This window comes from Heteronotia binoei, chromosome 8 (assembly GCF_032191835.1).
Source record: "Heteronotia binoei isolate CCM8104 ecotype False Entrance Well chromosome 8, APGP_CSIRO_Hbin_v1, whole genome shotgun sequence".
Lineage (NCBI taxonomy): Eukaryota > Metazoa > Chordata > Lepidosauria > Squamata > Gekkonidae > Heteronotia > Heteronotia binoei.
In genome coordinates, this window is record NC_083230.1 from 98618764 (window position 1) to 98762942 (window position 144179).

Here is a 144179-nt window from a genome sequence, read left to right on the forward strand (position 1 = left end):
TGGAAATAGCTTCATTGGTCTAGAAACTGCACTGGTGCAATATGAAGGAAACGTGGAAGAAACATAGGGCAGGCCCTAGCCAGTCAACTTCACCAGGTGGGGCCGCAACTTTTCAAGATGTGGCCAGAAACTCCCAACCTACATTGCAAATGGGAGTCAGCAGCTATACCATGGCTGGGGAGAGTGCCGCTCCACAGCAGCTGGGCTAAGAAGGATGCAACCCCCTAGGCTGAAGAAGTTGGCCATCCCTGCCCCCTTACTTCTTTAATTACCCTCCCATGTTCACAGCTCTAGTAGCTTCAAGAGGACTTTTAAAATCATAAATGTACCTGGAAATAATCTGAAGACTCATCACAAAGTAAAATTCTTTTTTTCCTCTTCAAAATCAGTACTTCAAGAAATTAACAACGCACCCTCCAGTGTCACTATCACTGTCAATACAGGCAAAGGACCAAATGTGGTAAGAAAGGTACAACAAATATAAAGAAACCACCACATACTCAGAAAACAAATCTGATCCACAATAGCAATTATATAATAACATCAATGTATTTGAAATATATATGTGTAAGTGTGCTTAATGTTCCAAGAAATATGCAATATGAATATCAACAGTAATGAACAGCCTAAAAGGTTCAAAACAACAAAGACATACACTTGTAGCTACACAATGTACAAAGTCCAATAACATTAACTTGATTGTTTGAAAACAGGTGCCTGGTGTCCTCCCTGTTTCAATGATAATCTTCTTCAGATCTCATAGCAAATTGGTATATTGTCTATAATGCATATATAACATACTGCATAATGCACAAATGTACAATACTACAATGCTACTTATTGCTCTATTGAGTATGAAATTGTACTCTGCTCTAAAGTTGTGCCAAAGGACGTTGCAGAAATAATTTCTGTTCATACAAGTGTACATGAAAGTTGTGTTTTTATCCTGTTTTACACTATATTAATTTTGTACTGTTATTTTTATGCCAATAAAGGCTGTCCTCACTCTTGACTCTTGAGTATGAAATTACAAAAATGAGGACAGATTCAAGGACTGATTCAAACGACAAGGTGCATATGTTCTTAGTTTAGAAATAAATTGTACTTCCTGGCATAATAAAATCTTCTATGCATTCACATAGTTATATGGATGTGATTTAAATTTGTACAGTACTACAGATTTTAAGTCCTCTGGATGGTGCCCAGCTTGTACAAAGTGATTCACCATTGGAGCATCAGTAATTTGGTGGCATATATGAGACATATACTCTATGATATGGACCATCATCTCCAGTCTACTGTTTAGTTCAATGTACAACAACTTACAGACACATTGGACACAACAGACCACATTCTTTCATTGACAGTTTGAGAACTGAGATAAGTTGATAATCACATTGTTTCTTCATTGTTTAATTCCCTCAATTCTAAAGATAAGTCACAAAATAAACAGTTGGAACTCTTCAAGTGTCTGATAGTAGGACACTTATGGGACCTTGAATGGTGAAACTTATATTGAATCTAATTAATCTGTCACTTAGATTCATTGTTTTACAAAAGCCCACCACAGGACATTCAGCACATCCAGGGATCTCTGAAATTAGATGCCAGTGTTTGGATATAATGTGTTTCAATGAGAAAGCCAGTAGAGTGTACATAGAGGCACAATGAATCTGAGACCTAACTTTGGGGACACGGTCCTCTAAAAGTCTAGAACAATCTATAAAGCTAGCTCTAGATCTAACCACAGAAACAATTGCTTGTGGGTAACCCCTGTCAAGAAATTGCTTATATATGGCTGCCATTAACATAGTCCTGAAGACTGCTCAAATTCATCTTAATCTGAAGGACCTGGCCAAATGGAGTGTTGTTGCAGAGGCATGGAAGGGTGAAAAGAGCTAAAATGTAAATATGAGTTTTTATCTGTACTTTTTGTAAAAGTTGTTATAACTAAAAACTAGAGTATCCAGAAAATTAATAGAAAATGAATTGTATTGGTACAAAAACTTAATAATGGGGTATAATGAATTAATCCATAAAGTAAACTGCTGCACTAGTGATACATCTGAAAAAAACAGTAATAGATCATCTATGAAGCATCTGTAAATAAGAATGTTACCTTAAAAAAGGACTTGAAGAAGGATCAAAAATAAATGTATCTTCCCAAGCTGCCATAAACAAAAGCAACACTCGGGGCTACAGGACTACCCATAGCCACTTGGTAATAAAACTGATCACCAAATCTGAAATAGTTCTTGATCAAATCAGTCAGTTCAATAACAACATATGCTGGAGGATCTTCAGTGGTTCTGCAATCTAAAATATCTTTGGTGGCAGTCCTGCCTTCATTTAAAGTTATGTTGCTATAGAGAGCATTCATATTAAGCAAGCACTGAATAAGCACTGAATGCATTGCAAAAGCAAAGTGACCTTTACATGTTCCACTTTTCTGATAAAATCCTTGGTGTCTTTAATAAATGACCTGGACTGGGGAACAAAGAGTTGTAAAAAGTAGTCTACTTATTTTGCAAGCAGTTCCAATGCGGAGCTGGAGCCTGATACTATAATCTTCAAAATAATAATCTTCAAATTTCAATAGTACTACTGCTCCTCCCTTGTCAGATGGCTTAATGACCAGGGATTTATTTCATATGAGATCATTTTAAGATGTATTCTTCTCTCTAGTAAGATTATATTGGTGGTGCTGAGAATTATACTCAAGTTTGTCTAAATCCTTTGAACAAGCCTTTCAAAAAATTGTATTGGGGAATCAGTTATGTTTGGGGTTAAAATGAGTATCAATAGTGAAAGATTCTCCAAAAAAAGCTCTTAGTTTCAATTGTTGGATCAGCATAAAAAGGTCTACTTGGATTTGAAATGAATCATATTTTGGAATAGGGAAAAATCCTAGCTGTAAAATCAAAATTTTAAGTTCAGTGGAAGATAACTTATGAGTGGACAGTTTGACCGCTATGTTTTCTTTCAATTCCTGCATGGAAAATATTCTGACCTCATATCCCTGGGTCCCCTTAGGTTGAAATTGTGTGTTTAAAAAGAGCTGGGTTCAGATTTATCTCCAAAGGTACTTGTAAGAGATTACAAAGTATACAAAACAATTCAATCAGATGGCATGAGATATCTAACAGCGTGCACTAAGACTACAGAACTGGAAAGTGATTCATATAAAACCTGAGGCATGACAGTGCCATGATGCAGAAGGTTGTTTACAAAGGCAGAAGACAACATTGTAAAAGCAAAGTGACAAATACAATAAATATTACAATTGACTACAAAACTAATGTCCTGCACGCAAGTGGGTTTAGGAAATTTGTGAAGATTTTGGAGTGTTTGGTGAAGGTGTGGTTTGAGGAGGGAAGAGAAGAGAAGGGACCTCAATGGAATATATTACCAAAATGCAATTATCTCAAGGGAAACTGATTTCTGTTTTCAGAAGATCAGTTGTAATTCTAGAAGATCTCCAGGTCCTACCTGGAGGTTGGTAACCCTAAAATGTCCCAGGTTGCAAGAAAAATCTAAAATGAAAACTACATTAAGTCAAAACTATTCAAAGTAATAGTAGCAGCACCTGTACCGTTAAGAAACTAATGTTCTCTCAGTGGCCATTGTGGGAGGCTTGAAAGCTAACTACAACAGTATAATCAGCCTTCAAGCCTTGATTTCTCTCAGTAAAATTCTTGGGTGGTTCAGGGCTGTTTTGGCCTTTGAGGGAAAACTCATCAAGAACAGGGTTTGTAAGAACCACTAGGTAACTTGATACCTGGATTTTCTTTGTAGAAGGAGCCCAGCAGGAACTCATTTGTGTCAGCTCTGGGATTGTCCTCAAATAAAGACTTCCAGTGTATTCAGAAAGCTGGCTTTATTGATAGATAAGATGCTTCACCCAAAAGTGTCAGAACTGGAGTACCTGGGAGCTGTCCAGGATTATATACCTTATCTTAGGCCATTACATTGTCCACACAAAATTGAAACGAAAAACCCACCAAAGCACCTACAAATTGTTTCTCACACTACTCTTTCAGTTACAGATAGTGAGCAGCGAAGCTGTCTCCAGGAATAGATAAAGATGACCTTGAATGCCAGGCTTGCTACTTTACAACAACTAAACCAAAGACATGAACTGTGCTAAGAAATCATTCATGTACAGTTTAAGAATCATGTTACATCTGTGAATTGGTTCCAACTTTCAAAAAGCCAATTTTGAAATGGGCCAATCAGCAGGCCACTCATCACCTGGAGCTTTGATTTTCTTAAATCAGAACTTTGTATAACTTTTTGAAGAAGGATATTCCAAGCCAGATCTTGGATTACCTCTATTCAGAATTTTGCATATCTTTCTGAGGAAGAACAATTCAGTGTAAACGATTCAAACTCTTGGTGGGCGTGATCTTTGATTTGGACTGCTTGAACAAACATCCCTTTCAGGAAATGAGGCTAGTGTGTCTTTTGGTTATAAAGACAATATTTGTCCTTCTTTGAATAGATTCTATATCTTTCTCTTGGAGAGTGTGACTGCTTTTTGTTTAATGTGTTTTGTTGTTCAGTCGCACAGTCAAGTCCGACTCTTTGCGACCCCATAGACAGTCACCCCAGGCCCTCCTGTCTTCCACCAGCCTCCAAAGTCCACTCAAATTCATGTTAGTTACATCAGTTATACTGTCCAGCCATCTCATCTTTTGCCATCCCCTTCTTCTTTTGCCTTCTTTCCTAGCATCAGGGTCTTCTTTAGTGAGTGCTCCTTTCTCATTTGAGGGCAAAAGTATTTGAGCTTCAGCTTGAGCATCTGACCTTCCAAGGAACATTCAGGGTTGATTTCCCATAGGACTGACTGATTTGATCTTCTTGCAGTCCAAGGGACTCTCAAGATTCTTCTCCAGCACCACAGCTCAAAAGCATGTGTATCTAATTGTAATTGTAATAAATGGTTCTACTGCTTAATAGTAGTATGGTTGTCACCTTTTCGACTTCAATATAAAAATACCATTGCATTTTAAAGTCTTTAGAAATTGTTGTTTATTGATTATATGCACATGAATAGTTTCTTAGCACAGTTAATTTCTTTAGTAATTGTCCTAGCCTTGTTCTCTCTTCCTCGTTCTACTTTATAATAGTAGTCATCCCCCACCCCCCTCCCCCCCAAAAAAGAACAGTATGATGTACTCGTTAGAGTTTCAGATTACATTCTGGGATACCAGTGTTCAAATCACCACTCTGCCATGAAAACTCACTGGATAACCTTGGCCAGTTACATGTTCTCAGCCTAACCTACTGCACAGAGTTGTAAGGATAAAATGGAGGAGAAGAGGATGGTATAAGCTTCTTTGGGTCCCATGTTGAAGAAAGACAAGGTATAAATGAAATAACTAAATAAATAATATATACAACTGAATATGTGTTAAAGGTGGTTCCTCTAAATGGAGATAGGCAATTTGGGTAACAACATCAGATTAAAAAAATACATTTTTAAAGGAGAATGGCTGCAGTCTGACGAGCAGTTTGATTCGGTGCTCTTGCTGTTCCCTTCTGGATTTAAAATGAACAGATTGCAACAACTGTCTGTCATGCCCAGTCATCTGCATCCTGTCCCCTCCTTTACGATATGCTGATTTGATACCTGTAAAAGTCCAATCCTTTTGGGCCAAGCTGGTTTCACACTGGATTTCTTGATCCCTTTGCTGAGAACCCAAGCCCTAAGGCAGGTCTGACCAGTCTCTTTTGTTTTCCTGACTGCCATTTTTAAAAACTAGTTAGCGATGTGCACATAACCACACTTCCATGAAACTCAGGGGAGGAACAGGCTGTCACTGTGTTTTCAGCTGAGCCCCACTTTAAACAAGCTTTTCTTGACATAAGGTAATGCTTAGTAATCACAGTTGTGTACTGAAGACTAACATCTATTTTACCAAGGAATGCTCAGATACCACACCTTTAAATAACAATTTTTATAATTGAGCTGCAATTCCCAAAAGAAAAAAAAACCGGATGAAAGAGGAGAGGTCCTACAAATGAGACAAACAGCCTGCCCACTCCATGGTTGCAGTCTGATCAATCAACCATGGTCTTGCAACTCTCCATGACAAAATTCATTCAGACATGTGGCAAAGTTGTGCTATGCTTGCCGTCTGACCACAACCAATATGTACTTGCTAGTACACCATTTGATGCCAACACACCACAACATACAAACAAATTCCTGAAAAGTAATTATAAAAGATAGGTTCCAGATACAGACACTGATTATAGGATGTATAATCAGGGCTTTTTTTGTAGCAGGAACTCCTTTGCATATTTGGTCACACACTCCTGATATAGCCAATCCTCCAAGAGCTTACAGGGTTTTTTGTAAGCTCTTGGAGGACTGGCTACATCAGGGTGTGTAGCCTAATATGCAAAGGAGTTCCTGCTACAAAAAAGTCCTGTGTATAATACATTTACAGTAAAAGCACACAATTATAAAGATCCAATTCAATTGTTAATTACAGTTTCTGAACTAGAAGTAAAAAACCGTTTCCAAGAAGTAGAAATTAAAGTGAAATCGATGTATAAATTGATGATGCGACTTCATTTGAAGTACTATGTACAATTCTGGTCACCACACCTCAAAAAAGATATTGTAGTATTGGAAAAAGTCCAGAAAAGGGCACCTAGAATGATTAAAGGGTTGGAACCCTTTCCCTATGAAGAAAGGCTGGAGCACTTGGGGCTCTTTAGCTTGGAGAAACATTGACTGAGGGGTGACATGATACAGGTTTACAAGTTAATGCATGGGATAGAGAAGGTAGAGAAAGAAGTATTTTTCTCCCTTTCTCACAATACAAGAACTCCTGGACATGCAATGAAATTGCTGAGCAGTTGGGTTAGAACAGATAAAAAGAAGTATTTCTTCACCCAAAGGGTGATTAACACATGGAATTCACTGCCACAGGAGGTGGCGGCAGCTGCAAGCATAGACAGCTTCAAGAGGGAATTGGATAAACATATGGAGCAGAGGTTCATCAGTGGCTATTAGCCACAGGGTATTTATGGAACTCTCTGTCTGGGGCAGTGATGCTTTGTATTCTTGGTGCTTGGGAGGGGATTGTGGGTTGGCTTCTGGTGTCCTGCCCCACTGATGGACATCCTGATGGTACCTTTTCTTTGGGGGGCAGCACTGTGTGACACAGAGTGTTGAACTGGATGGGCCATTGACCTGATCCAACATTCTAAATCTACTGGTTTCAGTAGATTTAGAAGAATGTAATCCTCCTTTATCACCACCCTTTGTCCTTGACTTTGGAGGAAAGAGGCCAGCCATTGCAGGGCAGACCCCCGAATCCCCACGTCAGCAAGGTGGCTAGTCAGTAACTGATGGTCAACCATATCAAATGCGGCTGACAGAACTAATAACAGCAGCACCGCTGAGCTGCCTCGATCCAGATGCTGCAGGAGGTCATCTATGAGGGCAACCAGAACTGTCTCTGTCCCGTGACCCGGACGGAAGCCGGACTGAAACGCATCCAGCGCTGAAGTGTCATCCAGGAATCCCTGTAACTGAGCCACTACAGCCCACTGTATGACCTTACCCAAAAAGGGAAGGTTTGACACCGGCCAATAGTTTGCCAATTTGGGCAGGTTGACAGATGGCTTTTTAAGAGGGGGTGAACCACAGCCTCTTTAAGTGGCATGGGAAAGATCCCTTCACAGAAGGATCTGTTGATAATCAACTGTAATGGTTCACGTAGCGTCACCTGGCTGACTTTCACCAGCCAAGACGGGCATGGATCCAGCCCACAGGTGGTAAAGCGCACAGTAACAAGAGTCCTGTCAACTTCCTCCAGGCTGAGTGGAGTGAAGACCCCCTGGAGAAAATGGCTGCTTTTTGGGGTGGACTCTGTGGTATTACGTCCCCCTCTTCCCAAGCTCCACCCTCAGCCCTCCCCAGACTCCACCCCCAAATCTCCAGGTATTTCCAAACCCAGAGCTGGCAACCCTAGGTCTACACAGAGCCTTGTCGTTTACAATCTGTGCAGGTCTGTGCTAGTGGTTTCAACTGAACGCAAAATGAAAGAAACATGCTTTCTTGAAGCAACTGAGAAGAATGTAAAAACTTAAGCATTTTCTATCACTGATTAAGATTCATGTCACCGGAACTATTTGGCCTCGAAACAATCATAGCAACCAGGAGTGGGGGAGAAAGAATAGCGCTTCTGGTAGATTAACGTTGGTTTTGTTGACTTTAGGAGACTGGGTGGAGCCACCTTCCCTCCTTCTCATTGGTGAGCTGTAGTAGGCCGAGACTTGGTCAGAAGTTTTTATTTTGAGTGCAAGGTAATCTTTGCAAGAATTGCTGCTCTGTGGATTTCCCAGCAGAGAAGGGAGAAAAAATAAGTAGGGGAGAGATAATCTCTAAGCAGTTAAAGGGGAGGAAATTCAGCCAGGAATGAAAGAAAGCATCAAAGAGAGGAAAATAAAACTTTGTAAAAGCTAAGAATTTTCTCCAGGGGTTTAGTTCGTGTTCATTTGGAATGAACTGGCCCATACCTGAAAGTGAGAAAGGGCAGGAAGATAGGTGAGGTCGTGGGACAGACCTAAAACGAATGTTACACTGGGGGTTCTGCATGTGTGACTTGAATCATAAAAAGGAAACAAAAATGTTGGAAGAAAAACCAGCGCTGAGGGAGCAGCCTAGTGATTTTTCTGGTGACAGCTCATGAAAATAGCATTATGCTCCTCAGGTGCTCATGGTGGGACGGTCAAGAGGATACACTAGGCAGCCCCACATAAAGGCACAGGCACTTGGAAATCCTCAACAGTGTTTTCTTAAAAGAAGAACAAACAAGAGCAATCAAGAATCCAGGAGGTGGCAGGAAGGAACAGCTGCCCAAGGGCTGAAGGATCTCAACAGAGGAGACCAGCTGCAGGAACTAGAAGGAAAAAAGCTGCAAGTGCAACAAGATGACATTGGTCAGGGAGCTCCTCCGAGCCAGAAACCTGCTGCTGGTGATCCTGATCCCACTCCTGCTACTTCCCTTGCCGCTCTTATACCCCAGTAGTGTGAGTACTTTGCGTTTTCTTCATTATAACTGTAATAGTGGATTGGGTCAGCAAAGAAGGAACTGGCTGGCCAGTTGAAGAGGTGAGCAAGAACAGAGAAGCTGTTAGCAGGGGGATGCTGCCACCTTTTAAACGGGTCCTGTGCCTCTCTGCATGCCTTTGCTTTTGGCACCCCTGAATGGATGATACTGAGAGGTGCCTGTTGGCTAGAAAGGCAGGAGGATCGAATAAATAAATATCAGTTTAAGGGCTTTTCACATGCAGACATTGAGCTGGGGAAGTGTGTTCTACTCAGTCTTTCTTTCAACTCAGTCTTTTTATTTATACTGGACCTTTCTACTCAGTGGGGACCCAAAGTGGCTTATCATTTCCTCTTTTCCTTTTATCCTCACATCAACCCTGTGAGGTAGGTTAAGATGAGAGTGTGTGATGGGCCTCAGATCAGCCAGCAGTAGGGTTGCCAAATCCAATTTAAGAAATATCTGGGGACTTTGGGGGTGGAGCCAAGAGACTTTGGGGTGGAGCCAGGAGACATTGGGGGTGGAACCAGAAGCAAGGTTGTGACAAGCACAATTTAACTCCAAAGGGAGTTCTGACCATCACATTTAAAGAGACTGCACACCTTTTAAATGCCTTCCCTCCATTGGAAATAATGAAGGATAGGGGCACCTTCTTTGGGGGCTCATAGAATTGGGCCCCCTGGTCCAATCTTTTTTGAAACTTGGAGGGTATTTTGGGGAGAGGCACTGAATGCTATGCTGAAGGTTTGGTGCCTCTGTCTCAAAAAACAGCCCACCCAGAGCCTCAGATACCCTTGGAACAATTCTTCATTATACCCTATGGGAATCGGTCTCCATAGGAAATAATGGAGTACCCAGCAAACATTTCCCTCCCCCCTCCTCGCTTTCTGATGATCCTGAAGCAGGGGGAGGGCCTCTAAACTGGGGGATCCCTGCCCCCACCTGGGGATTAGCAACTCTAGTTACTTGTCACATGAGAACAAACAATGGATGTAACTCCTGTGGGATAACAAAATACCTTGAACCAGCTACATGGTGCCAGTCATATCCTTTATTAGCAAAACAGTTTCTAAATTAAGGTCCCGGAGAACTCTGAGCCAGGAAGCACCTCTTGAGCTGGCCCATCCACTGTCCTCCTGTGCTATATGCAGATGGACAAGAGAGGAATGCCTAGGGTTGCCAACCTCGATGCGGGGCCTGGAGATCTCCCAGAATGACAACTAGGATTGCTAGCCTCCAGGTGGGGCCTGGAGATCTCCTGCTTTTACAACTGATCTCCAGCTGACAGAGATTGGCTCCCCTAGAGAAAATGGCTGCTTTGAAGGGTGGACTCTATGGCGTTGCATCATGCTGAGGCCCCTCTCCTGGATCCACCCCCAAAAATCTCCAGATGTTTTCCAACACAGACCTGGCAACCCTAACGACAACTGATCTTTAGGCTACAGAGACCAGTTCCCCTGGGGGAAGTGACAGTTTCGGAGGGCAGACTTTATGGCAAAATCCCTCCCCATATTCTCCCCTCCACAGGCACCTCTCCCAAACCTTCAGGAATTTCCCAGGCCAGAGTTGGCAACCCTATAAATCCTCAATGCATTTTGCAAGCTCTTTAGGGAAACCCACTTAGCAATTAAGCAGGCATACACTGCTGCAACAAAGTACTGTACTAACGCATGTGAATCTGTGTTCCTCATTTATGGACTCTGATTCCCTATGACCAAGAAAATATCTGCTTCAGTCCCCTCACCCCCTCCCCCCCCCAAAAAAAGGATGTTGCCCTTGGTTCCTGTGGTCAAAGGCAATGACAAGCAAAAATTCTAAGGTTCGTCTATTAGTGCATTTGTAGACTGGGGATGGGGGGGCGGGATAGTTTCCAGGTCTTTTTTTAAAAAGGTTCCAATTAGCAAATCTCATTGCAAGCCAAATTTTAAGGCCAGCCATTGAGTGTCAGATGTTTATTGCCTGGATCAAAATACTCAGCCATTCACTCTGTCCATGTCCAGGAACACACTATGATTGCTTCTAAGGCTGAGCTGAACTCAGATTACATCCCACTTTTGTTGTAGTTTTAAGTCTGCATCTGTAAGTACACCCTTTTTTTCTGTATGGGGAGAAAATAGGCGTTCTCTCTGGCCTTCTCCTGCTGTGAATTGCTTTCATCAAGGAACAGGGTTGAATTACATTAGTGGCTTGAGTTACGTTTATGTCTTGAATTGGAGGAGAGGAACAAAATTTGCAAATCGCTTTTGCAGATTAATTTCCTTCCCAGTTTACGTTTCTACTATTACAAATATTCTCCTGCAATCTGGCTTTGTTTACTCCATGTCGTTCGGTTTTAATGAAGTTGAGATTCATCTTGTGATTAATTTGTTTGGAACTTATTTAATGAATGGCATTCATTTGCTTATCAGTGTTAGAGAGAACAAATGAGCAAATCGGGGCAAATTAGACAACGTAGAAGTCAGCTAAAACTAATTTCAAGCTCATTAAACAAGTAAACTGAGAGTGAAGGAAAGGAAGAGGGATGAGATTCCTTCTCTTGAGGTGACAAGAGTTATCCAATTACAAGTTACAAACCTAGTGGAATAATGAAGATGGAATTAAGGGAGTCTGAAGACAAAAATATCAAACAGCTAGTATACAGCCAATTAACATACCATGAGATTATAAATATTTACTATTCAATTATGATAATAAAGCATGAGAAGAGCAATGTGTTCCTTTTACAATTTGGAGTACCCAGGAAAAACAGTTGTAAAACAAAGGATTGTAGCAGGATGGAGTACTGGCTGGGACTATTTATTGTTGGCCCCAGAGCCAGAACCTTTGAATCTGCGAGCTGAGAAACCTTTGCAAAGTTCTTTTCCAGCATAATCTCTCAAATACATTCTGATTAGGATGCTGGTTGCAAAACAGTAGCAACACTGGGGGTGGAGGTGGGAATCACTCAATACATCATATGGACCAGGGGTCATTTAGTAGAAAAATAGGTGGTGGAGCATCTGTTGTCTGCTGGATCCATGCCCTTCATTTGTGAAAGGATGTAAGGACCATATCAATGAAGCTGAGAAATACATAATCAATCAGAGATCATTTCCCAGGTCATTAAAACAGGTGATCATTTATTACCTGAAAAAAATCACTAGAGATAAATTATTTGGCCAATAATCAGCTATTCTCCAACATACCCTTCTTGAGCAATGTGATTTAGAGAGCAATGACAGAGCATCTCCAGGCCTTCCTAGATAATTCACCTGCTCCAGATCCCTTTGAGTCTGGCTTCAGACCAAGCTATGGCATGGAGACATCATTGGTGGCTTGAGTTGATGATCTCCGTTTGAGTGCAGTCGAAGGCTGTGCCTCTGTATTGTTCTTACTGGATTTATTAACAGCCTTTAATTTAGTGGATAATGACATTTTATTGAGGTGCTGGAAGAAGCTGGGATTAAGGACTGCACCTTGGACTGGTTTAAATCATTCCTTATAGGTTGAACTCAGAGGGTGGCTACCGAGTACCAACTATCAACAGCATAGGACTTGCTATGTGGGCTTCCACAAGGCTTAGGCTTATCCTCCATGTTATCAATCACTATACAGGGGGAATCATTTACAGTTTGGGAGTAGGCTGTCATCAATATACTGATAACGCCCAGCTCTATAATTCACTATCCAAATCACCTGATGATTCTATGGAGATGTTGAGACAGTGCCTTGCTGCAATAGTTAAGGCTGAACAAATTAAAACTGAATCCTGATAAGACAGAGGCAATGCTGGAAGGCTGAGATCTTGAAGGGCACTGTGCTTCCCATTTTCCATTGGGTCCAGCTGATACTCTCTGATTCAGTTAAGAGCCCATGGGATTATACTGGACCTGTCAGAACTGGGACGAACTTCAGACAATTCCAAGACTTGTTACAAAGTTAGGATCTTTATCGAAGAACTACAGTACTAGAGCAACGAAATAACAGTAATGCCAATTCTTGGCAGTTGGTTACATTTTATGCCATCAGTAAAGTACAATAAAGCTATCATTCACACGGTCACAGACAAGTGTCTCTTTTCCCAGCCTTCGTTATCAGAAGGGAGGACGCTCCCCTGTTGTGAAGGCCAAATGGCCTGTCTTCAAAGGGCACCTGTGGATGTTAAGCAGAGACTATCTGCCGCCTGCCCTGCTGCCCTAAATATTTGGCATAGCAAAGGGGCCAGGGTTAATTGCTGTGGCCAGGCACTCTATGTTATTACTAAGTTACAGCATGGAGTCAGTTTGGTCAAGGCAAATAGAGCAAAAGTTACAAGTTCTGACAGGACCCATTGTTGAATATATGAAGCTGCCTTATACTGAATCAGACCCTCGGTCCATCAAAGTCAGTATTGTCTACTCAGACTGGCAGTGGCTCTCCAGGGTCTCAAGCTGAGGTTTTTCAAACCTATTTGCCTGTACTTTTTTTTTTTTTAGTTGGAGATGCCGGGGATTGAACCTGGGACCTTCTGCTTCCCAAGCAGATGCTCAACCACTGAGCCACCGTCCCTCCCCCTGTTACTACTGGAGATGCAAGCAACCCCCCCCCCCCATTCTATTAGGTTCAACAAACCTGGCAGTTATCCTTCCCTGCCACGACTTGATCTGGCCATTTGGATCCATGCTATGGTTACCTTAAGGCAAGACTACTAGAGTACATTTTACATGGGTCTTAAGAACATAAGAGAAGCCATGTTGGATCAGACCAATGACCCATCCAGTCCAACACTCTGTGTCACACAGTAGCCTATATATATATATATATATACACACACACACACACACACACACTGTGGCTAATAGCCACTAATGGACCTCTGCTCCATATTTTTATCCAATCCTCTCTTGAAGCTGGCTATGCTTGTAGCCGCCGCCACCTCCTGTGGCAGTGAATTCCACATGTTAATCATCCTTTGGGTGAAGAAGTACTTCCTTTTATCCATTTTAACCTGACTGCTCAGCAATTTCATTGAATGCCCACGAGTTCTTGTATTGTGAGAAAGGGAGAAAAGTACATCTCTCTCTACCCTCTCCATCCCATGCATAATCTTGTAAACCTCTATCATGTCACCCCGCAGTCAACGTTTCTCCAAGCTAAAGAGCCCCAAGCATTTTAACCTTTCTTTATAGGGAAAGTGTTTCAAACCTTTAATCATTCTAGTTGCCCTTTTCTGGACTTTTTCCAATGCTATAATATCCTTTTTGAGGTGCAGTGACCAGAATTGTACACAGTATTCCAAATGAGACCGCACCATCGATTTATACGGGGGCATTATGATACTGGCTGATTTGTTTTCAATTCCCTTCCTAGTAATTCCCAGGATGGCATTGGCCTTTTTTATTGCAAACAAACTTTGTTTGTGACAAACTTTTATTTTATTGTAACTTGTTTTTATTGTGACAAACTTTAGTTCATCATGCAGTTCATGCCCATCTCTATTGTTTATCTCTTGCCTTGAAAATCCTACAGTTACCAAAAGACAATTGCAACTTGATTGCACTTTCCACCACCAATCTTATTGCACTATGCAGTTGTACTGTTTATTACAGGGTTGCTAACTCTGGCTTGGGAAATTCCTGGAAATATGGAGACTGTCTGGGGAGTGAGGGGTTTGATGATGGAAGAGGATTCAGCTGGGATATGATGTCATAGAGTCCCCCCCCCCCCGCCACAAGCCACTACATCTTCTAGGAGAACTGCTCTGTGTCACTTAGAGATTGGTTGTAATACCTGGAGAATTATATGTCGTACTGTATAGTCACACTGTTGCTTTGTTTCATGCTGCACTCCGACTGTGTTATGTGGTACCCTGTACTTTATAATCAGAGCTTTCTAACCCTGTACTTTGTAATCTGCCTTGAGTCTCAGTGAGATAGGTGGGCTATAAATAAGTGTAATAAATAAATTTATATTCTGCTTCTGCTATTAAATAAATAGAGCATATAGTAATGGGTCTACAGCTCAGTTTGGTGGCCCTGGACCTCAAAGTCTCAACCCTACAGCATGTTTAGGTCCTGGACTTTGCACCAGCAATTATATGTTTATTAATTGCAATTCAACTTTTAAAAATTCTCAGAGCAACTTATAGAGTGGAAAAATGTATAATTAATATTCACAAGCTGGGTGCCTATGATAAATAGTAAGGGGAAATTTCCCTCCTTCACTTGAATCTCTTCTGCCAGGATTTTATAAACTCTTGAAGGCTTGAGTAAAGTAGTCTAGTTTCTTTAGCTTCCTGTATTGTTCATTGAACTGGTTTTTAACTGATCAAAAGTTACATGCTTCTGAGAGAATACTGTCCTAATCAAGCTGCTTTGTTTCCTTTTGACTGATTTACAAAATAACCTTTTTCTATATGTCTAGGAAGTTTCCAAAGTATGTTAAAAGAACAGTGGTCTGGTTTTAATGTTTGGCAAATAGCAATTATTACAATAGATGGTTGTGGGAATGGAGTAGTTAGATCCTGCCTTTCTGGTATGCTCAGTAAATTATTGAATTCAGTTTTGGGAATATAGTGCCTGTTCCCTGGAGATGCATCTGTGTCTGTACTGTGTGTTCTTTGGAGATGTGTCTATGTCTATATGTACTATGAGACAATTAGTCACCAATATCCTCCATTCTGTGTAATGTACCATAATGTTGTCTCATGATGAGATTACAGATCTATGAGAACGAGGGCTTTTTTTGAGCAGGAACACAGTTCTGGCTGGCTTGGCATCAGGCGTTTGGCCTAATATGGAAATGAGTTCCTGCTGGGCATTTTCTACAAAAAAAAAAAGCCCTGATGGATCAGAGGAAAGGAAAGGTCCCCTGTGCAAGCACCAGTCATTTCCAACTCTGGGGTGACGTTGCTTTCACATTTTCACGGCAGACTTTTTTACAGGGTGGTTTGCCATTGCATTCCCCAGTCATCTGCACTTTCCCCCAGCAATCTGGGTACTCATTTAACCAACCTCGGAAGGATGGAAGGCTGAATCAACCTCAAGCCAGCTACCTGAAAACCCAGCTTCCACCAGGGATCGAACTCAAGTTGTGAGCAGAGCTTAAGACTGCATCTTTAACACTCTGCGCCACGGGGCTCATCGATGGGTCAGAATAGAGACCCAATAGAGCATTTTGTTTCCATCCATGGTCAGCCAGATGTCTCTGGAAGCCACCAAGCAAATCAGGAGGGTGATGTTCTTAGCACTTGCATCAGTGGTTCATTCTTGTGGGTCTTTCTTACCCAGTGTTTATCACTCAGGGGTCAGGGAGCAATTTTTCTCCAGGACAATTTTGCAAGGGATCCTTCAGGGTTTGGGGGTTTTTTGTTTTGTTTTGGGGTGGGGGGGGGTTGCCATCTTCTGGGCTTGGAGCAGGGGTCGCTGGCTGTGGGGGGAGCTACTTGTGAATTTCCTGCACGTGCAGGGGGTTAGAGTAGATGACCCTGGAGATCTCTTCCAACTCTATGGCTGTGATAACACAGACTAAACAATGCACTTTCAATCTGTTTTTAGTGCACTTTCCAACCAGATTTTACTGTGTGGACTGGCAAAATCCTTGGAAAGTGCATTAAAAGTGGATTATTTAGTCTGTGTGATTGCAGCCCATGATTCTTCCCCTCCTTTTTAAACTATCATCTAGCATACTGCTACTGGATATAGAGGTTCCATTTGGTTATCATAGCTTACAGACAAGTGATAAACTTGTTGTCCATGAATATATGGATTCCTGGAATGGCTGATTTTTGCTGAAGCAAAGCTAGGGTGAACCTGTTCATTGCTCAAATAGCAAGCAACTAGTGGAAGCTTCATGTATGCCACTGTGAAATTTCTAAAGAAAATATGATAGCAATTAATACAGAATTTTCTTAGTTTTGTTTAAAGTCACCTGCGCTAATGTTGCTGCTTGATACATTTACTGTGCTCTCATTATTTTAAAGTCTGCACAGCATTTGAAGTGGTGAGTCATCATGTACAACAGTGTTACTGTTTTTTTATGTACTGTGGTATCTTTTCCAATTTCAGCTTTTTCACACAGAAGCAAACTCTGAGAATACAGCCTTGTGCAACTGCTAACATTTTCCTGTAGCATCCCTTTTCCCAAGGGGGGGACTGCCTCACCACCCACACCCAATCTCTTACACACATACCATGTATTCTATGCTAAATTCTCTTCTCTGCCTGATGAATGCTAGATTCATTTTGCATTCTGCAGTAGTTGCACTGCTTTAAAAGTTGATAAACAAACAGTGGGCATTCAAAAAAAATTGTAATAATTTCTGATCCAGAGTTCAGGTAGGGTATTGCTTTTATTAGCCTAATTATGCAGAAGTGTTGTTAGTTGTGGTCAGGGATTTTTTCCCAGGTATTTACTTCAAGATCCCAAAACTTGACACCCTTATTCTTGTCACCCCCCTTTTTCCCAGGCAGCAGGAGTGGGGAAGGATGAAAAGAGAGGAAGCTAGACCTGGGTTTACCGTGCTGGAAGTACAGTAATGACTAATAGCTATTTCTCAGTCCAGCTTCCTTTCTCCCCCTCTCCACTCCTGTGCCTCCTGGAAACACTCCCAAAATTCCAGGAAACAAATTTACTGTCACAATTTTGGGAGTGCTTTGTGTAATTTCAGGTGTCCCCAATCCATAATATAATTTTGACTTGGGTATATCTAACTGCACACCCCTACAATAAGCTTACCATTCTTTAGATTAAAGAAAAAAATGTTCTACATCACCAACAGTACAAAATAAACTTCTGATGTGGCAATGGGAGCAGCTGTAGGTTATGCAACTCTAGTGTTCATACGCACTGATTGACATGCATTCATGCTGGAGACAAGGTGCATTCACTCCACATTCTATTTCATGTCTAGAGACTTCAGGAAGGGAGGTACAAGTCTAGCACTCTCACATGCACAACTCTGACATTCCCAACAGGCAAAACTAGGAATCAGGATTTTCCAGGGACAGGGAACAGAAAATAGGGATATATAGCCTGGAGTGAACATAAGCCAGAAATAGCAGCCTATTTCTTGACGACATGTGATTCAATCAATTTTTACATATTCTTTCCGCTCACTGATTGCTCTAATTCCTTTGTAAAAGCTTTAAAAAAAATAAAAATTAATCCCTTTCTGGTTTTTCCTGTTTCATTTGGCAAAGAGTCTCTCTTGCAGAGCACAAACTAGAAGAAAGATGTGTTCATCCTTCTTTGATCAGGCTCCCAAATCCGGCTCCTGTCCAACAGCTGAAGTCAGAACTGACCCGAGAGCAGGTCTCTGACGTTTGTAAAGGAATAGTGCAAAAATGACAAATGTTTGCATTACATAACAATATAAAGCTTCTCATAGTCTTCTCTTTCTTGCATTCAGTAGGAGCAACTGGGATAAAGGAGGGACTTGGTGCCAAATTGGTTATCAGCTGTAAAGTAGCTGGGGCCCCCATCACCTTAAGATGATCACTATCTGCCTCCTCCTTGAGCCTTAGGCAGCATGAGGGATCAGCAGCTGGGGGGGGGCGCAGCTTAATGCAGGGAGGTGGGGAGTTTCCAGGACTAGAGTACTTGCCTCAGGTCCAAGACTGTCCTTGACAGGCTTCAGGTAGATACTTCTGTTGGACCCTAGATGCTATCATGACACCATCAATAGGGCATTATTTAAGGTGGGTCTGAACTATAAATGAACCATTTTGTGCCCAATACCAACTGGGAACAAAATAATTTGTTTGAAGTGGGGCCATTCCAATCAAGCCAGGAATCAGTCTGGTCGATCACTTAAATAGAGACTGTTAATTTGAAGCCAAACCTACTACTGCTTCTCTGTTAGGGTTGCCAATTCCCAGATGGGGGAATGGGATCCCCCAGTTTGGAGGCCCTCCTCCCACTTCAGGGTCACCAGAAAGCAGGGGGGGGGAATGCCTGCAGGGCACTCCATTATTCCCTATGGAGACTGATTCCCACAGGGTATAATGGAGAATGGATCCACAGATAACTGGGGCTCTGGTGGGGGGGCTGTATTCTGAGATAGAAGCACCAAAGTTTCAGCATAGTATCCAGTGCCTCTCCTCAAAACACCCTCCAAGTTTCAAGAGGATTGGACCAGGAAATCTAATTCTATGAGCCCCAAAAGAAGGTGCCCATATCCTTCATTATTTCCAATGGAGGGAAGGCATTTAAAAGTTGTGCAGTCCTTTTAAATGTGATTGCCAAAACTTTCTTTGGAGTTCAATTATGCTTGTCACAACCTTGCTCCTCACTCCACCCCCCCCCCATGTCTCCTGGCTCCACCCCCAAAGTCCCCAGATATTTCTTGAACTGTACCTGGTAACCCTTCTCTCTGTTAAACATGTATGAATTCATTTCATTTGTAAGCCCACCCTTTCTCCAAGATGGGTAGCATAGATGGCTGAGAAAGAATGACTGGCCCAAGGTCAGCCAGTGAATCTCATATGAACTTCAGCCTCCTCAGTCTTAGTACAGCACTAACTGCTACAGCAGCACCCTGGTGGTTCTCTACTAGTGGTTCTCTATAGCCTGCCACTAGTTCAAACTACAGGCCTAGAAATCAAATGTCCTAATGCAGCAGCTCATCCCCCCTTCTCATATCATTTAGGTCACTAAAGTCACAAGGGTAAATTATATAGATCATAGCTAGGGTAGCCAGCCTCCAGGTAAGGATCTGGAGATCTTCCACTTTTACAACTGATCTCCAGCTGGCAGAGATCAGACCCTCTGGAAATAATGGCAGCTTCGAAGAGTGGACTCTAGGGCACTGTACCATGCTGAAGCCCCTCCCTTCCCCAAAGCCCACCCTCCCCTGGATCTACCCCCAAAGTGTCCAGGTATTTTCCAACATAAACCTGGCAACCTGAAATGTTGCACAAAATGCTTCACAACATAGTGTTGGTTGTCACTACCTTCCCAACTCAAATACTAGAACTCAGGGCACAGAATGTAGTTGATAGGCAATAAGTTTGGAATGGATAGGGTTGCCAGCTCCAGGTTGGGAAATACCTGGAAATTTTTTTTGGGGGGGGGTGGGTGGAGCTTGAGGAGGGTGGGGAGGGATTTCAGTGTGATATAATGCCACAGAGTCCACCTTCAGAAGTGTTCGTTTTCTCCAGGTGAATTAATGTTTGTTTCTTGGAGATCAGTTTTAATCCCAAAAGATCTCCAGCCACAACCTGGAGGCTGGCAACCCTAAGCGGACAAAAGAAAGTCATGGTCTGCTCAACAAGTAATTCATTTGTCAAATTCAATGCCAGAAGGTGCAATGATGGTTGCTAACACAGAGGACTTTAAAAGGAGATTAGACAGATTCATAAGAACATAAGAGAAGCCATGTTAGATCAGGCCAATGGCCCATCCAGTCCAACATTCTGTGTCACACAGCGGCCAAATATATATATATATATATATATATATATATATATATATATATATATATATATATATATATATATATATATATATATATATATATATATATATACACACACACACACAGACACATACACACTGTGGCTAATAGCCACTGATGGACCTCTGCTCCATATTTTTATCTAACCCCCTCTTGAAGGTGGCCATGCTTGTGGCCGCCACCACCTCCTGTGGCAGTGAATTCCACATGTTAATCACCCTTTGGGTGAAGAAGTACTTCCTTTTATCAGTTTTAACCTGTCTGCTCAGCAATTTCATCGAATGCCCACGAGTTCTCGTATTGTGAGAAAGGGAGAAAAGTACTTCTTTCTCTACTTTCTCCATCCCATGCATTATCTTGTAAACCTCTATCATGTCACCCCTCAGTCGACGTTTCTCCAAGCTAAAGAGCCCTAAGCGTTTCAACCTTTCTTCATAAGGAAGGTGTTCCAGCCCTTTAATCATTCTAGTTGCCCTTTTCTGAACTTTCTCCAATGCTATAATATCCTTTTTGAGGTGCGGCGACCAGAACTGCACACAGTACTCCAAATGAGACCGCACCATCGATTTATACAGGGGCATTATGATACTGGCTGATTTGTTTTCAATTCCCTTCCTAATAATTCCCAGCATGGCGTTGGCCTTTTTTATTGCAAACGCACACTGCCTTGACATTTTCAGTGAATTATCTACCACGACCCCAAGATCTCTCTCTTGGTCAGTCTCATGGGGAACGAGTCCATTAATAGCTACTAACTGTGGGGACTAAAGGGAACTTCCACATTCAGAGGCAGACAGCCTCCAACTTCAGTGGACTTAGAAGAGTGGAACTGCTTAGCATTGCATGAAATATCCTGGAAAGGCCTTTGCCCTCAAGTTGTTTAGCCCTCCAAGGCCACGGAGTAGAGTTGCCAGATCTGACTCAAGAAATACCTGGGGACTTTGGGAGTTCAGCCAGGAGAAATTGGGGGTGGAGCCAGGAGCAAGGGTGTGACAAGCATAATTGAACTCCAAAGGAAGTTCTGGACATCACATTTAAAGGGACAGCACACCTTTTAAATGCCTTTCCTCCATTTGGAAATAATGAAGAATAGGGGCACCTTCTTTGGGGGTTCATAGAATTGGACCCCCTGGTTCAATCTTTTTTAAACATGGAGGATGTATTGAGGAGAAGCACCAGGTGCTATGCTGAAACTTTGGTGCCTCTACCTCAAAGAACAGCCTTCCAGAGTCCCCGAAACCCACAGATCAATTTTCCATTACACCCTATGAGAATTGGTCTCCATAGGGTATAATGGAGTGCCCAGCAGACCTTTCCTGCCCCACCCCCTGATAACCCTGAGTCAGGGGGGAGGGCCTCCAAATCAGGGGATCCTCTGCCCCCAACTGGGGATTGGCAACCCTACCACTTTGTAAAACAAGACGTTGACCTAGATGGAATATGTATCTGATCCTGCAGGGCTCGACTTTTGTATGCTCACTTGGGGAGGAAGTCCCATGTTACTCAGTGGGGCTTACTTCTAGAAAAGTGTTCTTAGGTCTCTAACTTGGAGCTTCTTCAAGGAAGGGCAAAATAAAAATGCGATAGAAGCTTTATAGGTATTTTCATTCAGACAGATGAGTTTGGTCTTCAGGGTCTCAGTCTCTGAAGAAAATTATTTTGAATTTTGACAGTAGAACAATCAATAGAACTAAGGCATAGATAAGTATTAAACACTGTATCTACTCCCGCTCTGGTTCAGCACAGTCAAATGTCTGAAATTGCCTCAGAAAGGGCTATTCTTGACAAAAAGAACATAGCGTTCAGGACGTATAAACTACACAGAGAACCTTTTTCTCCTCAGAGATACTGTTTCCTAGCAATGCCAAAGCACTAAACTAACAATAGAAGCCCTATCTGTCTGTATGGGCACTAACACACTGGTCTCATTGGGTTGCCTACAAACCTGCAGAAAAGATATTCTGTCCCTTAAACAGAAGCTTGATGCATGGAAATGGGCAGCTGAAGTTTTTCACAGCAGGGAGGTCAAATAACATCACCTGAAAAATAACATCCTATTAAGCTTCTGTTAAAGGGACAGGACATTTTTTTTTTCTCCAGGCCAGGCAGCAACACTAACTGCCCCTCAGATTTTGAGGGGACCCAATGGGCAGTGTGATTAGTGTACCAAGCTAGGACCAGGCAGTCCTGTGCTCAAACGTCTGTCTATCTGTGATGGTCACCGTGCAACTTGGGCTAATCACCATCCTTTATCTCAGTCTACCACTTAAGGACTCTGTGAGAATAAAATGGCAGACAGCATGTATGCTACTAGGGTCCTTCTAACTGTCCTGTAATATCAGTTCATTGTAGTTCATTGTTGCCAGGTCCAGGTTGGGAAATGCCTGGAGATTTTTTGGGGGAGTGGACCTTGAGAAGGGTGGGGTTTGGGGAAGAGAAGGGAGGGACTTAAGTGGTATATAATGACATAGAATTCACCTTCCAAAGAGGCCATTTTCTCCAGGTGAACTGATCTCCCTCACCTGGAGATCAATTGTAATAGTTGGAGATCTCCAGCCACCACCTGTAGGTTGGCAACCCTAGTTCATCAAACCTAGTTCATAAACAGCACTTTTCAGGTGATGTTACTTAGCTCCATGTTATGAAAAGTTTTATCACCTGCAGATTTCTTCATCTTAAACATCTATTAGAGGGAGAAAGCATTTCTCTCCCGCCCAGTTGGCAACTTTGTATACAACGCTCAGTTCCTTAGAGGAGTCCCTCAGCCTAACCTCTCTCACAGGCTAGCTGTGAGTATAAAATGGAGAACAGGAGACCCATTCATGCTGCTCTGAACTTTTTCTTAGTATCACTTGACCCTGGAACTAAAGCTCTATTGTGTTTATATATTTGAAGTATATTTCCATTCTAACTTTGTGTCGGTCAGCGGGCCTTGAAAGCAGATGATGGCAACTGAGATAGAATAAATTAGTTTTTATAAAAACAAAGCACTGACAAAAGCTGAAGGCTCCTGAGGAACATCTTCTCCTCAGTCCTCTGGCTTCATCTTATGCCCTTCAGCAGCGGTCCTGTGATGATTCCCCACTCCTTAGGGTTGCCAATCCCCAGGTGGGGTCAGGGGATCAACTGGTTTGGAGACCCTCCCCCCGTTTCAGGGTCGTCAGAAAGCAGGGGGAGGGGAGGAAAATGTCTGCTGGGAACTCTATTATTCCCTATGGAGATTTATTCCCATAGAAAATCATGGAGAATTGATCTGCAGGTATCTGGGGCTCTGGAGGGGCTGTTTTTTGGGGTAGAGGCACCAAATTCTCAGTATAGCATCTAGTGCCTCTCCTCAAAATACCCCTCAAGTTTCAAAAAGATTGGACCAGAGGGTCCAATTCTATGAGCCCCAAAAGAAGGTGCCCCTATCCATTATTTCCTACGGAAGGAAGGAATCGAAAAGGTGTGCCGTCCCTTTAAATGTGATGGCCAGAACTCCCTTTGGAGTTCAATTATGCTTGTCACAGCCTTGATCTTGGCTCCACCCCTAATGTCTCCTGGCTCCACCCCCAAAGTCTCTTGGCTCCACCCCCAAAGTCCCCAGATATTTCTTGAATTGGACTTGGCAACCCTACCACTCCTCCACATTAAGCCTGCTGGGTGTTGACTTTGGGCCAGTCTCTGTTCTCTCAGGATTTTCTCAGCTCCACCTACCTCACAAGGTACCTGTTGTGGGGAGAGGAAAGGAAGGAGATTGCAAGCTGCTTTGAGACTCCTTAAGGCGGAGAAAAGCCGGATATAAAAGCCTTCTCTTTTTCTCTTTCTTCTCCAAAATAGCAACTGAACTGCCAGGCTCCCATTTCCACCCCCTGGAGAAACTCAAGTCACCAATTAAGAATCGCTAATCTAGATGACCTGGATAGCTCAAGCAGGCCTGCTCTTGTCAGATCTGAGCTGCTAAGCAGGATTGACCTTGGCTAGTATTCAGATGGGAGACCTGTGCCAAGGAATACCAGGGGCATGATGAGGAGGCAGGCAATCGCAAATAGGGTTGCCAAGTCCAATTTAAGAAATATCTGGGGACTTTGGGGGTGGAGCCAGGAGTCTTTGGGGGTGGAACCAGGAGACATTGGGGGCAGAGCCGAGAGCAAGGGTGTGACAAGCATAATTGAACTTCAAGGGAGTTCTGGCCATCACATTTAAAGGGACTGCACAAATTTTTAAATGCCTTCCTTCCATAGGAAATAATGAAGGATAGGGGCACCTTCTTTTGGGGCTCATAGAATTGGACCCCCTGGTCCAATCTTTTTGAAGCTTTAGAGGTATTTTGGGGAGAGGCACTAGATGCTATACTGAAAATTTGGTGCCTCTATCTCAAAAAACAGCCCCCCCAGAGCTCCCGATACCCGCAGATCAATTCCCCATCATTCCCTATGGGAATCATTCATGTAGGTGCATGATGGCTCTGGGGGTGGGGCTTCCCCCGCCAGCCAGCTGGCTGGGGGAGGGGGGAAGCCTGTAAAACCGGGGGATCCCCCTCTGGGACCTGGGGATTGGGAAGCCTAATCGCAAACCACCTCTGAATGTCTCTTGCCTTGAAAATTCTATGGGGTCACCATAAGTCAACTGTGATTTGGCAGCTAAAAATATATATATATATAGCTAATCCTTTTGGGTTCTGTGGAGGAATGGGAAGGCCTGCAGTCACTGAGCTACTGCATCACTATATAAAAAGCCCTCTGCTCTTTCCCAGCCTTAGCTCCCATAACAACAAATTAAATAGCATCAACATAAATTAGCACTGCCAACAAGCTGGTTTTTAAAGCAGTCGGCTATTATGTAGCCTAGTTATCCAATAGCCTATTTTTTTGCTCCTTAAATAGCCTCATAGATAGCAGCTGTTTTACTTGATATTAATACAGCAAAATAGTGAATTATTTTTTGCCAGGCAGTTGTCTGCTACAACTTTCAGCCTGACTTATTCTTCTCTATGAATGAAAGATCTATATATTATATCTTCCCTAAACCTCACAAACTCCACATCCACAAAGTGTTTTTTGTTCTTGTGTTGTTTGAACTTCTTTTTCATTACTGGCTGACAGTTAATGTATTACCCTGACCCATCTCCATTAGTTCTTTATGTCGAGCTTTATTCTGATGCTTCTTTGGACTTTTATTAGCACCTCTTGTTGGGCCACTCCATCCTGGCAGGGGAAAGCAATCCCTTAAAACAGGAACGATGAGTGTATGCTCTGAAGCAGCCATTTTCTCCAGTGAGCTGTTTCTCTGTATTGTGGAGATCAGTTGTAATTCCAGAAGAACTCCAGGCCTCATTTGGAGGCTGACAACCCTAGTTATGAGTGATTTCTGAAGATGCAGAAGAAAATTTCAGAAAGCGGCCATCAGTCTGTTTCATAGTTTTCCATCCTCTAAAAGTCAGTCTTTCTTTAATAGAAAGGGCATTAGGTTTTTACTCTGAATTGTCCCCCATCCGTACCTATTGTCATCACACATCGCCAACTGCTTTAGAGACTCATCCAGCTTTCAAGAATTTGCTTGTGATTCAGAACAGCAGAGTGCCTGCTGTTTGGTAAACAAGCACTAGAGGCTATGGCATGCACCCCGGCCTGGCCACACGCTTGGCTGACTCCTGTCCAATATAAATATCCAGTCACAGTATCCAGATCATGCACTCTAATATGGATTCCAAGAGCTCCAAAGTAATACAAGTCAGCAAATAGGATATTTCTCACACTTTGTTTTGGGGAACTAAAACATAGAATAATTATTACGGTTATTAGCAGGGGAGAGGGAGAGACTTTCTGGGAGTTTGAGGGAAAGCACCTAATGTAATGACATCACACAAAAGTGATGTCATCATGTCAGCAATGTCATGTGCCAATGCTCTTGTATTCGGGGCAAAACTATATGATTACAATAGAGTTTTAACTAGTTTCCCGAGTCCGGTACAAGGTGCTGGTTATTACCTTTAAAGCCCTATATGGCCTGGGACCTGCCTACCTGAAGGACCGTCTTTCCCCACATGTTCCCCAGAGAGCACTGAGGTCAGGAACACAAAATCTCCTCACTATCCCCGGGCCAAAAGAAGCCTGTCTGAAAGCCACCAGGAAAAGGGCTTTCTCCGTTATGGCCCCCGTATGGTGGAATCAGCTGCCGGAAGAGGTGAGGGCCCTGCGGGACTTGGCGCAGTTCCGCAGGGCCTGTAAGACGACCCTCTTCTGGCTAGCCTACACCTAGCTATGATGACAACTGATGTAACTGGCCAGCCATCTGTTTACAGGAAATTGAAATATTCTGTTTTAAAGTTTTAACTGTTTAAATATTTAATTGTTTTATACTTAATATTGTTTAAATTTTATGTTTGATTAAATTGTTGGAAGCCGCCCTGAGCCATTCGTGGGAAGGGCGGGATATAAATCTCAAATAAATAAATAACTAAATAAATCATGAGAACAGATTGATTTGGGACCACTTCAAAATGCGGGGGCAAATAAGGTGGCTCTCAGTCCTTGTTACCCTTATACCTGCCTCCTAGGACTGAGAAATTCCTGGATACTTGGGGATGGAGCCTGATTGGCTGGGCTCTGTGGGGGATCCTAGCAGGTTATAATGTAGTAGACTCCACCCTCCAAAGAAGCCATTTTCTCCTGGAGAACTAATTTATGTCTTTTGGGGATTTGCTCTAATTCCTGAAGACCTCCAGGCCCCACCTAGAGGATAGCAACCATATCCCTCATCTTGTTTATATTTAGTCAAACTCTTTAGGAGCCAGTTTGGTGTAGTGGTTAAGTGTGAGGACTCTTATCTGGGAGAACCGGGTTTGAGTCCCCATTCCTTCACATGAATCTGCTGATGTGACCTTGAGGCAGTCACAAGTTCTCACAGAGCTGTTCCTCTCAAGAGCAGTTTCTGTCAGAGCTCTCTCAGCCCCACCTACCTCACAGGGCGTCTGCTGTGGGGAGGGGAAGGGAAAGAAGATTGTAAGCCACTCTGAGAATCCTTCAGGTAGTGAAGGGCAGGGTATAAATCTTTAAAGCTGCAGCCCTAAGAACACTTTCCTGAAAGTAAGACCCAGTGGGTATGAGACTTACTTCTGAATAAAGGTAAAGGTAGTCCCCTGTGCAAGGACCAGTCATTTCTGACTCTGAGGTGACATTGCATCACAACATTTTCATTGCAGACTTTTTACGGGGTGGTTTGCCATTGCCTTCTCCAGTCATCTACACTTTACCTCCAGCAAGCTGGGTGTTTATTTTACTGACCTCAGAAGGATGGAAGGCTGAGCCAACCTTGAGCCAGCTACCTGAACCCAGCTTCTGCCAGGATTGAACTCAGGTCGTGAGGAAAGCCTGGACTGCAATAACTGCAGCTTTACCACTCTATGCCACAGGGCTCCTGTGAAATTGCTTCCTAAGGCACAGGTCTGTCTTTTGCTTACTGTGGGTGGTAGCCTGTCTTTGAATGGAGGTTCATCCAGCCTAAAGACCCTTATTCCAACAACAAAGGAAAAGCCAAAAGTTGAGGGAAGGATTCTTAGCTTGGAGGAGGTTTCAAACTTTGCTGAGTAGAGTGGCTCTTCTCTTTATAAATACTAACAGAGATGTAGTTGTGTCCTTATGTTGCACCACAAATATATAGGAATCTGGTAGTAGCAGTTTTGCTGGACTGGAGCCCAATTCATTAGATGCACGTAACCAAGCAGGTCCTATTTTCCAAAAGTTAGAATAAAAACTTGTTAGAATTTAAGATGCTTCAGGACTCTTGTTTACATACGTCTGCAAAAATCTGTGTGTGCCTGGAATTTTGCAAGGTTGCTGGTTCAGTTCCAATACACGCATTCTGATTTCGCTTCTCCCTTGCGAGAAAGAAATCTATGAATTTTAATTTTTGCACCGTTCGAGGGGTTTTCTCATGCCAAGTTTTTCTTGTAAAAAAATATACATTTGCAATGCTTGGGATTTAAAGGGCATATAGACAGCTGCCCATAAAAGTGGCATAAAAGAAACAAACAGAAGAACCAGCTCTGATAGCAACAAACATGAGGCAAACTGAAACTGATGAGTGACAGTGACAAACCTATGACATTTAAATATGACCATATCAGCTGATCATTAGTGCCCTGCAACTGATGGGGGCATAAGAATGAATGAAAATGTGATCGCCCTGATTCCATGACTCTGATGTTCTTGTGAAGTAGAGTTGCCACAGAATTTTATCCAAAGGTTTCTGCTCATGGAAAAACCCAGTTCTGAGCAAAAGAGGTCTGACAAAGTTTGTCAAATTCCTTGAGTGCAGAGGGGGGAAATCCTATACCTTCCAAAGCTCTCATTCTTAAAATTTCTTCAAATGTTAAATTTCAAGCAAATGGGGAGGCTCTTAGTCAAGAGCAACACTCAAGCTGTTTTGAAAGCAAAAAATTGCAGTTGATTAGTGGCATTTCTTTGGGTGTCTGTATTGTGGAGTGAAGCCTCCTCTACACCTGCAGTGGAGTGAGGTGTCACAATGGACTGCACCATCTCTCACTCCAGGCAAGGGTCTCCTTTTCCAGAAGTGATGCCATCATATAGGTGACGTCGGGGGTGTTTTTGGGCAAAACTCTACAGTTTGTAGTCATTTTTAATATTGAATTTTGCCCAAAAAGTAGAGCATTGCCCTGGCATCAGTGACACAATGACATCACTTCAGGATGTTTCTGATGTCCCCGCCCATCGCTGGAATGTGCCCAACCCCCAAATTCTCCCTGTAGCAGGAAGAAGGCACTTACGAACCCTATTAATCTCAGAAGTCCTTCAAAAAGGGGCCAGGGATGCACACTGGTTTCAGACAGTAGCCATGTTGGTCTGTGGTAGATCAGTTAGATTTGAGTTGGAAGGGTACTTGAGAAGTCATTGCACTTTTTACATTACTAGCATGCTGTGTGTTTTTTTAACCACATCATCTTCATATGATGAATATTTCTGTTCAATTTGTTTTTTATATAATGAAATCTGATTTATACCTTGTGACAACTGTAATTTTCCAGTGTGGTAAATACAAAATCTTTTCACACTGATTTCTAGAAATTTTTAACCATGAAACATAGATAAAATGATGCTTTCTCCACATAAACGAGAATTGTGTCAAAATGCATTGTCTTCACTTGGATGTGTAAAGTGTTTTTTAAAAAATCAAAAGGATACCTGCCAGCAGGCTAAAACTAGTGAATACTGATGTGATTTTAAGCCTTGTCGAAGTAACTGATAAGAAGCAGTTGGGTATTGTTGAATTCCACATGCGTGTTATGAAAACCATGTATTTATTTTAAATCATAATTTGAAATCCTGTTCATTTGAAATATTAATTTGATTAGACATTATCTACAGTGTCCACCTTCGAATCACCTTTCAATACAGTTATTAACAGAGTGATGCCCTTCTGTGCCCAATTAACTTTTTTAACTACAAGGTTTTTATTGCTGAAAGGCAAAATGATACAGATTACAGATACAGCAGCTGGTGCAGAACGCGGCGGCTAGGCTGCTACTGGGGCTCCCGAAGTGGGAGCACATACAGCCAGGGCTGCGCGGACTGCACTGGTTGCCAGTTACATACCGGATTCGTTACAAGGTGCTGGTTATTACCTTTAAAGCCCTATATGGCCGAGGACCTGCCTACCTGAGGGACCGTCTTTCCCCATATGAACCCCAGAGAGCACTGAGGTCAGAAGGGAAGAACCAACTGACCATCCCCGGGCCGAAGGAGGCAAAACTGCAGAGTACTCATATGCGGGCCTTCTCTTTCATAGCTCCACACCTATGGAACCAGCTCCCAGAAGAAGTGCGGGCCCTGCGGAACCTTGAACAGTTCCGCAGGACCTGCAAGACCATCCTTTTTGGGATGGCCTTTGCCGATTAAATGACAGAGGGACTCGCCTAAATGAATTTTGCCATCATGCTTATTGGAATGTTAATTTTAAATTTTAAATTAGACTGTTTTAAAGCTAAATACTGATTTTAAATACTTATTGTATAACCTATTGTATTGATGTTGTTAGCCGCCCTGAGCCTGCCTCGGCGGGGAGGGCGGGATATAAATAAAATGTTGATTGATTTATTGATTATTTGTTTCACATTAGAAAAACACAAAACATATATATCACTAATGTGAACACACCAAACAGTTCAGACATTGCTACAATTCAAATTCCTGCTACAAAGTAGGCTTGCCAATCCCCAGGTCTCAGCCGGGGATCCCCCAGTTTTGCAGGCTCCTTCCCGCCCCCAGTCAGCTGGCCAGCGGGGGGAAGCTCCACCCACACAGCCCCCACCTGTCTTTCCACTTTAGAACCAGAGGAACCTTGGAAAGGCTTGCTTTCTGGATAGTGTGTCTGTGCCTTTCAATCTAGGACCCAGCCAGGCTGAATTGGAGTGGGGTGAGCTGGCAGAACAAGATGGCTGCTCTCAGTTAGTTGTGAAGTTGTAGCAGTCCAGACCCTCTGTTGTTTTCACAATCCTTTTAGAAGTCGTTTGCATAGTAAAGGAGGACTAGAACCTTTGCTTTCCCTGTGTTAGTCTGATAGAACTTCAAACTTCAGCAACTCATGAGTCAATTGCCCCAGTGGGACCACATAATTGTGGAATTGCAGACTGTTTATTTTGGCTGCCCTCGCTTTCTGTGTGTGTGTGTGTGTGTGTGTGTGTGTGTGTGTGTGTGAGAGAGAGAGAGAGAGAGAGAGAATGAGAGTGTTAGGGTTGCCAATCTCCAAGTGGGGGCAGGGGATCCCCTGGTTTGGGGGCCCTTCCCCACTTCAGGGTCAACAGAAAGCAGGGGGGGGAGGGAAATATTTGTTGGGCACTCCATTATTCTTTATGGAGATCAGTTCCCATAGGGAATAATGAAGAATTGATCTGCGGTTATCTGGGGCTCTGGGAGGGCTGTTTTTTGAGACAGAGGCACCAAATTTTCAGCATAGCATCCAGTACCTCGCCTCAAAACACCCTCCAAGTTCCAAAAGGATTGGACCAGGGGGTCCAATTTTATGAGCCTCAAAAGAAGGTGCCCCTAACATTCATTATTTCCAATGGAGGCAAGGCATTAAAAAGGTGTGAAGTCCCTTTAAATGTGATGTCCAGAACTCCCTTTGGAGTTCAATTATGCTTGTCCCAACCTTGCACCTGGCTCCATCTCCAAATCCTCAGATATTTTTTTAATTGAACTTAGCAACCCTACTACAAAGCTATAGTATGGGTTCTTAATATAATCCAATAATTGCCATATAATCATCAAATGCCATTGAGTGAAGTTGTCCACCAGAACTTAATGAATTTAGGACTATATAACTTTATCTAAGATTCAAAACGACAGGATATTACCCTGGCAACAAAGGAGATTAATTAAAGAATCTGAAGAACAGATTCCCCCCCCCCCCCTTCTTCTTACCCTGTTATCATTGGTAACCTCTCCCTAAAAAACATTAGAAACCTATTGCAGAACTCTTTTAATACCAAGGAAAGAACTAGCAGAACTGAGAAATGATAAAAGAATTTAAGGAATTCCTCAGTAATGCCTCTAATGCCGGAAAATATATATTTCATTAATTTTTGTTTTAAAGATGTCTCATGCCAGTTATGACTTTTGAAGAGGCTTTAATAACTACAATAATATTTTGAATGAAGACGGTAAAAAGTATATACGAGTGAGTAGTACCAGTCATTTTAAAACACATTAGTGGTCCAACAATTAATTTACCTTAGCTTTGATAACAGGATGTGAGTTAGAACAGGTCTGTGAATATTGCTGCATCCCAAACGCTTGGGTGACATTTAACCCCTTTCTTCCTTTCTTCAGGAAGCCTCATGTGCCTATGTGCTGATAGTGACGGCAGTGTACTGGGTTTCTGAAGCGGTGCCACTTGGAGCGGCAGCCCTTGTTCCTGCTTTCCTCTACCCACTCTTTGGAGTCATGAAGTCCAGTGAGGTCAGATTTGTGTCCTTTTATAATCGGTCATATTGATTCACACCATGCATACACATCATGCAATACTGTTATCACTTGCTGGTTTATTTCACATGAATGAACATGGGAACTGACTCCATGGAAATGTATTGCATGATCAACTGCAGTATGAGATTAATGTGGAAGTCTCATCTGCAGTGGCTGATTCACGCATTCAAGCCATTATTTGCTTTCATTGTCATAAAATCTTCACAACAAACCAGTGAGGTCAGTTAGCCTGACAGCCTAAATACATGTTATATTTTTCCCATATCCATCCCCAGGTTGGGTGGACAAATGCAGCCTGGGAGTTCTGTGGCACATGCTGGTCAAATTTAAATCAATATGATGGTGTATGAGGTCAAACAGTCTAAGCTTCCCCCACACCCCATCCCATTTTCCTAACCTGAAACAGTCCCAGGGAGCCACTGGGGATTACCTCCTAATCCATTTTGGTATCTGATGGAGAGCATTTTCACATTATCCATCGTCTGGATGCTGCAACAGCTCCCATGCATTTGCTGGTAACAAAGGAATTGGCCCTACCTTTTAAGTAAGCATGCTGAGAATGGGGCTGTAAATCTGCTCATCAAATGGAGTAGCATCAGCACGTGAAGTTTTAGATCAGGTACATTTAAGTACTTTATGAAGGTTCTCTCCCCAAGCTATCTAGAGCCTGTGACTAAGAACCTTGTGCTTATAAGAACATTAGACTTTGTGTCTAGACCCCCCAAAAGTGTGAAAGGGATAAAGGGAAACAATAAAGGCTTTTGTGCTGCTAGTTCTTTGCTTTTTCACTCAAGAACATGTTTCATTAAAAATTGTTGCACAGGATAACCTGGAAGGGGGCGGGGGGTTGTTTGAAAAAAGTTAATGAGACAAGAATTAGTGGAAGCAAGCCAGGAAACAAAGATTTGAGAGTCCTGGACCAACATTATGATTGTGACAATCACACATACTTTTTAAAATTTCCCCCTGGGGACCCATTTGGTAAATATGAACAAACGCAGATTGTTTGTTTATTTTAGGATTTTGTTCCCCTACCTTTTTTAATACTTTGAAGTAGACCTTGAGACAACTTACAACATAATGGAAACCACAGTGGGTCACATGCATAACCTAAAATGCATAATCTAAAAACAAAAAGCAATCTTAAAATAGCATGAACTGATTCAGCAGAAAACCACAGAGCAGCATTCTTTCAAACTGGCTTAAAACTTTTTCACCAGACCCACCCTGAGAATTAAAAAAAAAATTATATCATTTTTTTCCCCTTTAAAAACTGCAATAGACTTGGCTCTGCAAACATCACTGAGGCTCAGTAACAGTCACAGGCACTCCCACCAATCAAAATTCAACCAAATATGAGATTTGGAGAAAAACCTCCTCCAAGTCTCCAGGCAGACAGGAAGTGCCTTCTGAAAGTAACTTTGTTCAGTTTAGGACTTCCAGGGTCAACACCAGCATTCTGCACTGTGCCCGTAAACAGTGGGAGCCTCTGAACTGTATATTTTTTATACTCCTGTTGGCTCATTTGTTCTGCAAAATAACTTGTTGCACCGGTTTCAAGCCTGAATCAAATACACAGGAATGTATTACTGTACTTGAGCTTGGAGGCTACCATAGAATAGAATCATAGAATCATAGAGTTGGAAGGGACCTCCAGGGTCATCTAGTCCAACCACCTGCGCAATGCAGGAAACTCACAAATGCCTCCCCCTAAATTCACAGGATCTTCAAGTGTGTATCATGGTGCAAAACTCACAGGATCTTCTATTTATTTATTTATTTATTTATTTATTTATTACATTTGATTTATATCCCGCCCTCTCCGCAAGCGGACTCGGGGCAGCTCACAGTATCTACACAATTAAACAAATAAAATATATAAAACCATAATTTACATTTTCAGTTTAAAAACGTATTACAATTCGAGATTATTATCTTCAAGTGTGTATCATGGTGGCTGGATCATCATCTTACAGGAATGGCTGCAGGTGGTGCTAATAAATGTTTTCCGGGCCTTTTTCATACAACGGCTACTTCAGTGTTCATATGAATGTCCTGGATAGTGAGTTTCTAGAAAGCCTGTGTAACAGCCAAGTTGGGTAACATAGCTGTCAGTTTGCTCTCTGATTGCTCTGAATGGGTTTATCATTTTGGTCTGGAGTGTTGCACCTGCCAAAGCACGTAACAAAATTATGTTCACGTTCCTTATTGATGGTAGATGTTTTCATCAATGACAGCTCAGTGTTAGCTGATGGTCTCCTGACTGCTCTGTTAAAGGACCTATTAGAGATTGGGAATGGTGATACTTTACTTTTCACTGAAAGGTGGAGAGCGGTTGTGAGTTTTAAAGTTGGAACAGAGAGAGAGAGATGTGCATTGTCTAAAAGATGAAGCACATTGAGCTGCAGTTTCTTTCTTTCTGGGGATTTGTTGTAAGGCAGGTGACCTGCCTTCCTGTAGAGTTCCTCTTTGTCTCCATGTTCTCTGATTATACAAATGTAAAATACAATGTAAATTAAACCAATATTACACAGACATCATCAGTTTCTACTGCTCTCTCTTCCAAAAGAAACAAAGCCTGTGAAACTTCTTATTGCTTAGAAAGTGGAGGAACTCATAAAAATGTGCATTACATGGAATCACAAATTAACACATCCAAAGTTTGCAAACAGATTAGGCAAGTGTGAGTGGCAGGAAAAACTTAACAGGAAAGTAGTACATGAGTTATGCAAGGACACTGTGTTAATTTCTTTCACTGGACATGGGAAGTTCTCCAATATTAAATAAAATACTGAACACAGAAAAAAGAGAGGTAAAAATGAAAAGAGGAAAAATGATGGATCAGTTTTCCTTCTGATAGATCCTACCACTTCCAAAGATGCTCTCTGTTGGCAATAATTTTGTCTCTTCCTTCCCCATCTCTCCCTGGTGTTTGATCTTTTCCCACTTGGCTTCCCTGCAGGTGGCTGCAGAATATGTCAAGAACACCACTTTGCTTCTCATGGGGGTCATTTGTGTGGCAGCCTCTGTCGAGAAGTGGAACCTACACAAACGGATCGCCTTGCGCATGGTCATGTTGGCTGGAGCAAAGCCGGGCATGTGAGTAAATCTGCTCTTCCACAGCATGCAGCAAGGACAGAATTATTAAAAATAAAGGCCCAAACTGTTGATAAAATTAGCATGTGGTGCTTATTTACAGCAGCACTTTTTAAAAACTGCTTTGAAAGCACAGGATTTGTTGTTGTTCACTCGCACAGTCGAGTCCGACTCTTTGCAATCCCATGGACAAAGTCACGCCAGGCCCTCCTGTCTTCCACCATCCTCCGAAGCCTGCTCAAATTCGTGTTTGTTACATCAGTAACACTGTCCAGCCATCTCATCTTTTGCCATCCCCTTCTTCTTTTGCCTTCTGTCTTTCCCAGCATCAGGATCTTCTCCAGTGAGTGCTCCCTTCTCATTTGGTGGCCAAAGTATTTGAGCTTCAGCTTCATCATCTGACCTTCCAGGGAACAGTATGGGTTGATTTCCCTTAGGACTGACTGATTTGATCTTCTTGCAGTCCAAGGGACTCTCAAGATTCTTCTCCAGCACCACAGCTCAGTCTGTCACTACTTCCATGTCTTCCCCTTCTATTTGCCAAGGTGTGATGGGGCCGGATACCATGATCTTAGGTTTTTTGATGTTAAGTTTCAAGCCTACTTTTGTGCTCTTCTCTTTCACCCTCAACAAGAGATTCTTTAGGTCCTCCTCACTTTCTGCCATTAGAGTGGTATCATCTGCATATCTGAGGTTGTTGATGTTTTTCCCGGCAATCTTCATTCTGGCTTCTGCTTCATCCAGGCCAGCATTCCGCATGATATATTCTGCATATAAATTAAATAAGCAGGATGACAGTATACATCCTTGTTGAACTCCTTTTCCTATTCTAAACCAATCAGTTGTTCCATATCCCATTCTGACTGTTGCTTCTTGACCCTTATACAGGTTTCTCAGGAGACATGTGAGGTGGTCGGGTACTCCCATCTCTTTAAGGACGTACCACAGTTTGTTGTGATCCACACAATCAAAGGCTTTAGTGCAGTCAATGAAACAGAAATAGACATTTTTCTGATACTCCTGTGCTTTCTCCATAATCCATCGAATGTTGGCAATTTGATCTCTAGTTCCTCTACCTCTCCGAAACCCAGCTTGAACTTCTGGTAGTTCCCAATCAACATACTGCTGAAGCCTAGTTTGTAGGATCTTTAACATGAGCTTGCTGGCATGTGAAATGAGTGCAATGGTGCAAAAGTCTGAACATTCTTTGGCATTACCCTTCTTTGGGATTGGAATATAAACTGACCTTTTCCAATCCTGTGGCCACTGTTGCGTTTTCCAAATTTGTTGTCCTAGTGTGTGCATCACTTTAACAGCATCATATTTTAGGACTTTGAATAGCTCGACTGGGATACCGTCATCTCCACTCGCTTTGTTGTTAGTAATGCTTTCTAAGGCCCATTTGACTTCACACTCCAGGATGTCTGGCTCAAGGTCAGCGATTTCGCTGTCATGGTTGTCAAGGACACTGATATCCTTCTTGTATAATTCTTCTGCGTATTCTTGCCACCTCTTCCTGATCTCTTCTGCTTCTGTTAGGTCCCTACTGTTGTTGTTGTTTTTTATCATGGCCATCTTTGCACGAAATGTACGCTTGATTTCTCCGATTTTCTTGAAGAGATATCTTCTCCTTCCCATTTTATTATTTTTTCTCTATTGCTTTGCATTGTTCCTTCAGGAAGGCTTCCTTATCTCTCCTTGCTGTTCTCTGAAAACCTGCATTCAGTTGGGTGATTTTTTTCCTGTTCACCTTTGCCTTTCGCTTTCCTTCTTTCCTCAGCTATTTGTAAAGCCTCATCAGACAGCCACTTTGCTTTCTTACATTTCTTTTTCTTTGGGATGGTGCTGATTGCTGCCTTCTGTACAATGTCATGAACCTCCGTCCATAGTTCTTCAGGCACTCTGTCTCTCAACTCTAGTTCTTTAAACCTATTCTTCACTTCCACTGTATATTCATAAGGGATGTGATCAAGGTCAAACCTGAATGGCCTAATGGCTTCCCCAGTTTTCTTCAGTTTAAGCCTGAATTTTGCAATGATTAGCTTATGATCTGAACCGCAGTCAGCTCCAGGTCTTGTTTTTGCTGACTGTAAGGAGCTTCTCTATCTTTGACTGCAGAGCATATAATCAATCTGTGTTGCCCATCAGGTGATGTCCATGTGTACAGTCACCTTTTAGGTTGTTGGAAGAGGGTGTTTGCTATGACCAATTTGTTCTCTTGACAAAACTCTATTAGCCTTTGCCCGGCTTCATTTTGTTCTCCAAGGACAAACTTGTCAGTTGTTGCAGTTACCTTATGACTTCCTACTTTGGCATTCCAGTCCCCTATGATGAGGAAGACATCTTTTTTTGGTGTTAATTCTAGAAGGTGTTGTAGATCTTCATAGAACTGGTTCACTTCAGCCTCTTCAGCATCAGTGGTTGGGGCATGGACTTGGATTACTGTGATATTGAATGGTTTGTCTTGGATACGGACCGAGATCATTCTGTCATTTTTGAGATTGTATCCCATTACTGCCTTCCTCACTCTCTTGTTAACTATAAAGGCCACACCATATCTTCTATGGGTCTCTTGCCTGCAATAATAGATGTAGTGATCCTCTGGGTTAAATTCACCCATTCCCATCCATTTTAGTTCACTGATCCCCAAGATTTCAATGTTCAGTCTTGCCATCTCATGTTTGACTACATCCAGTTTACCTGGACACAGGGTAGACATTTATAAATAAATGATAAAGCAAGTTTCCAGATGCATCCCAGCCCTTTTCAGGTGCTAAAGGACCTTTCCACACTAGACCTTTAATCCTGAGTCAACCCTGTCCCCGAACTGACATTCTACACTGCACTTGAGTTTATCCGTTTCTATCTCCGCTTTTGTTTGTTTGTTTGCTTCCACATTTAACTGAGGTCACTCCAGTTTCACCTCAGAGTTGTCCCAGGGTATATGGATTATAATAACCAGAGATAAATGCAAAGTAAATGTCCATGAATTGAACTCAGAGGAAACTTGGGTTGAGGTCCTAATGTGGAAAGGGCTGCAGTCTTGCATTCTAGGAGTCTGCTAACTGCATGAATTGGGACTACAGACTACCCACCATCTTCCTGATTGTCATGTAATCTGAAAGGAGTAATGAATGGGTACATACTACTCAAAACACTGAGTTTTCAGCTTTTTGGTTCACATGTTCAAAAGTCACACATTGCCCTTTTCAGACAACACTGGAACTATGTGTATCTGGAGATTCTGTATGTAGCTGACATACTCCCAGTGTGTGTGAATTGTAAAATCTAAAAAGACTCCCCAAAGATAAGTATGTAGTATAAATCAAGATACCTGACCTGGATGGCCCAGACTAGCTTGGTCTTTTCAGATCTCAGAAGCTATGAGGGGTCAACCCTGGTTAGTACTTGGATGGGAGACCACCAAGAAATTCCATGGTTGCTATGTAGAGACTGGCAATACCAAACTATCTCTGAATGTCTCTTTCTTGAAAATCATGTGGGTTACCATGACTTGGTTGATGGTCACAACCTTGAAAACCATGTATGTTGGCCATGATTTGACAGTACCATCACAATAATTCAAGTATGAAGAATTTACCTCCTCTTCCCTTACTGCTGCTTCTCTTGTTGATATTTATTTCTTTTATCCTGTTATCTTTGTTTTTACTTCTGTTCTCAATAAACTTTGATTCTTGCCTCTTCTGCACTTCTGATTTTGTACAATATTTGTACAATATTTCAAAGCTCATGATGGAAACCAGAGTGTTCTGAAAGTGCTTAGCTTGGTGTAGTGGTTAAGTGCACGGACTCTTATCTGGGAAAACTGGGAGCTTCCAGTTTTCCAGCTACTTGCAGCTTCTGGAATATCCTTAAGTCAACCATACTCTCACAGAAGTTGTCCTTGAAAGGGCAGCTGCTGTAAGAGCTCTCTCAGCCCCACCTACCTCATAGGGTGTCTGTTGTGGGGGGGAGGTAAAGGAGATTGTGACTGCTCTGAGATTCAGAGTATAGGGCAGGATATAAATCCAACATCATCATCATTATCTTCTTCTTCTATTAGAAGTAGGGCATTTGAGCAATGCTTTCATATTTAACAGGTTGTTTAGAGGACACAGATTGAATTCTGTATTGTGGTATTTTCGTAACAACAGGGGAAAATCTACAATCTGTCAAGATGTTGGAAAGAGGAGGAGGAAATGGTGAGAGTGTGCTCAAAAATAACTTCTCTTTGCTGTACTTCAGGCTTCTCCTTTGCTTTATGTGCTGTACGACCATCTTGTCTATGTGGCTTTCCAACACATCCACCACAGCCATGGTAATGCCAATTGTAGAAGCAGTACTACAGGAGCTAGTAAATGTTGAGGAGGACCGTGAGATGAATGGCACTGTGAGCACTGCTGTCCAAGAAGACCGAGAAAACATAGGTACATGATGAACACCACTTTTAAAGATGCTTATGATCACCAATTTAGTCACTGCATAAAATATGAAGGGTTTTTTTTTTGTCAGCTCAGTCTTTCAGTCCATCTAGTTTAGATATTTAATGTGGGCATGGCTAGACATACGAATGCTTTGTCATGAGCAAAGGAATAAATTATAAAGGTCTTGGCCCTTTGCTTTTAACTCTAATATTATTATAGCCTGTGGCCTTGCATGAACCAGCCCAGTGTATCCAGTGGTTTAGCATATGAGGGGTTTTTTATTTATACGGCATTTTGTTTGTCTGAATTATTTCCTTTTTAAAGTTGTATTTTGGTGTTCTTGTAAACCTCTTTTGACTCCCCTTTTAGGAGAAAAGTGGGATAAAATGCTTAAATAAATTAAATAAAGTGCTGTCCATTCTGACTGACAGTGGCTCTCTAGGGTCTAGGGTAGAGAAAGGTTTTCTCCAAAATCTTCTACCTGGGATCCTTTAACAGGAATCACTGGGGATTGAACCTGGGACTTCCTTCATGTAGAAAAGATGCTTACCGCTGAGCCATGTTCACTTTCCCACTTTCACATTCTGTGGTTTCTGGCTGTGCTCTGTTAGAGAAAGCTAAATGGGCCTTGAATCATAGAGTTGGAAGGGACCTCCAGGGACTTCTAGTCCAACATCCTGCACAATGCAGAAACTTCACAAATACCTCCCTCACACACATACATCCCCAGTGATCCCTGCTCCATGCCCAAAAGATGGCAAAAACCTCCAGGATCCCTTGCTAAACTGGCCTGGAGAAAAATTTCTGCCTGACCCCAAAGTGGTGATCAGCAATTCCCTGGGCATGTAAGAAAGGACCATGAGAACTAAGCACTGATGCAGCACTTCCTGCCCTCTCCCTTATGATCTGCTTAAGTTCACACTTCCTGCCCTCTCTCTTATGATCTGCCTAAGTTCACAGATGGTCAGATGGCCATCTAGCTTCTGTTTAAAAACCTCCAAAGAAGGAGAACCCACCAGCTCCCGAGGAAGACTGTTCCACTGAGGAACTGCTCTGTCAGGAAGTTCTTCCTAATATTTAGCCAGAAACGCTTTTGATTTAATTTTATTTATGTATTTATTTATTTATTTATTACTTCCCATTTATATCCCGCCCTCTCTGCAAGCGGACTCAGGGTGGCTTACAACATTATAAAAACAATCAGTCCAATAAAACATATAAAACCATAATTTACATATATTAACTTTAAAACCATTTTATAGCGCTATTTCAGTCCAGTATAGGCGGTATTGACTTCTCGACCAAGATCGCCAGCATTCTGTAGGATGTCCGGTGGCAGCCTTTTTTCGATCAAACCACAAAAGCCTGTTTGAACAATTCGGTCTTACAGGCCCTGCGGAACGCAGACAAATCCCGCAGGGCCCTTATAGCTTCTGGGAGGGTGTTCCAAAGTTCTGGTGCTGCCACCGAAAAAGCCCTGGATCTCGTTATACATAGCCTGGCTTCTTTTGGGCCAGGGGCAGACAACAGATTTTTTGTCCCTGATCGCAGTGCTCTCTGGGGGATATATGGGGAAAGGCGGTCCCGTAGATAGGCAGGTCCCTGACCATAGATTTTAACTGGTTGGTTCTGTTCCAACCTTCTGGGGTCACAGAAAACAACTCCACACCATCCTCTATATGACAGTCCTTCAAGTGCTTGAAGATGATGATCATATCATCTCTCAGCCCTTTTCTCTCCAGGCTAAACATATCCAACTCCTTCAGCCTTTCCTCATAGGACTTGGTCTCCAGACCCCTCGCCATCATCATTGCCCTCCTTTGGGCACGTTCCAGCTTGTCTATATTCTTCTTAAACTCTGGTGCCCAAAGCTGAACACAATATTCTAGGTGAAGTCTAACCAGAGCAGAGTAAAGCAATACCAATCATTTCACATGATCTGGACTATACTTCTGTTGATACAGCCCAGAATTGAATTTGCCTTTTTATCTACTGCCTCACACTGCTGACTCATGTTCAGTGTATGGTCCACTAAGACCTTGGTAATTTACTTATTTGAATTACTGAGAAGTTATATATTGAAAAAAGGGAAACCATTTCTCTTCAAAATTTGATTTATACAATGGACTTTCAGTTTTAAGAATTTGTGACGCCAATTTATCTGAAACAAGGATATCCCAGACTTTTATAAACCATTTTCAAACAGTAGGAGCAAACTTTTTCTTCCAGTATTGAGCTGCTTCAATTTTTGCTGCAAGTAGTAAAGAAGCCGCTAAATGTTGCCCAAATTTAGTAATGTTTGTATTTCCCCAAAAGTTTAGCAGTATAGACTCCAGAGAATTAGGAATAGTAGCTCCTGTTATACTATTAATAATTGGCAAAACCTTGTTCCAGAAGCACTTACGGTAATAGTTGGGCAGTCCCACCAGCAGTGTAGAAATGAACCTGGTGCCCCACATTGCTTCCAACAATTTGGTGATTTTACCGACCTAGAATGATAGAGTTTTGGGGGAGTCATGTACCATCTTGAATAAACTTTTTAATTTTGTAATCTAATGTTATTCGACTTAGATTTAAACAAACAGACCATATAAATTTCCATTGTGACTTATTCAGGACTAAATTACAGTTTCCGTGTCATGAGAGGATAACAATGACCATTTATTTCTGTTTAAGAGTTCATAAATAGATTTCAAAGCCCCCTTCAAACTAGGAAAGCCATCAATTACTTTTTCAAAAGATGTAAGATCTCTTTGCAAAGCATTTTTCAAATCATTCACCATAGTCATAGAAAATGTTTGCTGGTATTTAAATCAAGGTACATGGAAATACATGGAACTGGGATAACTACCTTATTCATACTGAGATGTTCACCTGTGGAGTAAGTGGTGATAAATATTCTTGAGATACAACATGGACAACTCATCAAGATGTAAAATATTTCATTTGCCCATGGATCTAAAATACACATAATGCATATGACTAAACAACTGCAAATTAAAAAGTCTGCTAAATTTTAGAAAAAAGGTATGTAGCTAACTTGGGGGAGACCCTAAATGGTGCCATATTTACCTACTTAGGCCCAATCTGTAGTGCTCAAAGCTCCATGGAGGGCTCAGTACAAATAGAAAAGAAGCAGCACTATTATAGTCCACTCCTCAATCCAAAAGCAAGCCAGTCCATCAGACACCCAGCCAATCAATGTCTTCATTCAAACCTCCTGGCACCAGAATATCCAACAAGAAGATTCGGAAGGACTCCCTTTTCTTCAGAAGTCAAATTTGTTGTGAATAGTGCACTTGCAGCTTTTCTATTAATCATAATTTAAAGACATCTGTCTGTCCCAAGGATATGAAGTTATGTGGGGCAGAAATGATTATATTGCAGAGGCATTCAGACAGCTGAATACCACCAAAAGGATCATAGAGAACGCTTCCTCTGTAATCATGAAAAACATTTTGTTAGTATTTTGGAAGAAGCTCTATTGGAGGGCTGTGGTATTTGCCTGTGACTATGCACTCTGACTATAGACAATAATTCAAGGTGAAATGAATTTTATGTTAAAATTATATTTAAACTCTCAGAACTGAAGAACCTATCTGCAAACGTACCTACGAAATTTACTACCTTCGCATTTTGCCATGGAAGGTAGATTTCTGTCCATGCTATGTTTGTGTGTGAGAATCTAGATTTCATGCTCTAAATCTGAGTTTTAGGAAATCTCCAGTGATTCAACATGAGTTTCAACACTTTGCAGTGCTGCCATTTCTCCAAACTTAAAACCCCCATGAGAATTTTTTTTCTGGCACCTTGTGCTATATCACATCACTGGGGTTGACTGAGATACGTGAGTTATTCTTTTTTAAAAATTTATCTTTCCTGCCCTTGATCTATTGTGTGCAAAATTCTGAAATGATGACATGCAAAACATCTCTTCCCCCCACCTTTTCTTCTCCTGCAGGTATTGAGGGAAAAAACGGGCAACCGTCCTTGGAGCTTATTTTCATCAACGAGGAGTAAGAACGAAGCCTGTCCAGCTCTAATGGACATTTGAACCCTTACAGGTCACAATGAGATAAAATGTAACCTCAGGAGAAGCAAATATCAGATTGCAAAGACCAGGGGAGATCAGTTTATGGGGAGGATAATGAGATGTGTGAAGTGAAGCAGGGGTGACTGGGGTTTCATTATAATTATGTTCATTGGTGTCAAAATGCAAAAGGTGACTTCTTTCCTGCCGTTGACAATGGGAGCAGCGGGGGATGGTTTCTCTTCTTCTGCCTAATTACCATTGTAGTGGAAGGAATGCATCTTTCCAAATGTAGAAAGAAAATCGGTGGTTTCTCAAGTCCTTTTCAATGGTCATGTTTTTGGTGTCTCTAGCTTGCTTAATAGGGCAGTTAACTGGAGCAGTTAACAAGACCTATGATCATCCCAATATGTGCGGTTGCAATTTTGTGTGAAAAGGGCAATGCATATATTTTTTTCAAGCTTCAGCATGTACCTGCAACAAAGCTGGGAAATTATATGCGTTACCCTATTCATTAAAAAAAAATTGTGCTTGTGTGTGTTGAAGGGATGGCTCGTGATGTGTCTGCCTAGTATGTGAGGAAGGAGTGCCAAAATCATAACTGAAAGGGCTTTAGTAAGAAGGAACTCTTACATTTGGTGATGCATGAACTTTCATTTTCTTTCTTTTTTTACATAGAGGCTAACTATTCAGGATGCTCTCAAACAGGGGTGGAATTCTAGCAGGAGCTCATTTGCATATTAGGCCACACACTCCTGATGTAGCCAATCCTTCAAGAGCTTACAAAAAAAAGAGCCTTGTAAGCTCTTGGAGAATTGGCTGCATCAGGGGTATGTGGCCTAATATGCAAATGAGCTCCTGCTAGAATTCCATCCCTGCTCCCAAATTTTGGGGTGCTCCCAAACTTCATTGCCCTGCTGATATCATTCCTGTTTAATTTTTTTAATTTCTCCTTGTGTCAATTGAACCCATGATACTTTATTTTTATGCTATTTTCTGTTTCCTTCTGTTGGTTTCCTCCCTGTAAAATTTAGTCTATTGTCATTATTATTGCTGTTGTTATTTAAAAACAAGGGAGTTTGCAGTGATCACACATACACATGCACAAACATACACTCATATGGCTTTTTTTGCAGAAAAAAGCCCAGCAGGAACTCACTTGCATATTAGGCCACACCTCCTGACAAGTTAGCTGGAACTGTGTTCCTGCTCAAAAAAGCCCTGTATATGTGTGTGTGTGTGTACACACATACATACACACCTGTGTTTGTGCATGTGTGTGTGTAAATAATAAATGTTCATGGGTACACATAAAAGAGCCCCAGAATGTGGGAACCTCCATGTTCAGAGGCAGTCAGCCGGTGAAAACCAGTGCCACGAGGCAACATCCTAGGAAGACCTCAGCCTCTTTGCCCTGTTGTTGTGACTCCAAAGGAATTGGTTGGCCATTGCATGAGACAGGATGCTGGACTAGATGGGACACTGGTCTGCTCCAGCAAAGTTCTTCTTATGTTCTTACCATTTTAAAAAAAAAGTTAAAATCAGACATGGGAGGAGGGGATTTAGAGAAGTGACAAAGTGTGCTTATTTAATGAGTATTTGTTTCATATTTCTTAAAATATATCTAGCTGGGTTAAATAAAAAACTCCTGATGTGGCTTCATCCTTTCCTTGCCCACAATTCCTCTGCTTTGGAGTCTTCCTCTTATCCTCTGCCTGCCATTTGCCCCTCCCACAAAGTTCCAGCACATGCTTGATCTCATAAATGAACCCTGTTGGGAGGAAATCACCTTAAAATCACAAATGAAGTAGAGCAGGAAAGGATGAAGCCCTCCTTCCCTCCTGCCATTTTCCCCCTCTACTCTCAGTTTCCATCTCCCAAACCTGTGTTCCAGTGAGAGGGCTGTGATTCAACATCTGCTTTATTTTTATTTTATTTTTAGTGCCACAGCTGCCAACCTCAGCTCCTTGATTCATTCCAAGGTAGTGTGAGAAGCCGTGTGAGTCCTTTGTAAACTGGCACTCAGATCTGTGACAGAAAACAGCTTTAAAGCACTCCAATAATCATTGTGCTGTTTTCTCCCTCTTTTTATCCTGGTTGTAGGAATGCTATGCTCTGTGTTTAAAGGAACTTCATGCTTTACAAGGGTGTTTGATGTGGCTTTAATGCTTCTCAAGGGCTGTTGTTGTAAGCTTGGCTTTAATAGCATCAAAGGACTGAAGGGATATCGGTCCTATTTTGGGGCTTGGGAGACAGGATAGCTGATTTATAAACTCTTCTTTCCTAACGTGGTCGTTCTGTGCTCGCTGACTCACAGCTCACTGTGCCGACTGTCCTGATTGACAAGCGTCATGTTTGAGAAGGTGTAAAAATTCATTTTTACAAGGCTCAGAAGGAAAGCAAGCCAGACAGTCACTTTTATTGGGAAAGCTGGAGCTGCTGTCACTTCAGAGTGATGCCTTTTATTGACTCTTGTTCTTTCATCGCAACAAACTTTGGATTCAGCGATGTTAGTGTTGCCAATCCCCAGTTGGGGGCAGGGGATCCCCTGGTTTGGAAGCCCCCCCCCCACTTCAAGGTTATCAGAAAGTGGGGACAGGGAGGGAAATGTCTTTTGGGCACTCCATTATACTCTATGGAGACCGATTCCTATAGGGTATAATGGATAATCGATCCATGGGTATCTGGGACTCTGGGAGGCTATTTTTTGAGGTGGAGGCACCAAATTTTCAGCATAGCATCCAGTGCCTCTCATCAAAACACCCTCCAAGTTTCAAAAAGATTGGACTGGTGGTCCAATCCTATGCGCCCCAAAAGAAGATGCATTATTTCCAAATAGAGGGAAGGCATTCCAAAGGTATGCTGTCCCTTTAAATGTGATTGCCAGAACTCCCTTTGGAGTTCATTCCTGTTTGTCACACTCTTACTCTTGGCTCTACCTCCAAAGTCTCCTGACTCCATCTCCAAAGTCCCCAGATATTTCCTCAGTCAGGCCTGGCAACTCTAAGTGATGTGCATTAATGTGTGGCTTGCTTTACCTGAGCTGCCTAACCTGATTCCTTCTTGCTATGTCTCCACTTGCTATGATTCCCCACTCCTCCACTTGCACCTGCTGGAATGGCCTTGGGTCAGCCATAGCTCGCGTAGGAGTTGTCCTTGAAAGGGCAGCTGCTGTAAGAGCTCTCTCAGCCCCACCTACCTCACAGGGTGTCTGTTGTGGGGGGGGGGGGGAGGTAAAGGAGATTGTGATCACTCTCAGACTTTGAGATTCAGAGTATAGGGTGGGATATAAATTCAATATCTAATCCAAAGTCCACTGCAGTCAAAGGATCTGGTCTCAGCTCTGAAAGGGAATCAGTGCAATACAGATGCTTCATTGTTCTCTTTTCTGTATTTATTTTGATACCTTTGTACACTTTTCTCCCCAATGGAGAACCAAAGTGACCTTTGAGAATTGAAATAAGCCATGGGGGGTGGGGAGGGAGAGATCCAAGCTAACTATACAGTACATCAAGTTATGGGTCAGTCCTAGATCCACTGCTCTCTCTCAGTTAGGGCCAAACTACACAAGGTTTTTGCCAAGCTGGGTCTGACCCAGCTGCATAGCAGTTGCAGCAAATATCAATTTGAAAAATCACTGAGAGGCCAACGCAGCTCAGAACTGTGGTATGGGGAGAGGAGGGCAATGCCCTTGTGAGCCATAGTGGCCCAGGGGAAAAGCAGATGCCTTTCCTACATTCACCCCACTAAAGTTCTAGCCATATCTGGCTCCCACTGATTTTCAAAATGGTATTTCTACAGCTACTATACAGCTGCAGGGAAAGTAAGTGGGACATGGACCCAGTTCACCAAAAATATCTGTTGTGTAGTTTGGCCCTTAGGGGCTCAGGCAACAAGCCATGGGACTCTTTTGCTCTTGCCCTTTGACTAACACTAGAAATGCATGCATCTGGCAACACCCAAGCTCAATGTGCACCAGTAGTGGAGGAAAGACATTCCATCCAGCTCTCATCCAGTGACCAGAAAGATGTCCCTCACCTTCCTCCTCTTCAAACTCTGTACAGGAAGCATGCACAGTTTGCCAAAAATTTTGGTTCCCGCTGTTCATGTGTGTCTCCCCTTGTCAGGTGTTCACTGACAAAACACAGCCAAAATAAAATCTTTATATGATTACATATATGGTTGTATCCAGATTCTTTTGTGTGTGGTGTATTAGCAAGTGAACCTCTAATGAAGGGCCATTTGCCTTCCCTTAGAATATGAATGGCGTACACATGATAGCCAACACAATTGGAACTGTGAGCTCCAAAACCAATGGGCAGCATCTACCTCAGGTAAGAACAGGACACCCCTGTGCAGAGACAGAAATTAGCACAAGGTAGCCCACATCTAGAGGCAACCGTATGGGGAGGCTTCTGTACTCTGTTCGTGGATTTTTATTTTTATTTATTTATTTATTTATTTAAGATTTATATCCCGCCCTCTCCACGAGTGGCTCAGGGCGGCTTCCAACAATTATTCAAACATAGGATTAGACAATATTTAAATATATAAACAGTTAAACATTTAAAACAGTTAAAACCTTAAAAACCAGTAAACATTCCAAAAATATATATATAAAACAGGAGTCTGGCAAGCTACATTGAGTTTCTCATCTTAGCTAGGTGTAAGCTAGCCGGAAGAGGGTCGTCTTACAGGCCCTGCGGAACTGAACAAGGTCCCACAGGGCCCTCACCTCCTCCGGCAGCTGATTCCACCATGTAGGAGCCATAACAGAGAAAGCCCTATCTCTGGTGGATTTTAAGCGGGCTTCTTTTGGCCCAGGGATAGTGAGAAGATTTTGAGTTCCCGACCTCAGTACTCTCTGGGGAACATGTGGGGAGAGACGGTCCTTCAGGTAGGCAGGTCCCAGGCCATATAGGGCTTTAAAGGTAATAACCAGCACCTTGTACCAAACTCGGTATATCACTGGAAGCCAGTGCAGGGTCCGAAGACCCGGCCGAATGTGTCCCCATTTTGCATTCTGCACCAGCTGCAATTTCCGAGTTCGGGACAAGGGCAGCCCCATGTAGAGGGCATTGCAGTAGTCTAACCTCGAGGTGACCGTAGCATGGATCACTGTTGCTAGGTCGTCGTGCTCCAGGAAGGGGGCCAACTGCCTTGCCCGCCTAAGGTGAAAGAACGTGGACTTGGCAGCGGCTGCTATCTGAGCCTCCATCTTTAGAGAAGGCTCCAATAGTACCCCCAAGCTCTTGACCCTGTCCGCCACCGTCAGCGACGCACCGTCAAAAACTGGTAGGGGGATTCCCCCTCCCGGCCCCCGGCGACCCAAGCAAAGGACCTCTGTCTTCGCAGGATTTAGTCTCAGTCCACTCAGTCTGAGCCACTCAGCCACTCAGCCTCAGGATCGTCCCTGGACATGTGGTTTGCCACTGTGGGAAACAAAAGGGCTGGAACACTTGAGCATTGATCTGATCTAGCGGTGCCCTTCTGATGTTTTTATGCTAGGGCTGCCAACTTCCAGGTGGCATCAGGAGACTTCCTGAGTCCTGTTATCATAATTGATATCCAGACAACCGATATCAGTTTCCCTGAAGAAAATGGCTGCTTTGGAGGATGATCTTCTGGTATTACACCCTGCTGTGTTCCCTCCCATCCCCAAGCCCTGCCCTCCCCAGGCTCCACCTCCAAAATCTTCCAGGTATTTCTCAACCCAGAGCTGGCAACCCTATCTCAGTGCCGGATTAAACCCTGTGGAGGCCCCTAGGAAGTCAAAATCTCAGGGGGCTCCTTGCAAACTATCTCAGAGTCAGGCACCTATTTGCAGGCACCTTCTCAACAAAGCTGTGGGGGAGAGGCAGAGAGAGGCAAACTTGGCAACAACGCCAGCAGCAGCCACACCAGGCAAGTCAGGCAGAGAGCAGCTCAGTTGCTGGCTGCATGTGCAGTCTGGGAGGGTTGCAAACAGAAGGAAAACTGTGGGGGTGGGGAGTTGGCCTAGGGCCCCTAAAGGTGTGAGGGCCCATAGGCCAGTTCCTAGTTGACCTAATTGTTAGTCTGGCCCAGCTTGTACATACACTTCTGTTTCTGCCTTGGATACTCAATTATAGTCACCGCTGGTGTTTCTACTCTGGTGCATGGACATTGCCACTGTAGGAAACAGGAGGGCTGTTCATAAGCTTCCCAACATTTTCTGATACAGAAGATCTGTAAAAAAAAAAAATCAAACTTCTACCAATGTGGTTTGATATAACTGTAGCTAAATTGCCTTGTCACCTAACTGTTGGTGGCCTCCTTGAATTTAGTGTTGAAGCTAGGTGGGTCGAAGTCCTGACTGAGACTTTCCATTTCCACAGAAAAGAAACTTCCTCTTCTTAACTTTGTAATCTGCAGACATTCAGAAGCTTCAACAAGGCCCAGGAATGATTCTCTGAGTCATGAAAGAAAGATTTCTATTTTATTTCAGAAAGGACAGAAATAGACCATATAATGGTGATTGGCTTGTAGGCTGAGAATGGTTCTGGTCAAGTCCTAAGCATATCACCCAATCCCCTCCTACATCCAGAGTGTCTTTCATCCTAGACAGGCTTAACTTATGTAATACCTTATAAGCTTTCTGACATGGCCTTCCTAAGGACAGCAGCGCATTAATGACCTTGTTTTAAAGAAACAGCTTTGGGCAGCCATCCCTTATTTGTTTTTCCTCAGTGACTAACAGTCCTCAGTTTCAGGATGTTCTGAGTCATCCAGAAATATTTGCAGGATTCTGTAGTTGTGGTATATCATGGCCTATACAGATTATATATATCTGACATATGAAAGATTTTGTCTCACACTGGAGTGGAGTCAAATTGAATTTGACAGCATTTCCTCCATCCCAAGTTGATATAATTTCCAATATACTTGCCGTGGTCTGCAGCTTGTCTATGAATACCCCATAGACTCTGGCTGATCTGCCATGATGTTGTGAACTGTTTACAGATATCTGGTTACTGAGGGGCAGAAGGTGCCTCAAGTCACAGCTGACATATCACAACTGCCTCAATGTCACAACCCTGGTATTCCTTGGAGATCTCCCATCCAAATACTGACCAAGGCTGACCTTGCTTAGCTTCCATAATCTGATGAGATCGGTCTAGCCTGGGCCATCCAGGTCAGGGACTACTGAGGGAGAAGAGCCAATTATGTAAAAATCTGGTAGAAAGTTAAAAGCTCACATAAGCCTGAGGATAGGAGAGCCCATGTTCTGTCGGAACTGGGAAGGCTGAGAGATCTTGAGGGAAATTGGTCCCATCAAAAAGATCTGCATGCAGAAGGGAGGGCATAGTTCTCCTCTCCTGTAGTAGCCCTCCAACTAGAGTTGCCAGCTCTGCATTCAGAAATACCTGGAGATGCTGGGGATGGAGACCGGGGAGAGTAAGGTTTAGGGAGAGACTTCAATGGGGTATAATGCCATAGAGTCCATCTTCCAAAGCAGCCATTTTCTCCAGGGGAAGTGATCTCTGTTGGCTGGAGATCAGTTGTAATCCTGGAAGTTGGAAACCCTACCTCATCCTTTCCCTTTATGTTGCTCTCAGTGGTCCCCCATCTCCCAGAAGCAGCATTTCAGGGGGCACTTGAAACTGCTTTGGAAGGGGTGGGGAGTTAGATAAATTGTGCTTCCCAGCACAGAGTCATTAGCCATTATGCTGATGGTTGCTGATCTGTGGAACAAGGGCCAAGGAGATTGGAGTGGGGTGGGGACTCACACAGTGTCTAGAGGTGAAATTCAAAACATTTTTGTTAAAAAGGGATGTGGAGAGGATAGATGGCTTGAAAATATTGATTCAAATTGCTGTCTAAATCTGGGGTAGCTGGTCTTTAATGATGCTATAACCCTGGGCAATTGTAAAGTCAAGAGCTATTTTTAAATATGTATTAACATGGGCCAATTAGCAATGGACAGCTGATTTCTTTTGGGAGAGACGTACTCACAGAGTTGAGATTATTTGACCTTACAGTATGGGGTTTTTTTTACAGGCTCAGATCCTCGTTCTCCCACCCAAACCTCAAAATCTGGACCTCAACAGTGAACACCGCTATCAGTCCAAACATGATCACATGGTCTGCAAATGCCTCTCCCTGAGCATTTCCTATGCAGCAACCATCGGGGGACTCACTACCATCATTGGCACCTCCACTAACCTCATCTTCCTAGAGTATTTTAACAAGTAAGTAATTCACAGCATATGCTCATTTCCAGGGGTCGTTTTGTAGAAAAATAGGTGGTGGAGTGTCGCTTATATTTGCCAGAAGTGACAGTTTGTAACACATGCTGTGAAAGTGAATCTGATGCTAGAAGCTAGATCATCTAAATGACAGTAGGTGGCTGGGTGCCAGAGGTTGCATCAGCCAGAAGCACAGTCAGCATGACACAGCAAGATGCTGATTGGTTAATGTATAAACGTACAAAGACACTTGGCTATGTGTGGGTTAAGGAAGTTGGAGAGCAGCGGAGCATATTGTCGGAGTGGAGAGCGAATGGTGTGTAAATAAACTGTATATAGTGGTTTTACAACTACTGTGTGCAACCTTCATTCTTGCGTCACTAAAGATCACCCTCTTGAGCTCTAAGCGCATCGACATGGAGCTCATCCAGGGATTGTTATGCAGCTGCACCTACTATTCAATGGACAAGGAGGTGGAACTCTCAGAAGGAGGAGATGGAACTCTCAGAAAGATTCAGGAGCTGCACTCCTGTGAGCTCCCTCTGAATCCAAGGCCTGTGTCATTTCTCAAAAGTTATGTGTGGAGCTGTGATCAAGAGGTCTTGTTGTGACTTCTGAGAGACAAGTTGTTCCTCCTTCAGCAGACCTCATGCATGGTAACTGTGGCCTAAAGGGGATAGCAAAGAGTTAATCAGACTGGGAATAAGAAGAGGAGTGACATTTTAAGACTGAAAGACAACCTGGACATAGGATTGCCAGCTCCAGGTTGAAAAATATGAGATTTGAGGGGATGGAGCCTGAGGAAGGTGGGGTTTGGAGAGGAGAGGGACTTCAATAGGGTATAATGCCATAGAGACTACCTAACGTGGCCATTTTCTCCAGGTGAACTGATCTTTCTTACCTGGAGCTCAGTTGTAATCCCAGGAGATTTCCAGCCACCACCTGGAGACTACCAAATAAATAAGCAATACAACCATGAAAATTTACTAAATACCTTTACTACTGACATTAAATCATATATGAAGTCTGTCTAAATAAATTGCATATATTACAAAAACTCAACAGAAATCATATTCAGTCTCACTGATTACCATCATACCTAAGGAAAAGTCCACACAATAGAATGGTAAAGTCCATGTAATCAATAGAATTTTACCATTCCACCAAAGGAAAAGTTTGTGTTGTGTATTGAAATTTATTTCAATGTTTCAGAGATGTATGAATGTTGTTCCAGACTATATGCACGAAGCGCTAAAATCATATTCCTTATATTCATGTAATCAAACAACTGGTATAATCCCAATCTTCATAGTTATATTGATTGATCACCAGATGCCAAAGATATCTAGAAATAGTTGAGTAGTCACAATCCACCAGAACCAGCTAACAGGCAAGCTACCGTGAAAGCCACGCCAAGTCCTCTGGAGGCTGGCAACCCTAGCGGCAATCCTAAAAACACTTTCCTGGGAATAATCTCCATTGAATAATATGATATTTGTTTCTGAGTAGACCTGTTTAGGATTGCTTCCATAATGGCTTTGCCAGTGGGTTCATGGCTAAATGGAAACTTGAATAGGTTGACGTCCTGTCCTAGTTCACTGTTTTAGACTTATCAGAGACTTTTAGATCTAGAATACCACAAATTTTGCCCTGTCCAACCTTGTACATGTTCTCCTGCTTCATTAGGTCTTGACATTCAGTCTGGAAAGATGTCCCATTATTTATATTTGAGAGCCAGATGTCCCATTATTTATATTTGAGAGCCAGTTTGGTGCAGTGGTTAAGTGTGTGGACTCCTATCTGGGAGAACCGGGTTTGATTCCCCACTCCTCCACTTGCACTTGCTGGAATGGCCTTGGGTCAGCCATAGCTATCGCAGGAGCTGTCCTTGAAAGGGCAGCTGCTGTGAGAGCCCTCTCAGCCCCACCCACCTCATAGGGTGTCTGTTGTGGGGGGAGAAGATATAGGAGATTGTAAGCCGCTCCGAGTCTCTGATTCAGAGAGAAGGGCGGGGTATAAATCTGCAGTCTTCTTCTTCTTCTTCTATATGACCCTGAGATCACTTCTCAATGTAGGGCTTTTATGTTGGCTAGAATGAATGCATTTCCTCCTAATGTTCTCCATGGGAGATGCTAACACACTCCTTTTCATGAGAGACTTTGTCCCTGTGCAGTGAACCTTCCTGAATCAATCCAACATATAATTTTTGATTGTCAGTTATTTGAAAGCCTATGTAGGATTTTGTGTAAGAATTTATCCCATGTAATTCATCTAAGAAACAAGGTAATCATCGGTTCCTATTGAATTATTAGATAGTTGAAATCACTAGAGAAGCTGCAAATTTCTAGAGGATATTCTGAAAATTAAATCCAATCATGTTCTGTTATAAAACTGATGATCTTATTCTAAGTATATGTATTTAACCTTTTTATATTATTTTAATCTTATATATCAATCACAAATGTTATTCTAAGGGTTTTTTTATTATGCCAATAAAGGTACTGTCTGTCTGTATGTCTGTCTTAACTATCTGCTGTTTTATCTTTCTGGGGGAAAATTTATTTACACTTTTCTCCAGTTCTTTATCTCTACAGACTCTGGAATGAAAGAGGGGGAGCTCCTTTTGTTTCTTAGATAGCTCCATCTGTTCAAGTAATTTGTTCCCCTGCAAAGTAATAATCTTCAAAGTGCAACATCGTTATGTTTTTTAATGTCACAAACAATACAAAGAAAATTAAATGGAAATTAATGAAGCCAAAGGCATGTCTAAATGACTTCACAAGAAAAACGATAAGATTTTATGAACGTTTTTGTGCAAATTTATTTTTAAGGACTTTTTTTTTAAAGAGCTTTAAAAGGGCAATAGAATTTCAGTAAGATGCTTTGAAAAATATTACCAAGAGCTCCACAAAATAGAATCCAGGCTATATTTTTAGTGAATTTTTATACTGCCATAATGAACATTGTCTCTGGGGCTGTCCTGAAGACCAATTCACAGGGAGCTATGTTTAAGATTTCTTTTTAATTTACACATAAAATGTAAAGTATATGTATGGCATGCAGGAGTTTTAAATCACACGTTCCATATAGATAATTTGACCTTCTTATTGCTATTACAAGTGAGGGGAAACTCAAGAAGATTCGTGTGCAATGGAAAATACAGTTCATCCCCCTATCTTCTCTACCATTACTGGTTGGCATTGCCTCTGCCTGATCCAACTTTTGATATTTCATCCAACCTGGGTAGGGTTGCCAGGATGCCAAAGTCTAGGTGGTGGCTGCAGATCTCCTGCTACTACAGCAGATCTCCAGGAGACAGAGAATAGTTCAGTCAGAGAAAAATGTACCCTTTGGAAGGTGAACTCTAGGACATTCTACCCCACTGAAGTCCCTCCCCTCTCCCCAAACTCTACTATCAAAATTTCCAGTAATTTTTCAACCCAGAGCTGGCAACCCTAAAACTGGGTGTATCCCCAAGTTTCTAGAGCCATATTTTTTTTATAAATACAAAAACCACAATCACAATAAGAAATAGATTATTATTCACTGTGAACACTATTAAGACAATCAGAACAAGTGATGAACCACTGGACTGCTATCAGCAAGAGCGGAACAAAGCAGTTAAAGAAGAATTAGCACAAAAAAATTAAAAGGTCTTTCCCTGGAGCTGAAGTCCCAGTAACAAAGGCACCAGAAGTAACAAAGGCACCAAGAGGATGCTCCGAAGACCCTTGCATCATGACAAGAAGAAACCTTCTTTCTGATCATTGCCTTCTTCATCTCCAAAGGTAGAGACAAGGGTCTGTGTAATAAGAGGAGGGGCTGGCACTCAGTGAAAGAGGCTCCGCTTTAGGTGCAGAAGGTCACAGCTTCAATCCCCAATATCTCCAGTTAAAAAGAACTAGGGAGTAGGTGATACAGAAAACCTCTACCTGCAGCCCAGGAGAGCTGCTGCCAGTAGAATTGGAGAAAATAATGACCTTGATGGACATATTTAGTATATAAGGTAGTTTCATGTGTGACCTTGTGAATGGGCAGCAAGACTAGGATTGGTGGCAGCTTCCTGTTTAATTGTTACTTGGTGAAAAATCCAATTTTGTCGCTGTACAATGAATGAAATAGTTGTAAGGTTAGTCTTACCCGAACAGACAAGGAATTCCTGGGTATTCAGCCGCATCCTCTTGCTAATCCTTGCCATTTACCTATGACTCTTGGAAAAGTACAGGCAGTATAGGATCCACAAGCCATATATCAATCCACCATATTCCTCCCTCTCCCCCAAGTCTATGCTTAACATTTTGCTTATTTTGTTTGGAAGAGGAAGAGGAAAAATGTTGGAACACATTGATTAGCTACAGCCCATGAGCCATCCTTATATTTCTTACTGGCCATTTCCCCATTCAAAATTACACTCCCAGAGTTTCCATAGCACTGAAGGTACCTGTTTGCAAAAAAAATAAAAATAAAAAATACATTTATATCTGCAATTCCTGGGCTGGGGGGAAGCAGCTTGATGGACCCAAGAACTATTTGAGTAGAAAAACAAACTAGGAGGAAAGGGTTTCAACTTCTGCTCTCCTTGTCACCCACTTCTTCCCAGGGCTACTTTTCATTATTTGTCTTAATTGTGGGGAATTTTGTTACACTCATTTGTGTGCAATGAGCAGTTTGCCTCTGAGTGCTGTCTCTCCCATCTTCTTCTACATCTCTCTCTCTCGCTCTCGGCTTGGCTTCGCGAACGAAGATTTAAGAAGGGTGCAATAGTCCACGTTTGCTGCAGGCTCGCTGGTGGCTGACAAGACCAATGTGGGACAGGCAGGTCCGGCCACAGCGGCTGCAGGGAAAAGTCTGATTTAGGGTTGGTCCTGTAGCATCTTCTACATCACTGCATTTATTTTTCCAGGCCTCACTAGTATCACTGTTAGCTTCTGAGGTTTGTTAAAGCTGATAGCTAGTAACTTTAGGAGACTTGCTTTAGACTATTAAGACTGTAGCCAGCTGATGGCTGAGTTTGGAGCTGCTGAGCACTTTTTTCTTTATGAGCAGCTGTTGTGCCCGGTTCAGTTTGGGATTATAGAGAGGGTTGCCATCTCCAGGTTATAAAATTCCTGGAGGTCAGGGTTTGGGGAAGGGATGGAGCCCAGCAGGGTCTAATGTCCGCCTTCCAAAGCAGCCATTTCCTCCAGGGGAAAAGGTAAAAAGACTCTACCCATGCTGTGGTCCTGATCAAAATCAGAGCCCTCTGTGTCTGCTGTGAAGGGAAAATGCTTGGAAGTTCAAAACATGACAGCCTCAACATGTGGCCTCATTTGGCTTTTTTTTTTTTTTGGCTTGTTTGTTTCATTCCTCCCCCAGTGCCCCATCTCTATGGACTTGTTGAAATGTTGTGTGTGGATCTGATGGCTGCTTTGTACATGGCTTTTCCTTTTTCTGCTCTAAGAGGTGATTCACACAAATAAATTATGACTCTGTCACCAATTAAGGCATGCATGTGTGAAAGGTAATCTCAAGTGGGTGTATGGGTGTGGGTATGTGTATACACACACACACACACACATACAAAACCCACACATTTATATCTTTGATATTGCCTGATATGGTACATTTTAGGGGAATCTATTTGCAGATTCGGCTGCCAGTCACTCATGTATCCACCATGTGTGAACCATTCCTGGACAATTAATGTCTAAGGATGTTCTCTAAGGATCTTTAAGGATGTTCATTTTACTCTGAGTGCATTTTGCAGGAAAATAAAACACAAAATTAAGAAGTTATTAGGCAGGAGTGAAAAACATTTGTGAGATGTGGGCATAAAATGCATTCCCTTGATCACTTATGAGGTCTTTTGCTTTACAGCCATTATCCCAATGCTGATGTGGTGAATTTTGGAACCTGGTTCTTATTCAGCTTCCCCATCTCTGTCATCATGTTGGTGCTGACCTGGTTCTGGATGCACTGGCTGTTCCTGGGTTGCAAGTAAGTTGTGCAATAAATACATAAGTGTCCCTAATCCAGAATAGCAGATCACGCGGCAGCTTCCTAGGTTTTGCTGACAACCAATGAGATTTAAGCTTGAACAAAACCTCAGCAGATCTTAGTCCTAGAACCTCTGAAATGAACAGAACAAGCATTTTGTTTATTTGTTTGTTTAAGGTAATAATAACCTTTCTTCAAAGATTCAATACCCCATGCAAATACAATTTGTAGCTAAAATTTTACCAGTAATACCACACAGAGAAGCATAAAAGCCATGTAAGGCAAAGGGTAGTATCCCCTACACATCCCCTATAACACCCCTCAGCCAGATATCAACCAATTCCATCGACCTGGAGCAAAATGCATGCACCCCTTTGGGAAATAGGGAGTTTAGTGTCCTCTACAACTCCTCAAATATACCATTCCACATTGTTTGTCCAGTGACCCAAAGTGCTCTTGGATAAGCTGAAAAGAAGCAGGAGAGATCCATGAAACTGAGCTCTGTGTGTTCCTGACCTTATAGTGATTGCCTCCTTGCTGTCATAAGACAGCTGTGGAAGGAATGACCTTCTTCTCTGATTCTTCCTTACTCTCTGCAGCACAAAGGAACTAAGGGAGTAACCTCATTGAGTGAGTACCATTGTTCTATCCCACTCTTTGGCTTTCTCAAAAAGTTACCGCAAAACTGTGCTAGGTGGTGTTGGCACACAAAATTTTAGCTGGCAGTGCAGGGATTTTTTGCCTCAGCCCATGAGTGAAGGCATTTTCCTGCTCCACTGGAAATAATGAAGGATGAGTACACCTCCTTACGGGGCCAACAGAATTGGACCCTGCGATCCAATCTTTTTGAAACTTGGGGAGGAGGGGGTTGAAGACAGGTACCAGCAGTTATGCTGCATATTTGGTACTTCTACCTCAAAAAAGCAGAGCCAGCAATACGCCCTCCCCTTGCAGCCCTAGATACCCTGGATCAATTCTCCATTACAGCCTACAGGGCCCATTGACGACAATGGCCCCCATAGGCTATAATGGAGCCAGAAAAAATCAGTTAGGTTTTTCAGTAAAATTTGTAAGCTGCCTTGAGTCACAGGGAAACATGGGATATAAATATTTGAATAAATAGGTTGTTTGGGCAGGTTGATAACATTTAAGCAACTTCCTGTTTGTTAAGTTAGGGTTCTGACAGTGGCTGTTCCACCTCTGTTATACTTGATCTGTAATGCTGGTTGTTGTATTTTGCTAAAAAAAAACCCAGAGTAGACTGCAAGAGTCCCTGCCCCACCTCCACAAGCGCTGGTATGTTTTCTAAGACTCAGTGCAGGGCAACAGTCCAAGGCCAGGTCTACCATCATCATAAGATCTGAACATACAGTGACTAGTCTATCAATATAGTGGAAGGGGGCAAGTAGATCTGTTCCACTTGCAGCTGCTGGAATGGCCTTGAATCAGCCATAGCTTTCACAGAGTTGTCCTTGAAAGCGCAGCTTCTGTGAGAGCTCTCTCAGCCCCACCTACCTCACAGGGTGTCTGTTGTGGGGGAAGAAAATAAAGGAGATTGTAAACCACTCTGAGACTGATTCAGAGAGAAGGGTGGGGTATAAATCTGCAGTCTTCTTCTCCTTCTCCAGAGGACTGGTCTACCCACATAGAGGACATTTTCTGTAATGAACATTGAGTTGATTCTGTTTTCTCTTATAATGTTTCAATTATTCTTAAAACATCATTTAAAAGATTTCATTCTGAGATTTTTACAAGCTTATAGAAACAATCTTCTAAAAAACTAATTTACATAAATGGCTTCAGATTTAACCTGAGGGAATGAAGGACTGTTTTCATTTCCTCACACCATTCACAAAATAACAACTTGTAATCAGTGTTCCCTCTAAGCTGAGTTGGTGTGAGCTAGCTCACAGTGTTTTAGCCTCTGGCTCAAACATTTTTGTCTTAGCTCAGGAAGGATGGCCCCAGAGCAAACTAATTTATGCAGTAGCCAAATCTCTTGCTCAGAACATTAGTGTCTGTAGTTCACAAAGTAGAATTTTTGTTCACGAGTCTCCACAGCTTAGAGGGAACGTTGCTTGTAATCAGTACTTAATATGTGGAGCATTGGTGGCCAAACTGTGGCTCGGGAACCACATGTGGCTCTTTTCACACATATTGTGTGGCTCTCAAAGCCTGTCAGGTGGCTTGGAGAAGGCATTTGTCTCTTTAAATTAATTATCTAAGCCAAGCCACCTGGCAGTGTGGAGAATGCTTTTAAAGTTAAAGTAGCTTTCTTTCCACCTCTCCCTCCCTTCACCTTATATTCCTCCCTCCCTTGTCTTGTGGCTCTCAACCATTGATGTGTATTCTATGTGGCTCTTACGTTAAGCAAGTTTGGCCACCCCTGATGTAGAGGAACCACAACTTTCCCCCAAGCTTTCTTATCTGTCTCTTTAGATTAATGGGGGAAAGGTTGTTCCATAACAGTCCCTTGTCAGGTCTAAATTTGGTTGTGATGAAAAGTGGGGCACCCATTCTTCCCAAAGAGATTTACCTCACACTGACAAGTTATGCATTTTTTTCTATACAAATGCTTTCCCAGACTACCAGTGCTGATACTTTTCTTAATGTTAAGCTTGATCTTAGCTAGTGTATTAAATTTTTAGTAGTGTCTTGTGTATATATTATTTTTAGTGATTTTTTTAAAAGCCATACCTCACACTGAGAGCTTTTAGACTGGATTACCAACCATTATAATTATATTAATTAGTTTTTATGCTAGTTAGTACATGAATAGCTGGAAGATGGCAATGACCTCCAGTTACAGCTAGATTTAGCAGGCTTTGAATAGCTCCATAGGCTTTTACTATACAGTCTCCTCTAATAAAAACATGAGCTGTAATAAATCAGAAATAATTTATAATCTTCCTGCAAGTCCCAACATGATTCACCGTTCTTTCAGCTCTTTCTCAAAGAGTATTTAAATTCTACAATGCAATTCCAAGAATCCAGCCTCACTTTTTAAAAAAAATCCACACGAGAATTAAAGTGCTAGCAACATTATGAAACATTAGCCGATGCTTAGGCTTCTTAATCTCTGGTTCCTGATCTGGGCAGTTCATTCAAGAATGTATTTCAGCTAGAAAGTTAGCACTGAAAGCTCTTTGTAGCCAATGACTGAAAGAGACGCAAAGGAGACAAAGAGTATTTTGTTTACCCCAGGATTCACTTTAGTCAATCGAAATCTTACCTATTTCTAAGATTTTGTTTTGGTATTTGCATCCTGCCTCTCAGCCCTGTGAGAAAGCCTCGATATTACTGGCATGTTGCAGAACAGGGAAAATGAAGTTTGAAGGGACTTAACCAAAGGTGCCCTGGTAAGGTCAGGATCACAGGGTCACTTTGTGACCCAACCACAGGACTGCATAGAATTACAGAGATGGAAGGGACCTCCAGGGTCATCTAGTCCAACCCGCTACACAATACATGATCCTTCCCATAAACTGGAAGACTGCAAGAAATGTTATTTATTTCCTTGAACATGACTATCAGCATACCTGGTACTTCTCAAAGCAAAACAAGGAAAAGACAGGTCCCTTTCCTGATAAGCTTACAGTCTAAATTTAGAACAGAGGCAAAAAAGATAAACATCAAGCAAGAGATGAATGTGGTTAAAACAGTCACATTCTTGTAGACATTTTCATTTGAAGATGATGATTAAGATGAGGGATGTGCAAAAATTATTTCATGGATTTGTTTTTCTTTATTTTCATATTTTAATAGTCCATTTTTCTCCCAATGAACAGGGCTCAAAGAGGTATACATAAATTTAAAAACAATTGGAATATTACACTGACAGAAAACACAGGTGGAAGGAAGCTAGTCACAGACTTCACTCATGGCCTACCAGTTAGTTGCATGACAGAAGAGCTCTTTACACACAAGGTGATCAATTCCAGGTTAGGAGATTCCTGCATATTTGGAAGTGGAGGCTGGAGATAGAGGGGCTTAAGGCGGGGATGGAGCTCACCAGGGATGTGATGCCATAAAGTCCACCCCCCAAAGCATCCATTTTCTCCAGGAGAACTGATCTCTGTACACTGGTGATTGATTGTAATTGCAAGAGAAGTCCAGACCCCATCCCTGGTGCACCTGCAACCCTCTTTAGCAACATTCCCCTCTCTCATTCTCTCTCAGAGTTCCAAGCGTGCTCCCTCACCCAGTCTCCAAAGGAACACACAACCAGAATTCTATTGAAGCAGGAATTGTTTATGTAAGGCTTATTGATAAACACTCCACACACTCTCTATACCAATATCTTCTGTGTTTCTTAAAGAATCAGGTCCATTACAGCAGTTTATATATATTTTGATAACATATCCACCATGAGACAAATTAATTGTAATTGGTTTATCAAAACATAACCCAATAGCTTATCTTTGTTTTCATTAGTCAGTTTCTCCTCGGGTTACTTGAGTCCTTGCGAAGAGCTGAGTTGGTGCTGGTGTTAAAAGTGTATATCTTAAAGGTAAAGCACCGAGTCATTACTGACCCATGGGGTGATGTTACATCATGACGTTTTCTTGGCAGACTTTTTTCAGGGTGATTTGCTATTGCCTTCCCCTGTCATGTACACTTTCCCCCCAGCAAGCTGGGTACTCATTTTACTGACCTTGGAAGGATGGGTCAACCTTGAGCCAGCTACCTGAACCCAGCTTCTGCTGGGATAGAACTCAGGTCGTGGTGAGCAGAGCTTGGACTGCAGTACTGCAGCTTACCACTCTGCACCTCAGGGCTCTGTATATCTTAGCATATACAAAAAAATGCTAGTCAAGGCCAGTTACTGGGTTGCTGGAAATTCCATTACTAGGGCAACACTGGATTATTATGGGATGCCTTGGGCTCTTCCCAAAGTCCCTAGGTCAGCTTGCTTTGACCCATTTGCAGCTATATGGAATGTGAAGTGTTCTTTGAGAATGTTCCCATTTGTTTACTATTTTCCCTGAGATAAAGACCTTTGTTTTAGAACATGGTCTCCTCTCTCTCTTGCTAATACTTGCTGGCTTAAGGTTAGAAAAATAAGGCTTCAGTATAAAATGCTTTAGGCTTAATCAATATATCTCATATTCAAGTATGATTCTCAGTGTAAGGCATAACTTCTAATTGATCCCTGAAGTGTTAGTGCAAGTGTTAGTGCAATGTGCAAACAGGTTGATTTGTCCATCAATAGCCAAACACACAGGAGAGATAGCTCAGCTAACACACTCCAAAACAAACTCAAAAGCTTCCCTTTCCAAACCCCACCCCACATTTTGCTTCATGGCCCTTAGGCCAGGGGTTTCAAAGATAAGGCCTGTGGGCCAGAACTGGCCCATCCAGGACAGTTATCCATCCTGTGAGCCAGCAGCCTTCCACTAAGACAGTGGAAGAACAATTCTTACAAACTTAATTGGGGGAACTACCTGAGCCACATCCTCTCCCCATGGAGAACTGTGCCAGTGTGGAAGTAGCCTAAGTTGGAGAACAAGTTTGGGGTGGTGGGGCTAAGCTGTACATTGCTAAATATCCCATAGATCAGTGGTTCCCAACCATTTTGGTATGGTGACCCACAAGTCCAGATTTTACGTAGTATGGTGATCCATCCAGGGCTGGCCCAAGGTTTTTTGGTGCCCTAGGCAAGCTATGACCTTGGTACGACATCTAGTTCTACATTCCATTCTCTACAGTGGCTAACCAGATGGTTTTGTGAACTCAACAAACCACAACGGGTACAGCTGCCTTACTATGAACCTCAAGCAAGTGGCATTCTGACATGGATAGCCTTTGCAAATGGGGGCTACATTCCAGCTTTTGACCTCACTCTTCTCCTGCATTACTCCCTCTAATCCTCCCTAAGAAACTCACTCCCCTGCCTTGTTCCATCTGCTGTAGCTTACTCCCTTGCTATTCCGTCTATGGCACATATAGGTAGAGTTTGGACTGGAAAATTTTGCTATAGATCAACATTGATTGGAATTATTAATCAACTATCAGATTTGTAGGTTTTAACGACTGTAATGTGTTTTTATGCTCTACTTATGTTAAATTGTTTATGTTTCTGTCTGTTGTACCCTGCTCTGAGCCTGAAAGATACTGTTTTCAGGGTCAGATCTTTGTTTCCAAAATAAAAAAAGAGCAATGGAAAGGGCAGGGGTGGATGTTAGGGAGGGCTGGCCTATTACCTGCTTTCAGAGGCTTTGTGACCAGTGTTCCCTCTAAGCTGAGTTAGTGTGAGCTAGCTCACAGTTTTTTACCCTCCACCTCACACATTTTTGTCTAAGCTCAGGAAGGATGGCCCCAGAGCAAACTAGTTTATGCAGTAGGCTTGCTCACAACTTTAATGCTAAGTATAATTTTTGCTCACAAGACTCCACAGCTTTGAGGGAACATCGTTTGTGACTCATTTTGGGGTCCTGATGCATAGGTTAGCAAATGCTGCCTTACAGCAAGACTGCAATAAAACAGATGCCCATGGAGAAAGCAACACAGCTGCGAATGGTTCTAAAAGAAGAAAAGAAAACCAAATTGGTCATCATCTCAACCCAACTGACATGAGACGAGCATGGCGCTGTTCAGTGGCACAGTCACAAGCAACACAAGAGCAAAGAAAGACGGACATGGAGTAAAGTCTGTGGCCACTTCAGTTATATTAGGATGTCCACTGTCCATGAAACCACAGCAATGATCTTCTTGATCTCAAGGGATGCTCCTGATTTGCATATATATGTAGATGAGATTTCAGCCCACCCAACCGTATAATGCGCTTGTTATTGCCTTTCTTAAACAGAAGCATAAAATTTATTCACTGGTACGGAAAAGGCAGAAGCTGTTTGGTTGTGACATTTACCCTTCAGTTATACTGAAGTGGATTTTTCAGTTACTCACAGCTCACTTGTTCATGTCTGTAAATAGGCTAGGTCAGACCAGGCCGCCTCTGATAACCTTCTTGTCGAACAACACAACGATTAGGTGCGTGGAGACCTTCGCAATGGCATGGGCTGACAGTCCTCCAGATAATTTCCTGTAGTCTCAGCCTTTGACTATTGTTGGATGTGTTTATCTGAAGATTTAATTGAGAAAACCACGTAGTCCCGTGGTCATGTGGCTAGCCTGGGACTGCACAGCTTCAAACTCCTTTTATGTAGCAGCTAAACTGCAATGGAGAATTTCACTGGTCCATTTATCCTCTCATCTACAAAGTTGCTAAGCAGCCTTAGGCAACAACCCTCTTTTCCCCCCATCTGCAACAGAAGGATAGCAGTATTGGCCTACCTTGTAGGATTCTTGTCAGCTATAACAGGCCGATCCCTGTTCTTGTGCAAGCCCCATTCATTTCTGTGAGTTTGAGCAATCGATATACCTACAGGAAAGCATGCTTGAGGGGCAACTGAAACCACTCAATAGAATTGGCTCTCAAGGCGTATGCAGTAAAGTTGCCAACCTCCCAGTGGGGCCTGGAGTTCTCATGGAATGACAACTGATCTCCAGGCTATAGAAATCAGCTCCCCTGCAGGAAATGATAGCTTTGGAGGGTGGAATCTGAGGCATCACATTCCTGCTGAGTTCTCTTTCCTCCCCATGCTCCACTCTCAAATCTCCTGGAAATTTCCCATCTAGCATTGGCAATTCTATACTATGGCATGACAATAAATAATTGGTTCAGAGCAGACAGTGGTAGCCATAGGAAAAACGTATCTATTTACAAATGCATTATGATCTGGATATTGATGAAGGGTTACATTACTGAGAGAGAATCAGATAATGGGCCGAATCTCTTAACCCCTCAATTTCAACTCAGTGGAGTGCTTCCTTATGGCAGAAGGAGACTTTGAGTGCATTCACACTACACTAAATAATGCCTTTTGCATCTGGATTATTACTGTGTAAGAATAGCAAAAATCCAGTTGCAAAAGACATTATTTATAGTATGAACGTACCCCTTCTCTTGCCAAGAAGATTCTTCTTCCAGGACAAGAGGCACTTTCTCCAATGGTCCCCTAGCAGAAGGCTTCAACTTCAGCTAACTTATATGGTAAGATTCAGCTAGGGATGCCAGGTTCCAGGTGGGACCTGGAGATCCCCCAGAATTGCAAGTCATCTCCAGATGCCAGAGATCAGTGCCCCAAAGAAAATGGATATTTTGGGGTTTGGGGTATATTTTTATATTTTCTGTGTGTGCATGCGTGCATGCAAGCCTGAAAGTCATGGCAACTTCTGGCAACCCTTCTGGGGCATGAAAGACATTCAGGGAAGTGACTTGATACAGCCTGTCTCTCTCTCCTGCTCCTGGTATTCCTTGAAAGTCTCCCATCCCAGTACTTGCCAGGGCCGACCCTGCTTAGCTTCCAAGATCTGATGAGATCAGGCTTGTCTGGGTGATCCAGGTCAGGGTGAGAAAATGGATATGTTGGAGAGTCGACTCTGGGGCACTGTACCCCACTACTGAGGCCCCAGCCTTCTCCAGGCTCTACCCCCAAATCTCCATGAGCTCCCCAACCTGGATCTGGCAGCCCTCGATTCAGCCAGCTATTTACTGATTGTGCCTTCACCTCTCTGCTCTATGCATACAAGGCAACTTTTAATGATTTAAACCATAATTTATAATAAATCACACTGCATTAAAGATCTGTATTCAAATTGTAACCATACATGAATAAGAAGACTCAAGATTAAGATATGGATTCACTTGTAGCCATGAACTCTAATGTACCTGTGTGTTTTCCTAATCAATTATTGTCATGATTGTGTGTGATTTATAGATCAATTCTTGTTATTTATCTGGTTTAAATGGCAGTAATGATTTTATGAGCTCAACTTTTATTTCAATGATTGTAACCCTGTGTTTTAATACTGTATGCCCTACAATGTTGCCAATGCCTGTTATCCCTGCATCGTAGTATTCAAAGGAAGGAACCTTTGGCCTATTGGAATATTTTCCAAATTAATTTTTGAGTAGTTTAGATAGTGGCTCCAACCCTTTTAGATAGACGGTACACCCCGATAGACACCTGAAGCTACGTGGACTCGCCGCCTGTCAACTACAGATATGGACATTGTGTTATTGCAAGACCTCGCCACCAGATGGTGACATAGGTCTTGAGGGGGGGAACTGTGAGGAAAAGCCCCCTACTTTTCATGCATGTGGACATCATGATCGCCAGTGTGGTTGCCAGGGTGCCTGGAGAATTAACTCTCACACATCTGCTCTAAGAAGTGTACTTTGCTTAGTTTCTAAGGCTTATATGGCAGCTTTGCATTCTACATCTCTGAAGAGTGGTAGCCAGAACTACAGACATGCTCCAGCTGCTCCTTGTGTGCCCAGTCTTGGCCACTGCAGTGGAAGAAGCCACCATGTTTCCAGCCTGGCTCCATGGACCTAGAGCTAACAACAGCAGAATCCAGCTTGCTTTCCTGACCCAAGCTTACCCTGCCAGGCTGAACTCATTCCTTCTTAGTGGGAAAGTCACACGTACACACCCTGAGCCTGCAAGCAACCCATCTGTTTTAAGAATGGATTAATAGCTCCACTGTTGATCCTAATTGCTCAGCAATACCAGAACAATAAATCTTGCCCAGCAGAAGATGAGAAAGAGGAAGGACATCTCCTGTCTTCATCAAGTCTTTTGTCTAACCCGGGTGGTACCTAGGCCAGCATTTGATTACCTATTGTCACCCTCCTAGTTAATCCCATTTAAACTTAAGTATCCAGCCATTCCCATTCTTACTCCAGTCTAAGTACCCTGGGGCCAACACAAGCAGCATTGCAGCTTGGAAATTTCCAGGTTCACTGGACTAAGGTGAAGTTCATTGGCCAAAGCAGGCATCCAATTAGGTGTCAGTAAGGAATGTCCAGCCTTCTTGAACTTCCCATCTCTCCTCCCTTGGACCTCCCAGTCCCTAAGGGTCTGAGGAAGCCTATTTAACCTCTGACCCAACTCCACTCATGTGTGCTTCTATTCAGCAACCCACCTTCCGCTGTCTAGATCCATCCCCAATTCTGGCCACAGTTTTGGGTCCATTTCCCCTGTCCTCTCATGTCGCCATTGGAACCTTCCTGGAAGAACTACGATGGTAAATATCACCCTGTATGTCTACCCTGATATGTGTCCCTATCAATCTATCTATTTTTCCTAGACCTGTATGAATGTGTGAATGTTTTGTATTTTACCTTGTGTGAAAGAACTATTATATTAAATAAATTACAATTGGTTTTATTAAATTAGAGTCCTTTATTGAGCATTGACTCTCTGATCGGTTGAGCCTGGTATACACAGATAATAAAGATTCCGATGGGGCTAGCTGTCTCTCAATCTAATTCCCCAATCTCAATTTGAGAGCAGTTTCCCTAACAGAAATTGGTGGAGAAAGCTTGGGCATTATCCTGTTTGTGTGAACGCACGCGAGTCGACACGCGTGTCTTCATACAGACAGACGTAAGGTTGCACCGTTCAGAAAGTCTTGCTAGCGAGGCTATTGTGTGAATGATTGAGTGAATGAGTTCTGTGTGAACGGCTCTAGCGAGCATTTCTGTATTTGTGGGTTGGGCTGCCCCCATTTCTATCATTCAACTGGACTTCTCAGCCGCACCTAGGAGGCCAGACCCCTCGCAAGAGGACTGAGCCCGATAGAACGCAAGGGGGAAGTCCCGTGAAGTCTGGCCGCCGTCCCGAGGCCTTCTAAACGCGTCTATCGTGGGAGGGAATGTCAGGACAGGCTAGGATTGTTTAAGACCTGGAAAGAGCGCCCTTCCCTTCTCCCTTTTCTTTAGAGCTTAGTGCACACACGCACACACACTACATACACACTCAGACACTTACACACACACACCCAAGTCCTTACACGAGTCTAGGCCAAGGCTAGTCTAAGGCACCCGACAGTCAAGAAGGCAGGCGGGTCGTAGGACCGCTGCAATCTGACTGCCGGGCAACTTTTCTTTCTAAGGCCGAGACGCGATCGTTGGGTCGGCTCGTTGCCTAAAATTTCACCCGAGACGCAATCGTTGGGTCGGCTCGTGGCTCCCTTTTCTGGCCGAGACGCAATCATAGGATTGGCTCGCTGCCCCCTAAACCCAAGCCGAAGCGCAATCAGAGATTGGCAGTAGGCAAAACAAAAAAAGGGAACATAAGTAAAGTTGCCAGCCCAGGTGTAAAATAGCACATAGGAGCCAGGAAGCATCTGGAAATATGCTGCTAGTTCTCTCACTTGGCTGTGCCTTTAAGAGAATTTAGTGGAAGGAGCAAGAAGCTCTCCCTTGGGGTTAAAATTTGTCCCGGGTCTGAGGAGATAGGAACTCTTCTCAGCCGAAAAATTTCCCTTTTGCTTAGGGCCAACAGAGGAAAAGCTCAGGCTCTGAGACTTTTAAAACTTTTGATTTGTTTGGAGGCAGAGGCTAGAGAAAAGCCCCTCCTGAGGAGCTCAACAATGTGTGCAAGGCCATAAGCCCATGCCACAAACATTTGTTAGTGTTGCAGAGAACTAAGGAAGGTCCTGCAACTCCCTCCTTTACTTGTGAGGCACACAGACGTGTCCTGCAAGTTCTTTGCTCCCCAATAAGCAGGAAAAGTGCCAGGGAAGGCTCCTGCATCAGTTAATTTTGGTGGCCTGTGGTTAGGCACCTAACAGTGCGGGAAAACCAGCCCTGCAAGTAAAGTTAGAACTTTGAAAGGAACTAAATTGTAAGCTATGGAAATCTTTGCCAAAAAGGGAGAACTCCCCAAGTTGGAGAAATGGTTAATAAAGAAAGGGGACAACCCCTGGAACAAGGGAATCTTTAACCAAGGCTCTGATCCCCTTCAGTCCTTTAGAGATATATTTGAGGAGAACTGTAGCAACAAAACAATAAGTTCGGGCAAAAGAGACCTTTTTGCGACATGGGGTTTGTTTGAAGCCCTACGGGATAGCACTACCTTGATTAAACAACTCAGGGAACAGCTTACCCAAAGGGACCAGCAAATAGAACAGCAAGAGGTGCAGATAGAAAAAAAGGAACAAGAATTTGAGGAAATTCTTAAGAGACATGCAGAGGTGCTGGAGAATGAGTTCCGGAAGCATACAGCGGAAAAAGAACTCTTACTCCAGTCTCATGCAGCAGAGATAGATACAATTCGGCAAAACCATGAGGCAGAGAAAGCAGAATTGTGCAGGAGACACGCTGCAGAGGTAAATAGACTGGCGGCGGAAAACAATTGCTTGGACCTCGACTGGCAACATGCAAGTCGAACCATAGAGGAGATTAAGGCAGAGAAACACACCTTAAACTTAGTGCATCAAGACACCATGTCCGCTCTGAAAAAGGCCCAAGTGCAGTTAAAAGCATTGGACAAAGAGCTGGAACAAACAAAAGACAGAAATAGTAAGTTGCAACATGCCGTTGAAATTGTTACAGAAAAGATCCGAAAAAACAGAGAAGCAGCCAATCATGAGGCATGTAAAAAGGAGATTGCCTTGCTGCATCAAAAGCTAGACCGTAAAAACGCTCTTATAGCGACGGTCTCTCCATCCACCCTTTATGCTTTTTCGGACGAGGAAAGCGAGGATGAAGAGGTGGTAGAAGGAAATAAAAGCAGGTCAGCCCCAGTCCGTCCTGTGGTCACTAAAAAGACCACAGCCAGAAAACAGAATGGAGCTGAATCTGTAAAAGTAGTGAAGGAAACCAGATCTTGGGGAGCAGAGGACATTAAAATGGCTGCCAGCTTCCTTGGCCCCTATAACATAGACACCTCAGTGTTGTGGATGGCCAGCGCTAGAATTCACTACAAAGAAGCCTCCTTAACTGAATTAAACCATGTGCTGAGATTATGCGCCTCAGGCCCTGAACTAGACAAAGTAAGAAATGTAATGTATCGCCTGAACCTGTCTAATGCCACCATCTTAGAATGGATGGCTGAGGTACTATTTGCCACCTGGGATGGAGAGGATATAAAAGATCTCTACCATCAGACCTTACAAGGTCATGATGAGCGTCCAGTGAGCTATCTAATAAGGAAGAAATTCCTAGCAGAAGCAGCTAAGGTAGTATCACCCAAAGACAATGGGGAACCAGATTATGAGAATCAAAATTTCATATCCGATGTGATCAGAGGTCTCAATATACCCACCTTGAGGTGCTATGGCATAACAGCCCTGGTAAACACCACCTGGAAAGATCTAGAGGCTAATCTTGACAGAGTTGGCAATTTTATGGAAAGAGAGAGTAGAATGAAAGCTGACTATGCAAAAAGGGAAATAGTTCATGAAGACTACACAGCTAGATTAAGTGCTCATGAGAAGGAGATAGCAAATTTAACCCACTCTCTCCATGAGGTCAAATGGAGACTGGAGAATGCTTTAAAGCATGCCCAAGTCTCTGAACAAAGAGTTGCTGTTTTAGAAACACAGCTCACTCAGGCACAATATAATCAAGAGCAGGGTGGGCATGGAAAAGAGAGCCAGAACTGGAAGTTCCAAAACAATGGCCTTGGTTCCAGCTCTTCTTGCCATCCCCAGCTTGCCCCAAAGGTTCCCCTTCACAAGCAGGCTTATGCTCCTAGGCAGACACAGTCAGCCTCTGGGCAACCCTGGCCTCAGCGGACCCCTCGAGACAAAGTCAGAATGGCAGCTTGGTCCCAGCTTAGAGCCACTGGAGCAGACATGAGGCAGTTTGATAAGCAGCCCACACATGTGCTACTTGCTGCACTTTCAGAAGCCATGAAGCCACCAGGGCACATGGTTCCCAAAGCCCCAGGGTTTGCAGAAAATGGAGACAGCCTCCCCAAAGCTACTGCTTTGGAAAATTTCCCTAATAAGGAAAGGGTAGGGAAACTTACAAATCCTACTCAGGAAAAAGATTTAGAAATCCAAAAGCTTGCTGAGAAAAATCAGGAACCTCAGCAAAAGTTAGAAGCTAGTAAAGAAAAGGAAACTGCCAGTCTCCTGCAACATGTCCTGGAGTCTTGCAGGGCCACAGAGAGGAGACTGGAAATTCTGGAAGTGCAGGATAAAAGGAAATATGGCGGGGCAAACCCAGCTGTGCAGCCCCAGACTTCTTTCCCCCATGAAAATGAGAAAACAGTCCCTATTTCAGTTCTCTTACCCCAGAATCATGAAGGAAATGTGGTCTCTGAGCCTATGCAGAGTTCCACAATTATGGCACAAGGTATTCCTTTTTGCAAGGACTTGCTCCAGACACTCCTACATGAGCAAGCCTCAGCCCTTTATGCCAGAAATTTTCTGTCTTTAGCTCATCCCATTTGGGGAATTTGAAAGCCAGAATTCTGTGGAACTCAGAGAATGGTAATCCCACATGGGCAGGCAAGGTTGTTTTGTCTCTGAACCTCCCCCCACCCAAAGGAAAATCTAACTCCTAGACTTGAATGTCTCTTAAAACAGAGAGATCTGGCCTTATTTAGGTTTAAAGGTAACAAGGGCACCCTTTCCCTTGACTAAATAAGAAAACATACAAGCAATGACTTGGACTACAATTAGACCAGGCCATTTCTCCAGGTGAGACCTGGAGATCTCCTGGAATCCCAGCAAGGGTTCCAGCCTGCAGAGTTAGTTTTCTCTGCAGGGTAATGGGAGCTTGATGTAATATCTTCAGTTTAACCCTTTAAGAATGCCAGCATCAAGTACCTGAGAAAGAGAGATTGAACTAGTTTTTGTTAATTCAAAGCATTCAGAGCAAAATGTAAGAAACTGACTGTTTTTAACTTTCAAATTGGCTGAATTAAAATCTGTGAAACTCCCAAGTTCATCTTTCTCTCTCTTGCTTATAAAGTCAAAAAAAATATTTATTTCCTCAGTTCTATGAATGTTAAATGGTATAGCCTCTGAGCTTGTACAGAGTGCCTGCAGATTGGCCCAAATAGAACTGGCTAAAGTATTGCAAATGCTCAGCACTCCCGCCATCAGGAAGAAATGCTAATTGTTCTCCCTCTTGCTCAATGGAGATCTGTAGCAGTAAAGATCTGATAAGTAACTAAGGCAAAGGAATGGAGTTTTAAATGCATTGCCCTGAGAAATTAAATTTTTGTCTATCTCAGGTCTCCTTAAGGCACAAGCAACTCAGTGTCTTTGAGAGAGAGAGCCTCATTGTCTTATAAGAGGTGTTGCCTCTCCTTCTCAAAGGTCACAGCAACACAAGACAGCTAACCTCAAATGGGCAAGTCTGTCATTTAAATTTGAAAGTACAGAAAGGAGAACCTCCAGCTGCAGGAGCAGCAACAACTAATGTAGTACTGATTGGCAAATCTCATGCAGACCCTCTTGAAATAAACTCAGCCAAATTCAGCTTGAGTTAAAGAAACTGGAAAAGAGTTACAATTTTGAGCCCCACCCAGGCAGAAAGCTCATCATTTTCCTCCTCCTCCACCTTTCTTTGTAAAAACTTATCAGGGTCAGATAAGAGAGTACTGGCCAAATCCATTGTGTCTGTTTTAGCCTTTTGTTAAAGCTAAGCCCTCACTTTACCCAAGAGGGAAGGAATTTTGGTTTGTCTGTTAAAACCCTCCCCGCCTTCTTCATCTAGGGGGGGGGGGTGGAAATACAGTTGAGGTATTTTTTTTGTGCTATTTTGAATTCTCATCTTCTGATTTTGGGTCTAAAAAGATATAATTTCAAAAGTTTTTCACTACCAAACTTTTTATATTGCAGTCTCTCACAGAGACAGCCTCTTCCCAGCCAGAGAATACCTGGGTGGAAGATGTGCATACTACTGTGTTTTTGTAAGGTTGCCAGGCTCCAGGTGGGACCTGGAGGTCTCTCCCAAAATCATAGCCTTTTCCCCAGTACATTGAGGCTAAGCCTCTGGAGGAAATAAGTGTCCAAAGAAATGGACTGCATGCCTTGTGATTTTCAAATTTAATTCAAAATTTCAGAAATCTCCAGCCTGGAGCTGGCATCCCACAGCTCTACTTACAGCCAATCCTTCTCTGCTAGAGAAAATCCTCTGCCTGTAAACTGCCCTAATACTAGGAGTTCTCCTAGATTAGAAGCTTTCTTTCTGTTATTTTTGCTGTACCTTTTAAGTCTTAAAAATATTTTTCTAGTGACTGGTACCAATCTCTCCTATACTTAGATTTTGTAGCTTTGATTTTAAGGGAAACACTTTTAAGAAATTGCTCCTCAAAGTCTATTGGGCATTCCCAGTGCTTTGCTTTGCAATCTGTGGGCCCTTTGCTGGGCATTGGAGCTCAGAAAATTTTATCTCACAAATTTTGGTTCCTACAAGAAGTGTAGGACATCTGTACACTTCCTTGGGGTAAAATTACCCTCTCCCTGTGCTTTTTCTCTCTTAAGCCTCAAGGACTAATACTCTGGTTGTTGGCAGAATTCCTGAAAGCTCTTGGTTTCCATTAGAAATCTGGATTCCTCAAATGTACTTCAACTATTGATATCTTCATTTTCTCTCTGAATGCCATTTGCATCATCAATCTTCCCTTTTTGCTATTTGGTGAATCTTGAGTTTTAATTTTAGTTTAATCCAGTCTGCCTGTGGAAAGAGGTATCCACATGTTCTTAAGAGGCCCCCACCTTGTGGGCTCAGTATCTTTGTTTGGTCTTAAGCAATATAATGACCACTGAATGGTTCTGCCTCCACCTACTGTATATTTTGTTAGAACTAGACTCTTTCTGAGTGAAAACCCTTTTCTATTTTTCCCATGTTCTCAAGGAAATGAGCAATAACCTGTTAGATTCTTAATGTAGATTCCTCAGGGTTCATTTCTGATCATGATTTTCTTCTGGCTACTAAATGTCCTTTTGTGTTATTTGTGCATCTATAACCAGTTGGCTGAGCCTATCAAGGCTCCCCAATTCAAGTCTTGTTGTATCATGTTCAAATGTTGGTCTATTTGGTATTCCTGACAGGATGTTGCCTTCCAGCAACACATTCTTTGTACTCTGTGTATGCACAGAGGAAAATCATTCTCTGGCACAAGCCTTAAACCTGGAGCATTGTGCCATCATCCTAGTTTTGCCTTTTACTCCATAAAAGGTTTCTTCTTCAAGGGATATGCTTTCGTGCTTCAAGTCTTTCTTTTGACTTGCTCTTGCAACAACTCAGCATTTTCTCTTGGTACTACAGATGCCCTGCCCCCATCTTTTCTCTTTTTATGAATTGTTTTAGTGTGTTTGTCAGGGTGAATTAACCAGAATTTGATTTCTAGGATTTGTTTTGTAACTGTTTTGTTAAGTTTGTTCATCTTTTCTTTCAATATAGATGTGCAGGGAATCTGGACCTGCAAGTCAAGTCTAATGCATGCTCAGTAGTTCTAAGAGTTGTTGATAGTCCTGTTAAGAATTGTTTTATGTATGTGTAACCATTATGTTGCTTTTCAGAATTCCTGTTTTGTTAAGTTTTAAGTTTTTGTTGAAATCTATGCTCACATGTGAGACCCCCATACCGAGATCGTTTTAGCTGAACTAGCCTAGAGAAAAACTGGATTTAGTGGGACCTGATCAGCTCACTAATGTCCAGGTTTTAATTTCTCTGCTCTAGCTCACCTGCCATTTTGGGTATGATCCCTCTCATGTAAAGCTAGCTAGCATTGTTCTATTGAGGCCTCAGTTTTTGTTTTTGAAGTTTTATATTGTTTTGACAATTTATTATATTCCAAGGCTATAGCAAAAGTTTTCTTTTGTCTCTTCTTTTTGGAACTATTTTCATCATATGGGGGACGCCCCAAACTATGGTCATTTTCCTGGATTGTGCACAATGTTTTATTTTAAGTTTTATGTTGCAACAAAGAATATTTTGGGTTGTGTTTTCTGTATTGTGTATCTTACTTCCCTTCCTTGACAAGGAAAAAGCCTCCTAAAGTCCTGAATGATTAGTGTAATAGGCAAACCTGCCCAATGCAGGCCCCTAACATGACATATGTAAGCTTGTGACGTAAAAGCTCACTGGTCACCATACTCTGGACAGGAGGACACTTCACTAATAGCTTTTTAAGACTCCTTTCTTCATGGTTGAATGTATGCGTTTTTGATCTGCTTTCACTGCTCCCTACAATGGTACAGAATCATCTCCATGTTGTCATGTGTGAATGTTTTTGGTTCCTTTTTGGTTCTTTCCTCAAAGCCCACTGTTGCTCTATGGACCATCGGTGATACAGGCAGAAAAGCACCATTGCCAATTACATGCTGGGTTACAGGAAGACTCCCTTTTAGCAACAATAAAGACAGATTTCGCTGGGTGCTAGGGGGGGTGGGAAGACTCTTTAGTTCACCCTCCACTAGGACTTTCACATACCCAATAGGTACATGGAAGAAGATCCTCTTCAAACCCCAGTATAAGAAGCTTATCAAGGGGGGGAGAAGAAGAAAAGAAGACTCAAGATTAAGATATGGATTCACTTGTAGCCATGAACTCTAATGTACCTGTGTGTTTTCCTAATCAATTATTGTCATGATTGTGTGTGATTTATAGATCAATTCTTGTTATTTATCTGGTTTAAATGGCAGTAATGATTTTATGAGCTCAACTTTTATTTCAATGATTGTAACCCTGTGTTTTAATACTGTATGCCCTACAATGTTGCCAATGCCTGTTATCCCTGCATCGTAGTATTCAAAGGAAGGAACCTTTGGCCTATTGGAATATTTTCCAAATTAATTTTTGAGTAGTTTAGATAGTGGCTCCAACCCTTTTAGATAGACGGTACACCCCGATAGACACCTGAAGCTACGTGGACTCGCCGCCTGTCAACTACAGATATGGACATTGTGTTATTGCAAGACCTCGCCACCAGATGGTGACATAGGTCTTGAGGGGGGGAACTGTGAGGAAAAGCCCCCTACTTTTCATGCATGTGGACATCATGATCGCCAGTGTGGTTGCCAGGGTGCCTGGAGAATTAACTCTCACACATCTGCTCTAAGAAGTGTACTTTGCTTAGTTTCTAAGGCTTATATGGCAGCTTTGCATTCTACATCTCTGAAGAGTGGTAGCCAGAACTACAGACATGCTCCAGCTGCTCCTTGTGTGCCCAGTCTTGGCCACTGCAGTGGAAGAAGCCACCATGTTTCCAGCCTGGCTCCATGGACCTAGAGCTAACAACAGCAGAATCCAGCTTGCTTTCCTGACCCAAGCTTACCCTGCCAGGCTGAACTCATTCCTTCTTAGTGGGAAAGTCACACGTACACACCCTGAGCCTGCAAGCAACCCATCTGTTTTAAGAATGGATTAATAGCTCCACTGTTGATCCTAATTGCTCAGCAATACCAGAACAATAAATCTTGCCCAGCAGAAGATGAGAAAGAGGAAGGACATCTCCTGTCTTCATCAAGTCTTTTGTCTAACCCGGGTGGTACCTAGGCCAGCATTTGATTACCTATTGTCACCCTCCTAGTTAATCCCATTTAAACTTAAGTATCCAGCCATTCCCATTCTTACTCCAGTCTAAGTACCCTGGGGCCAACACAAGCAGCATTGCAGCTTGGAAATTTCCAGGTTCACTGGACTAAGGTGAAGTTCATTGGCCAAAGCAGGCATCCAATTAGGTGTCAGTAAGGAATGTCCAGCCTTCTTGAACTTCCCATCTCTCCTCCCTTGGACCTCCCAGTCCCTAAGGGTCTGAGGAAGCCTATTTAACCTCTGACCCAACTCCACTCATGTGTGCTTCTATTCAGCAACCCACCTTCCGCTGTCTAGATCCATCCCCAATTCTGGCCACAGTTTTGGGTCCATTTCCCCTGTCCTCTCATGTCGCCATTGGAACCTTCCTGGAAGAACTACGATGGTAAATATCACCCTGTATGTCTACCCTGATATGTGTCCCTATCAATCTATCTATTTTTCCTAGACCTGTATGAATGTGTGAATGTTTTGTATTTTACCTTGTGTGAAAGAACTATTATATTAAATAAATTACAATTGGTTTTATTAAATTAGAGTCCTTTATTGAGCATTGACTCTCTGATCGGTTGAGCCTGGTATACACAGATAATAAAGATTCCGATGGGGCTAGCTGTCTCTCAATCTAATTCCCCAATCTCAATTTGAGAGCAGTTTCCCTAACACTAGCAGCAATAAAATAATAACAATCAGTATGGGGGGGGGCGGAAATCAGCATGGTATGATCCAGTCTCATCAGTTCTCGGAAGCTAAGCGGGGTTGGTATTTGGGAAGAAGACTGCCAAGGAAGACTCTGCAGAGAAAGGAACCGCAAACCACCTCTGCTTCTCACTTGCCTAGAAAGTCCCTTGGTGGGATCGCCATAGGTCAGTTGCAACTTGTCAGTACTTTACACAGACAATCAGCACTAAAAACAATAACACCACAGTGTCAGCAGTATAATATATCCAGTGATGGGATAATAAACTGAATGTTATACAAGCACAATTGCAGTTTAAGAAAAGTAGGACAAAAGATCTGTAAACCTCATAAACTATAACATGGTACAGTCAACAAAAGAACTGTTAAGTTGTTCACTTGATAAATCTTAAGCTGCTTGTTTACAGAGTTTACATTGGATGCAGCATGCAGCAGCAGTAGGGCACTTTTGACATGTTCTGATGCTTTTGGCCCTTGTGTTTCCCCTTGCTACCACTCTTCCTTGGTGCCATTGTTTCTGCTTTTTGTTGGATTTCACTCTCCTAGGATTGACTTGCCCTTATAGATGCTTAGAATTGTTGTAATCCACAATCCACTTGTTTTGTTACTGGCACCTGTGATATATTATCCATGGTACTGTAAGTAACCATGCCAGCCTCTTTTGGTGAAGGCCAATGATGCTAAGGGCAGTGATAGAAAAGCATGGGAAAGGGCACCAAGAAGCAGTTGCCACCAGGGTGAATACAAAGGGACTAAGAACAGCACAAAATGTCACAAATGCTTAGTGAGAATGTCATCAAGAATTCACCTGGGTCCCATGTGTAAATTTCAAGACAGATCCTGAAATTAGGTAGCAGGGGGTCTTCAGACTATCAACTAATTGCCTTCTTTCTCAATGTTCCAAATTATCCTCAGTTTCAAAGAGACATGTTCAGTGAGCAAGAAGAAGAAGACCAAAAGGGAGGAGATGTCAGAGAAGAGAATCCAGGAAGAGTATGAGAAACTGGGAAGCATCAGGTAAAACAAATTTAAAGATTGTTTATATGATTATGGACCAGGGACCCAGGCAAGCAGCAAAGTCAAAAAAATCCCGCAGGAGTCGGCGTTCATTCTTGAATTGGAAGAGTCACATATAGCTCTTCTCAGGGCCAGTGTGTGGGAGTCAGTGAGACAGGGAGTCGGCATGTGGGAGTCACCTTGCCAAAGGGGTGGGTGCCCCCTCCCTGTCCTCGCTCACGCAGGCCCTGTGAAGAAAGAAGGAGGCAGCTTCTTCCTGGCTCCCTCTGAAGACGGAGAGGACCAAGCAAGGGGCAGCCCAAGCCACACATTCTTTCTTTGAGAACATGCAGCTTGGGTCACCCCTTGCCCAGCCCTCTCCCGCTTCAGAGGGAACCAGGAAGAACTCACCTCCTTCTGCCTCTTCCCAGCTCCGAGGCCAGAGAGGGCTGGGCAAGGGGTTGCCCGAGCTGCACATTCTCGAAGAAAGAATGTGTGACTTGAGCCACCCCTTGCCTGACCCTCTCCTGCTTCAGAGGGAGCCGGGAAGAGGTCACACCTCTTCCCAGCTCCCTTTGAAGTGGAAGAGGGGCGGCCGAGCATTCATGCGAAGCATGTGTGGCCTGATGACATCACTCCTTGGGGGGGCGGGGTTCGACCTGGGGCACCAGAAACCCTAGCACTGGGCCTGGCCCTTCTGAAGATAGGTAGGCCAGGCAAAGCAAGCGTTCTTTGCAACGGATGCCCAATTATTTTGGCTGCACTGATATAAACCTCACAAGCAGAAGGAGAACTGTTCCATTTCAAATGCTTTTAGACATAAACTGTTTGGGTTCCAAAATAGGCATGTTTGAATGATGTAGTTTAAAAAAATGTGATCATATTTCAGTGTTCATTCAATTTAATGTCCTCTCTTCCTTCCCCTCCAAACCCATGTACTCTTCTATTCAAATCCACCTGCCCTTCTATACAATCTTTACATGATAGCCTACTGCAGTTTTCTGGTGGTCTCTCATAACCACCAGATCCTTGCAGCCTTCTAGGATTGCCAAATCCAGATTCAGGAACTCCTGGAGATTTGGAGGTGGAGCCTGGGAAGGACAGGGAGCTGAGTGGGGCACAATGCTGTAGAGTCCACCCTCCAGAGCATCCATTTTTTTTCCAGAGGGACTGATCTCTGTAGCCTGGAGATGAGCCTTGACTTCAGGGGATCCCCAGGTCTCACCTGGAGGCTGGCATGCCTTGATTTGGCTATCAACAGAAAATGAACAGTCAAAACATAAACAGCTTCTGGGTGTTCCAAAGAGACAATGAAAACAATGCAAGAAATGGCTCCGTTCAGACGCAATGTGGTTAATATTAACTGTGGTTGGTTTGAGAAATCAGGATTCATCTCACAGACAGTCGCTCAAATACTAGTTTGCCTCAAGCAGTCCTGGTTTCATTTCATTTTTCTCCACAGTCTCAGAGGGGATCCCCAAAGGACAACCCAGGATTAAGCCAGTATATCTGTATTCAAATATCATGCAAAACCACACATAACTATAGTTAATGAATCAGCTTCAGGTCCAGCCTCTAACCAACCACAGCTAGTGGAATGGCTTGTATTCAGAAATCTACACTGACCATAATTAATAAAACCATAATTTTGTACCATGTCTGAATGAAGCCATTATGTTCTTCACAGAATGAGAACTATCAAATGCAAACATCACAGGGCATCAATTACATTAATGTCAAAAGCCACCAAGACAGTATGTATTGCTCACAGAATGTTAACAAAACCTATAGATGTTGTACTCCCATACTCAATACTTCCTTGAATTTCTTTGTCTTTGCAATCCTTTCCAGCTATCCTGAGATGGTGACTGCATTCTTCTTCATCCTGATGACATTGCTCTGGTTTACAAGGGAGCCAGGGTTTGTACCAGGCTGGTCATCTTTGTTTGAAAAGTAAGTTCCTACTTTGTGGCGTGTGACTGGACTTCCTCAGACTAGGTTTTCCAGCAATACATTTCCCAACTGGGACTGAATGTGAGAAGTGGGGAGGGAGGTGCTAGGCCCTAAACAAATTCTAACAAATAAATGAAACAAGATAAATAATAAACACTGGGCGTTTTCGCACAGAGCTTACCCCCGGAGCGACGTCCCTCTTCACCGCGCAGCGTCTGCGCGGATTTTGCACCAACTGCTCCGGAGAACCAGGAAAAGCCGCGAAGTGCCGAGCCTTTTGCGTCGCAAATGTAAACCGCTAAAAACCAGTTTACGTTAGTGACGCAAAAGCCGCGGCTCTTCGCAGCTCTTCCTGGTTCTGCGGAGCAGTTGGTGCGAAATCAGCGCAGAAGCTGCGCAGTGAAGAGGGACATCGCTCCGGGGTAAGCTCTGTGCGAAAACACCCACTGTAGCATAACAGCGGGATTTCCTGTCTTCCTGTACAGAGGGCATCCATGGCTAATCTCAGGGCCTGTAATAGGACACACATAAGGGACATCATGTAGATAAAAAGGCTCTCTGGTGGGCGAACTGAAAAGACTTCTCTTCCTGAATCTTTGGAGAGGTTCTGCCAGTCACAGAAGACAATACTGGGTTTATTGCATTAACATTCTGATTCAGTTCAAGTCTGCTACCAATATTCACATAATTAATTAGTGGTCTCTAAGTATGCTGGGTTGAGTCTGCATCTAAAAATAATAATAATAAACTGCCATAGTTTACAAAGTGGGTGTAAAGCAAAGTTTGAGAGCAGTGCCACCTTTAAGACCAACAAGTTTTTATTCAAGGGGTGAGTTTTTCTGAGACGAGGTATGTAAAGTTCTTTGAGCTGCTCCAGGTTTTGCGGGATGCTAGTCAGAAAGTACCCAGGTGTTCCCCATACCCATTACCAGGCCCCTCTTCTTGTCCACTCACCTACATGCCCCTGCTTGCTTGTGTATCTCTCCTCTGCTCACTTGCAAGCTTTTCCACCACATGCAGTAACAGCTGCCCACAGCACCTGCAAGCCCTTTCCCCAATGATTCTGGGTGACAGCTACAGCTAGGAATGCCATTGCCATAGTCACTGGAAATGCTGATGCTTTATGCACTGTCCACATGCCCTTCTTCAGCAGCTGTGGGCAGCACATGCAGCTGGCAGCACAAGTGACAAAGAGCTCAAAAGCTGGCAATGGAAGGTTGCAAGGGCAGGCATCAGAGGAGATACAGGGGTAGGGCGTCAGCAGCAGTGTGCTTTGCCAGAAGCTATGAGCTCTGGCAGCCCCATTTCAGGGGATGCTAACACTGGCCTTGACATTTAGTCTAGCGCACAGTTCCTACCAGGGGTCGTTTTGTAGAAAAATAGTTGGCGGAGCTCATTAGCATAACTCATTAACATATGCTGCCTCCTCCAGCCAAAAACAACCTGATGCAAAAAAAGAGAGCCCTGGGCAAGTGAGGCCTGCTTGGGCTGGCTAGAGATCCAGCCAGCCCAAGCAGGCCTCACTTGCCTGGGGCTCTCCTGCCCCCCCCCCAGTCAAAAGGCCAGCAAGCCACTCACTGCCCAAAATCACATAAGAAGTGAAGAAAGGATGGCATGGGCTTCTCCAGGGGTTAATAAGGGCTGCTGGGGGCATGGCAAAGCTCCTGGTGGCTGGCTGGCTCCCTACTTTCCTAATCCAGGGATTGTTATGCAGCTGCACATACTATTCAATGGACAAGGTAGGTGGGAAGGAGGAGGGGGAACTGTCAAAAAGGTTCAGGAGTTGTGCTCCTGTGAGCTCCTGCTGAATCTGAGGCCTGGTTCCTATGATTGCCAAAGTAGTTGTGTTATCACCTGGCTTCCTGAAACACAAGAAAATAATTCGGCCCCTTCCCAGCCAAGCGGACCATCGTCCGCTGAGGCTGGGGGCCGTCCATCGCCTCCCCGGAAGGATGGGAGGCAGTGGACTCGCTCAACAGAGCTGTAGGGGGCAAGGCATGGCCTTAAAAGGCCGGTCCCACCCCAGTGTCCTACCCGCCGGGTAGGAATTCCCCCCCCCCGACAAATTGGCTGGTTGGGGGGTGTTTTTGCCTACCCCGTACTGCAGGTAATGGGTGCTGGCAATTGGATTGGCACTGCCGTTAAATAGGTTGGTCACTGGCTGTTTGTTGTTGGGAAATGTTTTGGGGATTGGTGAGTTCCCGTGGCACCGCACCATTTTGGTGAACGGCCTCCTGGGGGACCGTTAAGCTGTACGGCCCAAGGGATGCTCCAGGGAGTCCGGGGATCCCACCACATGGAAAAGTGTCCACATTCCAGGCTGTACGGCTTTGGGGACGGCGGACCTTGGTGAACGGTGATCATGTTGCTGGGCCGGCCAGGTCTGAGCCGTTGGGTTGGCTCATACCCAGGGCTTTGGGGGCTCGCCCATTTTCAGGTCAAGGAGGTGGTCTTGTTGGACCCCTGGTTTGACCTGTCCCCATGCTTTGCCCTTGCCGTTAAGTTAATAAAGTGGCCCTTTAATCCAATTGGTGTCTGTCTCGTTATTCCGACTGGGGAGGCAATTTATTTCAAGAGGCTGAAGATCTCTAACAATTAATTATCAGCTCCTTTACAGAACTATAACAACTGTTCAATTTTTTTTTTTATTAGGACCAATAAAATTGTTACAAGTCTTAGCATTCCCAGAACTCTTCATAAGGCTAGATATTCAGCACCCAAAAGGGGGACAAGGATCTTTTTTAGGACATGATGGAAAAGCCCAAGGTCTACAGTTTATGGTTTTCTTGTGATTAGACACCAGGAAGCATTGCAGACTTAATTCTATTCAGCTGGGCTCACCTCACATTTCAAGAACTTCTGGAGGTCATAGGAACAGAGAAGCAAATAAAATAAAATAGCAACTCTCCCTTTGGAAATATAAAAAACTGGACTTGGAAATATAAAAAACTGGACTATAATTACAGCACTAACTGGAACATACAGGTCCCTTGGAAGAAACAGCACAGAAGAAAAGTAGTTGCTGTTGTAGTGAGAAGAAACAGAGTAGCTCTTTCCTCTTGTAAAACAATCCCATGTATCTTCCCTAGGAAAGGCTACCGGACTGATGCTACAGTCTCTGTCTTCCTTGGCTTTCTCCTCTTCTTGATTCCTGCAAAGAAACCTTGCTTTGGAAAGAAAGGGACAGGTAAGAGGAATTCAATATGTAGCTACACTTCATGCATCTCTCTTCTTTAAGAGAGTCCTAGAGGTCTTCAACCAAATAAGCCTTTCTAGGAGCAGCCCTACGGGGTCTGGCACCCCAAGCGAGGCCCCACCCCTGCAGGCAAAGCTGGAGGGTGGGGAGGAAATGCACAGCAGTGCAGCAAGGGTCTCTACAAAGCAGAGAGGCCATGTGCTGCCCACTCACCATCACTCCACCAAACAGAAGCAGAGTGATGGCAGCTGGGTAGTGTGCAGCCTCTCTGCACCTTGCCACGCCACTGTGTGCACCCTCCCTGCCCTCCAGCTTTGCCCATGGCAGGCAGCAAGGTGGGGCATGCTCCATGGAATAGACCAGGTGGCACGCAGCCTCTTCCCAACTCCCAGAGAGCCTTGATATTGCCCGAGAGGCGGGGTGGGAGGAGGGCCTAATTCAGCCCACCCCTTGGTTCAGTATGTGTGCCTAGTGAACAGGCTGCCTCTGAGCCTTTCATGATAAGTTTCCACTTGCATGTGGCTAGTATTAGTTGTAATGTGATGAGCTTCACATCATGAACCTTTCTCACTTCCCATATTGGTTCTTATTTGTGGCATTTGCTCCAGTTGAGTAATAAGCAATGATCTGTCATGACAGACCACATGGTAGAAGCTCCAGCCCTTCAGAGTATCAGGGGTACTCAAGTTTAACTTGTGAACTCACTTGTGCGTCAAACAATAACTGTGTGCTATGACAGTGAGAGAAATATGCCTCATTGTAATTTTTCAGGGAGTCTCATAAACAGATAAAATGAAACCTATGAAAATTTCCAGAGGCATTCTGTGTAGCATATATCAGTGGTTTTCACTCTTGATAATATGGTGACCCACAAGTCCAAATTTATTCGGTATGGTGACCCACTGAAAAAACAGGGCATGGTCAGTGGAACTTCAAATGCTGGCAAGTTTATCTTTCCACAGGAGGGGTGGTGGCATAAGTAATCTAATTTAGGGATGCCAACTCTGGATTGGGAAATTCCTGGAGATTTGGGGGTGGAACCTAGGGAGGGTGAGATTTGAGACTTTATAGGTTATAATTACAGAATTCACCCTCCAAAAGCAGCCATTTTCTCCAGGTCAACAGATCTCTGTAGTCTAGAGATAAGCTGTAATTCCAGGAGATCTCCAGGTCCCATCCGGAGATTGGTAACCATGTTACTTTTATGGGGGACCACCAAGGAAGGCTCTGCAGAGGAAGGCATTGTCAAACCACCTCTGCTACTCACTTGCCTTGAAAACCCCTTGGTGAGGTTGCCATAAGTTGGTTGCTACTTAACTGCATTTGCATTTGTATGTTACCTTTCCACCTGTCTTTTATATTCACACAGCAGCCATAACAGATTCTACAGATGATAACTCAGCAGAACCAATTATCACCTGGAAGGACTTCCAGAAAACAATGCCCTGGGAGATCGTAGTGCTGGTTGGAGGAGGATACGCTTTAGCAGCGGGATGCAAGGTGACCATAGATGCCTCCAAATACAAGCAGACCCTCCATGATCAAACAGAGAAAGTGCCTCTCTTCTCAACTTGCAGTACCTTGCCTCATAAAGGGAACACTCATTTCACTCAGATCATGTTCTCTCCTACCCTCTGGTGCCAACCAAAGCTATTCTGTTTCAAGCACCTTCCATCTCTCCTTTCTTCCTTCTTGTCTCCAAAGCAAATGCTGATTGAAATTATGCTCTGAAATGGAGCCTTTAATAGTTCCAGCCATGGCCGGTATCTGCATACCCTAAACTGGGGTAGCTGCCATGGCCCACAATCTCTGGTAGGGCCCATTGTTGCTGATGTCCTCTGCACACTCACTCGCTTGTGCTTCACCAGTTATGCACCCTGCTGTAAGGCATTTCCTAGTGAGAATAGGGCTGCAGCAGGCTGCTGTGGGAATGGGCAGTGGGACAGTTTGTGAGCAGATAGTGGAAGAACAGGAATGCAGTTCCAGCTGGCTTGGCTTCGGGGTGTGTGGCCTAATATGCAACTGAGTTCCTGCTGGGCTTTTTCTACAAAAAAACCCCTGTGTGAAACAATGGTGATGTCAGGGGTGTGTCCTAATATGCAAATGAGTTCCTGCTGGGCTTTTTCTATTTAAAAAAGCCCTGGGAAGAACACACAAGCAGGTGGGAGACATGCAGGTGGGTGGGAGGGGAGGAGGGCACAAGCAGGGATTCTGGTGATGGGCAGAGGATGGAGCAATCCCAGGAGATCTCTGCCCAGGATCTTGCAAAATATGGAATCAGCCTTGGTTCTGGCTGTAATATTGACCTGGTTGATGTTACAAATGTAATGCTATGCCTGTATATGCTTTGGGTGGTGACCAGGCTGGGGAGAACAGGAAAGTCAATTCTGTATTTCATGTCATCCTTGCAGAATAGAAGGATCAGGGTTCTGTAGAGACCACAACGTTGTTTCACGACACCTTCTATTTTAAACCAATGTCAATTTTAAACCAATGTAAATATGGAGCTATTAGCCATAGGGTATTGATGGAACTCTCTGTCTGGGGCAGTGTTGCTCTGTATTCTTGGTTCTTGGGGGGGAACAGTGAGAGGGTTTCTAGTGTCCTGGCCCCACTGATGGACCTCCTGATGGCACCTGTTTTTTTGGGCCACTTTGTGACACAGAGTGCTTACCTGGATGGGCCACTGGCCTGATCCAACATGGCTCCTCTTATGTTCTTATGCTCTTATGTTCTTTTATTTCAGACATCTGGCCTTTCCACATGGATTGGACGGCAAATGTTGTCTCTGAGTAGCCTTCCCTTTTGGGTTGTCACCCTGCTAGCCTGTATCCTGGTGTCCATAGTGACAGAGTTTGTTAGTAACCCAGCAACCATAACTATCTTCCTGCCTATTTTATCCAGCATGGTGAGTGTTCATTTGGGGCTGATGTGGATTTGGTACAAACTTGCTAGAGATAAGGAGCAATGGGTCAGTTCCAAAAGAAAGCAGTCAGCAAGGGAGAGATTTTTTCTGATTCCCCTCCACCACTCATTACAGACCTCTGCTTTTATGAAAGCTTTCTCAGCATTTTTGCCACTTCAGCTCCCCTGTGAAACATGAGAAATTTTCAGATGACTTCTGTTGGTGGAAGTATGAGGGAGTTAGTGAAGGGTTAAATATTGTGGTTTCCTTCAAGAAACCTTGGGAACTGCAATTTTATTAAGGCATTTATTTTACCACCCTGACCAAGGTGGCCCAGGCTGACCTGCTCTCATCAGAAGCTAAGCAGGGTCAACCATGGTTAGGACCTGGATGTGAGACCACCAAGAAAGTCCAGGGTTACAATGCAGGGGCAGTCAATGACAAACCACCTCTGAATGTCCATGGCCTTGAAAACTAGCATTTCTTTTAACAGCTTCACACAAACAACCTCTGTTTCTTGCTTTCCCCAGTCAGAAACCCTGCAAATCAACCCTCTGTACACCCTGATCCCTGTTGCAATGTGTATCTCTTTTGCGGTGATGCTACCGGTGGGCAATCCTCCAAATGCCATTGTTTTCAATTATGGGCACTGTCAGATCAAGGACATGGTAAGTGCTATCCATAATGCAGCTGGAACTCATGATCACATCAGCCCAATTCAGAAAGAATGGAGTATCCCATTTCTGTGCAATAATAATAATAGCTTCTACAATGTGGCTGTTTTGTGGTAGGGGTGATATTATTTCCCCCTCCCACTCAAATATGAAAGTCGATAATGTTTTGCAATTGTGTTGTCAGAGTTTAAAGCCAAGAATTATGTGAATACCAGAAGAACAAGAGTATATTATCTAGAAGATGAGAGGGGCTATATCCCATGCATAATTGCATAAGAGTTGTCACAACCCACCCTGAGTTTGTGTGTTGAAATGTGTATGTTTTTTTACCTTAGATTAAAACCGCAACCTTTTCCATTTAGGCATGGTCAGAGGAGTGTCAGGAAAGACTGTCCCGGAGCATGTACAAAAGGCAAAGTTTCCAGCCTTTTAACACCTTTCCTTTTGTGTTTGTGATCAAGGGCTAGGTGCAAGGGAAGGTGTTTGAAACAGGAACATAAGAAAATAAGAGAAGCCATGTTGGATCAGGCCAATGGCCCATCCAGTCCAACACTCTGTGTCACACATTGGCCAAAAAACCAGGTGACATCAGGAGGTCCATCAGTGGGGCCAGGACACCAGAAGCCCTCCCACTGTGCCCCCCAAACACCAAGAATACAGAGCATCACTGCCCCAGACAGAGAGTTCCAACGATAAGCTGTGGCTTATAGCCACTGATGGACCTCTGCTCCATATGCTTATCCAATCCTCCTGTGGCAGTGAATTTCATGTGTTAATCACCCTTTGGGTGAAGAAGTACTTCCTTCTTCACTCAAAGGAAAGACTTTATTAACTACAGTTTAACACACTAGAGGTTCCCAAGCTTACCAGTACCCAGTACATGACCCACAAAAAAAAAATCAGAAACTAACAAACCACAAAAGGTGCAGCTTCCCCACTATGAACCAAGCAAGTGGCATTCCAGCATACACAGCCTTTCATATGAAAGCCTTTCATTACTCTCTCTAATCCCCCCTAAGATTCTAAGAAATTCTTTCTAGTAACCAACAGTACACATTTTAATTTGATCAATATGCATTGAAGAAAAAGTCCCAACTAACGTAGGGCATGGAAGATACATTTCCATGATTAGGACTTGGTTTCCAAAATACAAAAGAGAACAAAGGAAAAGGCAGGGGCAGCCCACAATCCATTTTCAGAGACTTTGCAACCTGCTTTTGGTCCCAACTGAACACTGAACCAGAGCACAAGACAAGGGGAAATAGCTATAGCAGGTCTAGGAGAACTATAGCAGATTTGGAAAATAAAAATCATATATCTAACCTTAATGTTATGGATGTTATCACAGCATCACCCTCGTTGGATGCTTGTGTAACAAACACTGATTCTGTCTTTCCACCTGTTCTGCACATAGGACATGATTCCTGAAATTTGAACCACATAAAGAGGTTTTTCAGATCTTTTAACTCTTCCAGCCCTAGTTGGCTGGAAGTTTTTTTGCTGAACCCAGATTTAGGGAATTTTCTGTGTCACGTTCTCAGGGTGCAGGCAAACAGGAGTCCAAAGCCAGTCCAAGGTCAAAGTCCAGGAAGTCAAGCAGGAGCCAAGTTACCAATGCAGAATCACAAACCAGAATCAGAAGTCAGTCCAAAAGCCACAAGGTCAGAGTGCCAAGGAAATCAAGTAGGTCAGGATCAGGAAGAAGCATGGATGCAAGTCAGAGAATAGACTTGATGCTTCCACAAGGTTACCAGGTCCTGGGTGGGAGCTATATGGGAGTCTCAATCAGCCTGCTCCCTGGGTGGCAGTGACTCTGCTAGAACTCAGGGCTGAGAGATCTGAAGCATCAGCGTGCCTCATGTCTTTGCTCTGAAAGTTCTTTCTGGAGCCTGCTTTGAACTCTTGAGATGGGCAGAGGAGAGCTTGGAGGAGATTGATCGTCAGCAGCTGACACTGGTGCTTGGAGAGTGATTGATGGGCCAGCTGCTGTTTGTTCAGCTGAGGAACTGGCTGGCAACTCTTCCAGGTCTATTAACCCTTCCAGCTCCTCCTTGTCAGGGCTCATGACACTATCCCCCCCACTGCAGGACCCCCCACACAGACGGGCCAGGCCGTTCAGGGTAGGCCATGTGGAACTGCTGCACGAGGTCAGGGGCATGTAGGTTGTCCGTGGGTTCCCATGAACGGTCCTCGGGGCCATAGCCTTCCCAGTCCACGAGGTACTGGAGGTCCCCACGGTGGATTCGGGAGTCCAGGAGCTGGTGGACCTCGTATTTCTCCTCGTCGTCGACCAGGACAGGAGGAGGCGGCGCTGGAGGTGGCAGTTGGATGGGATCCAGTGGTGCAGCAGGAACAAGGAGGCACTGGTAGAAGACCGGTTGGATGCGGAGGGTGGCCGGCAGCTGTAGCCAGAAAGCAATGGGGTTGGTTTGGTCCGTGATCAGGTAAGGCCCTGCGAAGTGAGGGTCCAGCTTGCGAGACCAGCCAGGCCAACACAGGTAATGGGTGGAGAGCCAGACATGGTCTCCATGCTTCAGTGGGGGCCCCACCTGTCGCTTTTGGTCAGTGGCTGTCTTGTAGGCCTCTTTAGCCTGTTGGAGTTGCTCTCAGAGCAAGTCCTGGAGAGCACAGAGTTCCTGCAGGTGCGCATCAGCAGCAGGGACTGCTGTGAGGGGCAGGACTGTGGGGAAGAAGCAAGGGTGGTACCCATAGATGGCAGCAAATGGAGTTTGTTGTGTGAACGCATGTATGGCATTGTTTTAGGCAAACTCGGCCAGGGGTAGCAAGGCGGCCCAGTCATCCTGCTGGTAGCTGGTGTAACAATGCAGGTATTGTTCCAGCGTGGCATTGGTGCATTTGGTCTGCCCATCCATTTGGGGATGGTACGCTGAGGATAAATGCACCTGGGTGCCTAAGTGGGAGTGCAGGGCTTGCCAGAATTGGGAAGTGAACTGGGGGCCTCGGTCTGAGATCAAATGTGCCGGGAGCCTGTGCAGGTGAAAGACGTACTAGAGGTAAAGCTGGGCTGTTTCAGGAGCCATGGGGGGCTTAGGACATGGAACAAAGTGAGCCATCTTGGTGAAAAGGTCCACCATCCCCAGGGTGCAAGTGGGGCCCTTGGACCTGGGGAGCTGGGTGATAAAGTCCAAGGAGACAGTGTCCCAGAGTCCTGCAGTCATGGATAGGGGATACAAAAGCCCTGAGGGCTTGACCAGTACATCCTTGGCCTGCCGGCAGACCTCACAGGAACCGACATAGCGGGCCACGTCAGCATGGACGCGAGGCCACCAGAACTCCCGCGTGAGCAGGTGCAGGGTCTTGTGTTGGCCAAAGTGCCCCGCAGGAGGGGAGTCATGGGTCAGGCGGAGCACGTCAGCCCGGAGGGGTTCCGGAGGCACATATAGGCACCCACAGTGCAGGAGGAGACCTTGGCAGGTAGAGGTCCCCAGCCGGGCCATCTTGCTCTTCCAGGAGGCGTTGCTGAGCCCAGGGGTCTTGGGCCTGGCTGGCCTGGATGTCTGCAGCCAAGGTCAGGCGAGTCGTGGTGGCAGTGAAGACTGAGGGTGCAAGGATGAGCCCAGTCGGGGTCTCCTCCGTTAGAGGCACAGCGTACTCCAGTTTTCGGGAGAGGGTGTCTACTTTCCGGTTCTGGTTCTGCGGAATGTAGGTAATCCAGAAATCAAACTGGAAAAAGAAGAAAGACCACCAGATCTGACGCTGGGTGAGGCGTCAAGCAGTCTGTAGATGGTCCAGGTTCCAGTGGTCTTTCAGGACCTTGACGGAGTGGCAGGCCCCTTCAAGGTGATGCCTCCAAACGTCAAAGGTGGTCTTGATGGCCAGGAGCTCCCACTCCCAGATGATGTAGTTGCGCTCTGCAGACATCAGCTGCTGCGAGTAATATGCGCAGGGTTGTAGCAGCTGGGAGCGGTCCTCCCACTGAGATAGCACTGCGCCAAGGGCCACGCTGGAGGCATTGGTCTCTACTGTGAATGGCAGCTGCGAGTCTGGGTAACACAGGAGCGGCTCAGTGTTAAAGCAGGTTTTCAGGGTGATGAATGTATGGTCTGCCTCTAGTAAAATGGCTCTTTGGACCAGAGGAGCTGGGTCAGAGGCGTGGTTACATCGGCATAGGCAGGGATGAACTGGCAGTAATAATTAGAAAAGCCAAAGAACCGCTATACATCTTTGCGGTTCTGCAGCATCTGCCAGGTCAGGACCGCCTTGACTTTGCTCGGGTCCATCCGAGTCCCATGGGGTGAGACAATGTGGCCAAGGAACTCGACTGCTGTTATTTCGAAGGCACACTTCTCTAGCTCGGTGTAGAGACCATGCTCATGCAGGCACAGCAGGACCTGGCGGACATGCCCTGCGTGTTGGGCAGGGCTTTGGGAATAAATTTAAATGTCATCTAAATAAATGATCACAAAGCAGTCAAGCAGGTTGTGGAAGATGTCATTCATCAGCCTTTGGAAGACAGCAGGGGCGTTGGTCAGGCCGAAGGGCATCACGAGATACTCGTACTAGCCATAGTGGGTCCCAAAAGCCATCTTTCATTTGTCTCCTGCACGGATCCACACCAAGCTGTACGCACCCCAGAGGTCCAGCTTGGTATTGACCTGGGCCCCCTTAAGGCGATCCAGTAGTTCTGGGATCAGTGGCAAAGGGAAGCGATCTTGGACGGTGATTTTGTTCAGGGCTAGGTAGTCATTTCAGGGCCAGAGCTTGCCACCTTTCTTCTTGACAAAGAGAACAGGGGTGGACAGCGTGGACGTGGATGGCCGGATGAAACCCTGTTCCAGGTTTTTGGTGAGGAAGTCCTGCAGGGATGCATGCTCCAGTTTGGACATGGGGTAGAGCCGCCCCATAGGTAAGGGGTGCCCCTGGTACCAAATTGATGGCACAGTCATAAGGCTGGTGCGGGGGGAGCTGGTCTGCCCCCTTTTCCTCAAAGAGATCAGCAAAGTCTGTGTAGGCCGGGGAAAGTAGAGGACCAATAGCCAGGGCGGTGGCGGCCAGGGTGGCTGACCGGACCTGGTGAGGACAAGGGTCCTTGAAGCTCAGCTCTCCCTGTGCCCAGGCAATGTGGGGGTTGTGCTTTACAAGCTAGGAGAGTCCCAGAATGAGGGGAAAGCGGGGCATGTGAGCAATATTGAATTGTACTTACTCGTGATGGTGTTGGATCTGGAGCGTGACCGGGTGGGTCTCCTGGGTCACCGGAGCAGAGCAGAGGAGGCGCCCATCGATGGCTTCGACCAAGGTTGGGGTGTCTTTGTCCTGCACCGGGATCTGGTGTTGCTTCACAAAGGCCACGTCAACGAAGCAGTGGGCGGCCCCGGAGTTGACCATGGCAGAAATGAATAGCCAGTGCCCATCCAGCAAGTTGAGTGTGACCGGTATAAGGAACCGGGCCCTGGCCAGTAACGTAGGGTTCAGGGGACCCAGCTAGGTGCCCCAAGTCGGGGGACGGTGGTGCAGTACTTGGCTGGGTGCACTTGGTGGGGCAGCCGGAGAAGTGCCCCGCCCCTCCACAGTACAGGCAGAGATTCTGTGAGCGGCGCTGTGCTTTTTCCTTGGGGGTGAGCTGCATGGGCTTGGGGGGGAAGCACTGGGCACTTGGGTAGGGCAGCGACAGTGGCTTGCTGATGTTGCAGGTGAGCCCCCATTTGAGTGAGGTGCTGTACCTGAGTGAGCAAGGCTGCTAACTGCCCAGAGCCTCTGCTTGCCTCCTTATCCATCTTGTGGAGTGAGTGTGTGGTGGAAGCAATCTGTCACATTCTCAGGGTGCAGGCAGGCAGGAGTCCAAAGCCAGTCCAAGGAAGTCCAGGAAGTCAAGCAGGAGCAAAGTCACCAATGTAGAATAACAAACCAGAATCAGCAGTCAATGTCTAAAAACCACAAGGTCAGGGTGCCAAGGAAATCAAGCAAGTCAGGATCAGGAAGAAGCATGGATGAAAGCCAGAGAATAGACTTGTTGCTTCCACAAGGTTACCAGGTCCTGGGTGAGAGCTATATGGGAGTCTCAATCAGCCTATTCCCTGGGTGGCAGTGACTCTGCTAGAACTCAGGGCTGAGAGATCTGAAGCATCAGTGTGCCTCATGTCTTCGCTCTGAAAGTCCTTTCTGGAGCCTGCTTCGAACTCTTGAGATGGGAGGAGGAGAGCTTGGAGGTGATTGATCATCAACAGCTGACACTGGTGCCTGGAGAGTGATTGATGGGCCAGCTGCTGTTTGTTCAGCTGAGGAGCTATTCCAGGTCTGTTAACCTTTCCAGCTTCTCCTCATCAGGGCTCATGACACCCTGATGGGATCGTGACCCCCTTATCCGCCCCCCAGTCATTAAAGAGTGCATGTCCCACATGTCTTAATGCCCAGCTTATGTTTTAACAACAGCCCTTCTTGAAAATTAGAGCAAATGGTTATCTCTTTGCTAAAATGCATTTCCAGTTTGCTGACTTTGTGCGCATTTCATGGGCCCTTTTCCCTGGAAAATGGAAATATTCTCAGATCCCTTTGGACCTACTAGTAAGCTCGTAAGTAAGAAAGTGTAATAATAATTTAAACAAATGGGATTGTTTAGTAATTTAAACAAATGGGATTTATTCCCCCTCCCAAAAAGAAAACATTAGTAGTACACAAGAGTAACAGCCAAAACCCCAGCAGGATTTACTTTCAAGTAAACATGAATTGGATTGGACTGTATCCCATGCATATTTGCATATGAGTAAAGACAATTAAAAAAAAAAAAAAGAAAGGTCCCTTTGGCTAACCTAGCTGGTGAGGCAACAGGCATCCTATTCCACCAACTATTCCATCAGTCGGCTTCCCTTGTTGTGACATCATGCTTTACAGCCTTGTTGTGGTGCTGAATCTGATTATTAACACCATCACTGATTCTTGGGCCAAAAACTATAGTATTTGTGAAATGTGCCCTATCCGCTGGTGATGCACCTTGTTTCATTTTATTGTTCTATTGTTTTGGTTTTATTGTATTTTTTGGGCCACTGTGTAACAGAGTGTTGGAGTGGATGGGCCATTGGCCTGATCCAACATGGCTTCTCTTCTGTTCTTATGTATTGTTTTAAATTTGAATTGTAGGTTTTTATTGTCCAATTTATGTTGTGATCCACCCTGAGCCCGTTATGGGAAAGGGCAGAATATAAACCTACTAAATAATTAAATATTGCGCTTCAACAGGCATCAAAAGACCCACACCTCTGGCCTTACTGTCTAAGTATTGCCTGTGACCTGGAAAACATGCCCCATCTTGTCTTAAACCTGCCCTGGGTCTATGTATGCTTACATGCATGTTGTGTGTTCATGGGCAAGTAAAGTATGATCCATTTCATTGTGCCACCATTCCAAGTTAAGAAATCCAGCCTCCAACCCTACCAATGACTTGGGAAGGCACTGGTAAAGGCTATCTTTGAGCAAGTAAAAAGGGCAGAGCCTCCCAGCTATTCCAGCCCTTCTCCTGCATGTGTGTGTGTCTAATCCTGAACAAGCGATCTGAGGTGCACAAGTAGGACTTGAATCACTCTACTCTATTTATTTATTTTATCATATTTATATCCCGCCCTCCCCAAACGGGCTCAGGACAGCTAACAACATAAAAATTAAAAACAGATATACAATAAAAGTCATTTCATACAATTTACAGTTCATAAATAAACAAAAGAAGACTTTATTGCTTTGAATTAATCTATGTGCACAAGACAGGGAAAATACTATCCAGCCTACTAGTTATAGATCTAAGAAAAAAGAATAAAAAATGTAGCACTAAGGTAAATTCAACAATACAGAGGAGCTACCTCCAACATCCCCCCCCCCTCCCGGATGTCTGTATAATAAATACACCTCCAGATCAGTGTTCCCTCTAAGTTGAGTTAGCGTGAGCTAGCTCACAGATTTTTAGCCTCCAGCTCACACATTTTTGTCTTAGCTCAGGAAAATTGACTCCAGAGCACAATAATTCATGCTGTAGCTCACAACTTTAATACCAGTAGCTCACAAATTAGAATTTTTGCTCACAAGACTCTGCAGCTTAGAAGAAACATTGCTCCAGATCCCCACCTAGTCTGTGTGGAAGAATCCACATCCTACATATCTCACTACCTAGATCATGTTTTACAACGGCCAGACCCAGTGTGTGGGGTTCTGAAGCCTAAGGCAGAACCCCAACGTGCGCCCCCCATAAAAGGTTTCATGCACATGCTTTGCACGTGGCCTGATGACATCACAGTGACGCCATCACGATGGGCAGTGTTTCCCTTTCCCAGCGCCGTCAGAGGGTGCAGGGGGAAGGGAAATGCCACTTTCAGCTCTGACGGATCAGGGGAAGCTCCTCCGATCCCTCAGAGCCGAAAGGACAGCCAGCCCTTCTCCTCCCACGCACCTTCAGAGGGCGCAGGGGAAGGGAAACGCCACTTTCAGCTCTGAGGGATCCGATCCCTCAGAGCCAAAAGAGCGGCAGAGGCTCAGGGACAGCGCGAATGGGGAGCGACCACCCACCACCCCTGCTGGGAGCTGGCACCCTAGGCAATTGCCTAGTTTGCCAACTCCCACGCAGCAGGCCTGACAACAGCCATCCATTTTACCAAACCTGGCTGGTAGGAAAATGGTTCTCTCTCTGCAGAAATAATTCCTGTTCTGTGCCTGCTTGGTGCATTTTATGGCTCTCTTCCCTGGGAACACAACCTGATGTCAGGCTCCCAAGGACTCCCTGGTGCACTTCAAAGCACTTTACATCCCCAGGCATAACACCCATTTCCCTGATTTGAAACAGCCTGTTTCCCTGATTTGAAAGCCTTTGCCCTGACTGATTCCGGTTAATTTGTTGAAACTTAATATGGTGTACTTTCTTTCTTTCTTTTTTATCACAGGTCAAAGCTGGCTTTGGTGTCAATCTGATTGGATTAGTGGTTGTTCTGGTGGCAATAAATACTTGGGGAATTAGCCTCTTTCGACTGAATACGTTTCCAGACTGGGCGATAGTCAGCAATGTCACCAGCCCATCATAGTCAACAGCAACAACGCTGGCTCAACCACCAGCAAACCTGGAGTGACATATTTTATTTAAATTGCACATACATAAAGAAAGGAAGAAACTTGAGTGTACATATTTGCAATAACCAAAATGAATCAAGTAGCAACTCAACCGGACATTTTCCCAGAGATCATACCTTCATCGTCTAGTGCTGAATTAAAAACTTCACTCATTACTAGCTCTCAGAACTGTAATGGAATGAGCCTGCTTCAGCTTTCCCAGTTCTTTCCTTTCCTTTCAACAGAAAACTTACTTTTTGCTCTGCCAACATTGTGCTTTACTTATTGGGGTATATGTAATATCAGCCACTCTAGTTCAGCTCTCAAATTCAATGTACCTAAAGATGGCTACCATTCTATATTTATCAAGTTGGTTCTAAAGAATATGTTTATATTTATTTATACTTTTTTAAAAACAAAAAGTAGAAAATAATATATAGTTAACTAGATAAGGATGTGGGACTATTTGATCGAGTTATTCTATGGTATCGAGATAGTGGCTCCTCCGGATAGTGATTTTCTCTCTTCTTGGTCCGTCGTTAAGTTCTGCATCTGGGAGCACAAAAGGAGGGAAAGGTAGGTATCTCTCCATCTTTGAATCAGTCCCTTGATTGGTACAGAAAGATAGCTGCACAGACTTAGTGGTTCCTGCCATTCACTGTTTGCTCTCTGGACTGGCAAGACCAGTAGGGAGTGAATCATAATGTTAAAAGTAGCAGTTTCTCATCTCCCAAATGAGAACTGACTGGTGCTAGAGCATGCTTTTGGAGACAAAATTTGAGACACATGGCATTAATACACAAACACTGCAATACTTTGTTGGGAGGTAGGTTGGTCTCTTCCAGCTTTGACAAAAAATAGAAAAGATTTGGTTGAAGAGAATCAGCAGTGTATTTCCTCAGCTCTCCAGGGTCAGAGCCACCACTGCAGCCATGCAGTAGCCCAGTTAACAAGGAGCCCCTAGGGTCAGCCCTGATGCCCAGTCACATCAGGACCGATTTCATACTCACCTTACGCCGCTCTCGCATTTGTCTTCTCAGTGCAGCTTCCTTCCAATTTCCCACTATCTGCCCCGGGGCTGCAGCAAGGATCGGCATTTTCGCACAGCAAACAGAAACTGCTAAAAACCAGTTTGTTTGTTGCCCCAAAACCCTGATCCTTGCTGCAGCCCTGGGGCAGATAGTGAAGGAAGCCATGCTGAGAAGTCGAATGTGAGAGTGGCATAAGGTGAGTGCGAAATCGGTCCAGCGTAATCAGGCAGGGGCAGCTGGAGCAAGGACTTGGGAGAGCTGTGAGAGTGACAGGAAGCCCGCATAGCAAGCGGGGCTGTCAGTGAAGACAAGGATGGGGATGGGCTCATCAGCACTCCCTATTGGGCTTGACAGTGCCACTGAAGCCCTGAGCACATAGCGTATTTCCCCAGTCTGGGACTCCAGATGCATCTGCCTGCACTGGGAAGATGGTGCTCCAGGTCAGCTCTCTCCCAAGAGCAATGGCTAAGGCTCCTCTCCTCCCCCGCATTCCAGACACGACCCTGCTCTGGGCTGGGAGGGCCTGACTGACACTGAGGGTAGGGTGGCCAAGTGGGGTTTCTGGAGGGGCTGTAGCAGACCAGAGCCAGTGGCCACATTCCCAGCCTGATGGTCAGGCATCTGGTCTGTATGGGGAAGAGGGAGGGAGAGGCAAGGGGGTTGCACAGAATTTAAAAGGAGGCTCCTGACAGCAAGCTGGAAAAGCATAACCAGGAGGCTCAAGGCTGCATGAGAGAGCCCTCCAGGGAGGAGGAGTAGGAACCAGGTGGGCAGAACCCCTCCCTTCCCATCCTGAGGCTTGTGGAGGGTCCCCTTGGCATGACCGATGCAATGGCAGAAGGTGGCGTGCCCCAGCTTGGGCATGACATACAGCAATCCTGCTTTTTGGTTTTCCAGGTAGAAAACTACTGAACAGATTGGGAGCAGTGCTCCCTCTAAGCTGAGTTAGTGTGAGCTGCCTCACAGTTTTCAGCCTCCAGTTCACACATTTAGAGGCAGGACAAGCCCTGCCACTAGGCAAACTAGGAGATTGGCTAGGCCACTGACCTTCTGGGGGCTCTGAATTGGGCATCCCCCCCCCCTCATGTGAATTGGTGATGTTATCAATGCAGGGGCGGGGGCACCAGAAGTTAGCTTTGCCTAAGGTGACTGACAGTCTAAGGACAGCCCAGTTTAAAGGAGGCTTCAGTTCACGCTAGTCCACACAGATTAGAACTATTACAAAACCACTTTCAATCCACACAGTTTCTTGAGTCACATTATGGAAGGAATGGTCTAGAAAATTTACCTGATTTCCCCTGGATACTTCATGTACATATAGCAGGGTTATGCCCCAAGAGGAAACAGTTAGAAACATGAATATGTGAAAGATGGGCCTAGGCAGTGGCAAATTGAGGCAGAACAGCACCCTAGGCAGGGTGCCCTGCTCCCTCCGAAAGCAATGGGGAGCAGCCGCATGCTTTCGCCGTGGAGTGTGCTGTGAGGCTGCCTTAGCTTTGCCCGTGTCTGATGCAGCTGGCAGAGTGACGGACAGCCCTGCAGCATGTTCAGCAGCACAGGCACGCAGCTCCCTTGAGCCGCTTCTGCTGGTATTTCCCTCACCATGGTGGCAAGAGAGGGAGGGCCATTCCAGCGCCCTCCCGGGGCCCGCACCAGTGCCCTTGCCAGGGTCGTGCCCAGGCAGCCACCTGGTTTGCCTAGTTAAGGGGCCTGCCCTGGGCCTAGGTTAGGGGTATTTAGAAGGTGCAACTGTGGCTCAATAGTAGATCATCTAGTTGGCATACAGAAGGTCCCAGTTTAAAGGATCAGATAACAGGTGATGCAAAAGACATCTCCCTGAGACTCTGGAGACAATACTGACATGGATGGACTAATGGTATGATTCAGTATAAAGCAGATTTGTGTGTGTCATGATTGAATGGTGTTAGTTACTGAACCACTGCTTCCAGTTTCAAAGCTGCTGCAGCCCGTTCAGAAGCATCTTTTCACTCAAAAGAGTGTCTCCATTCAAAAGCAACCTGGCCAAGCTGGATTTATACACTAATAGTCTAGGCTCTCCTTTTATAAGGGGCCTCTAAATATTAAAACTAAGGGGGGAAATTGCTAAATTGCTATTTGCAACAATACTGCAGGGCCTCTTAACTAGGGATGGACATGAACCTGTCCACAACCCTAAATTTGTGTCTAAAATAGACTGGGTTGTGAGCCAAAGTCCTTGCAATATTGCCTCAATGACCCTCCCATTACCCTCCATATGGTTTGGGAGGGGGGGGGGGGTTGCACGTCTCAAGGTAGGATGTGCTGATGCTGATATTTTACTATTGTCAAATCAATAGTGGGGATGGATTTCTGGAAACACCAATAGCAGCCCTCCAAAGCTTGACAGGCACCACTGGCTGCCAATAAAGGAGCTCTAATAACCCATTCTGCTCTGTTTGCCATTGGCAACAGGCACACCATGCATTAGTTAAGAGGCTGAGACAGAGAGGGAAGGGAATGGGCTATGATTTCCCTGGAGAGCGCTTTCCTGGGGGCACTTCCTGGGGGGATGTAACTCAGCCCCCCTAAATCCAATACTCACCAAATTTGGAGGGAAGGTAGAGGAGAGTCAGCTGGGGATTTGCTGTGAGTTTGGCATCTCTAGCTTACACGGGGGCAGTTACCACATTATGAACCTCACAAAATGAACCATTTGGGTAAATAGAAAGGACTGTGAAGGCTTGTGGTTCGTGTGGCCCTGTGAGCCACAACCCTAAACAAACCTCCATTTTCCTGGTTTGTGCCCATTCCTACTCTTAACCTTCACACAGTTTAGGGCATTTGCTTGATGTTATCCAGCTCTGACCCTGGTCACACTAAGCTTCTGGGACTGTCAATTTTTCCTGCTGTTTTAATAAATGAATTATTCTGACAATCTTGGAACTTTATGGCAAAAGATAGAGCAGAACCCCACATTAATCCACCTAATTGTACTATGAATTGTATTTTTGCTTTTCCCTACACCATTCATGTAATCAGAATACTCTTCTGTTGCTAGTAAAAATGTTTTTTTGCTCGCTAACAAAATAAATTATTCAACTTTGTGATAGTCTTGTGATCTGTAACATATGAGCAGAGATGGAATGCCTTACTTTTGGTGTTTTAAAACAGTAATCTTTTTTGGCAACAACCTGGGCAGGGAGTTATTTGGGACATATGACTTTATCATTATTTTATAATAATAATAATAATAAATTTTTATTTATACTCCGCCCTCCCCGCCAAAGCAGGCTCAGGGCGGCTCACAAGACATAGTACTTTGTACCATGATACAACAATAAAATTCAAAGCAATAACAACTAAAATACAATTACATATAAAACAACATTTAAGTTAAATAATTTAAAACCACAATATAACTTAATATGGTGCTACAGTCTTGATGTGCATGTAAACATAGCTTTTATGTTAATGCAGTGGTTCCACCTTAAAAAGCCAGCTGGAAGAGGATGGTTTTGCAAGCCCTACAGAACTGATTAAGGTCCCGCAGAGCCTGCACCTCCTCTGGTAGCTGGTTCCACCATATGTTCCCATTTGTTGCCACTGAGCCTTTTTGTTTTGTCATTTTTCATTGCTGACGTTCCTAATTCTTTGCATTTTCCACCATTTTTGTGCCATTTTCATTCTCCATCAGTTACATTTTATCCTTTTCTTCTTTCCTCTCAGACACTCAGACCAGAATACATGTAATTCCTCCCTCTATTTTGTCCTCACAACAACCCTATGAGGTAGGTTAGGCTGAGAAAGAATAATTGACTTAACAACACCCAGAAACTGGATTGGAATCACAGTCTGGCATTTTAACTTATTACATTGTACAATTGTACAAACATAAATTTAGGGCATTGGCATGACATGCAATTGGCAGGAATACATTTTAATGATTAAATTTCTATTCTATTCTACTACATTTCATATGCTGGGGTCGGGGACAACTGCTGTTTTGTTTCAAATGGAGAAAAGGAAAGGAAAGGTCCCCTGTGCAAGCACCAGTCGTTTCCAACTCTGGGGTGATGCTGCTTTCACAACGTTTTCACAGCAGACTTTTTAGGGGGTAGTTTGCTATTGCCTTCCCCAGTCTTTTACATTAGAGCGGCTTATGGAATAGGCCCCCTGGCAGTGTCCAAAAAGACCCTACAACCCAGAGTTGCTTAAAAGGTCTTATGGGGCAGTTGACACTGGCATGCTTTTATTTGGTACTGACTCCGTTTTGAAATGGATCTTGTTTTGTACATGTTATGCTTTCAACAAGACAAATTAGCTTTTGTTATAATTACATAAAATAAGCTTTGTTATCTGAAAGTCAATCTCTTCATTATCTCAAGCCATAATGTAAAAATGCAAAGACCTTTTCTGGAGAGCATAACACTCTTACAGAGGGGGGGAGAGGAGTAAGATTTGGAGTTATGGCTGTCAGAAAAGAATTCAACTGGTTATAGCCAAAAATCTTACCTATTCTTTGACATGATTAAGTACTTTGTTTTCCCTACGTATCTGCTATTCAAAAACAAGGGGGTAGGAAATATTTCCTTTTGAAGTGATTTAAGGCTATGTACCCATATTTAGTTAACATAAGGATACAAGACAAAACAAAAGCTGTATGGCAAAGAAGAAAAAACAAAAAAGAGGAAGAGGAGGAGATTGGATTTATATGCCATCCTGCACTCGGAGTCTCCAAGCACCTTTCCTTCCTCTCTCCACAACAGCCACCCTGTGAGGTAGGTAGGGCTGAGAGAGCTCTCCAAGAACTATTCTTAAGCAGAATAGCTCTGACAGAGTTATGACTGACCCAAGGTCACCCTAGCAGTTTGGTTGTAGTGGTTAAGTGTGGGGACTCTTATCAAGAATAACCACGTTTGACTCCCCACAATTCTGCATGCACCTGCTAATGTGACCTTGAGTCAGTCACAAGTTCTTACAGAGCTGTTCCTCTCAAGAGTAGTTGCTGTTAGAGCTCTCTCAGCTCTACCTACTTCACAGGGTGTCTGTTGTGGGGAGGGGAAGGGAGAGGAGATTATAAACCACTCTGAGACTCCTTTGGGTAGTAAAGGGTAGAGTATAAATCCAATCTCTTCTTGCAAGTGGAGAAGTGGGGAATCGAACCACAGTTTCAGAGTGAAGCCATGTTGGTCTGCAGTAGAACAACTAGATTTGAGTTTAGTAGCACCTTGAGAACTTAGTAGCACCAATGAGAACTTCCGGGGGAGGAAAATGCTGAGCTGAGATGCCTCTCATAACAGGAGCAGGCTGGAACTTCTGTTCGGGGTAGTGGAAGGCAAATTAATGCCTACTGCCTACTTTTCTCAGTTAGAGATTAGTCCAAGATATGCACAGGAAACTTTGATGAGACTTACCTTGGCTAAAAGGGAGTCCCGGGGGGGCTTCTTTGAAGCTTTGAGGGGTCTCAGGGAAGAGTTGCATATCTGCAGAAGTTCTCAGAGTCACTTATTTGACATAAGCTCGACAGGATCCTAACCTTCTTGGACACTGCTAAACATCAAAAGCTTTGCAAGACCAGTGGAAACTTGGATAATTGGAAGAAAAGGTACAGAAGACTATTTTTCATTCTGGAGCTATTTATAGTTTAAAGAGACAAATTTAAAAGGTGGGAAAAGAAAATTTAGAGAGCCTGGAAGAAGAGGGAAGGAAGAGTTGAAATTTGGACTTTATAAATATAAAGGACAGTGTTAAAAACTGCTAAAAAGTGGGAAAGAATTTATTGTTTTGTCTACTTCCGGTTTTGGAAGAAAAAGCACCATCGTCATATTGGAACAGAACTGCAGCACATCTGAGCAAGACAGGAAATACGTCAAGCATCGTGAGATCTCCTTACCAGTGTGAATGAGACTTAGTGGCAACAAAAGCAGGAAGTAGTGGAAAGAAAACCTACTCTAGGAATATATACCATTGAGAAACATCGGCGGCCATTGCCGGGAGGCCAAAATAAAAACAATGTTTTAAAAGAATTCGGGACATTAAAAATTGTTGGAATCAATTGAAAAGAGGGTAAGAAGTTAAATACTATTGGTCATATTATTTGTGTGGTCCTCGGAAATTTTTAAAAGGGGAAAAAAATTGCAAGGAGCAGTAAAAAGTTGCGACCGCCATTTTGGAAGATTTAAAAACTTTAAAAATAAATATCTTGACTTTGGGAGCTCCGAGGACAGCGAAATTGGGCTTGTTATAAAGGGCAAGTCCTACTCTTTTGAACTTGATAATTGAATTGAAAATTGGTGAGGTCCAAAAATTTGTTGTTTTTTGAAGGGTTTAAAAGTTTTAAAAATTAATATCTCGGTCTGGGAAGCTCCGAGGATGGTGAAATTAGGCTTATTATAAAAAGCAAATTCTAATCTTTTGAATCTGACAGTCAAAGTCAAAAATTAAAATTTTTGTGAGATTAAAAATTTTGGTGTTTTTAAATGTCTGAACACAAGCAACCCCGAACAAGAGCTACTTCATTGGAAAAAATGCAATTAGAGGCGATGGAGGCCAGAATGATGAGAGGGGTGAGAGAGATGATAGATGAATCGAATAAAGAAATTATTGCAGAGATTAAAAAAGATATGGAAGATCTCAGAAAGGAAACTGAGGAAACATCTAAAAGTGCAGGAGGTAGAAGGCAAAATGAAAGTATATGATTCCACCTTGCTGAAAATGCAAGAAAAAGTGACAATCCATGACTGCAAATTGATGGAGACTCAGATACATCTGAGAGGAGTACCTGAAGTGGAGGATGGTGATTTAAAAGGTTATATAATAAAAAGAATTGCAGAATTTTTAGACAAATGGAAACATTTCCAAAAGAAGATAGAACTTTAATCTGGTACTTGCTTTCAGCTGCTAGGACATTGTATGTGCAGTTGCGGAAGCAAGAAAAAATACCAGAGAAATGGGATTGGATTATAAAAGTTATGACATGGAGTGAAATGGACAAATTAACAAGAATATTAAGAGACTATGATTTAGAAGCTTTTAAGATGGAGTGGAAAAAGTTTAGAAGATATGTAGAGAAAGAGTGGAAAATAAAAGGACACTGGACAATTTTTGATAATGATTAAGTTTTAAAAAGAATATAAATTTTTGTTTTAATAGTAGGGTACCTTTAATATTTGTTTTTTTTAAGTAAATAACACTGGTGGGGGTCAAGTAATGGGGGGAGGGGTGGGTGGAAAGTAATATATGGGGTAGATAAATTTTTTAAAGTTGTAAGATATAGATTTATTACCATATGTTACCAATAAAATTGTTTTAATAGAGAGACCAATGAGCTTCTGGAAGTATAAGCTTTTGAGTCAAAGTTCTTTCATGTTGGTCTCTAATTAGGTGCTACTAGACTAGAATCTAACTATCAACCAATTATCTGTACACAGTACACCCAAAACCATCAAGCTATGGTTTGAAAGCAGATATCAACCCAGGACCTCAAAGAGTACTTTTAAGATGGTTTGCAAACCATCGTTTAGACATTACAGTAAAATTATCATATCCAGGCTTGAGATGTCACTGCGCCTTTGGAGGTTCCCTGACAACAGAGGGAGTTGGCAGTTCTTCAACCCTTTCTTAAAAACCAAAAATCATCTAGATCAAGGGTGTCGAACTCATTTGTTATGAAGGTCATATCTGACCTAAATGAGACCTTGTCGGGCCAGGCCATGTGTGTCATAAAAATGCCAGGTAGCAGAGATATAAATTGTATAAAGGACACAAACACAATTGAAGATTTTTAACTTAAAATATGATTAAAAGATTAACACTCTTGCAATATTTTATTTAACAGTTTCTGATAACTGACACCTCTTGCTCTGAATTATGGAATCAAATTTTGGAGGCAATGTCTGTGCTGCAGCAATCTTGAGTATGCTGTTCAGGTGTGTGTTTGTAAGTTGCAAACTTACTTTTGATTTATTGACATTCATTACAGAAATCTCATGGTCAATACCTTGAGCCAAAACATGAAATGGCTGGGCATTGTGAGCTTTTGTACCTAAGTTGCTTCATGTGCTGGTCAGCCAATGGAGAAAATAAGAGGCTTTGCTCTGTAGCTCCTGCATGACTGAGAGAAAAGCAAGTTGTGATGCAGAAGGAAGCAAGAGAGAGAAGGAAGCAGTTGACAGTGAGTTGCTTGTGGGCCTGATAGGAGCCCTCTGGAGGCCTGATCTGGCCCTCAGGCTGCATGTTTGACACCCCTGATCTATAGCTGATCACCCTACTACTAAAATATGTTCTTTCAGTCTAGGGTTGACAACTCCAGGTTGGGGAATTCCAGGAGATTTAAAGGGAAGAACTTATGGAGGGAGCTCAGCAGAGAATACTGCCATGGAGTTCAACTTCCAAAGCAGTCATTTTCTCCAAGGGAACTGATCTCTGTCACCTGGAAAACATTTGCAATTCCAGGGGATTTTCAGGCCCCATCTGCAGAATGGCAACCACATTTCACCCATTCAGTTAAAAAAACCCCCTCTCCCTAGGCTTATTATTAATGCTTTTTATGAGCAGACACCACTAGTAGTGGGAGGCAACACTGTGTATTTTGGGATAGTATCTAAGGAGACAAGTCCAGGAAGAACAAACCACTGTTTGCTGTGTGCATTCTCAGACCCAAACCAAGGCTTGCCCTTATGTCTAAACCATGCCAGAGTTCAGTACAGACAGATTTCAAGATAGGCAATACTGCTTCACTCTGTCTTGAACTGCAGCCTTTCTGTATAATACAAGAACTGGTCAAAAGACAGAAACCCACAATTATTTCACTATGAAGTAAGCATCTTTTACTTGTTACCATACTACAGTATTTACTGACTGCTGTACTTTTCTTGAGTTTGTGTGTTCATCAAGACAATGCAAATGTCTGCAACAAATCAAAGATAGTTGCATAGAAGTGTGCTGCATTAGCCAACAGCAATGTACAATATCCATTTCACGTGCCTTCATGCATGAGGGGAGAACCATTCAGCAAATGAAGCAGTATGCCATGACCTACAGTAGCAACACTGCAAAAACAAACCTTCCCAAAATCATCCTAAACAGGGCAGGTGGGCTGCTTTTCCTTTTAATTTTCAGGGCAGGCATTGCATGCCTAGAACACTGTGGTCACAGAAAGTTATCAAGATGCATCTGTTTTTATTTGTAACCAAATTTTAAAAACAGGATTTTTGCAGATGTGGGAAGAGGGGACTAATTCCCGTGAGGCGGTGCGAGAACGCATACGGGCTAATTTATCAAGATTTGGACTGGTTGGAAGCCATTAATGAACACCGCATGCCACCGAAAGACACAGTGAATCCTAATTAGGAAGTCTCATTGCAAAATGTAAGTCACGCTGGTATTTGTTACAGTGCTCCTGTCTGCTCTCTTTTGCTTAATTTGTCATACTGTTTTATGGATTTTGTAAGTTGCTTTGAGGGTCAATATACATTGAAAGAGTGGGGTAAAACAACCTTTTAAATAAAATCTCTAAGAATTCATCTATAGGAGCATTTCATTCAATGCCCAATGAAAAAAATGCAGTACTAAAGCACAGAGTCTCTCTCACACACCCACTTTTATTAAAACTGGATGGAAGAATCAGGGCAACACATACCTTTCAAGCACCAATGGTTCACCATCCCTAGTTCAGGACACTGAAAGATCTATAAAATCCCCCTCTATGGGAAACTTAGACTTAAACCTTATTTGGCAAAAAGTCATCAGGTGCCCTTGGACAAACTACTATGTTAGCAGTCACGTGTAATGAACCAACCAAAGCCTGTTCACAATAAGAACAAGAAAGGAAATCCTTCAAATTGCAAATTCCATCCACCCCTTTTTTGTCTATGTAGACTGGCAGTATTTTGTAAGGTTTGAATCAAACCAAACTAAAAACTGGGCTGCAACTCAAGACTATAAACTACCATTTAATATTGTTGATTTGCAGGCTGGAATGAACCTGAACAAAACACATGAGCCAAAGACTTCACAGTTCATTCTCGTTATTCCTGTGATGCCCTTCCTCAGCAAGGCACAAGACCCAACTACTCGAAAGCCAGCAAGTTCACTTTGAGAACAAAGATGAGGTTTTATCACCAGTGGTTTCATATTTTACAAACATATTTTAAAAAAGACTTTAACACTGTGCTACAGAATATATCAAGAAAAAAATTCATCTGCAGATGATCCTTCCTAATGTATTCATTTTAATTTGGTTTGTGAGTCCGTAACAGTCCATAATTTTACAAATTTGGCGAGCTGGAACAGTGATGGGAATTTCATTTCTCTGCACCCAAACCACATTAATACTTAATGAAAAACTTTACCACACATACAACAATAATCTGAATTCTCTGGGAGTTTTCTTTCCCCTATCACACAAGGGGCTCAAAAAAAGTAAAATATCCAGAAACTGCTAGACGGTCCCATGGTAAAGCAGTAACTTCGGCAGTGAAGGACAGTCGGCTCTCCATCTAGGCCATTCTCCAAAGCCACATTAAGATCTCCACCCACTGGCGAAATTACAACATCTATGATTATACAGAGATGCCCAAAATCATTATCATTTGTCACTTGGAGGCTTTTTCCTAGCTTCCACATCTCGTTTGATGTCTTCAATCTTCTTTGTAAGGTTTGGAACCTGTGGGAAATAAAAAACAGAAGAACTGTGTCAGAATTGTTTAGGGTTTTTAAACTCAGTCACTCAGAGGATGATCAAGGAAGACAAGCTTTCACAAACCATTTCTAAGAAAACCATTACCAACAAGAAGGCAGTAGAAAAATGAAAGAGATGAAAATCAGTAGGTGCAAAATTAGTGTATAAAATGTATTTCAGAGTAGAACATTGCAGAACTACTGTATCAAAGAAAATGGAGTTTACAGTACATTCCATCTTCCATACAATCACCCCAGTGCCCTTAGTACATTAGTATACATCCCTGCCATCTCTCTTATTCAAAACATTTAAGGTCATGCAGAACTTTTTTTTTGTAGCAGGAACTCCTTTGCATATTATGCCACACACCCCTGATGTGGCCAGTCCTCCAAGAGCTTACAATAGGCCCTGTAACAAGAGCCCTGTAAGCTCTTGGAGGATTGGCTACATCAGGGGTGTGACCTAATATGCAAAGGAGTTCCTGCTACAAAAAAAGCCCTGAGGTCATTCTCTTCCTCCATCACCTAGTTTTAACATGCAAACTATTTTTTGAAGCTATGGGAACAAGCCTTAAAGTTGGTATGCTCCAATACCTTTAGTTATTTCTTATTTAATGCAAATTTCCATTAGTAATTTCCCATTTTATATATGTCCTGGAAAGTTATGGTTTGTGCTCCTTCTTCAAACCAGAACCTGTAAATTATGGTTTGAAGTCAGTTTGCAATCCTGCTTTGAAGTTGTTGCCGTCAAGTTACAATTGACTTATGTTGATCCCATAGGTTTTCTGGATAAGAGACTTCAGAGGTGGTTCACCATTGCCTGGCTCCACATCATGACCAGTGTTCCTTCTAAGCTGCGTTAGTGTGAGTTAGCTCACAGTTTTTTAGATTCCAGCCCACACATTTTTGTCTTGGTTGAGGAAAGATGGCCCCAGAGCAAACTTAATTTATGCAGTAGCTCACAACTTTAATACCAGTAGCTCACAAAGTAGAATTTTTGCTCACAAGACTCCACAGCTTTGAGGGAGCACTGGTCATGACACTGGTATTGCTTAGTGCACGGGTGGCCAACAGTAGCTCTCCAGATGTTTTCTGCCTACAACTCCCATCAGCCCCAGCCATTGGCCATGCTGGCTGGGGCTGATGGGAGTTGTGGGCAAAAAAACATCTGGAGAGCTACCGTTGGCCACCCCTGCCTTAGTGGTCTCCCATCCAAATACTAGTAAAGGCCAATCCTGCTTAACTTCTGAGATCTGACAAGACTGGCCTAGCCTGGGCCATTCATGTCAGGGCTTGAAAGACATGTGCAAACCATAACTTGTTTTGGATGTAACAGCAGCAAACTATGGTTTCCAGTTCTACTAAACAGAAAATAACTAATAAACTGGAATGAGAGAGAGGAGAGTGCCAAAGTGTGGCTGGCCATTACAAGTGAACCAACTGTCTTGTCTATCTGACTGTATCAATTTTACCAAATTTCAGATTCTTCTTAACCAGTTTTCAGCTTAGACATCGTTAATTGCCATTCTGACAGTGACTGAAACAAGTTACTTGTTTAGATAATCCAGCAGTATTACAAGAGGTAGAATCTAATATGGCATAATCTATAACAGTCAGTGTAGAATAGTGGTTATAAAGCTTCATTAGTGGGAGAGGAGGATTCAAATCCCCATTCTTTAACTGACCCACAGTGTGACTTTAGGCCAGTCTACCTCACAGGGGTGTTGTCAGGATAAAATAAGGAGGTGTACACCATTCTAAACTCATTCAAGGAAGAGTGGAATAAAAATATAAAATAAATACATCTTCAATATTGTTAAAATACTGTTCGGCCAGAGTCTGAAATGTAAAACAACTCAAATGCAGTAAGTAATCCTACCAGTAATCTGAAATTGTCACTGTACATTGAGACAACATTTTCAACAACACTTTACCTTTATAAGATACATTTTCTTCTATTGATCTCCAGTAACACCAACATTCAGACTCCCTTCCCCTCCCACCACCACCATATACACACACTTGGCTACAATTTCACCTATTGCAAGTGGGTAATAAGTAATAACATAATTCTATAAATTTTCTGAGAGGATATAACCTAATCTTTCTCCCAATTAAGTCTAAACTTCCATTCAAGTCAAATAAATGTCAAAATATTCTATCAAGAGAAACTAAAAACTACAAGAATGAACACACATATATGTATTTCTAGAACAAGAATTCTAAAAACATTAAAAACCTTATTTTAATTCCTTCCCTAAATATTTCAGGAATTGTGCTAAAACTATCTCACTGGAGTATAACCAAAATACCACAGTTCACCTTCTCTTTCTGTAAACTCTTTTCAAGGCCTTCTGACATTGATTTCTATTAAGTACAGCACATATTTTTTCCCCAGCCTAGCACCCTTTCTTGAGAGCAGATCTTTACAGCTTCAAGCAGGGATTTTTCCATCATTATCATCCAATGTCTTTTAACAGGACAAGTTAGTGAATAAACAAAAAAACACAAGCTCCATCATTATCTACTTTCTCCCTCCCCACACTCCCAGGTTGGTGGAAAGTGCCATCAAGTCCCAGCCGAATTGCAGCAACCCTACAGGGTTTTCAAGGCAAGAGGCTTTCAGAGGTGGTCTGCCCTTGCCTACCTCTGCAGAGTGATCATGAACTTCTTTAGTGGTCTCCAATTCGAGTATTAGCCAGGGCTGATCCTACTTAGCTTCCAAGATCCGATGAGAACAGACTAGCCTGGTCTATCCAGGTCAGGGCACACTCCCATATTTTAGTATAATCAAACTGACACAAGCAATGACTTTTACTGAACAAGCCTATTTGGTTTTAAGGGAGACCAAGCAAGAAATGACCAGAGCTCCTCCTTAACAGAGGGGCAAGTATGGACAACTACTCTCAAAATGAATCAGGCTCAGAGGCTTGTGACAGACAGATCAAAGCTCTGCCCATGTCATGATCGTACCAATCCCCTTTAAATCTGCGAGTCAAGAGACGCCATTCCAGGGCCCTTAGAATCTTGACAGCGAAGAATAGTTACGTTTTCCCCTCAGACCAGGTTTCACAGCCAAGGAGGTAGGTTAGGGAATTCTGTCTCAAGAGACAATGTTTGTCTCACAATCTGACTCCTGGGAAGCAGGCTGGAAAAGTACAGTGTCCAGATGAGACTCCAGGTTTAATTATCCTTTGTTAGTCTTCCAAGGCTGAGGGAAGTTAAAGGGCCAGATTGTGGTACCTCAGTAGTTTGCATCTGGGATTCAAACGGCTCAGAATTGTAACTGATCCCCAACCGGACTACAGAGATCTGTTCCCCTGAAAATGACTGTGTTATACTATATTTTTGCAATATATTGTATTGTAACATTGTAAATATATTCTACCTCACTGAAATCCCTCCCCCAAGCTCCAGGATTTTCTTTACCCAGAGCTGGCAACCCTACTAAGGTCCAGTCATTTGCCATTTCTTCTAAGAGTACAGACTGGTTATTTGCTCACTATCTTTACAATATGTTGTGTTATTAGTAACTGATTCTTATGTCTTGTGTCCAGCAGAAACTTAGAGCTACATTTGAAAACATTTTCAAGTCACAGCATTTTTTAACCCTTTCAAGAGGAGAAATTAAAGGAAATTAAGTACGAGCCCCATGTTGACTTTGGGAATCAAATATGAACACTAGGTCAGAAAGTAAGTGCTGTACAGATTTCTAACACAGCTTTAGGCTGTGATCATACACAGAAACCCACTTTTGACATACAAGGTCAACAACAGTGCCATAGTATACTTACATCATAGTTCTGCGCCAGATACATCCCAACCACGTTGCCAAGCGCAAAGCCAACCTAAAGAAGAAACAAAACAAGGGGGATTATACTTTTTTCCAGAATGTGCTTGAGAACTTTATTTTTCCAGTTGCTGAACTTTTAAAAAATCTTTTTACCAGCTTCAAAACAAAACCTGCTTCTCATTAAAGTATTTGTCGTTTTCTTCACCAATGTTTCTGCCAAATGGTTTCCACTTTTTAGAATGCTTGCTTCCATGTAAGCCATAAACTACTAATTCCTTCAAGTCAATATGCTGTGCAAAAACACAGGAAGCGTGCCATTTTGAACACTCTGTCCTATTTGAGCACACACAAAGATGAATCCAAAGTGTAATCCCTATGCTGGTACAAAGAAAAAAAAACAAAAACAAGTATCATATATATATGATATATATATGATATATATATATATGATATATGAGATATATATATATATATATATATATATATATGATATATGATATATATGAGATATATATATATATATATATATATATATATATATATATATATATATATATATATATATATATATATATATATATATATATATGATACTTGTTTTTGGTTTTTTTCTTTGTACCAGCATAGGGATTACACTTATATATATATATATATATATATATATATATATATATATATATATATAAGGACAAACCAAAATAACACAATGCAGCATGCAAATATTTCCATTCTCTGGAACTCTTCACTATGCTGGGTGTTCAAAAACCCCATAAAAGTGAGGGAGATGTTTCAGGAACAGATATTAAGACCTCTTGTCTGCATACTGTTCAGAATGCAAGCATCTTTGAATAGTTGAAGCTTTAGACTTTAAGGATGAAATATGGGAAATGGCAGCCTTCAGACAAAAATCTGAAAAACAGAAGCTGATCAAATGCCTCTCTGGCACCAAAAGGAACCCATGGGTCCCTTAAAAGGCTGAAAGCTGAAGGAAAACAAAGCCATTATTGTATTTACAAAACTGGAGCAGACTCAAAATGAGCCAGACCAACTGGTAGCAGCAACCTCTTCTGTTCAGCAACTTCACTGCTGCTAAGCCCTGCACAAGGTGTGTCTACAGTGAACAAAAATGAATACTAACAACTACATTTGGCCTATAAACTCCCCCTCTATTAGAGACTGATGATCTGGCCACAATAATCCATGCAACAGTAACTTCGAGGCTTGACAATTGTCCTGTGCTCACCATAAAAACCACAACTGGGGCAAAATAGAGCAGCCCATCTGTTACCAGCCAGGGACTGTACATATATTATGCCTACTTAACGATCTTTGCATTGGTTGTTTTGCACTGGTTTCCACATCTTGCACAAAGGGCTGGTGCTTGCCTGCAAAGCCCTTCATGACCTGGGGACCATGTCACTGAAAGACCACAACTCATGAGCTAATGGAAATTACCCCACACATGAACACACACACACACATTAAGCCAATGTGAACACACATTAAGCTGCTGCCTATTGAACATTAAGCCTATTTGTTTACTCCAACTGGCAGTGGTTCTCCAGGGTCTCAGGGAGAGGTCATTCACATCACCTACTGCTTGATCCTTTTAATTGAAGGTGCTAGGGATTGAACCTGGAATGTTCTCCATGCAAAACAGATGCTCGTTCACTGAGCCACAGCCCCTTTCCAAATGTAGATCCAGGTGGGCAGCTGCGTTAGTCTGAAGCAACAGAACAAAGTTGGAGTCCAGTAGCACCTTTAAGATCAACAAAGTTTTATTCAGAATGTAAGCTTTTGTATGCATACATACTTCATCAGACAATGCTATGCAAATGCTATCCAGACCAAATGTTCTTTCAATTTGTTAATTTCACTGGGGGATTGGTTAAGCATATGGAGCAGAGGTCCATCAGTGGCTATTAGCCACAGCTTATCGTTGGAACTCTCTGTCTGGGGCAGTGATGCTCTGTATTCTTGGTGCTTGGGGGGGGGGGGGGCACAGTGGGAGGGCTTCTAATGTCCTGGCCCCACTGGTAGACCTCCTGATGGCACTTGGGTTTTTTGGCCACTGTGTGACACAGAGTGTTGGAATGGATGGGCCACTGGCCTGCTCCAACATGGCTTCTCCTATGTTCTTATGTCACTGAATTCTAACTTCTTAGTACTTTGCATGCTTAACCACTGCCCACCAGCTATATGTAGCACTGCTCACTGTGCCCCATTTCATTATCTGATGGTGCATGTATACGAAAGTTTACATTCTGAATAAAACTTTGTTGGTCTTAAAGGTGCTACTGGACTCCAACTTTGTTCTACCTCTCCAAATGTGTTAATGACCTGAGGCATTCTGGGAGCAGAGAATACCAGAGACAACAGCAAAAAGTTGATAGGAAGGAGTGGATATCATACAACACAATACCTGCAAACTCTGATTACTTGGAGGCCAGAAGAAGCCAGGAAGGGAGCCTTCCCAATTGCCCAAGTGGACAGAAGAGCAATACCTGTCTTTATACAATGAACCAAGCAAGGTGGGTTCAATGCACCTCTTCCCCAATGGAGAATCATATGATGTTAGGATGGAAGTTGAACTCTCAGCAGAAAACCACATTCTTTCCCACACAAACATTTTGTCTCCATTTAGCAGGCCATAATAAATATTTTCAAACTGCAAGATGGTTAGCAGACCGCAAGTGCAATCCTTAAAACCTTACGCTGTTAGAAGATCAAAATTTGTTCTCATGAAGATGTTCGGGGGTAGTAGTAAAAGGAGAACATGAACAAACCTATATGCTTCCAAACAGATACACTCAGTTCTTCCAGTCAATACCCATCTAAAGAAAAAGCACAACACTGAATAATAGATACAGTTTGTGCGACTCTCACAGTCATAAATGCATGTTCCGGTTAGAGAACGCTGTCTAAAAGGTTTTCGGGGAAAATTAAAACTGGTTGCCCATTTTTCCACATGGATACAATTTATTAATTTAATAGATGACCAGTTAGAATAATGGCATAGCATTTAATTCCTCCACTCATCCCACCCAGCGACTGGCAACATTTTAAAACAATTGTGGGTTTTTTTGTACGTAAGGGTTATTTTTACTGCAGAAGCTAATGAAGCCTCTCCCCCCCACACACAATTATGTGGGAGAGATCATTAATGCATGCTACACTAAGATAAGGAGGATTTAAGCTTCATTCCTAAGGTGAAAGTCAGAGACTGGACATGAAAGGAGCAGGTTGCTTTCAGTGCACCTTCCCACAGCTGAAAATCTGCCTCTTTAAAAAATTCACTAAATCTATGTAACTGCATATATATGCTTATTCTACTCATACCCTGCTCCTACTACATGGAGCTCAGTGTGGCTTCCAGGAAGATCCCCATCCAGGTCAGCGTTAACTAGATCTTCTCAGTTCCCTTTGAGCCATTAAAACCAATTGCATACCGGATCCGCTTCAAGGTTTTGGTACTGACATTTAAAGCCTTATGCAGCCTGGGACCTACATACCTGAGAAACCACCTTTCCCCATATATGCCCTGGAGGTCATTGTGATCTGCTCCTGACCACCCCTGGCCTAAAGGATGTCCAACTTGCCTCGACCAGGGCAGTGCTTTTTCAGTCCTGGCCCCTGCCAGGTGGAATCAGCTCCCTATGGAGATCCAGGTCTTACCTGAGCTACTACTATTCCATAGGGCCTGTAAGACGGAGTTATTCCGCTGGGCCTTTGGTTGAGGCAGCAGGCATCCTATTCCAGCTACTATTCCATCAGTTGGCCTCCCTTGTTGTGACATCATTGTTTTCCTATTGTGCTATCTTATTTATTATTACCATCATTTTATTCTTGGGCTGATAATTGTTTTACTCTGTAAAATAAAACCTATGATGCACCTTATTTATTGTTCCATTGCTCTTTGGTTTGTCAATTTTATTGCACTGTTTTTAAGTTCTAAATTGTAGGTTTTTAATTGTTGTTCAGTTTATGTTGTAATCTGCCCTGAGCGCGATTATGGGAAAGGGCGGAATATAAGCCTATAAAATAAAATAAAATGAAAATACTGCCCTATCTGAACACATTAAACTGCTTTGTACCAAGACCATTCATTGGCTTGCCAGCATCAGTTGCTCAGTTCAATGCTTTTCAGATCAAATTTTACCTGATCCTTTCAACTTGAAATGCCAGGGGTTCAACAGGCAACCTTCCATATGCAAAGCCCGTGTTCTACTACTGAGTCATAGCTCTTCCTTCTAATGTAAACTTACTTGGACATGGGACTCAATGGGACTTACTACCAAGTAATTTTAGTTACAACCCTTATTTAAAGATCAGCATGTCTACACTAGCAAAAGTCCAATGTTAGATCCATATTGGACTCATTCCAAGGCATATCCAGCTCCCATGTTTCGTGAGTCCCATGTTTATTTCTGCTTATTCATATCTGCTTATTGCAGATAGATGCTATGAAGCTGTGAGTGTAGCTTGCATCGCTCTAGAAGTGATGTTTCTCATGGGCGATGTTTCCTCTAAGCTCTAAGAGACCTGTGAGCAAAAATTCTACTTTGTGAGCTACTGGCATTAAAGTTGTGAGCTGCTGCATAAATTAGTGTGCTCTGGGGTTATCCTTCCTGAGTTAAAACAAAAATGTGTGAGCTGGAGGGTAAAAATCTGTGAGCTAGCTCATGCTAACTCAGCTTAGAGGGAACACTGCTCAAGGGCTCTCCTAAATTTCATCATCTCCACTAAAAGAAGAGCCAAATTTAAAAAAGAAACATTAGTCACATTCTGCCTTCCTTATCAACCATTCCAAGCAGAAAGCACTGGTGCAATGTTTGCACTTGAAATCAAAACTACCCAGCAGGAAACGATGTGGCGTTTCCCAGAAAAAATATGAATTGGAATACTGGCCTAAGTAGAGTATACTTATTTTGACTACTGTTGGTCTACAAAATTTATAGAGGAGAAGATTGGATTTATACCCTACCCTTCATTTGGAGTCTCAGAGCAGCTTACAATCTCCTTTCCCTTCCCATGACAGACACCCTGTGAGGTAGGTGGGGCTGAGAGAGCTCTGGCAGAATTATGACTGACCCAAGGTGATACCAGCAGGTGTAGGTGGAGAAGTGAGGAATCAAACTTGGTTCTTCCAGATAAGAGTCCACACACTTAACCACTACATCAACTGGCTCATTTCAGTGTTACATCAATTACTAACTAATACTTGAACTGAAATATTCAGAAGGGAAAATAAGTAAAGTGAAGTCTAAATGTTATACCATTCAAATTCTAAGCCTCACATGATTTCATTGGAATACTTCATCTACGACCTTCATCGGCAAGTAATAAGGATCAGCTCCAGCTCATCCCTGAAAGACCAAAGCTGGATTCTTTGCTGTTCACCAAATAAGCATAATGCACATACCGGCATTATTCCACAGACTAGTGGTTGGAAAAACTGACTAATGTTTTCAGGCAAACGTAAGCCAAGCCACAAATGAGCAGGAGGGAAAACTTGGCCTTCTATTTAGTTGGACACACACAGGCCCATCCCTTGCCTTGCCAAATCTACACACACGCCTAGTCTTCAGTCTGTATCTCCCCCCATCCACCATGTCCCTTTTGTGCCACATACCTCCATTCTCCTCCATTAATTTCTGAGCGAGCCTGCCAGTGGCTTGTGGCTGCCCACATTCTGGCCGTGAGGCATGTTTTGCTAGTTTCTGGATAAAAGGCAGAGAGACAAACTATTCTGACAGCTAACGAGACAGTGCTCTCTGAGAAACTTGATGCAGCTGCCACAGTTCCATTCCCCAACTGGGAATCCAGATCTGTTATCCACATCTGGGGGATAAAGCAGGCCCATAGATAGGGGACCAGATAGCAACTTTGCCTCTTTTCATTCCTCAGAGGTGGGTGGCACATGAGTTCCGCTTGGTTCAACAGTCTAACCAGTGTATGCTCTGAATTTTTATATGCCGAAAATGAACTGAAGGCTACTTTATACTTCTGAGGTTAGAGCAGTCTTCTGACAGTGATTTTACTACCCTAACACTCATGGGGAGGAACCATTTGTATGAAATCAGCAGGCTGTGACCATCACCAAAGGTACTACCTCAGGGAGAACTCTTTCAAACAAATGCTTTCTCTGAGGTCGGACAGTTTCAAGCTATTTTCATAAGACGATGGTTTGGAAAACTCCCTGTGTAAGGATTTTATACTGTCTCAAGAACAGAACGAATAAGCTGGTCAACTGAACAAATATTGTTGATTTACAACCTATTATTGAAGAAAGTCAATGCGTAGATGGCAGATCATTGTTTCCAATTCATTATTGTCAAGGGCAGTGTTCCCTCAAAGCTTAGTTAGTGTGAGCTACCTCACAGATTTTTAACCTCCAGCTCACACATTTTTGTCTTAGCTCAGGAAAAATGGCCCCAGAGCACAATAATTTATGCAGTAGCTCACAACTTTAATACCAGTACCTCAGAAAATAGAATTGTTGCTCACAAGACTCTGCAGCTTAGAGGGGACATTGGTCAGGGGTGGAATTCCAGCAAGAGCTCCTTTGCATATTAGGCCACACACCCCTGATGTAAGCTCTTGGAGGATTGGCTACATCAGGGGTGTGTGGCCTAATATGGAAAGGGGTTCCTGCTAGAATTCCACCCCTGATTATAGTGCTGTTTGCAACCAAAGGCAGGAGCAATGTCAAGGCTAGCAACAACACAGAACTCCTTTTGCTGGAGGAAAACATTTGTTTCGAATCACTGCTGTCACATTTCTATTATTTCTAGGTCAACGGGCTGAGGATCACAGAAGAGCTGTCCAGTCAGTCATTCACATTTGGAGAAACCTTAACACTGTTGAAACTACTAATGTTTTTATCACAATTTTACAGTTGTTTTAAAATATGTAACACTAGTAGAAAAAAAATGAATGCAGATTCTGCTTTATACAGTCCTGGCTTCTGGAAAATGCTCCCATGAGATGGTGTTTTCATGTTTCAGCACACGAACAGTGCTTACTGCACAAGTCCATTCAACAGCACCACGCTTCTCCATGCCTCTGGAAAGAGCTTGTGCAATTCTGGAACTCTTGTGCTATCTGCAATCTGTCATGGTGAGCATCCAACAGGTTGCATGTACTCAAGGGTGCTCATAGACTGTTTTTTGTCCTGATTCCTCCATAAACTTGCACCCCACTAGACTTCCAAGAAGCTGATTCTGGACATCACAGTACTTCCAAAGGTACCACATCAAGATGAAATACTGAGGTGAGAATGATTCTGCGCACCAGTTCCAGCCTTCCAGAACTCTCAGGGGTTGCTGTTGGAAGGGATAGGTGGAAAAGAGATCTGCAAGTGTCTTTTGTTGGTACTCCCATGGATCTAATCCAAATGGTTTGTAATGTGATAGTTGTGACCTTATTTTGAAGTGCTGGATAAAAGCCAACTATCAAAGATGGACCTCTCTTGCAGGAACATTCTGTAAACTGCTTCAAGTACCTTACACTTTCAACATTTGAATCCATATACTTTGTAAGAGGAGGGGAAAGCTGTTGGTGCATTTAGCAACCAGAAAGGAAAAAAAATGAGAATTTATAGGGCTTCCCACAGTTCCCTTAATTTCATACATAGCCTTTAAAAAAAAGCAGCGTACAGCTACTGCTGCCTTTTGAGAAACGAAAACAAATACACGTTTAGAAGATTATCCCTTTATCACCCAGCAGCAGCCTTAGCCACAGAGAAGTTGAGCCAGTCTCTTCATCTACCTAACAAGAAAGACAAGACAGCATATAGAAAGCTTTTCCTTTTTTCTCCGTTCTCCCAATTCTTAAACACTCATCAGAAAGTCTTAATTAGAAGTGATTTCTATCATAGATTTGCTACTTGAGAGTTGCAGGAAACTGTAGAGCCTGGAAGCATTGAAGACACCACCCTTTGCAGAAGGGTCTTTCATATTAGCCAAGGTTGTCTCAGAAGAATAAAGACAACTCTTGAAGGACTGAATCCTAAGGAAAGGCCAACATCCTTTAAAAGAACTTCTCTCCTTTTGTTTTTGGACTGCAACAAGTGTAAAACAACTGATAACACCAGCAAACACTGGCTCTCAACACAGACCAAGAATCTGAGCTATGCGCCTGCATATACAAAAGTGAAATAACAAATTAGGAGTATGTCAAACACATTTGTTATGAGGGCCAGATCTGACATAAATGAGACCCTGTTGGGTTGAGCCAGGTCGGGCCGGACCATAGTGTCCCTATTTAAGATTAGGTAGCAGAGATATAAACGTTATAAAGCACACAGACAAACACATGCTCAAAACATTAGAACTCATTGGTCTTAAATGTGCTTTCTTTGTATCTCTCCTATGGAATCTAGGGAATTGGGCAAAGGAAGCTCTGGTTCTTTCCTTCCTTCCCCGGGGGCCAGGAGGGGGAGAAGACTCAGTCAATAGAAGGAAGAGAGGCTTGGCTCAGTAGCTCTGCTGTGCAATTGACAGAGCCTGGCAAAGCAAACTCTCCCTCCCACCCTTCCTCCCCAAGGGAGGAGCCTCAGCCAATGGAGAAAACAGAGGCTTTGCTTTGTGGTTCCTGTGCGATTGAGCAAGCCTTGCAAACCAAGCTGTTATGCAGAAGGAAGGCAGAGAGAGGGAGAAGGAAGCAGATGACAGCCAATTGCTTGGGGGCCTGATAGGTGTCCTCCGAAGGCCTGATTCAGCCCCTGGGCTGAATGTTTGACACCCCTGTACTAAAGCACAGTGCACCATGGACAGGCCTAAGCTGTAAGAGGGACTGAAATGTGCACTGTAAGTCATTGAGTTACCATAAGTAACTTACAGAACTCAATATTACAGGACATAGGGGTTGTTACAGACAAATTCATGGAGTATAGACCCATGGCTATTTAACACAAGGGCTAAATGAAACCTCGTGTCCAGCAGGTGCATGCCTGTGAATACGAGCTGCTGGAGGGGCAATGGGGGGCTGGGGCCTTTGCTGGAGGGGCCTTTGCCTCCTTACCCCACTTGTAAGCCTTTCAAGAGCATCTGGTTGGTAACTGTGGCAAAAGCAAGATTTAAACTGGGAATCTCCTGGGATGCAGCACATTCTCTTAGCGGGTTATTAACACTTTACAACACCAGACTGTTGACAACATGAACCACTGATCTAATCCAGCAGGATGCTTCTTAGGCTCATGGTGGAGGTGCCTATGTCAAGGCAGAAAGGACCACGTAACACTGATCCACATCTTTCTATGCTGCCACTTAAGAGCCAAATTTCCAAGAAGTTCATTGAGTGACCTTGGCCTAGTCTCTCACTGTTTCAACCTAACCTAACACACATTGCTTGTGAGGACAAAATGGGGATGGAGGGAATCACTTCCATCGTAATGAGCTTCTTAATCTCATAAACATAATCTATTTATTTAGAAAACCTGTGTACCTCCTGAAGGCAGCTCACAACTTAAAGAAAACCAGGTAATAAAAACAAATCAATGCAATAAAACAAGTCAGTAAAAACAAACTAGGGCATAAAGGCACAGAACACAAACACAGCAGTCTACAAGGGTACCAATAAAAGCCATCAGGCTAGAAGTAAAACAGGAAACAGCTAAATAAGATGCAATCTCTTAGTTAAGGAGATGTTTTGGTCTGGCACTCAGGGACTTTGAGTGGAAACGCAGGGTTTTTTATCCTTACTTTGGGGGGAGGGGAGCCACGGTTAACCAGACTGAAAGATTTTGCCCCAGCAAACAATTATGTCGGTGAACATTCAGAAAGATTTTTTTTTAAATGTCAAAATGCCTGCAGGCTGAGGAAGACTTTAGAGGCTTAAAACAGATTGCACAAGTGCTCTTTGTGTCACACAAACTCCCAAGTGGATCAAAGTTCAAGCAACATCAAGGAGAGATTAGCCAACAAATCAGACATCATGTTGGTCCCAAATAATGAGAAACACAAAAATGCCTGAGATTGTGCCCTGCGCAGGACCAAGCAGTATCTGCACTTTCAGCACATTCTACCCCCTGAAGGTCCATCTGGGCCTACTCTTTTGACATTTAAGTCCCAGATCAAAGCATATCTATGTGTCCAAGATTTCAACTGAGCTGAGACAAATGTTTTAGCATTTTCCTGTGGACTTTATAGTTCCCTTGGAAAAGGGAAATATAAATCCTCTAAATAAATAAGTAAATATGCAGTCAGAAGCAACTCTATTAGTTACTAAGAATCCCTTCCTTGGGCATATGGTTTGGAGGGAAAAGAAACAGACGGCGTATAGCCAGGTCACTGCCTAGCAAACCAAGTCTGCAGAACAAAAGAAGAGGCAGCAGGAAAAATCTCCAGTGCTTAGAGTTGGAAGGGGCTACATTGGCCATCTAGTCCAACCCTCTGCTCAACGCAGGATCAGTCTACCTACAGCATCCCTGACAAGTGTTTGCCCAGATACTGTTTGAAAACTGCTAGGAAGGAGGCTCTAACCATCTCCCGAGGCAGTCAATTCCACTGCTCAACTACTCTTAGTTGTTAGATTCCAAGAAATGCCATACTGGCATCCAGGAATTGGAAATGTCTGTTCCTCGTGATGCTATAGAATCCAGTGGCACCTTTAAGACCAACAATGTTTTATTCCAGGTATAAGCTTACACGCATTTCTTCAGATACAATGAAATGGAGGAAAACCATTCCTCACGATACTAGTCAGACACGCACCAAATTATGAAACTGGCTCTTTAAATTCTAAACCTGAAATATTGTTCCAGTTCTGATCAAATGAGTTTCAACATGTTTCCCATTTTGCTACATGGTGCCAGAGGAAGGGGTAAACAGGCTCCCCACAGAAGTTTCCATGGTAAAAATGCTACAGCAGGGAAGCCTGAAGGCTCTCCCTTCTCCATATCTCATCTACAGCTGAATGTTAAAAGTTTCTTAAAGGCAAGTCCCCCACTAGATTGTGCATCCGTGTGTTGGACTGGGAGCCTGTGTACTGACACATGGAATCCCCATATCATGAATTTTGACCTTTATCCTCCATATCAGAAAAGCAGCACAACTCTTAAAGGATTACACGGGCTCCCAAGGTATGTAGATACTCCCTACCAATCTGCTTAATATTCACAGCATGCAACCTGTAATTATTGGGGAGGAAGAAACCAAACACATTCAGCAAGCTGAACTGCTATGGATCCTTCATAAAGCAACTTTGAAAATAAGTAACAAACAAATGAATGAATGCATGAATACAGGAAGGGCAAAAAATACCCAACTTAATGGCAGAAGAAGAAAGCACATATTTTATCTTCTGCATTGCCACCTGGAATCCAACAGTTTGTTTTTAAATAGTGTTAGGAAATATAAAATGTTCTGTTTCCTTCACCCTGGCCTGAATGGCCCAGGCTAGTCCTATCTCAAAAGCTAAGCAGTGCCAGCCCTGATTAGTACCTGGACTGGGATCACCAAGGAAGTCCAAGGTTGCTGCACAGATGCAGGCAACGGCAAGCCATCTTCTTGTTTAAAAAATCCAATTAGGTCATCATTGGCTGCAATTTGTCAGCACTTTCTATCAGCCAGTTTGGTGTAGTGGTTACGTCCACAGCCTCTTATCTGGAAAAATTGGGTTAGATTCCCCATTTCTCCACTTGCAGCTGCTGGAATGGCCTTGGGTTAGCCACAGCTCTTGCAGAGCTGTTTTTGAAAGGCAGTTTCCTTGAGAGCTCTCTCAGCCCACCCACCTCACAGGGTGTCTGCTGTGGGGGAAGGAAGGCAAAGGAGGTTGAGGTTGCTCTGAGATTCAGAGTGAAGGGCGGGGTATAAATCCAATATCATCATCATCTTCTTTATATCAAGGGTGCTGTTTCTCTTACAGAAGGTGGTGACAGGGTATATGAAACTGGTATCACAGAACAAAGCACTGGCCTTAAAAAGAAAAAAACGCTGAAGCATGACAGCTACTCTGGGAACACAGCACACACAAATATGGAGTAAAGTCCCCCACCGCAGGGGCACCCAGATACAACTCCTACAAAAGACATACAAAAGGGTATTCATTTCTAAACATGATATGAATTCAAAGGTTGCAATCCCCAGTGTATACAGGTGGGTTAAAACTCAGCAGCAGCTCCCACAGGACAGGGCAGTGGGTTGCTTGTTAAACCCCAAGGACAGCAGGGCGCAAACACAAGATGAGCCTGCAAGAACTATTCACCTCTCAAGTCCTAGTGTAGGGGTAGCCAAACTGCTTTGGAGCCACATGATTCTTTCACACATATTGTGTGGCTCTCCAAGACCCCACTGCCCTGTCAGCCAGCTGGGAAAAGGCATTTCTCTTTAAATTACTTTTCCAAGCCAAGCCAACTGGCGGCTTGGAGAACGCGTTTAAAGTTACTTTCTTTCCACCTCCCCCATCTATTTTCCTTCCTTCCTTGGAGCTCTCAAACATCTGACGTTTATTCTATGTGGTTGTTACATTAAGCAAATGTGGCCACCCCTGCCCTAGCGGTTGATCAACAAACTCTGGGCAAAAAAGAAAATGGGTGGTGACAGGGATGACTGAATCGCTTATTGGAGAGGAGAGCCATTGTTATTTCACTCCCAGCCCTTCTGCCGAAAATCCAGTTACGATGTTACACACTCCAGACACTCCACACACAGGGCAAGCTTGCACCAAAGAAAGCCCACTGAACTCCAGCCAAGGGGCTTTAGTGCATTAGCAAGCATGCTTAGGACTGCAGCTGCAGCTCTGGAGAAGAGAGGAGCAGCCAGGGCGGGAAAGGTTTCGCCCAGTTCCCGGCTCGCCGGCCAACACTCACCAAAAACTGAAACATGGTGGCCTCCGCTCGCTCGTTGTCTTCCAGCCAGGCTCGCACAAAAGCCAGAGCCACTTCCCTTCCGGGTTCCCGCCTCCCCACCTTTCGGCTGACTGGCTGACTGGCTTGGCCGACGCCTCCCTCGCCCTATCGCTGCTTCCTCGACTCGCGTCCGCAGCAAACCCGGGCCAGCCTCAGTTCCTCCTTCTCCCGTCCAAGAGAAGGCGGCTGCCTCGTTTCTTAGAAAAATGTTGCTTTTGCTCACGTACGGAATAAGATGGAATGTCGCCTAGCCCTGATGCTAACGGCGATTCGACTGAACCGTGGGGTTTACGTAATTTTTACCGGGGGGGGGGGGTGCAACAAACACGTGCTGAACCCCGCCTTTGCAATCTGTGGGACTTTTGCCAAGCAAAGCGGGCGCGCGTTTACACAAAAGGAAGTTATGCATTCATTGGCGCCGACTCCTAAAATCGTACATTGGATTATAGCCGAAAAGTACCCTTAATTTGGCTGGATCGTCTGTTACTGTTGCTGAATAAGGGTCTGGGAAAGTGTGCATGCACACGAAGGCTTAGCACCCAGAATAAAACTTCGGTGGGTCTTAAAGGCGCCACTGGACTCTAACGTTGCTCTGTTATTATAATTGTGTGGCCGGACCTGCCTGTCCCACATTGGTCTTGTCAGCCACCAGCGAGCCTGCAGCAAACGTGGACTATTGCACCCTTCTTAAATCTTCGTTCGCGAAGCCAAGCCGAGAGAGAGAGAGAAAAATTGCTATAGCTGTTACGATATTGTTTCCATTAGGTTGGTTTGGAACTCGGCTTGCTACATTTTAGATACAATTAGAAATAATGGAAAAGTCACACCTGAGAGTGGGGTTCTGAAATGCAGTGACTGAATTTCAGACATCGTCTTAAACAAAACCAGCCCACCCATCCATTAAAAAAGAAGAGAGATTGCAGCTGGTGGACTCACGCTGGCCTCAAAAATATACTCTCGGTGGTAGTTGCCTGTCCTCCCCGTAACAGATTCAGTACAACTTGTACTGTACAAGCTACAAGTATTTAATTAACTTTATTTATTTGAATAGCTTCAGTCAATGAATGTTGCACTGTTTGCATGGCGGCAGGCAAAAAGCAATCTTGAATTTGGGTACTCACAGAAGCAGTCTTCTGGCCCCTTAAGGACGGCAAACTGCTTAACATCACAACGTTAGCTAGTTATCTTCAGCTGTAGTCAGAGGGAACGGTCGCTATCTTTTTTTTTTTGCTTCGTAACTTTCCAGACAGTCTTAACTGCATTTTCTGCGAGTTGTGTTCCAATCTCTCTGCCTGTGCTTGAGTATTGTTGGGACAGAGCATCCGTTTAATGGGATTTAGCCCATGGACATTTCTGTTTCCATAAATGCTCTTACTTTTAAGGTGCTACACCGAGAGTCCCCGTTGATTTTTCTACATCAACTTTCTAACTCGGGGACCCCAATGCAATTCAAAGGTGAATGAAATTATATCAGATGAACACTAGATGGCGCCAATAGCTCACTAGAATTTCCCCCCCTGAACAATTAACAGACCCAGGTGGGCAGCCCTGTTGGCCTGAAGCAATAGAACAAAGTTGGAGTCTAGTACTACCATTAAGACCAGCAAAGTTTTATTGAGAATGCAAGCTTTTCGCACACAAAAGCTTACATTCTCAATAATACATATTGACAGTATATCTTCAATAAAAGGGGAGAGGAGTGAATAGAGAGTTGGGCTCAGTTGGGATGGGGAAACAGTGGTTTAAAAGGTTTTTTTGCATATTTGTTAAGTGTGAAAAAACAACCTTTTTTAAAAAAAAACACCCTTTTCCATAATGTATTGTTAATACTATTTAACAGTCAGCAATTTAATACTGTACAGCATTGGTTATTTATTTCTTTAATTAGTAATAAGGCCTGTTGTGGGGAGAAATTTGCTCTGGGTAAGTGGCATGGCTTTGGTGATGGGGCTGGGGAAGGAAAGGAAAGATAGTGGGAGGCAAGGTATGTAGAGAAGGCAGCTGTTGGGAAGGGAAATGGAGACAGTGAGGAAATGTGGGGTAGGTTGCCAGAGAAGGGGAGTATCTTAAGAAAGAAGGGATGGCAAAATATGGGGTAGGTTGCTTTCCATCTCTTTGTCCATCTCTTCAGCCTCTACCCTAGGAAAAGTGCAGCCTTTCTCCACAGTGGGGACCCAAACAGATTACATCATTTTCCTCTCCCCCAAAGTCTGGCTTCTGTAGACTCCACCACAAAATCTCCAGGAATTTTCCAACCTGGAGCTGGCAAACATAATCAAGACTGGCCCCCATGAGTTCTCCCATGAAGGCTGATATAGGCCTGGAAAGGTCCTCCCCACCCCCAACTGACAGAACCAAGCTTGGTTGTAGGATTGCCAGGTCCAACTCAGAAAGTACCTGGGAACTGTGGGAGTGGAACTGGGAGACTTTGGGAGTGGACCCAGAAGACTTTCCCATTCCCCACCAAAATAACTAAAAGTACAGCAGTGAAGTTCCTCTGAGTGCAGTCTTCACTTCCTCATCCCCAGCAGCTGGCTACTGTAAGAAAAAGCCCCCTACTTTTCATACACATGGACATCGTGATCACCAGTATGGTTGCCAGGGTGCCTGGAGTTTTGACTTGCACACATCTGCTCTAAGAAGTGGACTTTGCCCACGGTTTCTAAGGCTTATGAGAATACTATAAGCCTCAGCTTTGCAGCAGCATTCTACATCTCTGGATGGGTGTTAGCCAGAACTACAGACGAGCTTTCAACCGCTCCTTGTATGCACAATCTTGGCCGTTGCAGTGGAAGAAGCCACACTGCCATGAACTGTACAGGCAAACAGTTTCCAGCCTGTTTCCATGAACCAAAGGCTAACACCACCAGAATCCATCATGTATCCAACAGCTGCTTCAACTTTTGCATAAGGCAATCAAGCTTATCTTAAGCATGGATCCTGCCAGACTGCCTAAGCTTTTGTCCAACGGAAACCAAGACAAAGGATGGTGCCAGTAAAGATGTAAAGAAGAGGAAGAACAGCTTCACCTAGAGCCGGACTTCTTTGTATAGATCTGGTGTCACCTTAGGTAGCAATTTGGCCCTCTGTTGTCACCTTTAGATAAGTTTTGAAAGTTTGTTAAGCATTTCCATTTCAATACCCTCACCCATGCATTGCCCTAATTGTCGCCTTGGAGCCTCCCCATTCCTGCCCATTGTTACCTGGAAGCCCAATCAGGTAACCAGGGCAAGTCCACTCATTGGCCAGGTATGGGCATCCAATCAGGTTACCCTAATAAACTGGCCATTGGCTACCGCACAAGTCCAGCCCTTATGGTCATTGCAGAGCCTCCCCTTTTTCTGAGGTCAAGTACCAGCTGACCACCTGTCATCTGCCCCTGCACCTCCTACCCCCTAAGGGTTCAAGGTAGTCCTTATAACCTCTGACCCAACTCTCCACATGTGTGCATCTAATAGTACCACATACCCCACTGTTAGATACGCCCCCAAAACCTGATCAGTTAAGGGTCCATCCCGAATCCCCTTTTTGTCGCCATTGGAGCCTTCCTTGAAGACTACGATAGGTAAGTATTACCCTGTTTGTCAATTCTTTTATGTACCCCTATCTATTTCTATCTTATTTTCATTAGGACTGTATGTGTGCTGTGTGACCTTATACTCTTGTATGTTTGTCTTTATTTCATAATAAACCTTTTTATATTATATTATATTGTCCCATTATTGGGTAAGTTCCAAAGCAGACACCTTCTGTATAAACAGATTTTTAGATCTTGCTAAAAGGCAAATTGCCCTCCACTCTAAATTCCTCAAAATTCTATTTGTAGGGCAGTTTGCTTAACACTACACTTCCACTAAATGAAAGTGAACATACAAACATGCACAGTATCACAAAGTAGCCAAAATAAATAGTTTGCAAGCACCATTGGGGTAATTGACTCACTGGAGCTGCTGAATGTAACCATCTGCTGTATTTCATCCAGCTTCTGCAGACTAACAGAAAAATTAAAGCAAGACAGCCTAGGGGGTGGTATTTTCCTCCAAGCAAACAGAGAGACTGCTCCATTCTTTTCCTTTTACATAGCCATCAGAAAGACAAAGGTTGCCCTGCCTCCCCGCCCCACCCATTCAGCTTTCCTCTTGGTCTCCCATCCAAGTCTTAACTACAGGATTTAGGCAGACACACTGTCCAAAGCACAGGCTTTCTGTGGCAGTTTCCCCCCTTCCTCCATCAGCCAATCGAGGGAAGGCTTTCTTTCTTTCCTCTGTGAAGCAGTGCCTCAATCCTCAACCAATGGAATGCAACAGACCTTGTGTGGCGTTTGATAGGCAATGGCTGATGGAGTGCACAACACCGCCAACAAAAGACCTGTATTCGGCTTCACCACATAGTTTATATGTGTGTGTGTGTGTGTGTTGTGTGTTGCTTATATATTTGTGTGTGTATGTGTGTGTGTATTTATGAAATGCAGACTGGCATAGAGGCTACAGAAAGTACAGAAAAAATATGTTACTGTATTCCGAGAAACATATCAAAGAATCAAGGTGAAGCTGGTTTTTTTAGGCATTATGTATATACTAATATGCCCCACATCCTCTAAGGCAGGGGTGGCCAATGGTAGCTCTCCAGATGTGTTTTTGCCTACAACTCCCATCAGCCCCAGCCATTGACCATGCTGGCTGGGGCTGATGGGAGTTGTAGGCAAAAAACATCTGGAGAGCTACAGTTGGCCACCCCTGCTGCAAGGGTATCCTTTCCTCCCATACTGTTCAGTCCACCAGTCAAGCCTCCCACACCCTTATCTCTCTGCGCTGCCATTTGCAGAGTAGAGGGAGGTTGTATCTAGAGACAAGGGCTTTTTCAGTGGTGGCCCCTCATCTTTGAAATCCCTTCTTGAGGTTCACCAGCAGACTACCATACTATCTTTTAGGCATCAGGCCAAAACATTTGTTTTTCCCTGAATTTTGACTAAGGTGTTTTATTTTTTATTTCTTTGATGGTTTGCCTTTCACCTGACAACTTTGTCAGGTTTTTTTAGGCTACTCAGTGTTCATGTAATGCTGTTTTGTTTTGTTGTCCCTGGCTTGTTTTTAATGTCTTTTATAAAAATGGATAATTAAATCAAGTTTAGCTGAATGTTATGGTACTGCTTTTACTCATGAGTGCCTTGAACCAGCCTCAGGAGAGCAAGCATTATAAATGCCCAATAAATAAATAAAGAGCTTACAGGAACAATCAATGAACTCAGGGAACAATAATTAGGAAAAAAATCAGATGTGTATGTTTAAGGAAGAAGTAGGAACAATGATATAGTGGGATACATGTTAACTAGCTGAAAGAACAGTCTTTTCTTCTGGAGTAGTTCAGTTTCATATCGTCTAATATGTCTTAGATCAGTTCATGGCCCAAGGAAACCTTTTGATTTCTTGATAATAGCTTCTGCAGGATCAGTAAGAATAATCTCTTTGTAGCAAACAGTATCCTCAGCTAAAGTAAACTTTGATTAATAGGATCTTTTGTCCTGACAGAAGCTCCGTCTTTCTATAAGCCTTTCAGACAGGGAAAACTAGAAACATCCGGCTTCTGGTCAGATTCAGGCCAACCAAGTCACAGCCTTTAATAGGATATATAATAAGAACAGGCTGGATGTGTGCAAGGAATTGTGGGGAGAGAGGTTCAACGACTGAGACATTTTCCCTGCCTTGTACCCAAATTTCCCCCCTTCAGGATGCAATACATTCTCAGGAGCTTGCCTTGAATAGGTTAATATCTCTTTATCTCATGCGCTTTTTCTCTCTGATTATTATTAACATACAATAATTTATTTTATTCCTCTCAGCCACTTTCAACATTTGTTACCATCTGGAGCATGCTCAGTCTGCATCAGCTGCTTTGAATGTTTGGAAAGGAGCACAGTGGAAGGGGCATTAACCCTTTCTTCACTTGCCTCTTCCATGGTTTAAATCACCCCTCTGAAGCTGGGGATTGGGATAACAAGTGCAAGTGCCAATCCTTTCCCCCTCTACCAGCAGTGGCGCTAGGGTACTAGCACAAAGCCCATGCCCCAGGCAAGGCTCCACGGGGCCCCTCCCCACACACAAACCTGAGCGCGAGCACAGTGGCCCAGCCAGTGAGACTCCATGTCCCATTTGTGCTTCCGGCACAGATGTGGGAGGCAGATCCATGTTTGCTGGCCGGTGCGCAGGTGCAGGACATGCTGCTTTGCAGTGTATTTCCCACAACTCGGAGACAAGGGTGGGTGGTAGGGCCAAAACTGTTGCCCTCTCCCAGGCCTGTGCTCCTAGGCAGCTGCCTAATGCTACCTCACAGATGTGCCGGACCTGCCCTCTTCAGGGCAAATGGAGGAATTTATTAGCTTTTTTAAAATTAGAAGTGATCCCAGTCCTGCATCTGTGGACTCACATCTTGCTTGATTTTGAGACCTTAAACATTGCTTTTGGAGGAGACAGTTCTAGTTTAGATGTATCTTTATGTGCTCAGGGTCTCCAACATGCGTTATGGCCATAGGTGACTTGCCAGTTCTCCTCAGTTCCCACATATGTGATATGCCAGGGGTGGCCAACAGTAGCTCTCCAGGTGTTTTTTGCCTACAACTCCTATCAGCCCCAGCCAGCATGGCCAATGGCTGGGGCTGATGGGAGTTGTAGGCAAAAAACATCTGGAGAGCTACCGTTGGCCACTCCTGTGATATGCTGTTCAGTTGTGGTATATCAGAAGAAGAGGCTTCAGCCTTCCCTTTCTGTCATTTTTCGAACCTACAGTTGTCCTGCGAATGCATTATTTGATCTCTTGGGGAAACCTGCATGTACACTAACGGTGTGGGGAGAGACCAAAGTTCCTTCTCCACACATGCCACAGTCCCAGTCCAAATAAGGTGCTGCCACCATGGAAATAGAGAAGAACCTGTAAGTCACGCATGGCTGTTTTACAAGACATAGAGGAAAGAGGGCACCTGAGCCCACCCTGTGTCCTTCTGTAACATTTGAATATTGTGAAGGTTTAAACTAGTCCTTGCTGAATGATCCCATCATAATGGACAGATTTCTTCTGTATCATTGAATATCCTGATTTACAGAAACTTTGTGGGGGGGGGGGGAGGGTTGACCATCAAGTCACAGCTGACTAATGGTGACCCCCATAAGGTTTTTAAGACAAGAGACATTCAGAGGTGGTTTGCCATTGTGTGATTCTCATCATAATCCTGATATTCCTTGGTAGTCTCCCTTCCAAAAACCAGCCAGGGCCCACCCTGCTTAGCTTTAGAGATCTGACTGAGATCTAGCCTGGGCTATCATGCAGATAAACAAAAAGAATGAAATCAGCTCATGGAAGTTATAGGTCATGGAGACTAGATGGCAGTGTCTGCCTTTCCAAGTGGTTTAGTCTTTTTTTCCCTCCAAACTCTTAGGATGCTTTTCATAGAATTCTTTTCTTTCTCCTTTTTTCCTAGCAATTTTATAACATGGCAAAGTTTAATGAAAGCTGAATATTAGTGTTGTGTTATGCATTCTCCTCACCTCCCAAAACAAAACCCATGCCAGATTTTTCATTTTATTTCTGACTATGAAACACTGTTCCAAATGTCCACTATGTTTAACAGATCATGACATTAAACCCACAAAACAGATATGTAAAACCATCTATGGTTGTGCAGAATTGTCCTGAGTCTTAGCTAAACCCTTTGAGTGTCCCTCAACATTCCATGTATATTTTGCCAGAGGAAGAAGCAAGCCAGTATGGTGCAGTGGTTAGAGTATTGGGCTAGGATCTAGGGAGAACCAGGTTTGAATCCCCACTCATGCCATGGAAAGTCACTGGGTGACCTTGGGCTAGTCATACAGTCTCTGCCTAGCCTACCTCACAGGGTTGTTGTTGTGAGGATAAAATGGAGGAGAGGAGAAAGCTGGGGTATAAATGAACAAAATAAGATGAATAAAATAATAAACACTTGCTGCCACCATAACTTTAAATTTCACTGGAGGGTTTTTTTCCTAAAAGGGAAGAAAGAGAAAGTGTAGAGGCAAACTGAGGGGGGAGAAGGAACCAATGTCTGATGAAGAGCTATGCTTGTCTAAATTTGTTGCGGCTGCCCATGAGACATTTTGTTCATACTCCCATTCCCATTAGTAAGCTCTGACCACATGGGTTGCCTGGATCCTTGATTCACTTCCCAGCCCAGTATTCCAAGTTCTTTGGTGCTGTTGGAGCTGGCAGAGAGTGTAACCATGTGATCTGGACTCCTCACTTGTTTAGAGTTTCCATTTGTTCCTGAGGAGGCAGAGAATCTGAACATCAGGAAATAGTTTTCCTGCAGCATTCACCCTGCCTCGAGAACATAAGATATGATGTAAAATAATAAAAGATAGTGTAGAATTCTGAGTAACGCAGCAAATTTGCACAAGGTTTAGATAAAGCTCTAAATTCTCATCAATCTGACTGTCAAGTGAGTGACGATGTCACCATTAGACTTCATGCACAACTTTTATTTTGCTGATCTTTCTTCAGCGAGGTAACACCCACAATGGCTTCATCAGTTGATACACCGAAGCCTTTTTCTAACTGCAACCAACTCAACATAGCAGCTCTGCAGGAAGAGCACACAGTTCAAGACACAGTTCATTTAATGAGTCTTATTATATTGTGACGTATGAGTTAAGTTTCTCTTCCTCCAGTGTGATTTTCTTGTCAAAGAAAAGGCAAAGAAGTAGGATATAACAGATGTGCCTTATTTTTACTCACCACCAGCTGTGAAAAGCTGACCTAGAAGTGTGGAATGTTAGTGCATTTTGTGACAGTTCTGGCTCAGTTTAGATCCAAGTGGGCAGCCATGTTGTTCTGAAGTAGTAGAACAAAGTTGGAGTCAAGGGCACCTTTAAGACCGATGAAGTTTTATTCAGAACGTAAGCTTTCATGTGCTCCAAGCACACTTCATCAGATGAGGAATCAGGTAAAATGAGCAGAGCTACATATAGCTGGTAGGCAGTGCATTCTAAACCACTGCCTACCAGCTATATGTAGCTCTGCTCACTGTACCTGATTCCTTGTCTGATGCAGTGTGCTTAGAGCACACGAAAGCTTATGTTCTGAATAAAACTTCATTGTTCTTTAATGTACACTTGACTATTACTTTGTTCCACTGGTTTAGTTTAAACGTTCAAATTTCTTTTCTTGTTTCTCTGTACGTGGGATGAAATTAAAGTCCCTGAGTAAATGAATGAAATTTAATGAAAAGATTGCCATTAGAAGTGACACTTGGGCTGCAGTCACACTCACCATTAAATCCATCCTTAACCCGTCGCTATTATACCCCGCAGCTTTTTTACAACGAATTTCCTAATCAGACATCCCTCCATCCTTCAGTTCTAAGCAGCATTGGTCCCGTCGTTGGTTGATCAGAGGTCTCAACCGGACCTCATTTTTTGAGATGGCATTCCGCAACCGTGAAAGCGCAGTACCGTGGGATATCGTGCTTGGCTTTTTTTTCTTTTTCTTTTTAAAAAAAAGGTTCCAGCAAAGGTGGGTGATCTGCCCCCTCCCCCCAATGTAAACACCCAGCCAGGGAGGGGAAGCCCGGGAGTTCTCTTTGCTGTCTCTCCGCCTGGCGGGGAGACAGCAAAGGTGGGTGATCTTCCTCCCTCCCATTTAAACATCCCCCCTTGCCCAGATTGCTCGGAGGTTTGGGCTTGAGTGCCGTCAATATGCAGATGACACCCAGCTCTATCTACTAATGGACGGCCGACATGACTGCGTCCTGGAAAACCTGGACCTAGCATTGCAGGCCATGGCTGGTTGGCTTAGGCTGAGTGGGCTGAAGTTAAATCGAATGAAGACAGAGGTCCTTTGCTTGGGCCGCAGTGCCCCGGAAAGGGAAATCCCCTTACCGGTTTTTGACGGTGTGCTGCTGAAAGCAGCCCATATGATCAAGAGCTTGGGGGTTCTTCTGGAGCCTTCATTATCAATGGAGGCACAGATAGCGGCCACTGCCAAGTCCGCGTTTTTTCATCTCCGGTGGGCGAAGCAGTTGGCCCCCTTCCTGGAGCGCCAGGACCTAGCAACGGTGATCCATGCTACGGTCACCTCGAGACTGGATTACTGCAACGACCTCTACATGGGGCTGCCCTTGTGCCGGACTCAGCGACTGCAGCTGGTGCAGAATGCGGCGGCTAGGCTGTTGTTAGCACTCCCAAGATGGGAGCACATACGGCCAGGGCTGCGTGGACTGCACTGGCTGCCAGTGGTATACCGAGTCCGTTACAAAGTGCTGGTTATTACCTTTAAAGCCCTATATGGCCGAGGACCTGCCTACCTGAGGGACCGTCTCTCCCCATATGAGCCCCAGAGAGCGCTGAGGTCAGCTGGAAAGAACCAGCTGAATATCCCTGGGCCAAGGGAGGCCAGATTGAAGGCCACCCGGGATCGGGCCTTCTCCATTGCAGCCCCACTGCTGTGGAATCAACTCCCAGAAGAGGTACGGGCCCTACGGTGTTTAGATCAATTCCGCAGGGCCTGTAAGACCTACCTCTTCAAAATAGCCTTCAACTAATGCCGAGCCAAGAAAGTGCCGCCGGATATGTTTTCTAGCTACTGAACCTTACTGGAGACCTAATGTTATAGCACCACTATGTTAATTTTAATATAACTTGTAAATTGTTTTAATGATGATTTTATAATTATAATTGTTGATGTATATTATATTTTTATGCTGTGAGCCGCCCTGAGCCTGCCCTGGCGGGGAGGGCGGGATACAAATAAAAAGTATTATTATTATTATTATTATTATTATTATTATTATTATTATTATTATTGGGGGGAGCACGGCAATTATCTTTGCTGCAAAGGTGGGTCATCTTCCTCCCCCCCCCCATTTAAACGGGACAGGGTAAAAACCAGAATGGACCGGAACAGGCCGGAATGGGCATCAAACAATGTAGACTGTCACAAAACATGAACACCCCACCAGGGTGTTTAAATGGGGAGGGGAGCACAGGAACTCTCTTTGCCGTCTCTCTGCCTGGTGGGGAGACCACAAAGGTGGGTCATCTTCCTCCTCCTCCATTTAAACACCCCACCAGGCTGTTTAAATGGGGGGGGGAGCACAGGAGCTCTCTTTGCCATCTATCTCTCTGCCTGGAAGGGAGAAGGCAAAGGTGGGCGATCTGCCTTTTCCTCACATTTAGACACCCCACCTGGGTGTTTAAAGGGGGGGTGGGAAGCCCGGGAACACCTTTGCCATCTCCCTGCCCGGCAGGGAGACAGCAAAGATGGGTGATCTGCCTCTCCCCCCCCCTTTAGGAAAGGTCCCCTGTGCAAGCACCAGTCGTTTTTGACTCTGAGGTAACGCTGCTTTCACAAAGTTTTCACGGCAGATCTTTTACGGGTGGTTTGCCATTGCCTTCCCTGGTCATTACTCTTTCCCCCCAGCAAGCTAGGTACTCATTTTACTGACCTCGGAAGGTTGGAAGGCAGAGTCAACAATTGCTGGCGCAATGATATCATTTGGAGTGGGCTCTCGCAGGGAAGCGGATGTGCGCTTGTGACGAGTTGACTACAATGGAGCATTCAAACATAGAAAGTACATGCGGGAGTCATCTGAAGCATTCTTGGTCCGGATTTAATGTACTATCAAAAAAGTCCGCATCCCAGTCGTGGCAGTGTGGGACACGAACGAGCCAATGACCATTGCCAGATGCTGATGTTTGGACAACCACATAAAATCCGACATGCATCTGGCTTTCATCCATGCCCATCTCGTCAGTTTTTGTGCGTCTGACCTCGGTCCTGTTCTTCTAGCTGAAAGTGTGCTTAAACTCTGTGGACCCTTCCCCAAAGCATCTCCTGGCTTTCTTCCACATCATTCAAGTAGGCATTGTATTATGCCTCGGACCATTATAGATTTCCTTCCCACACCACAGGAATTCACAGGCCTAGGTATTTTAAGAAAAATTCTGTTTATTCAGGCAACACTCAGGCAGCTTCCAAACAGAAGTACATCCCAGCAGTTATTGGAAAATGAAAGTAAAAGAAAAGAACTGAGTGAGGATCCTAAAATCTGCATCCAGTAACTGTCTAGTTAGTTGACCCTTTGCAAACTGTAGCAAAGTGTGATGAACAAGAGAAGGTCTGCCGGCCTTCAAAAGCAACCAATGAGAGTTGATGGAGTGTTGAGAGAGGAACATTTGGAAAACAGCAGTCAAAAATGACAGTTATGAATTAGCAGCAAAGGAAGTAACAGCCTAGGATTTGAGCAGGGAAGGGATGCTGTGCAGAAGAGCTGCTTAGAGCAGGCTGAAAAGAGCAAATTTGTAACTGAAAGGTCCCAATTGTAGGCATAAGATATAAGTTCAAAAGTTCAATGGAAGTGAAATGTTATTTATACTTTATTTTCCTCAGTGTTTTGTTCATATCATAAATAAAAGTTTTCTCGTATTGATTAACCCTGTGGGTTGCGTGTCTAAGGGAAAGGAACATGCACAAAAGATCTCAGTCTATATACATATTTCATAGGATTTGAATCAATAGTGGCAGCAAGTAATTGGAAGAGTGTTTGCGAATAGCTCTGGGTGAATGAGGACTTATTGTTAAAGGGGGCTGGGCTACCCTGTGTGTGGATGTCTTTGGGAGTAAGTGAGACAACCTGAGGTATGAAATGGTCATGGCTCTCTGTATATTTTAAAAGAGACAAGAAGAGTATCTTGTGATGTCCTGACCTATGTATAATCCTGAGGTTTAAGAGGGTGACAGGCACTCTGTGTGAGGGAAAAGGGGTGCCACACAGAGAGACTTGTAAACTCTTGCAGTAGGGCTGCCAGACTCTGCAGGAGACTTACCTGGGGATATGCCTTGCCAGCAACATCATGATGTCACCACACAGGGGTGACACTCTACCATTCACCCCAAACCCTATGGTGTAACCACAAGAGTTTGGGGTGAATGCTAGAGCATCACCCAGCGTGATGATGTCACCTCTGGATTGTGCCAGAAGTGACATTACTGTGTCATCCTGACAATGATCCCCTTCCCTCCATTTTCCCCAGTGTTTTCTCCATGTTGCTCTGGTGGACAGCAGCAGACAGAGCCACCAGGGAATGTGATGTCTCCTGCCAAAGTTTGAGATCTGGCCTCCCTATCTACAAGTTTCTTCTAAAGAGTCCAGGAGACATCACCTTTGTTTCTGCAGAGAGCACCCACTTGGAAATAGTGCCTTTCTTCCTAGGAGGACACATGAATCCTAATAATTTATCACTGGCCCCAGCCTTGACTTCAGCAGCCATTTTGTTATGGGGCCTACTACCTCTTCTCAAAATTCTAAGGTGCTCACAGGCTCAACAGGGTTGGGGAAATCCCAGTTTAAGGTTTTAAAGATGGAAAGCAGCATTTAACATTGTGCTGGAAAATTGCAGCTCACAAAGTATAACAATGGCAGCATGTGGATGTTGCTGTTGTTAATTTTTATAGTAATTGGTGCCAATACGTCAGTAAATAATGCTAGGAAAAGTCTACTAATGTAAACTGCATACAAACAAAAATGGGAGTGGGGAGAGTGGCATTTTTTTTATCCCACTTTTCATTCAAGAATCGCAGGATGAGATACATGGATTTTCTACACACACTTTGTCATCACAAACCTAAGCGGTAGATTAGGTCATGAGACAGTGATTGACTCAAAGCCACCCAAAATGCTTCATTGCAGAGCAGGGTGTCAAACCTAGGTCTCCCAGGTTTCTATTCAACTCTCTAACCACTATACCCCATGGTCTTTATGCCTTTTGGTGCACTAATTACACTGGTTCAGTTACCCTATTGAATTGCAGAAGGTGTTAGGAACGTACTGTTTTCAAGCTAGTTTTTGTCTCTGCACTCCACCTCTGAGTATCTTCTCATGGCTTATGTTTTAAGGAAACCTCGCCAGTCTGACATATAGTGATAGCAGCTTGCTCTTTCTACTTGCTACTCTATTCCCCCACTCAGGATACAAATTCTTTAGAATCTCATACTAACTTTCTGTCAAAGCTCCAATTCAGGTGCGAACATAGCTTCCTTACACAAATCCACCTGCTCAATGTGCAATTTTACACAAATATTTTGTCGGCTGTGATCATTGCTGGAGAAGCTAGTGTAATGCAGCAAAGGGTAACACTTGCCCGAGGATATACTGATGACTTTAAGAAATGTCATTGCTTATATATTTCTTCCCATGGATTTGTTAGGTAAGTTTCAGTTAGGCTAACTAAAATTGCCCCAGAAGTGTGATAGAGTCCACTTGTTCACACGGTACTTATTGTAAGACAGTAACCAGTCCTCCACATTATGCTGCAAACAGTGTTCCCTCTAAGCTGAGTTAGTGTGAGCTAGCTCATAGATTTTTAGCCTCCAGCTCACACATTTTTGTCTTAGCTCAAGAAGGGTGACCCCAGAGCATACTAATTTATGCAGTAGCTCACAACTTGAATGCCAGCAGCTCACAAAGTAGAATTTTTGCTCAAAAGACTCTGCAGCTTAGAGGGAACATTGGCTGCAAAGAGTAATGCTTTAGGAATCACTGAATGCAAAGCACTAGTATTTTCTGTATAAAATAATTGTTGCCTTAACATAGTTGAACTTCGAGAGCCAAAGTAGATAAGATAGTAGGGGGTTTTTTAACTGGATAGTACCTGCCAAGAGGTCTAATTCAGATCCACAATATGATGGTCATGGATAGTACCCTTCAGCACCCATTTCCCAGCTCCAAATGTTTGCCTTGTTGGGAGAAAAATAAAGGGAACATTTACAGTAGATCCTATATTTTCAATGATTTTGCAATGTGATTTGAAGACAGAAAAAATGTGTAGGGGGTGTGTGAGTTAAATATGGTACAAAGGCCCAGATCTGAATTGAAGTCTTCACAGCTGCTCTCTTACAGAGACAAATTCTTGGAAGACCCACTTGCTGATCTATTTTTATTTATTGTATTTTATTTTGCAAAAATTATATTCCACCTTTCTGCCCTCATAAGAGCCAATAACATACATAATAAAATCACATCTGAAAAACCATTAAACCCAAGTGCCTCATCTAAAAATAAAACCAAATTGGGAAGGGGGGGGGGGGGGCTGACATAGCTAAAGATTTCTTCATACAAATTTCCCATTGTCATTCTGCATGCATTTCTTTTCATCAAACCATAATGTTGCTGAGATTCTGGTTTGGCAATTGAATTAGGGATGCTAGCCTCCAGATGGAACCTAGGGATCCCTCGGAATTACATCTCTTCTCCAGACTAAAGAGGTTAGTTCCCCTGGAGAAAGTGGATGCTTTGGAAGGTGGACTTCATGGCATTGTGCCCCACTAAGGTCCCTGTCCTCCCCAGATTTCATCCCCAAATCTCCAGGAGTTGCCCAGCCTACCCTCCCCCACCATCCGCTGCCAGTGGTGAGGGCAGAACTGGCAACCCTACTTTGAGTGGAGGTACAAAATGGCAGGGTTCAATGCAAAACAAAAAGTCATTTGGCATATTGTGCAGTGTAGATATGGATTTGTGGCCAAAAAATATACACTTCTCAGATAGTCCCCCTGGCCCCTTGAGAAGTATGCTGTAGAATCCTCTGTCTGCAAAATTAAAGTTCTCTAATTCATGCTATACTTTTAGGTGTACTTCTAAAAATTGTAATATACAAAGAAGCTCAAAGACCTGATGGTTCAAAGGCTTTTTGACAAACACTACAGCATTCAGAGAGAATGGGAGTATAAAAGAAAGTTTCCTCCTCCTTGGGAACCAAAACATGCCTACCAGAGTACAAGTACCAGAGCCCTGAAGTAAATGTCATTGCTATATCCCCCACCTAGTAAAAATTACAGAAAAGACTACAAACTGATCAACTTGGGTGCATTAAGATTTGTATGCTGCAAACACAGTATGGTGGCAAAGTGTCAGATGTTTTGAATGGGATTTGAATGAGGGCTGGCCTCAGTGACTGGCACTGTTGGGCAGTTTCTGAGGCCCAAGAACCCTGGGAGGGCCCACATCTGACCCTTGATCTGCTGTGGCATGGCAGCAAGTGCCATCTGCTAGGGCAACTGGGACCTCTTGAAGCCTGCCAAGGCAATCAAATGGTGCTGGGTAGCTAAGAAGAAGAGCAGTAGCATTCATTTTTCTGGTTTTCTCTCTCCGTGTAGCTGCTGTTGCTCCTAGCCCTCCACCAGCATCCCTTTCCTTGATGGACAAGCAGAAATAACAGGAACTGTTGTCCTCTTTCTGAGGGATCAGAAAGATCAGGTGATGTTGTTATGTTATTCATGCCCAGGGCTTTGTTTGAGCAGGAACGCACAGGGATATAGTTCCAGCTGGCTCCGTATCAGGAGATGTGGCCTAACATGCAAATGAGTTCATGCTGGACCTTTTTAAAAACAAAAGGCCCTGTGCAAAACAATGGTTATATCAGGGGGTATGACCTAATATGCAAATGAGTTTGTGCCTGGCTTTTTCTACAAACAAAGCCCTGCCCATACCAGTGGTTTGCAGCCTCCCAATGATATCTTGCTCAGGGCCCCACAAAGCCAGCCTGATTTTCATTGTAAATTCTGTGATTCATGTTTGGACAAGGCATACTTGTTTTCTCCATGGTCCAGTCAGTATGCAAACTACAGTTGTCCCGGACTTGTGCCTATAATGAAACCTGAGGAGGATTTGGTAGCACTGCTGGGACAAAACACCCAGGAAATTTCTATGAAAGGCAGTAGGGTTTTGTAAAACTAGCAAAGTCTCTCAGATCTTGAAGGTGCCACAGGATTTCATCTCCCAGATTCCCTAGGAACTAGCCCTAGGCATCATTTCGACAATGCAGCAGATGCCTAAAGATTTTCATGGAAAATTCAAGGAATATCAATAAAGGCAAAAAAAAAAAATCCAAGTCATGTTTTTGCATATCCCTAATGTAAAATCAGTTGTTTTTCAAACCAGTTGCAGTTCTAGTAATCTCTTCTGCACCAGAAACCAAAACTGAGTGGGCTGATTATATCATACATAATTGTTGGATTATATCAAATTGTGGTTTAATGACACCTTATTACTATTCCAAACTGTGCAGAACACAGCAGTAATACATATATGTTTCTACCAAGAGAATAGTGCTAGCGGCTTCTAGAGCAGGTTGCCAGAGGAAATAATAGGACAAGATGCATTTTAATGATATCCAGGATTTGATCTTACTGTCTGCAAACAGACCACGAATCACAAGAAGGTAAGAACAACATGGAATCTTGATTTCACTTTAAAAAAAATCAGTGGCAGGCAAATTATTCTGCCAAATAAAGTGGCAATGTCTTTAAAAACAATTACCATGGTATTAACCATAAACTTTTTGTCATGGAGCAAGTTGGTTATTCCTATGTTGTATTTGCATGGTTCTAGAATATCTATGTGCAGTCCACTAGATAGATGGGATTCCACCCACCCTGTGTGTGCATCCTTGAAGCCATGCACAGAGCATTATTGGTTTGTATAAATGTTTAGTTCAGCGTGCACATATTGTCTGAATTGGTGCACAGTATATTTTTTTAAAACATCCCCCCTATTTTTCACAATAAGTAGGATTTTTTTAAAAAAAAAAGCCAAATAATAAAAAAAATGGAATAAATAATAGGCAGTAATCCAAGAGTTCCCTCTGCCCAGTCTTATTATTCAGGTTTATTCAGAGAATAACTTGACTTTCTGGAAGTTTACCAGCAGGGTATTTTTATAGCAGGAATGGACAGGAATGCAGTTCCAGCTGGTTTGGCATCAGGGGATGTGGCCTAATATGCAAATGAGTTCCCACTGAGCTTTTTCTACTCAAAAGTCCTATGTAAAACAATGGTGGTATCAGGGTGTGGCTTAATATGCAAATGAGTTCCTGCTGAGCTTTTTTAAAAAACCAACCAAACAAAAAGAAGCCCTGATTATCAGTGATGAGACTCTATGGGCCTATATGAGATCAATCCACAGTGTGGTGACAATCACTGAAAATCCAACAAAATCTGGCTGCAGAGGACCACACTTCCAGCCAGTTTGGTGTAGTGGTTAAGAGCAGCGGGCTATAATCTGGAGAACCAGGTTTGATTCCCCACTCCTCCTCCACATGCAACCTCCTGGGTGACCTTGGGTCAGCCACAGTTCTCTCAGAGCTGTTCTCTCAAGACCAGTTCTGTCAGAGCTCTCTCTGGCCCACCTACCTCACAGGGTGTCTGCTGTGGGGAGAGGAAGGGAAAGAGATTTTAAGCCACTCTGAGACTCCAAGTGAAGGATGGGGTATAAATCCAGTCTCCTGCTCTTCCTTCTCCTCTTCCTCCTCCTCCTCCTCCTCTTCTTCTTCTTCCTGAATAGAAAGAAGGCACCACTAAGAGTGACTATGGCAAGAAACTAAGCAGTGTGTGAGTCGATTAATGTAACAGATTTGATCCATGGCTGGGGTCATAGACTCTAGAACTGACTTAAACTTCCCTTGTATGTGAATAGAAATCTTTATTTTCTCTCATACATGAACCGCTGCAATTCACTTGAGGGACTATGGCCTAATATGCAAATGAGCTCCTGCTGGACTTTTTCTAAAAAAATGCACTGACGATATCCCGACCCCAACGAAGAGATTCAACAGAAGAAGCCAATCTCAGAGGATGCCCTAGTAATATTTAACATCTTCAAAAACAGAATCTACCTATATGCCAGAGACACCTTTTCTTTTCTAATATGTAGGCTGAGGGTAGTACACTCCACTGCCATGAGTGACCTCCCTTTGGGCCCAACCCAGGGTATAGAAGGAAGGCTGTTGACACTCACATGCATGGCTTTTCT

The 144179-nt window shown here is 43.5% G+C and overlaps 1 protein-coding gene across 1 annotated transcript; it reads left to right on the forward strand.

Moving 5' to 3' along the window:
* The first annotated feature begins 8269 nt into the window (after positions 1-8269).
* On the forward strand, positions 8270-97477 carry SLC13A4 (solute carrier family 13 member 4). The gene is made up of 16 exons (XM_060245694.1): positions 8270-9051; positions 32313-32441; positions 35431-35567; positions 39810-39991; positions 43950-44004; positions 45961-46000; positions 48275-48352; positions 52038-52228; positions 58082-58201; positions 79170-79271; positions 81102-81203; positions 84293-84390; positions 85769-85899; positions 87146-87307; positions 87835-87972; positions 96858-97477. Exons 1-16 carry the CDS (start codon positions 8953-8955, stop codon positions 96993-96995), a joined length of 1902 nt encoding a protein of 633 aa, XP_060101677.1. The 5' UTR covers positions 8270-8952; the 3' UTR covers positions 96996-97477.
* Positions 97478-144179: the final 46702 nt, after the last annotated feature.

Excerpts from the sequence above, each read along its gene's own strand:
- SLC13A4 (XM_060245694.1), top strand. The coding sequence starts at position 8,953 with ATGACATTGGTCAGGGAGCTCCTCCGAGCCAGAAACCTGCTGCTGGTG. Across the intron at positions 79,272-81,101 it reads GAGAAACTGGGAAGCATCAG|CTATCCTGAGATGGTGACTG; the intron begins GTAAAACAAATT and ends AATCCTTTCCAG. Across the intron at positions 81,204-84,292 it reads TGGTCATCTTTGTTTGAAAA|GAAAGGCTACCGGACTGATG; the intron begins GTAAGTTCCTAC and ends TATCTTCCCTAG.